Here is a 109,191-nt window from a genome sequence, read left to right on the forward strand (position 1 = left end):
TCCTCCCTACCCCATAAGCATAGTTCCTGCCTTAGTTCCCACCCAACACAAGCGTTCTCTCTCTCTCTCTCTCTCTCTCTCTCTCTTTCTCTCTCTCTCTCCATCTCTTCCTTGACCCTGGAACGCTTCTTCCTGCTTGCTCCCATCTGTATTATGCTGGCTAGTTTTTGTTTGGTTTAGCTTTGTTTTTTTTTTTTCTTTTTTTTTTTTTTTTTTTTTTTTAAGATTTATTTATTTTATTTATTATATGTAAGTACACTGTAGCTGTCTTCAGACACACCAGAAGAGGGCATCAGATCTCATTACGGGTGGTTGTGAGCCACCATGTGGTTGCTGGGATTTGAACTTCGGACCTTTGGAAGAACAGTCGGGTGCTCTTACCCACTGAGCCATCTCACCAGCCCCGTTTTTTTTTTTTTTTTTTTTTTTTTTTTTTTTTCAAGACAGGGTTTCTCTGTGTACCCCTGGCTGTCTTGGAGCTTGCTTTATAGACCAGGCTGGCCTCAAACTCAGAGATCTGCCTGCCTCTGCCTCCCGAATACTGAGATTAAAGGCACGTGCCACACTACCTAGCATGCTGGCTAGTTTTTATGTCAACTTGACACAAGCTAGAGTCGTTGGAGAGGAGGAAGCCTCAGTTGAGAAAATGTCTCCATAAGATCCAACTGGAGAGCATTTTCTTAATTTGTGATTGATGGCACAGCCCATTGTGGGTGGTGCCACATGTGGACTGGTGGCCCTGGGTTCTATAACAAAGCAGGCTGAGCAAGCATGGGGAGCAAGCCAGTAAGCAGCACCCCTCTATCAACTCCTGCCTCCATGTTCCTGCCTTGCCAGAGTCCCTGTCCCGACTTCATCTGATGACCAACTGTGATGTGAAAGCGGAGACCAAGTAATACCCTTTCCTCCCCAAGTTTCTTTGGTCATGGTGTTTTGTCACGGCGATGCCCTAAGATGCATGCCCTTCCCTGACCATGCCCATTTCTCTCTGTACCAGCCTTCACCTGGACCCCTCAAGCAGCACTGCTTCTCTCACGCCAGCAGGGGTCCCAGGTGATGGTCTCCTCTCACCTGCCAAGGACTGTCACCCTGCTTCGTCAGCGTTCCGTTGACTATCCTTGGATCGGGTTCCAGTTCGTCTTCTAGGTCTGTGTCCCGTTTGAGGATCTTGCGTTTCTTCTCTATCCACCTCCCCAGTTTCCCACATGGAAAATTCACTAAAAGTCAAAGAGAGGTGGTAAAGGCCCTCTATGCACGACTCCCACAGCACCCCGGCCTCCTGTTTGTAGGCTAGGCTGCCACCCTGGACGCTTCAAGAAGTGCAGTGTGGGACTCAAAATCAAATAGTGCCACCTACTGGCAAGAGTTGGCCAAGCACCGTTACTACCTGTTATCTTGGATTCATCCCAGGGCTATAGGTGATCATCCTCAAGATATATAAGGAAAGGCTCCTTGTTTGGATGCCACCAAGCTCCTAGGGATAAACTGTTCAGGAGGATGTAACTCAGTTGGTAGAATGCTTGTGTAGCACACATAAGGCCCTGGGTTAGATCCCAGTATTGCATAAACCAGGCATAGTAACACACATCTGTAATCATAGCACTGGAAAATAGGGCAGAAGGTCGTCCTAGGCTACATAGCGAGTTTTAGGTCAGCCTGAGAAAAATGAGATTCTATCTCAAAGTAGGGGACAGATTAGAGAGGAGCTTCTCTTCCTCCTCCTCCTCCTCCTCTTCTTCTTCTTCTTCTTCTAACTTGATGTAGATATACAATCAGTTTGAAATGCAAAGTTTAGGGTATAGAGGAATGGCGTAGCATTTGCAAGCACAGGTTGTTTCTCTAGAGGACCCAGGTTCAATTCCCAGCAACCACATGGCAGCTCACAACTGTCTATAACTCCAGTTCCAGGGGATCCATGTCAATGGGCATGCATGTGGGTAAAATACCTATACACATAAAATAAAATAAAAATCTTTTTAAAACCCTGAGAAGTTTAAAAGTGTATTTCTGTATAGGGATTAGAAGATAATGTAACATAGCTCCCTGCAAGAGTTCAAAGTCAGTGCTGGCGACACAGCTCAGGTAGAGGCTTGCCTGGCATTCTTAAAGCACAAAATATCCAGAAAATCTGGGATACAATGAACAGACCAAATTTAAGAATACTAGGAATAAGAGGAAGGAGAAGAAACAGGTCAAAGATACAGAAACTATTTTTAACAAAATCATAGAAGAAATCATCCTAACACAAAGAAGGGGGTGTCTCTCGAGTTACAAGAAGCGTAAAGAACACCAAGTAGACTGAACCACAGAGTGATTTCCCCTCAGCACATAATAAACCAAGCTGATAAACACACAGAGCAACAACAACAACAAATCCTAGACGTTGGCAAGGAAAGGACCAAGTCACATAGAAAGGGAAACCTATTAAATAACATCTGGCTTTTCCATGGATTCTCTAAAAGCAAGAAGGGCCTGAATGAATGATTCACAAACTCTAAGAGACCACAGATGCCAGCCCAGACTTTTATACCTAGCAAAACTTTCAATCACACTAGGTGGGAAAAGAGAGACAACAATGGTTGCTAGTTAGATTGGATGGCTGATTATAGAAGAATACAAAAAGATCCATATTCAATGCTTTCTAGGCAACTGAACTACGAGTGGATCAAAGACCTTAACATAAAATAAGATACTCTGAACCTGATAGAAGAGAAGGTGGGGAATAACCTTGAATTCGTTTGTACAGGCAAAGACTTTCTGAATAGAGCATCAGTAGCACAGACACTAAGATCAACATTAATAAATGGGACTCCATGAAACTGAAAAGTTTCTGCATGGCAAAGGTCACCATTATTCAGTCAAAGACTAGGAAAAGATTTTCTTTCTTTCTTTTTTTTTTGTTTTTTGTTTTTTTGAGACAGGGTTTCCAGGCTGTCCTGGAACTCACTTTGTAGACCAGGCTGGCCTTGAACTCAGAAATCTGCCTGCCTCTGCCTCCCAAGTGCTGGGATTAAAGGCATGCACCACCATACCCGGCTTGGAAAAGATTTTCTAACTACACATTTGCTAGAGGGTTGCTAGTTAAAACATGTAAAGAACTAAAAAAAAAAAAATATAGATAAAACTGAATGCCAAGAAAAAATAACCCACCAAAAAAAAAAAAAAAAAAAAAAAAAAAAAAAAAGATGGCCGGGCGTGGTGGTGCACGCCTTTAATCCCAGCACTTGGGAGGCAGAGACAGGCGGATTTCTGAGTTCGAGGCCAGCCTGGTCTACAGAGTGAGTTCCAGGACAGCCAGGACTACACAGAGAAACCCTGTCTCGAAAAACCAAAAAAAAAAAAAACCCAAATTTACAAGTGGGATATGGATTGAAACAGAGACTTCTCAAAAAGGGAACCACAAATGGCTGAGAAGCTCTTAAAGAAATTTTCAACATCCTTAGTCATCAAGGAAATGCAAATCTAAACTATTGTGAAATTTCATCTTAGGGTAATCAGAATGGCCAAGATCAATAAAACAAATGGCAGCTCATACTGTTGAGGATGTGGAGTAAGGGGAGCACTCATCCATTGCTGGTGGGAGCACTCATTCATGCTGGTGGGAGCATTCATCCACTGCTGGTGGGAGCACTCATCCATTGCTGGTGAGAGCACTCATCCATTGCTAGTGGGAGCACTCATCTGTTGCTGGTGGGAGTGCAGACTTGTACAGTCACTATGGAAATCACTGTGGCAGTTTCTTTTTTTTTTTTTTTTTTTTTTTTTTTTTTTTTTTTGGTTTTTTTGAGACAGGGTTTCTCTGTGTAGCTCTGGCTGTCCTGGCACTCACTTTGTAGACCAGGATGGCCTCGAACTCAGAAATCCGCCTGCCTCTGCCTCCCAAGTGCTGGGATTAAAGGCGTGCGCCACCACGCCCGGCAGCAGTTTCTTAGGAAGATGGAAATTGATCTACCTCGAGATCCAGCTATTCCACTCTTGGGCCTATACCCAAGGACACTGCAGCCTACCACAGAGACACTTGCTCAGCAGCATTCATTGCTGCTCTGTTCCTCATAGCCAGAACTGGAAACAATGGAGCTGTTTGTCAGTGGACGAATAGATAAAGAAAATGTGGTACTTTACATGATGAAATATTACTTAGTTCTAAAGTAAATAAATAATAAATAAATAAAATAATGGAATTGGCAGAGTAATAGATGGAAAAATTCATCCTGAGTGAGGTAACCCAGACCCAGAAAAACAAATATGGTATGAAATCTCTTAAATGAGGTTAGGTAGAGGGTAAGGGACTACAGGGCGGGAGAGATCTCCCTAGGAAAGGGGAATAGAACAGATAGTTAGGGGCAGACTTGGGGAAGGCCTGGAATGGAACAGAGGGAGGAGGGAATGGGGGGGGTAGCTAAACTCAGAGCCATTTGAGGGACTGTACAGAAACCTAACACAGTTGAAGTTTCCTATAGTATATATGTATATGAAGGCAATCTAAATGAAGTCACCAAATAATGAGGGAAACAGGAGCCCAACTCTCTTGTCACCAAAGTAAGTTTCCAGTACCAGGAATGGGTTACATCCAGTTGAGTTCTTTGCCAGGTGCCCATTCCACGAAACAGAACCCTTGCCCAATGCTGCCCTTTCATGGCCAAAAACCTGAGCCTGGATAGGCTAGGAATGTAGGGGAAACTAACTACTACTCCTCTGCTAAAGGAACACAGCAGCAAAATGACTCCCAATGACGTTCTGCTATACCCATAGATCAGTGCCTTCCTAGCCGTCATCAGAGAAGCTTCCTCCTGCAGCAGAGGAGACAAATAGAGAAACCAACAGTCAGACAACATACAGAGAATGAGAGACCTTGGCATGCTCAGTCCTTAAACGGATGTCTCCGTCAAATCCCTTCCCTCGGAGTTCAGGGAACTCTGCAGAAGAGGAGACAGAAAGAGTTTAAGAGCCACAGGGGATGGAGGACACCAAGGAATAAAGCCCTAGACATGACATATGAGCTCACAGAGACTGTGCTGAGGGCATGGGTAAAGAAAACACACACCCCATTCCTAGCCCAGAAGCTATCTCCTATTGATAGCCACTTATACATGAAAAATAAGTTCTCCCCAAGGGAGTTGTATTGGGAAGACAATCCACTCTTGAGGCTTGGCCCCATGCCCAGCAGTAGATGGCCAACATAAATTGAAGTCAAGGTCATCTTTGGAAGGTCTTTCTTTCTTTCTTTCTTTCTTTCTTTCTTTCTTTCTTTCTTTCTTTCTTTCTTTTTTTCTTTCTTTTGAGACAGGGTTTCTCTGTGTAGCCCTGGCTGTCCTGGAACTCACTCTGTAGACTAGGCTGGCCTCGAACTCAGAAATCCGCCTGCCTCTGCCTCCCAAGTGCTGGAATTAAAGGGGTGCGCCATCACACCCGGCTTTTGGAAGGTCTTTCATTATGTTGTCAGGGCTTTTGTTGTTGGTCCTTTGCATATGCACATTGGCTTCCAGTTTGGGGATTTTATGGAGTTCCTGTGTGTGCAGATGTCTCTGCATCTATATGCATTTCCCATGACTTTTTTTCTCTTTATTGTTTTCTGTTTTGTCATATTTTGGTTTTTAAAATTTATCTTATTTTATTTTAGTATTCCTTAGATACCTGTTTTCTAAGGAGAGACATAAACTGTGTCGATCCAGATGGGAGTGTAGGTGGGGATGAACTGGGGGGGGGGTGCGGGGAGACTGTAATCAGAATATGTTGTGTGAAAACAGGCCATTTTCTTTTTTAAAAAACAGGTTACATGTTCACATATTTATTTTACACAGATTATATGTACAATATTTTAAATTTAAAACTCTTAATATTTAAGTTCTAATCAATATAGCACTTTACTAAAGTTTTCCCTATATTTTTATAGGGAAAAAAATCTACTTTTGGTAAAAGAAAATAAATCTTAAAATGTTCCAAGAACCAAGCCTGGTGACACAGGCCTGTTGTAATCCTTGGTAGTGGGGAGGTTGAGGCAGGAGGATGACAAATTCAAAGCCTGCATGAACTACAGAGTTGGTTAAGACCAGTCTGGGTGACTTATTGAAATCTTGTCTCAAAACAGAAAAGAAGGAGGACAAAGGAGAGTAGAAAGATGGCCACAGCTGGAAAGAACATCTGCTTAGTATGTGGCCACGCCCTAGGTTCAACCTCTAGTATTGAAACAAAAGAAGTACAAAGGATGAGAAGAGCCATGGCCTGGAAAACACACTGAGCACCATCCAAAGACCTGGAAACCCCCGACTTAAACTGTACACATTAGTAAATTCATTCCAAATAAAAACTCAAGGAAAATCTAAAAGGATGACAGAATCAGGGTTCTGTGAGGAAGCAAAACATTCAGGATAGACGGAGGAAGACACTGATGACTTAGTTTCTAGGTTAGCTCAGTGTGTGTGTGTGTGTGTGTGTGTGTGTGTGTGTGCGCGCGCGCGCGCTCGGTAGAGGCACAGAGACAGGCAGACACAGAGACAGATAAACAATTGTGTTCCCGGGTATGTCTATGGGTACATGAAGACTGACAGTATCTACAGGGTCCGGGAAAGGGTGGTCTGTCCACCTGTCTTAGGCCCCCAAGATGTGCTTGCTCTCCCGCCTTGACTCACCAGTAGACTTGCAGCGCATGTGGTCGTCTGCCAGCTCATAGCCCGGGGCACAAGCGCAGCGCCGCCCGTTGCTCTCCTCCAGGCAGTAGTGCAAGCAGCCGCCATTGTTCCTCCGACAGTTCTGGAAGCGCAACTCTGCAAGACAAGGAGAGTGCAGACAGCTCTTGGTGGCCCTACCGTTCCAGATCCCACCTCAGCCCACCTTGCTGCCTCGCTGAGGTCCTCTCACCCTGCTGACAGAACTTGCCCTCCCAGCCCTCATCGCAGCTGCAGCTGAAGCTGCCTATGCCGTCGATGCAAGTGCCATGCCCGCAGCATGGGCTGTCGCACTGGTGGTCCAAGGGTGGAGCTGAGCACTGGTCACCGTCTGCAAAAGACAGCGGGATGGGGCAGGAGGAGATGTGGATACCTTCATTTTCCTCTCCAACCTCCACTGACCCTGGAGTAAGCCTCAACTTTCCATCCAGGTGCTTAGAGCTCACTCACCAAAGTACTTGATCCAGAAGGCCAGCTGTCGGGGGAAGAAAAGGTAGAGTGTCAGGGCCCCAGCCTGGCTACCTAGGGGAAGCCCACAAGGTATTCCCTCCTCCTGAATACGAGGTGTCTAGTAGGGGAAGAGCTTCCAGACAAACATTTGCCGTAGTGCTCCTTGCTGCCCACCCCGCAACACCCCTTTCCACGCAGCTGGATCTCTGCCCACGGGGTCATCTACTCCCAAATCAGCATCCTCTGCAGAAAGTACCTTAATCCCTTACAGGGCTATTCTGCCTCCTTCAGCCGGATCATCCCCCTCCTAGAAACTGACTGAGGCCCAGAGTGCCCCATGGGGACAAACATTAAAGAGCTTTGATCAGGGATGGAGAGATGGTTCAGCGGTTAAGAACAGTTAATGGCGGCTCTTGAGGTCCTGAATTCAGTTCCCAGCACCAACCACATGGTGGCTCACAACCACCTGTAATGGGATCTGATGCCTACTTTTGAAATGCAGGTGTACATGCAGGTAGAAGACTCATACATAAAATAAATTTCAAAAAAATGTCTACCTATCTTTATAACATTTTGTTTCTTTTATTTATTTACTTATTTTTATTTATTTAATGCTTATTAATACACTGTCGATATCTTCAGACACACCAGAAGAGGGCAACGGATCCCATTACAGATGGTTGTGAGCCACCATGTGGTTGCTGGGAATTGAACTCAGGACCTTTGGAAGAGCAGTCAGTGCTCTTAACCGCTGAGCCATCTCTGCAGCCCCATAAAATAAATTTTAAAAAAAAGTATTTTTTAAAAAGGGGTTTGATCACCTCCTCCCACCCCACCCCCCAAACATAAGGTGTAGGTCAGTGTGAAGGAAAGAAAGATCACCTGATCATAGGGAGGGAGGGACAGAGACAGGCAGTAGTGGCCACTGGAGGGCTGCCCAGACTCTCTATTCCTGATTTAGTTCCTATAGTCCCCTGTGCAAGCCCTTAAATAAGATCAGCACCCACATGACAAACCAACTCTTATGACTCCAAAAAGGACCTCAATGGCAGTAGCCATGCCTTTTGCTCCTCTAGGTCCCATCCAGCCACCAGCCCACCCTCTGCCCCTAGCCTTGTGACCTTACTGTGTCTTCCACATTTTGGAAAATCTCCTGGGCCTCCTCAAAGTCACAGATCTCCTCCATACACTCCCGTTCCAGGCTGCCTGGCCGCATCTCTTCCAGGAAGCTGTTGGCACGTCTGACCCGAAGCACCTGGTGGGCATGCTTGCTGCTGGAGAACACTGGGTCTGGTTTGGGATGGGAGTCATTGTGGTGGAGGGACCCAAGAGGGGCCGAGAGGGATCAGCAGATCCCCTGCTAGAGAGAACCTGGGAAGACCTCAGCCTGATCCCTTTGGTCTTATTCTAATTCCCAGGAGGGATGCTGGGGCCTGCTTTTATGCTCTGGTCCCAGGTCCCCATGGGAGAACAGCAGTTTAGATCTTGCAGAGTATGAGCTCTGAAACAGACAGACAGACTTCCTTTCAGGACATGCCTAGGATACTCAACATGGTGTCTTTGTGTAGAACGTAGTGGTTAGGGGCAACGCCAGAGCCTGCTGCTGCCATTCAAACTGCAAAGTCGTATGTGCGTGAAAATAGCCTTGCATAATGTTGTCTAATAATAAATAAATAGCAGTGAAAGAATAAGACTGCCAAATGGAATCTGTCTTCCATGTCTCCCAGCGTAGCTGAGTGAGCCTGTCCTGCCTCTCACCTTCATTTCCCACAGCCTCTATCATTCAGTCCCCATCTCTTCCCCTTGATCAGGGGGAGAACAGGTGGAGATCAGAAAGCTATCACTCAGTGTCTCTGAGGCTCTCAGAGACACCTGACAGGTAGGAGAACAGCTAAGAGGGAAGGGCCAAATCAGAAGCCTGCATGAAGGGCTTTAGCGGTGCGCATAGAGGAAGGGCCAAGGCAGCAGACAGCTGGTGGGCAGGGCAGACTAGAAAGGGGCTTGGTAGGTAGATAGGGCAATAAGGAAGAACACAGTTCAAGAGGTAGGGGGGGGGAGGAGTGGGAGGAACGCTAGAGAGGTCCTCAGAAAGCCCAGTGGAGGCTCTGAGGGTCTTGCAATGAGGTGGAGACAGTCTTACCAGGATAGGCGAGTGTGCTAGATATTCCCCAGGTGGACATGAGCAGCAGGAAGACTCTGAATTGCCACATCCTGGAGCTGCTGACACCTGTCTGAGGAGAACTTCTAAGCTCCAAGGATCCACACAGCTGAGCTGCTCCCCGCCCCACCCCCAGCTCCCCCCAAAGTAGAATGAAACGGCCATTCCTGAGCAGGGGAGATATCTTAGTCAATAAAGCCCTTTCCGTGCATACTTGAAGACTTAAGAATGATCCCCAGAACCCATAGAAAATTTAAACAGAAATCTAGGTGTCTGAGGCATGTTCTTGTAATCCCAGGACTGGGGAGGCAGAGATAAGCAGATCCTGTGGATTGCTTAGGCCAGCCACCCTAGCCTGCTTGACCAGCTCCAGGTGACTAGCTCCAGGCCATCCGGAGGCCCTGTCTCAAAAAGCAAGGTAAATAGCTCCTAAAGAAAATGTCTGAGGTTGATTTCTTCACACACACACACACACACACAGAGCAAGGAAGGAAGGAAGGGAGTAAATCTGGGAGTGGGGTACACGGTCCACAGACAGACAGTCTCGTGGCCTTTAGAGCTGGGCTTACTCTAGGTACATGAAAGCAAAAAAAAAAGTCATTGCCTGGGGCAAATTCCATTTCCTACTGGGGAGAGAGAGAGAGAGAGAGAGAGAGAGAGAGAGAGAGAGAGAGAGAGAGAGAGAGAGAGAGAGGTATTTAACAAGATGTTTACCTGCTCCATGCCTCAGTTCTGTCATTTATAAAATGGATAGAATAGGTTTCTTCCATAAAGAGTTGTTGGAAGGGCTGGAGAGATGGTTCAGTGGTTAAGAGCACTGACTACTCTTCCAGAGGACCTGAGTTCAATTCCCAACAGCCACATGGTAGCTCACAACCATCTGTAATGGGATCTTATGTCCTTTTCTGGTGTGTCTGAAGAGAGCAATAGTGTACTCATATACATAAAATAAATACATCTTTTTAAAAAACAGAGAGAGAGTGGGGGGCTTAAAAAAAGAGTTGTTGGAAAACAAATAGTAGCCTATGTGAAGCTCTTTCTTGTGTGCACAGATTTGTGCACACGTGTTGACCAGGGATAATCCGACTGACTGTCCTTCATCCTTCCCCAGGCAATGTCTGTTTTTTTTTTTTTCCCCCTTCCAGGTTTTGTTTTGTTTTGTTTTTGTTTTTTTTGTTTTTGTTTTTTGGATGGCCTTGGCTACTTTTTGGCTATCCTGGAACTTCTATGTAGACCAGGCTGGCCTTAAACTCCACCTGCTTCTGCCTCTCGAGTACTAGCTCTAAAGGGGTATGCCTGCCATCATGGCTTACTTCTACCTTATTGTTTGGGACAAGGTCTCTCACTGCCTGGAACTCATCAAGTAGGTTGGCCAGCCAGCAAGCCCAAGGGATCCACTTGTTTCTGCTCTCTAGCACTAGGATTGTAAGTGTGTGCCACCACAGGTGCTTCCGAACAAACAAACAAACAAACAAACAAGTACAGGATACTGGAGGGTTGCAGTTCAGGAGGAGAGAATGTACTTGGCATGTTTAAGATTCTGGGTTCAATCCCGAACACTAGAAACCACACTACACCACACGCACACACACACACACACACACACACACACACACACACACACACACACACACACACACACACTGGTCACTGTTACAAGAGGAAGGCATTAATATTCTCACCTCCATTTCATGGGAAGGGACCCAAAGGCTTGGAGGAGATACGCAGCTTTGTCACAAGCCTACACCTAAGAGGAGGGCAGAGTTTGGCTTCAAGGCCAAGCCTATGTGGCCCCAACTCTGGAACCTTAACCCCTGCCCCCAATCAGTAATCAAACCACAAGGCCTCTAGTGTCCCCCAGACCAGGTTGGGCAGGCCCGCCTATCCCAGCTGCACAGCCCCTCCTGGCCTCCTCACTCTCCGGCTTTGCTGGCTTCCGGAATTGTAGAGTCCACCTTAGAGAACAGGGCAGAGGGGAGTAGTGGGGTTCTGAGTTTCAAGATTGCTCTGAGGATGGTTCCTGATCATAGGGAGCCCTTTGACTGCTGTCCACTTGATCCACAAAATCTCATGTGTCGAAATGGTCACCTGGATTGTAGGGAACCCATGCCTTGGTCCAGACAGAGTTTGGGCGCTCGTTTTCCTTGGTCCCACATTTCAGTCTGCCTGGAGAACCTTAGCTCAAGAACGTCACCTTCCTCCCAGCTGGACTTTCCTCCCCTCCCCTCCCTCCACAGTCCTTCACAGTCTTGCCTTGAGGGGGACTTACAGGCGTGGGCCAAGGAGAAACTGCAATTTCGTCCAGGTAGCGCCATGTCAGTCTGGGAGTCAGGTTAATCCATAACCACAAATATTTGCTGAGCCCTTGGTGCCGAGCCTCCCTCTCCCCAGACAAACAAACAAGAGGCTTTCTGATCCCAGCTCTGGAAGGCTCCATGTGCCCAATGCTCACCTCTGCCTACCGAAGGAATTGTCTATCAGAAAGGGAGGGAGAGAGAGAGGGTTGAGCGTGTTCAAACTTATTGGCAAATGTGGTCTCATTTTAGCCCGCAGTGACTGAGGGATGAGAACCTTAAAAGAAAACAAAAACCAAAACAACAGCAACCATAAACAGATATAGCTTGTTCGTGGGTAGCACACTCAAAAATAATTACATATATCACCAATCTAGGATGCCATCAGTGATAAGATGTCCCCTCTATTTGACGGGGCAGGGGACGGGGACGGGGACGGGGGTGGGACTCAGAAGTCTTCCTTACTTGCCCTGATTGATGGCGTTGGAGGGAGGCAGGCCTGTACTAGAACAAGGCTTCTGACTCAGCTGGCCACTTTGTGAGCTAGTGAGAGAAAGGAGTGACTCCGGGAAACTGCCAGAAGCTCCCAGCTGAGAAGTCTGGAAAAGAGCTATGCAGACGTAGCCCTTTACGTTTTGTAAGCTGCCAGGGTTCCCTAAGCGCCTTCCTTCGTTGTGACTAGCTGTACAGGGAAACTACCATTTTTTTCCCTTCCCTAATGCTCTTGGTGACCTTGCTGCTCCACAAAGTCCTCGCTCAGAATGGGGAGCTCGGCTCCAAGGGGGTTCATCTGTCTTGGGTACAGGGGGGGTGGGAGTTTTTGACCCAGGGAGCCAATCAGATTTTTCCATCTTGGTATGGAGGAATAAGATCTTAGTAAACTGATTAGGTGTGAGACTATTCAGAAAACTGAAGTGGGAGGAGCGGTGACACAGACACCAGAGTGTCCCCCCCCCCCGTCCCCCCAACACACACACACTGGAGGTGAGGTGGGAGGCTTCCAAGACAGGAAGTAGGAAAGTACTGGGATGGGAGGTGAGATGGAGTGTGAGGTACTCAGAAATAAACTTGTGGGAAGCCGAGAGCCAATAGCTGTCTGCAAGCGGCTATGGTGGCTGCCTAGAAAGGGGGCACCGAGTTCCTGGTCACTCAGGCATTAAAGGCCAAATGCCGCACAAGCATCTGCTTGTGCACCCTAGAGAACTTTTTTGTTTCTATGCAACGGCTCTACCCAACTTTCCAGGAACTTGTGAAATAAACGCTTGCTTGTTGCAGGTGTTCTTGCACCAGATGTGACCCCCTACAAGTCGGCGGCCGCCCTTTTCCTACCCTACCAAACACCAAAGGATGTCGAGTGGACACGCGGCTCCCCTCCGCTTCCACTACTTCCGACTTCGTTCAAAAGGTCAGTTGTTCTCTGGCAAGCCTGGCAGGATGTACATGCTAACCCCAACCTGCAGGATGGACTCTGTCCGAGGTGACAACGTCCAAATCCCGAATGAAGCTTGGGAATTGCCGTGCCGATGTGTTCATTGCCAGGGAGTCATGCAGGCCTGGCAGGCTGCCTGGTGGAGATCCTTACACTTCTTCAGCAGAGCCTGTGACTTTAGACCTCCTGGAGACTCTGTTTGGTGTTCCGTGCTAGCCTCCAGCAGCGTGTCAAGGGCGGTGAGCCTTTTTGCCAGTTGCTGGCAGGGAACAGTCAGTGCACCACTCTACCGCAGCTATATTGTACCAGGTTGAGGTCCTGGGTGGAGTCAGCCTCTGATTCCCCCTTGCCGAGAATGTCTCTCTCAAGCGCACCCCAATTCAACCAGATCTACTGCAAATATAGCAGCAGGACTTGGCGGGGGAGGGGGTGGGGTGGGGTGGGGACAAGGAAGGGCAAGACACTTGAGATTCCAGAATAGAGCCTTGAACTCACCTTATGAGAAGAAAGACATACTAAGAGTAAAAGGGGAAGGAAAAATTTGGAAGGCAGTGAGAAATGCTGTTGTCTGAAACTTCTCAGCTCAGGACCAGAATCCCAGTGTTAAATGCCCTGCCCTTGACTACCATGATCTGATTTCTACCCCTATGATATGTGGCATAAGTAGACTTCTTAAGAAACACCATTTTCACTTGCCTCTGTCACTTCTGCTGGTCTCTTCTTACTGCTGAGTTGCTCCATGGCATGAACACGGCTCGGTTCAGCTACGCACTTACTAGTTCTTGGCCCCTATTAAACGCAGATGCTTTAAATACAGGTGCCAGAACACTAGTGTGTAGAGTTTTGGGTAGGCATACATTTTCATTTCCTTTAGGTAAATATCTAGGAGAGGGTTTGATGAATCATGCAGTGATTTCATGTTTACGTTCACACCACATTTTAAAGGTCAAAATGTTTTCCAGATGGTTACACAAAAATATGCATGCCCACTGTGATGCACAGCTGGTCTACTTAGCTTTTAATTTCATTAGATGTTGTCATTTGTTTTCATTTTTTATTTCATTATTTTTATTGAGTGCATGTGAGCACACATGCATGTCTGTAGAAGCCAGAGGACAGCCTTGGCCAACAGAAGACAATATGGGTACAGGGTTTAATCGGCCTCCAACGTGTCCCACCAAATGTTTTGGTTGTGAGCTGGGAGCACAGACCCAGTTTGATGTTAAGAATGACTGTTACATTGTCAATGGATCTCATGAGGCGAATAAGCTGCCTCATGAGATGTTGGATGGATTCATTAAAAATTTGTTCTCTGTCCTGAGTGTGAGAATCCCAAAACAGATCTGCATGTCAACCCAAAGAAGCAAACAACAGGTGATTCTTGTAAAGCCTGTGGGTACCGAGGCATGCTTGACACACATCATAAACTCTGTACATTCATTCTCAAAAACCCACCTGACAATAGGCACACTGGTGCAGGAAAGAAAGCAAAGGAAAAGAAAAATAGAAATGGCAAGGACAAGGAAAATGGCTCCGGATCCACCAGTGAGACACCACCACCTCCACCACCAAGTGAAATTAATCCTCCGCATGCTGTGGAAGAAGAGGAAGATGATGACTGGGGGCAGGGGGGGTACAGCTGAGGAAGCCCAAAGGCACAGAGTGGATGAAATCAGTGACCATGGGAAAGGCCTGACACTTAGCGAGGATTTGGAAAGAACTGAAGAAGAGCGTGTTAGCATCCTGTTTGATTTTGTTAAGAAAAAGAAAGAAGAGGGCATTATTGATTCATCTGATAAAGAAACTGTGGCTGAGGGCAGAAAGGCTGGATGTAAAAAACACTGGGCCTCTTGTTTTGACAGAAGTTCTCTTTGATGAGAAGATAAGAGAGCAAGTCACGAAATACAGGCGCCATTTTCTAAGATTTTTGTCACAACAACAAAAAGGCTCAGCGGTACCTTCTTCATGGTTTGGGATGTGTGGCAGCAACGCATCAAACTCAGCTGACTGCCAAGATTCCATGTATCTTGAAGGAGATGTACGATGCAGACCTGTTAGACGAGGAGGTCATTATCAGCTGGCCTCTAAGAAAAAAGAACTTGCCCAAGAGATTCGTGTCGAAGCAGAGCCGTTTATTAAATGGTTGAAGGAAGCAGAGGAGGAATGTTCTGGCGGTGAGGAAGACGACGAAGACGAAAATATTGAGGTGGTATATTCGAAGACTGCCAGTGTACGAAAAGTTGAAACTGAAGTCTGACCACAAGGGTGATATTGACACCGTTTAAAAGAATGGCCACAACTTAGCTTAACAGTGTAATGCTGCAAATTGTTTCCCATTGTCAGCCAGAAGTGCAACAATGTATGCGCAAGAGCTAAAGTGGCTTAACCTCATGCTACACTTGGTACTAAAAAGCTATTACTGTGAGTGATCTATATATTTTTTTAAATATTTATTTATTTATTATATGTAAAAGTACACTGTAGCTGTCTTCAGACACACCAGAAGAGGGCATCAGATTTCATTATGGATGGTTGTGAGCCACCATGTGGTTGCTGGGAATTGAACTCAGGACCTCTGGAAGAGCAGTCAGTGCTCTTCTTAACCGCTGAGCCATCTCTCCAGTCCCAAGTGGTCTACAATTAAGCCCAATGAGACATCTAGGGAGTCCATACATATCAGTGAGCAGTTGTAGTTTGCTTATTTATAGCATGTTTCTTTCGAAAAAACTAGTACTGGACACATTTGGATCACATTTATACAGCTATAAAAAAATAAAGATTTGATTTTGGTCATTCTTCAGACTTTGGGTTATGAGTGGCTTATAGTGAGGTAATTGGCCACTTTTAGGAAGTTATGCCCATTTAACTTAGGCTTTTTGAGTTTGATAGGTTGTTAGGTACTGAGAACTTGAACAAATATAATGACCTTACTCAGCCATTATGAAATGAAGTATTTTGAATGAAGTTGTATCTCCAGATTCAGTCCATTCAGCAACTGACAATTCTTGTCACTCTAAGGAACTCTGATGATTAAATGACAGTGTGACATCCTGAGAAGTAAAAATGGCCTGTGTGTCCTATGGCTTAAGAGCAATCTTTAAAGCTTAGGAGTTGTGATTTTTCAGTTTGTGTACCCTCACCCCAAATTGTTGTCTTTCAAGGTGTGTGCATTGCATGTTGGATATGCCAGGGAAATTATTACCAAATAAGTATTTGTGTGTATTTAGTGGTTGCTTTGTATTGAGAGAAAAGCTTTGAGGTGTGATTAAATCGTAAGCTCTGATTCTATTCGGAAGAAACAGGGAAAAAAGTGCACTTAATCTCTAGCTAAAACAGCGTCATTTTTCAACCTTTACCCTTAAATTATAATTTCAAGACGTTTAGACATACTGTATCTTGTGTTTGTGTTCCCCCTCCCCAATATCATGGTTTATTCTTTAATGTCTTTTAATTTGAATATAATAGCTTGTACTTTAGATTTTAGTTGCTCTCTTGCCAAATAAGTGTTACTGTTTTTCAAGCTTGATCCCTTTCCCCAATTGTCTTATTTAAAGAGAAAGTTAAACTCAAAAAACGTCTCCTTCTCCATCTTTCCCTCTCTCCTTCTCTCCTTCCCTTCAAGTCCCCTTTCTCTCTCTCATAATCTCTCTTTCCTTTATGTAAACCGTGTTAGAGATAGGATCTCTGAGGCATCATCAGGGCTCTGCTTCCAAGGACTAATAGGTGAAGGGGTTCCTGAGAGACCAGCTTTGTCACAAAGGCATGCCTTTCCCAGCACATTTGCTCTGTCTGGCCATGTTACACTGGAGGGTGAGCCTCCCACCAAATGTCGGCACTGTACTCTGGGACTTTCCAATTGCCAGAACCATGGTTAATACTGGTTTTCAGTGCAACAGGACCCGGAATCAGGTATAAGATATAACTCTAGGCATGTCTAGGAAGGAGGTTCTAGACTAGGTTAACCGGGGTGGGAGACGGATCCTAAGTGTGTGCCACTATTCTGTGGCCTGGGACTTGGACTGAACAGGAAGAGGAAGTAAGCTGAGCACCAGGAAGAGGAAGTAAGCAAGTCAAGCACCAGGATTCACCTTTCTTTGCTTTCTAACAATGGATGCGATGTGACCACTGCCTCCAGCTCTTGCCGCCATGCCTTCCCGACTGTGATGGACCTACCTTCAAAACTGAGCTAAGGAGGACTGGAGAGAGATAGCTCAGTGGTGAGGAGCACTGGCTGTTACTCCAGAGGACCGGGGTTTGATTCCCAGCCCCCACATGGTGGCTCACAGCCATCTGTAATTCCAGCTCTGAGGAATCTGATGATGTCTTCAGGCACCAGGGAATCAAGAGGTACACAGTCATACATGCAAGCAAAACACACACACACACACATAAAGTAAAACAAAACTTGAAAAAAAAATGTTGAGCCAAAATGAGTCTTTTCTTCTTTAAGTTGTGTCTTAGGGCTTTATTGTTGTGAAAAGACACCATGACTAGGGCAACTCTTGTAAAGGGAAATATTTACTTGGGGCTGGCTGACAGTTTCAGAGATTCAATCCATAATCATTATGGTGTGTAGTGAAAATTTTGGTTTCTTTAAAACCCCAGTTATGTTGTATGATTGTGTTTTTGTGTTACTCTCAGGTGGGGGAAAAGGGGATACTTCAGGTTGTCCACAGCCATTAACTATGATTTGTCTCATGCTCTAAGATGGGTGTGATTTTTGCCAGCAGTAGATAGTTTAAGTTTGGAATTCTGGGGCCTCTTGAGACAGTATAAATGAAAGAACCCCCAGAGGGCCTGAGGCAGCTACTGCTGCCCCTAGTGCTGCTGGTTTCTGTTGTTGAGTTTGCTGCCTTTGCTATTGATTGCTGGATTTCTGGATTTCTGGATTTCTGGATTGCTGGATTTCTGGATTGCTGGTTGGAGATAGCCTGATGATGAAGATTGGACTTCCTCCTAGGAACTCAATACCCCTAATTAGTAGAAAGTAGTCTAAGTAGATCTATGCCCCCCTTTCCTTCTAACCTTCTTTCTATCTTATGTAGTATTGGGGGGATGGACAGGATTAAGGTAGAGTGAAAGTAGAGAAGGGTGCTAAATAATAGAACCCAATAAAGTATCCCAAAGGTATGGTTACAATGGCAGGATGCATGACAGTGTTCAGGCAGATATGATGCTGGAGGAGCTGAGAGTTCTACATCTTGATTCCCAGGCAGCAGAAGGAGAACTGTGTGCCACACTGGGCATAGTTTGAGCGTAGGACACCTCAAAACCCACCCACACAGTGACACACTTCCTCCAACAAGGCCACACCTCTTTTTGGTTTTTTGTTTGTTTGTTTTTTGTTTTGTTTTTGAGACAGGGTTTCTCTGTATAGCTCTGGCTGTCCTGGAACTCACTCTGTAGACCAGGCTGGCCTCGAACTCAGAAATTCACCTGCCTCTGCCTCCCAAGTGCTGGGATTAAAGGTGTGCGCCACCATCACCCAGCAAGGTCACACCTCTTAATAGTGCCACTCCCTATGTGCCAAGCATCCAAACACATGGATCTATGGAGCCACCCGTATTCAAACCAGGAGTTGCTTTCGTCAGATCTTTTGTCACAGCAGTAAAACAAGTAACTGATACACATTCAGCCTCTCTGTTTGTATTAACCAGCTTTGGATATTTTGTTATAGCAACCAAAAGTGGACTCAGGTACAGTCAAGTTCAAATATGTTAAGTTAGTCTTCCAAACCACCAGAGGATCTTGGAAGAGCCTCAAAGGACAGGGTGACACTGTGAAGGGCAGCAGAGGGTGTTTACCTGCCTGCGATGAATATGATTCAGAAGGCCTGGAGACTAATGCCACAGACCTAAGACCATTGCTACTCCGTAGCATTCTAAGTGGGGCCACACCCAAACCCTCTTCTCCAGGGGAAACCCTCCTTAGGGGAAAGTGCCAACACACTGGTGCCTGGGATCATCAGCTCATCAGCTTACTAAGAGCAGGTAACTTCATCCCCAGAATGTTTGCAGTCATGACACTCAGTTTAATGGCTTCTGTATTAGTTTTGTTTCCTGTGACTACTAAGGTTGTAGTCTGTCAGACAGTTTTCCTGAGCTGGGCACAAAATGGAGAATTCCCTTTTCTTAGTGGGCTTCTTCTTCTCTGCCTGATCTGGGGATCCCAGCCCTCACTCTACCTGAGGGATGTCACATAATACCTGGGGAAATTGCAGGTTCAGCTTCTTAGCCTGCCTCTCCATGCAAATGAGGTATCCCAAGTACAGTAAGCCTCAGCCAATGGAACTTTACCCTAAGAAGAAGCCCTTCCCACTCTCTACAGTATATATATGTATCCCTGGTTCACCCTGAATAAAGTGTATGCATATAAGCATCTCAGAGACCTGTTTCATTGAAGATCATTGTAGAAGGCCTTTATCTAAAAGGCTGCATCACTAAGACACCCCCCCCCCCCACACACACACATACTCACTCCCAGCTGAACCTGGATCTGCAGACCCCACCCATCTGGACTCCTCTTCATCCTTCCAGCCTGGTGTGCATCAGTGTTTGGACCCCCTGAGAGGGAAGGAATGGAGGACGGGGAACCCCAGCTGAACCTCAGCATGCATACCACATGTGGCTGTGATACAAATACCCTGGCAAAAGCAACTTGAGGAAGAGAGGGTCACAGCCCCAGATTATAAGCCAGTGCTGTGGGGAAGTCAAGGCAGCAGGCACTTGAAACAACTCGGCATATCACATCCAGCATTAAGAGCAACGAGAGATGAATGAACAAGAGAGAGTTTATGATCAGCTTGCAATCTCCTCTGTTACACAGTCTGGGACCCAAACCCCAATGAGATGATAGGATGATGCTATCCACTTGTAGACTGGGCCTTGCACATCAGTTGATGTAATCAAGGCGATCCCCTACAAGTGCGGCTGGAAGCCAGCCTAATCTGGACAGTCCCTCACTGAGACTCCCTTCCCAACAAACTCTAGATTATGCCAGGTTAATTAAAACTACCAATCATGGCGATACTGAAAAGTTTCCTGAAGGCCACAGGCAAAGAAACAGATGAAAGCATCCCACTGTGTCTTGGGACAGAATGACTCTTGTTAGTGAGTGTGGCCATATCAGTGTGTTACTCTTCTTTCCGTGACAAAATACCCAACCAAAGTGGTTCATGGAGGGGTACATGATACAGCTCACGTGCATCTTGGCTCACATGTCCAGTACATAGGTCATCATGGTGGCGGGAGCATGAGGCAGCTGGTCCCATGTGTGTGCGGTGTGTGTGTGTGTGTGTGTGTGCGCGCGCGCGTGCGTCTCACTATTATAGTTTTGGGCTTTGCTTGGTGAAGAGGCCAAAGATAAAACAGGCCGGGTCCAAGGTACCCTATGGTCCTCCAAGAGGTCCTGAAGATGCACCATAGCCTGAGCGGTGGGCGTGGCTGCTCTCTAGGGATCAGGCTAGTGGAGGAGAGAGGAATGGGCGCTTTAACCTTCAATGGCTAGAGACTGTCCTACCTCAGTGTTCTTAGGCTGTGCTTCGGTCCCAGGTGCGATCTGAGCTCCCCTTCATGGGCCTTAGAACCACAACCTTCCTTGCCTAGTGTGCTGCTAGGCCCCTCCTAGCAGCAGGCGAAGCGGGCTCCGCCAGGCGCCCCCTGGCTGCGCGCCGGGCGCTGAGTCAGCTGTGAGTCAGTGTCCCCAGACCGCGTCACGTCCTGCTCCAGGGGGACACAGAGGACTGGAAAGAAGCCACCGAGGAGCAGGGTTACCCATTAACCAACTAGTCACCTCAGCCACTTTCTCGGAAGCCAGGCCTGCACATTTATTGCTGGAATGAACCGTGTCCCTTCATCTGCAGCGCGGGGCAGACAAGACAGCCTTGGTGACCCGGGTTTCCGCTGTGTTGAGAATCCTTCAGAATTTCCTTTTAAACCTCAACTGGCAGTAAGAAGTGTTTTAAGTTGTAAAAAAAGTTACACACACACGCACGTCCTTAGTTCTGTTTCTATTTTTAATTAATATGAACTATAAATTATGTCTTTATAACCTATGAATAGGTTGTAACCTGTGGATTCCGGCTTCCTCCTCCTGCTCTCAGCCCAGGCTGGCCTAACTTCTTAGGTTGCCAAGAGATGACCTTGAACTTCAGAACCTCTTGGCTCCACTGTCGGAGTCTTACCACTGCAGGCATTCACAACCATGCACTGCTTTATGCTGCTCTCGGTGGAACCCAGGGCTTTATGCATTGTGTCAAGTCAGCTACATCCCTAACTCTGCCCTTATGTGCAGCAGTGGAAAAGATCTCAGTGCTGGCTAGCCTGCTGAGGCTGTCTGGATTCAATTGCTAGGGTTTATATTGACTTATTTGACCACGAGATGGACCCCAGACCTGCAGAAGCAATAAGTACTTGTTTGTGTTGCTTTGATGCACAGGGGATCATGGTGAATGAGGCTAGAAGGAGGACTTATTAATTTGTTTTTAATTTATTTTTGTGTATAAGTATGATGCTGTCTTCAGACACATCAGAATAGGACATCAGACCCCATTACAGATGGTTGTGAGCCACCATGTGGTGTCTGGGAGCTGAACTCAGGACCTCTGAAAGAGCAGCCATCTCTCCAGCCTGAGGACTTTTTTGTTTGGTTGTTTTTGTTTGGTTGTTTGTTTGTTTTGTTTTGTTTTGAAACAAGATTTCTTTGAGTAGCCCTGGCTGTCCTGTATCCACTTACCTTTGCCTCCCGATTGTTGGGATTAAAGGCATAAAGGTGGGCTCCACTACCACCTGGCAAGGACCTATTTTCTTATACACTTTGTTGCTGTTTGAATGTTAGTTATGTGTGCATTGCCCAACTGTTTAAGTTAAAAAGCATTTCAAACCTACAAAGGGAGGCAGAAACAATGCGCCCTACAGACCTTATCCATTAATTCTTCACTCGTGTTTCCGCTCTCTACTCAGGCAGGGGTTACCTCCTTGGATGGGTGCTTCCCACTATGCAATTAAAATCCGGCACCCTGATTTCAGAATAGAATTCCCCCTTGGGTCATGCTCCATGGTTCTAAAGAACTCAGTGCCTCTGAATGGACCAACAATCTGAAGTGCTGGTCAGCTTGGCCTGGAGGCACCCGCCTGGTCTAGATGAAGATAACTTCCTAGGATGCCCTCATCGCCTATGCCCTGTTTTATTATCTCCTAAATGAAAGTCTCAACCCCATCTTTGACTGTTAGCCACAGCTCTGGGCCATGTGATCATCTATGAGACCTTTGGGGATGATGAACAACTGTGTCTTGGACAGCCTTCTATATCTGGACTCTGTCTGTGAACCCTCCATATGTGCTACTGAATTGGATTCCCTCAACTCAAGAGAGTGGGGGACACTTTAAGTTAAATTTAAGACTGTTTGTACCAACCGTATCTTCTCTAACTGTGTAAACTCTTCCTCTGCTCGTTGAGGCCCTCTCCTGCTTGGCAGCCTTCCTTTGTTGTGGTTGCTGGGCAGCTTTGTAATACATGATATGGTAATTTGAACTGTATCAGACTCTTACTAGACAGCAGAGGAGGTTTTTGTTTGTTTGTTTTATTGTTGTCATTTTTAGGTCTGATTTTTACTACCATTTAACACTGTACTTGCTGAGCTTCCTGCTGGCTTCATCCCATTTTATGACAGCTTCATGCTGACTCTGTCCTGTTCTCTCACTGTAAACTATGTATAAGATGCTGTGCTTCTTAATAAATTTGCCCAGCATACGCTGTCAACATATGCAAGATCTCCTGACCCCAGCTTTTTCTTTTCTCATCCCTAGTCCTCTCCCTCCGGACCCTGTCTGTCACTGAAGAATGGTCTGCTGGTCTGTTTCTAAAGACCTTGAAAATAGTGCTATATTTTTAGGGCTCCTGGGGGTGAATTAGGCTGAAGTGATTATGTATGTGTTGCTGAAGCTAGAACCCAGGCACATTAGGCAAGCATCTGCCACTATGCTATGTTCATAGCCTGTTGTCTTGCTATGTAGACCTGAGCTAGCCTCAAACTTGCCATCCTCTTGTCTTAGCCTCCCCAAGAATTACGATTATAGGAGTGCACCACCCATCTTGAGCTGAGTTAATTTTTCTAAGTTTTATAACATTTATTATCATTATATTTGTGTGCCTCTGTATGTGTGCACATAAGTGCTGTGGTATGCAAATGGGAGTCAGAGGACAATCTGGGGGAGTTGTTTCTCTCCTTCCACCCTGTGGGTTCTGCAGATTGAATTCAGGTCATCTAGGTCAGTGGCGAGTGCCTTCTCTGACTGAACCATCTTGCTAGATCAATTTTTGTTGTTGTTTTGAGTTTGGTCTTTTTTTTTTTTTTTTTTTTTTTTTGAGACAGGATCTCATGTATCCCAGGCTGGCCTTGAACTTACTACGTAGATGAGCACGGTCTTGAACTTTGGATCCTCCTGCTTGTACTTCTATAACGTTGAAATTACAGGTATGTGCACCACACCCAGCTAACATGCTGCTGTGAGGAAAATCCTGGACTTTATTCATGCTAGGCAAGCATTATACCAGCTGAGTCACATCCTCAGTCCCCAGGTTTATTTACTTATTTATTTACTTTTTTTAAGAGCTAAGGGCCAAGTGAGATCTGAGTAAGAGAGCTTAAACCAGAATATTCTTGCCTTTCCTTATTCAGTAGCCCCAAATGTCCCATACCAACGGTCCATACTCCTTAAAATACAACTAGTTTGCTCCCCTCATTCCTTCGTGCTGTATTCAGCAAACATCCTCAGTCTATGGCAGAGGCAGGTAAGCAGAATGAAGATGCCTTCAAGGCAGAGTCAGTCCAGAGGCGCGGTATTCAAGCACCAACACCCCAGTGCTGGAGCTGTGCATAGTATGGATGCGTAAGGTTCGCGGTGAAGCCGGATGGCTGGGGTATGATTGGAGTATCCCTTAAGGGTTCGCAGGCCAGAAGTTAATTACTGTGTGAAATATTGTGTGCATATGTGCTGGGGGAACGGAGTCTCAGAGGTGAACTTTTGGGAGCTGATAAGGGTTGGGTGGGGTCACCGGGAGAGAAATTTGTGATTGAATCTTAAAGGCTTTGTAAGAAGAGGCTACACACATACAGTGCTCTCCTTACTTCTCCCCATGTGATATCCTATGTCAGTATCAAAGGCAATTTGAGATGTAACTCTTAGACTTTGACTCAGAATCATATGTCAAAATAATCACGTTTTTAATAAGGTTACTCTGACAGGCTAAGACACTGTGAGACAGCTCAGTTGGTAAAGGGCTTGCTTGCCTTCTGAGCATGAGGACCTAAGTTTGATCCTCAGAACGTATGCTGGAGAGGCAGAGATGGGCAAATCCCTGCAGCTGGGTGTTCAGCCATCTTAACAGTTTAACTTAGTTAGCTCCAGGCCAGAGAGAGACCCTGTCTCAAAAAACAACCAACCAACCAAACAAACAAACAAAAAAACACACAAAAAGCAGTAATAACAAAACACACAAACAAACAAACAAACAAAACAAAACAAAAGACCCAAAGACATCAGGTGTGGGAGCTTACATCTCTAATCCCATCTCTTAGGAAGCAGAGTCATGTAAATTCAAAGCCAGCCTGGTCTACATAGTCAGTACCAGGCTGGCCAGGGATACAGTAAGACCCTGTCTCAAAACAAAACAAAACAAAACAAAACAAAACAAAACAAAACAAAACAAAACAAAACAAAACCAACAACAATAACAACAACAGCAACAAAAAAATCCAATAAATCCAAACTGGACTATACCTGAGGAATGATAGCCAAGGAGTTCCTCTGAGCTCCACATGTACCTACACAAAGTATGTGATATTGCGTGCACACACACACACTACAAACTCAGTTATTCACTCACACATACACATGTATACATGCACATACTCACTCACACACACATACACATATGCATGCACACACACACACTCACTCACACATATTGTTATAGTAGTGCAAACCAGATTGACCTGGTGGCCTTAGTAAAGACACATTCCTGAGCCTGTCTCCTCCCTAGGGAACAGAGACAGAGATGCGCTTCCTTGGGTTGTAGTTTATGCCTCGGGAAACCTCCAAGGAGGAGCTCAGCCACTACCAGTAAAGCCCCCAGGTCTTTGGAAAGCTTGTCTCAGAAGCTTGCAGGACGAGATGCATTTTTAACAGTCCGCACTGGGCCAGCAGGCCTGAGAGTACCTTGGCTCAGAAGGACTTGAATCCAGAAAGCAGGAGCCAGTTGGTAAGAATGACAAGGAGTTGGGCTGGAGAGATGGCTCAGTGGTTAGGAACACTTGTTACTTTTCCGGAGAACCTGGGTTCCACCCCCAGTCAGCTCACCCCCTTCTGCGAAATCTGGTACCCTCTTCTGGCCTCCAAAGGACATATGTGGTACACAGACATACATTCAGGCAAAATATTATTACACAGTACATAAAAATAAAGGTTAAAAAAATAAAAAAGAATTTAAAAAAATGAACAAGTAGGCTGGTCGTTGCCTTCTGCCTCAAACTGAGTTTCAATTCAGCTTATAGGGTGGGTGGCTTGGTGGCTCTTGGTTCTGTCTCCCCTGAACACTAGGTACCACTGGAAATGTTTCCAGGATGGACAAGGGATGACAGCCAGTGGTGGAACCTCCACTGACCTAAACACAGTTTGTATAGCCAGTAGCAGTCAGAATCGGACACCATGAAGTTCTTCTAAGACACCTGTTGGGTGACTCAGGCACCCAGCAGCGGGGCTGGCATTTCTAGCCCATGGCCCACAGTGGCCAGGCAGGTTGATGTAGGAGGGCAGCTACACCCACTTGTGTGTTGGGATCTTTCTAGCCTGTCTCAGGGAAAATTCTATGGATTTCTATCCCCGCACCCTCCAAGAGAGTGCCCTGGAGAACATCAGCCACAGAGCTCAAGGCAGGCTGGGCAGTACCAGTAAAACGGATGATCTGCCATGGAAAATGTACACATAGGGGGCTCTGCGTCCTGCTTCGTGGATAACCTTGCAGTGTGATGATCTGCCATGGAAAATGTATACACAGGGGGCTCTGCGTCATGGCGATAGAGCTCAGAGTCCTGCTTCATGGATAACCTTGCATCACTGAGGAAGTTAACCTGGCTTGCGACTATAATTTCCCGATTGTCAAAGGGAGAAAATGGCACCTGTATGAATCAACCAGGGCACATAAAGTACACTGAAAGACTTTGAAATGCTATCTCACGTTTTCTTTTCAGGAACTTAGAGGTGTTAAATGGCCTGCCCAAGTTCAACCAAAGGCAGAGCCAGGCGCGCTTCCTTTGGCTCTCAGCAATCAGGTGAGAAGCTCGGAACTGGCTCCGTTCCATCTGGGAATTCCACAGTCAGGTGGGTCTGGTCTCCAAGCCTGACTTGAATGTCTGCACCAGGCCAGAGGAACTAACAACACAGGGTGAGTCACCCTGGCTCACTGCAGCAGGAGACCCCTCCTCCCTGCCACTTGGGCCAAAGCCTGGTTGCCCAGCAACGAGACATAATATATATAAATAAAATACAGCTTCTTGCTTCAGGAGGGAGGCCCGATGTCTTCTTGCTTCTCTTGTCCATTTCACCCCCTTCTAGCTTGCCCAGGATCATTGATTGGATGCTCAAAGCCCTCCCTGCAACAACCGGTAGTGGATTCCTAGTAGCGGGTGCTGGGTTCTGCAGGCACCCGGTTAGATAAAGTTGCCTCCGGGTGGTGCAGAAGGGACAGGCTTGGCAGGTACACTGGACTTTACCGCCTCCGTGACTGGGCGAGGGCGGTTTGGGTGGACGTGTGTGCCTGATCCTGAATCAAAAGGGCAGGAGGTGCCCCAGGCTTCTGCAGGGAAATGGTGTCCATTTCCCAGCATGGGTGGGACTTAGGCTATCATAGAAGTACCTGTCAGCAGGATCAGCCTCAGCGGGAACTGGCAAGTTTCACCATCCACCTTGTTACTGGTGAGCCATTTTATTTAGATGCAGAACACCTGGGAGTGTGGATCCCTGGGTGGGCTCTAGTTAGTGCTGCAGTCAGGTATGCACATGGTCACAGCCATTCGTGTGTAAGCTTCTTTGGGACAGCACTGAATTTGGGGCTCTCTCTCTCTCTCTCTCTCTCACACACACACACACACACACACACATCCATATTTCACACTCACATGTATATGTGTATGTATATCTCACTTCATTAATCTTTACAATGACTCTGTAACATTGGTTTTTGGGGGGAATCAGCTTTCCCATGGCTTCATTCACACCTTTGAGACGTTGAATTTTGACATTACAGCCTTCCAGACACTGAGCATTGGTACTTTTACAGAGTTCCCCCCCTTGCCTTTTCTAGACAGCCCACCACCCAACTCTAGCCACAGGGTATGTTCTTAGGGGAATTTAACATAAATGAAATCATACACAAGGTAATGTTTTATCTGGTTTTTTTCACTTAACACAATGCTTTTCATGTGTGTGTGTGTCCACACACACACCAAAGGTCAAAGGATGACCTTCAGAAGTCAGTTTCTGTCTCTGTGGTGTGAGGACTGGGCTTGAACTCAGGTCCTCAGGCTTGGAGGCGAGCACCTTTATCCAGTAAGCTATCTCAGCAGTGACACTGTGTTTCAGCTCTGTTAAGGTTCTCCTTGGTTTGTTCCTACCTTTGTTAATCTGCTTATTGTTATCCAGCAATTCAAACTGTTGGTGCTGTCTGAGTAGGGTGGGACACACGAGCACAAATCTTTGAGTACACAGCTTCATTTCTCCTGTGGGAATGCTTAAGAGAGAAAATGCTGGGTCATTAAATGGGTATTATTGTCATCCCTGTTCTAGAGATCAATGATGCAACCTCAGAGAGGCTGAGCAGTGGCCAGAAGTTCAAAGCCATTACTGACTTCCTCACTAGGAGTTCATTTACCCCATTGATATAATAAGGTGGGGAATTATTTTAAGTGAAAGGCTCTTTATTTTTTGGTAAATAATTGCTACACATGGGCTGAATTCAAGTTTGTTGCTTGTATAACTAACTGTCCTTGAATACAAGTAGCAACCACAGCAAGGACACTTTGTGAGGCCATTTCTGAAGGTAACTAATGACAGCTTGAGCTGGAGGTCTATAGGGAATAGATATTTTGGGTTAGCTTTGTGAAGATGGCATTTGAGAGTTACATTTTTCTCTTGAGAAGAGCATCTTAGACTGGTTTTACATTGCTATAACAAAGTATCTGAGGCTGGGTAATTTATAAATAGAAATTTCTTTGACTCACAGATGGGAAGCTAGGAAGTCCCAGAGCATGCCTGCTGCCAATGTTTGGCTGGTGTCTGGTATTATATTAGGATATACATGTATTATAATAGGATGTACATGTTCATGCGTTTGAGCCTGTGGAGACCAGAGGTCACCTTTGGATGTGTTCCTTAGTTTTTTCTCCACTTTAAAAAAAAGTTATTTATCTAGTGTGTGTGTGTGTGCTTGTATGACTGCATGAGTACCAAGTAAGTACAGAAGATGGTGTTGCATACTCTGGAACTGTAGTTACCCCAGTTAGAACTGGAGTGGTTATGAGCCATCATATGGGTGCAGGGGACCAAACCCAGGACCTCTGGAAGAGCAAGTCTGAGCCCTACATTTTTGTTTTGTTTTGATTTTTGGTCAAGGTCTCATGTAGTCCGGGTTGGCCTCAAAGTCAATGTTTAGCCAAGGCTGACCTTGAACATCTCATTTTCCTGCCTTCACCTCTGAAGTGCTGGGATTAAAGGCACAGGCTACCACAGCTATTTTGTGTGGTGCTGGGATCTGGATCCTGGACTTTGCATATGCTAGGAAGCAAGCAAGCTACCAGTTGAGCTGCACTCTCCAGCTGTTCTCATTGTTCAATGTTGAACATGTTCTAGACTTGACCAAAAGCAGGTCCAATGGGCTGATTTCCTATCGTTTTCTCAAGCCCTTGATTTTCCAGCATTTTCTGTCTCTTGAGTATAAAAGGTTTCAAGGTGGTGAACTTTTCTACCAGTGTTAGTCCTTTTTAGAGACAGCATTCAGAAGACAAGGTAAGGCGTTAGATGAACTTAAGGCTGAGCTATCATAGCCAGATGCTACTAGAGAAAACCACACAGGCTCTTGACAGGAAGTGATGTGACTGGCTACTCGAAGTTTCTACCCTGACTTCTTTACAGTGATGGATTATAAACTGGCACTGTGAGCTGAAATAAACCCTTGTATCATATAAGTTGGTCTTTGTCAAAGAATTTAATCACAGCCACAGAAATGAACCTAGGCCATTAGGTGACTCATTTTTTCCTCATCTCTGCCTGTGTGGCTTCCCAAGGTGGGCTGAGGGTCCTGCAGGTCAGAAGAGGCTGGAGGGCTTGGAATAGGTGGGGGCAAATTTTGGAAATGAAGCCCCAATTAGAGAGTGAAACAAAACAACCAGCCAGTGGGGAAAAGACAGATTTAGAGTAAAGTCTAAATGAACTTCCTACCCTGGTGTCCTTGCTAACTTGCTTTGGGTTCTGGCATACCCTTTGCCTTCCCCAGTTACTTTCCTTTTATTCATGTGTATCTTTGTGTGATACCTACAATATTTGTTTCCAGCACTACATCCACAGCTCCTAAGAGAACATTCTATCAAGAGTTTCATGTGGTGGCTCTCTCCCCTGTGCTCCCGATCCATTCAGTACAACCTTTGAAATCTAGATGGAGGCCACCATGTCCTCTGAGCTCTTGTATTTGCGCCCTGCAGAATTTTAGCATCAAGTGGATGTAGACACCTGGGCTGCCTGAGCCATGATTTGGAACAGCTGGGATTCCGTACCGGGATTTGATCAACTGAGTCTCAAGGTAGCTTGGCGACAGTGAGCACTTCTGCTCTTATGGCTCCACCATTCTGAACTTGGTATGGGACGAGAAACCTTGATGTCTGAAGAGCTTTGAGGGTCTCTTCTCCTGATGCAGAAGAAAAGCTGACCTTTTAATTGATATTTATCTCTTAAATAAAGGGGTAGCATAGCCACTCTCTTAGCATTCTCCATTGAACATGCCTTCTCACTCCTTGCATGCCACTGTGCAGAGTTTCCTTTTACTTATAAGTAACATCTTTAGGTCATTCCTGTATTCTTATATCTCAGCATAAGTGGTTAAAAGCAACTGCAAACATAACAGCCTGATCCCCAGAACCCACATAAACATGCAATTAAAAAGGGAAGGTAGGAAGGAAGAGAGAGAGGAGAAGAATGGAAGGAGGGATAGAAAGAAGGAAGAAAGGAAGGAAGGAAGGAAGGAAGGAAGGAAGGAAGGAAAAAGAAAGGGAAGAAGGAAAGATTGGGTTTTGTAATTCTGGCTCTAGGAAGGAGGACTTGGACACATTCCTGGGACTCACTCACCAGCCACTCTAGCCTGCTTGGCGAGCTCCAATGAGAGATCTTCCCCCACCTCATAAAAACAAACAAACAAACAAACAAACAAACAAAACACCAAACCAAAACTAAGTGGATGATGTCTGAGAAATGAAGCTTGAGATTGTCCTCTGGTCTTCATGGGCACCACCACACATGTGTCAGCTCACACATATGAATATGCATGCACACAACCCACACATATGAATATGCATGTGCCAACCCACACATATGAATATGCATGTACACAACCCACACATATGATTTTGCATGTACACAACCCACACATATGAATATGCATGTGCACAACCTACACATATGAATATGCAATTACACAAATATTACTCTGAATAACTATGTAGCCCTCCCCCATTTTGCCCACAAGTTTATTCCACCAGAAATCCTATTCCAGCTTCAATAAAGACACAGGGCATGTGGTGCAACAACATTCTTGTTCCTATTTAACAAGGAAGACTGTAATGCCTACTCCTGACTAGTTGCTCCGTATTTCTACCTGTTACATCATCAGAATGTTTACCACTTTCCATACTTCTCTTGGCATTCTGATTATAACCATTGAAATAATTGCTAAGGAGCATCAAAATTTCCTGCCACACCTTGTTAATTTCTTTGTTTCTTGACATTTCAGGTACTTTCATAACTATGACAACTATTCCATTCTTTGTGTTAGAAACAAAGAATAGTCTTGTTGTACAAAGGGAAACAGACCAAACAAAAGTTGTCTGGCAAGGCAATTTGTGTGTGTGTGTAAAAGTACATTAGAACCTGTACGGCCTACTTTTATATACCCGTGATAAAACACCATGACCACAGCAACTTACAAATGAAAGCTTTTAATTGGGTTTTTTGGTTTCAGAAACCTATACTCCATGATGGCAGGACAAAGGCACGCTGGCAGAAACAGGTGAGGGCTCACATCTCACACAGCAAGCAGGAGGCAGAGAGAACATGGAAATGGCATGAGTCTTTTGAAGCTTAAAGTCTGCTCCAAACGAAATACCTCTTCCAACAAGGCCACGCCTCCTGATCTTTCCCAAACAGTTCCACCAATAGGGAGCCAAGCAGTCAAACAGGGGGTCATTCCCATTCAAACCATCACATTTTACTCTCTAGTACCCTCAAGCTCTCTCCATATCATATTGCAAAATGCATTAGTCCAATTCCAAACGTCACCATAGTCTTTTACAGTCTCAACATAGTTTAAAAGTCCAAAGTTTCTTCTGGACTCAAGACTATCTCTTAACTGTAAAATCAAAAAGCAAATTACATACTTCTAATTCACGAGGGCATAGAATATACATTACCACTTTGAAAGGGAGGAATACAGGCATATTGAGAAATACTGGATCAAAAACAACCCAGGAGTGCAAATCCAAAGCCTGTAGCTTCATGACCAATGTCAAAGCACCATAAATGGCCCTGCCTTTCCAACTTTGCCGCCGGTAGCATTCTTCTCTCTCAGGCTAGACCCACTTCTTATATGCAGCTCTCATTGGCAGATAGCCTGTAGCTATGGCACCTTTAACATCTTGGGGGCTCCAATGCAATCCAGGAGTAAGTTTTACAGCTTTACAAAACGGCTTCTCAAGGCTTCCGTGCAGAGGCTAGCCTGCTGCTAGGGGCCTCACACCTTAACCTTAGTGGTAACCTTAGGGTCCTTCATGACTCTAAATCCAGGACCATGTGAACAACATTGCCATGCTTGGCTGCCTGCCTGAATCCCTTGAAACACAAAGGAAATGAAAAGTCCTTAGGCTTTTTCCTTTCACATGGTGGAAGCCTATCTGGGTAGCTGTGCTCTGAGGGCAATCCCCCAGCCCCCAATTTCATTTCAGACCTGGTCTCAAATGAAATTGAGCTCATTAAGGTCTCTCCTTAATCTCCTTGTCTCTTGCAGCACAAGCCTTGGCTCCAACATTACATTTTCTGATGATCTTTTTTTCTCTTCAAATTGTACATATGTGGTTTTATTTTTGCTCTGTTTGTTCTTTTTTCTTTGTAGAAATGCATTATGACTGATTGTGAATAACTGTGGTTAGGGTATCTTGAAATCTCCTTTGCCAAATTAGTCTATTATTTTCCAATTCAGTCCCAGGGAAAGTCTTAGGACAAATGCACAAACTAGCTACAGTCTTTGCCAAAATATCCCAAGAATGGTCTCCAGCCCAGCTGTTAATATTGTTTTCTTCTAAAACCCCTTGAACTGGGCTTCCAGAATCCACACTGCTCAGTCCTACAATCTTCCAAGTTTTTACTAGGAAGGCTCATCAGGCCCCACTTACAGAATTCAATCACCTTTCTAGTCCAAAGCCCCCAAAAGTCTTCCACACACCTCCGAACATGGTCAGACCTGTCACAGCAATACCCCAGTCATAGTACCAACTCCCATGTTAGTTTCTTTTCTATTGCTGTGATCAAACACTATGACTAAAGCAGCTTATAGATGACGTGTTTATTGGACTTACATTTTCAGAGTGTTGGAGTCCACGGCGGCAGAGTGAAGACACAGCAGCAGAGGTTGAGAGTTCACATCTCAAACAGTAGGCAGGAGGCGGGGAGCACAGTGGGAACAGGCAAATGTCTTCTGAAACCTCAAAGCCACCCGCAGTGACAGGCCTGCTTCAACAAGGCCACATGTTCTGATCTTTCCCAAAGGATCCCACCAACTGAGGACCAAGAATTCAAACACAGGAACTTATTGGAGCCATTCTCATTCAAGCCACAACAGAACCCCAGCACAGCTACCAAGCACACTTGGCAATAGATGGTTTCCGTCTTTCCTCCCTGACACAGGTGACGATTCAGCTCATTGGTGGGAGCCTGACTTCACAAAGAAGAATGGAAGATCCAGGACACCTGAGCCATTTCCAGGTTACCTTTGATGAAACAACAACAACAACAACAACAACAACAACCACTATAACTCTGATAGAAAAAGACTTTCTCTAAAATTTCCCTCTTCTTTATAGTTTTTTCAAACTTAGCCAGCATATGTTGATCATTTTAAGTCTCTGGAAAGGGTAAATTGTTTTCCAGCGTGTACGTTTGTACATCAGTGTGTGCTTAGTGATGGTGGAAGCCAGAAGAAGGTGTCAGGTTCCCTGCACTCAGAGTTGCACACGGGGTGTGAGCTGCCATGTGGATACTGGGAATTGAACCCTGGGGCCTCTGGAAAAGTGGTCAGTGCTCTTAACCTCTGAGTCACCTTTCCAGCCCAAATAAATTGTTATGGTAAGCGATGGCCTTCGCATGAGTTAGACTCTCAACCTTAGAGTCATTTAGGAACCAGTTCAGAGATCAGGGTCTGGAGAACACTTTTGGCATACCTGGTCTCTGGCCGGAATGAGACTGCCAAGAGTCTCAAGGACATTTTTTGGCCTTAGCTAACAGAAACCAACTGCTTTTCTTAAACTGCCTAAGTTGTCTACCCAGTGTCTACCTCTTGTTCTTATTAGGCCTTGCAAGAGCCATTATAGAATCAGAGCAATGCCTGATGTTGTTTCTCCCAGATTAATTTGGGGTGTTTAGTGTGACAGTTTTGGGGTGCATCTAAACTGTCAGATGTCAAGAGAAAAGGAAGTCCTTGCTTGGTGTCTAGAAAAAGATGTGAGAAGGAAGTAAAGGTAAGAGTTACTAGCCTCTGTGGAGAATAGACTCATAGTAGGGGCTTAGTATCATGTGTCGAGCTCTGACATTAGACATTTTAATGTATTAACTCTAAGTCTTATATTATATACATATTACCCTCATAACTTGCATAAGCTTTCTAATTTTCTTTTTCATTGTACTGGCTAGTTTTATGCCAACCTGACTCAAGCTAGAGTTATTAGAGAGAAAGGAGCCTCAATTGAGAAAATGCTTCCACAAGATCTAGCTGTGGGCAAATCTGAAAGGCATTTTCTTTTTTCTTTTCTTTTCTTTTTTTTTTTTTTTTTTGGTTTTTCGAGACAGGGTTTCTCTGTGTAGCCCTGGCTGTCCTGGAACTCACTTTGTAGACCAGGCTGGCCTCGAACTCAGAAATCCGCCTGCCTCTGCCTCCCGAGTGCTGGGATTAAAGGCGTGAGCCACCACGCCCGGCTGAAAGGCATTTTCTTAATTCATGATTGCTGTGGGAGGGCCCAGCCTATTGTGGGCAGAGCTATCCCTGAGCTGCTTGTTCTGGGTTCTATAAGAAAGCGGGCAGAGCAAGCCATGTGGAGTAAGCCAGTAAGCAGCACCCCTCCACGGCCTCGGCATCAGCTCCTGCCTCCAGGTTCCTGCTCTGAGTGAATTCTTGCCCTGACTTCTTTTAACGATGAACTGTGAGGTGGAAGTGTAAGCCACATAAATCCTTTCCTCCCCACCTTGCTTTTTGGTCATGTTGTTTCATCACATAACCCCAATTAAGACATTCATTCTAGAAACAGCTATCATCTTCATCTTCCATTTTTGCTTTTACATCCTTCTAACATTTTCTTTTACTTACTTGTTTTCTTTCTTAATACCATGAGATATAACATTAACAAGTGAACTTACCATCTCTTTTGATAATTTTCTCCCAGGGAATAGGCTGTGTGTGGAAGAGAGGACTAAGCAATGTTGATTTTCTCCTCATAAGATCCCAGTGACAAATTAACATTTGATTTCACCCAACTTTACTTGGAGACCAATTTGTCCGGGAGGTGTGGCTGTATATGGCCCTCTTATCTTCTCCTGAGGATTGCCAATAACCAAGGATCTCAGTCATGACCTTCCATAAGCAGACATGGCTCATCTTAGGATGATGACAGCTGACTGACTTACAGATAGTGCTGTATCACAGCATCTCAACAAAAGAAGCCTGATTTCAAACCCCATGCATAATAGAATAAGTGAATATTACCCACATACATACTGTTAAATTGTATGCCTTTTAAAATTCTCACCTTAGTCTTATAGAAAGCTTAAGATCATTCTTTGTGCAAAAAGGTTGCCCCAGAACCCAAAACAGGCTAGCAAACACATGTGGCTGGGGCGTTTCTGTCTTTTATCTCTGAAGTTGGTGGTGACATCAGTAGGTGACACCTCATCCTGATGTCGGGGGTTGAGCTTCACAATCTGAGGCTATTGAGGAATTGGCACAAAGAGGATGGTTCTGGAAACAGGGAGCCCTTGCTGCGCTAGCTACATGTTAGAACAAAACTTTTTTTGATAGGAAAAAATAAACCCTCTGTTTCTCCATTGATACCAGCTTCTTCTTCTTCTTCTTCTTCTTGTTCTTCTTCTTCTTCTTGTTCTTCTTCTTGTTCTTGTTCTTGTTCTTCTTCTTCTTCTTTTAAAAATAAAGTTCCTTAAAGCAAGATTTATTTATTTAATGTATGAGTACACCCTAGCTGTCTTCAGACAAACCAGAAGAAGGCATCAGATCCCATTACAGATGGTTGTGAGCCACCATGTGGTTGCTGGGATTTGAACTCAGGACCTCTGGAAGAGCAGTCAGTGCTCTTAACTGCTGAGCCATCTCTCCAGCCCCCTGATACCAGTTTCCAGTCTTCAGTCTTAGCCTATTTTCTGTCATAACAGAATATAGAATAAAGAGGTTTATGTTGGCTCATGGTCTTAAGGTCTATGAAATCCAACGGTGTAGCACCTGCATTTGCATTAGTGAGGAGACGACAAGGGGCCAGATTCAAAATCTAAGAGGAAAAGTCGCCAATATATAAAAAAAATCCTTCGCGGATTTCAGGATCGAATTATAGTTATCAGGATGGTGTGGTCTTTACTGGTCAAGTCATCTCTGTGATCCACAAAAAAAAAAAAAAAGAAAAAAAAGAAAAAAAAAAAGAAAAAAAAGACTTCCTCGGTTTTATGCATATATAAGTTGAAAAGTCTTACTTTTTTAAACACATAGAAGTAAATGGATTTTCCACTTAGCTTTACATATTTGGCGTAAACATCCTTGTTCTTCTGCGCTTGGTATCTGTCAGTGGGTCTATAATGAAAATTCCTGAAAAGAGATGCAGATGTTTTGATAGTATTAAACATTCACCCCTTGAGCCTGTTGTCGGGCCAGCTACCTTGATAGTTTGGGTCTCTTCTGACCCCTGGGCTTTCTGTGTCAGCTATCATCAGTCTCGTGTCAAATGTTGGTGTGGGAATGTGGTCTGCCACAAGCAGGAAAAGGATCGGGCTGTTCTGATAACCAAGGAAGAATGGTACAGGGATTGTAAAGGGTATTGGAGATGAGATGGGGCAGGAAGGGTGTTTTGTGGGTTTGAGTCATGTAAAAACCTCAGGATGCGGTCGCATCACAGAGAGCCTCCAGGGCTAGCTAGATTAATCTGTATTTGGCTCCTGGGCCAAAGGGAGCAAGATAAGGCATTGGTAAAAGAGACTTCACATCTTTTGTTCCGGGAGTGTGATGACAAGCGATCTACGGTAAATTGGATAAGTAATAACGTACTGGATCAACCAGAAAACACTTAAAACTTAGCTTGCGACCAAGGCGGTGATTAAAAATCAGTACAGTGATTTCTAAAGTCACCGCCTCTCAGCGATGTCGCTTCTTGCCTTCCGTAAGAGCGGGGGTTGGTGCAGGGGAACCCTTTCCGCGTCTCTCTGACAGTCCACATTGTGCGCATGCGCAAAACTCAGTTGGGGGGGGGGCCCGCTGCGCGCGCACACTCCCCCTCCCCGGTCTGAAGCCCTGGAAACGTAGTAGTCCGAGGTGAGGAGGTCCGAGTGGGCGGAGCCGGGTACATTGCGCCGAGCAGAGACTGCGCAGGCGCGTGCTCGCTCCCTTAGCCGGGCGCGCGGATGCAGCGGGTTCCGCTCTCGGCGGGCGGAGGGGTTGCGCGCACACGAGCGAGCCGCCGTGACGTGCGCCGCCGTGCTACGCCAGACATCACGGGTCTGTGTATAGTGGCGGCCCGGCTGTCCTCAGCTGCATCGCCTGGCGAGGGTGGCGCGGCGTTCCCCGGTCGCGCGACCGGCGACAAAGACGACCCACAGTGGACGATCCAGCGGCAGAGTCGCCGCTTCCGCTTCGCTGCTTCTCCGGTCACCGGCGACGCGGGCCCGGGGCTTCCTCTTCATCGGCCCAGCTTATTCCGCGGGCCCCGGGGCTGCAGCTACCCAGAAGCGGCGAAGAGGCCCTGGGCTGCGCGCCCGCTGTCCCATGTGAAGCAGGTTGGGCCTGGTCCCCGGCCTGTGCCCGGTTTCTGCTGCGGCCCTTCAGGCCTCGGGGACCCCCGCGAGGCGCTGCTCCTGGGGGGCGCGGTGACAGGCTGTGCGGGGGCGGAGGGGCCGGCTCGGTGGCCTCCTCTCGGCCCTCGGCTCCGCGATCCCCGCCCAGCGGCCGGTAAGTGCTTCTGGTTCTGCGTGCGACTGGGCCCAGGGACGGGAATTCCGCTGCAGGGGGTGGGGGTATGGGGAGTGGGGGTAGCCCTGCTAGGCTAGGGTTGACCCCAGAACCCCCAGGTCAGCGCGACGTGGGCTGGGAAACTGTTTTAGACTCGAACTCCGCGGGAATTTTATTCTAACCAGAAGGTTGCAAGAAGCTGGTCGAAGGGAAGCTGAGACCGATGTGCGCTAAACCAAAAAAAAGTGCTTGTCTTTGGGTTGTCGGAATGGCAGGCTATTGATGGAGGTTGATTCCCCTTACCTTGGAGCGGCCGGCCAGCCCTCTGTGTGCAGAGTAGAGCCCTACTTTACTCTCTCTACTTGTATAGCGACTCATCTCACTTTCCCAGCCCTGCGATTATACATCCTACCAGCTTTAAAAATGAAAAATCAAGGCTCAGTGAGATAAAGGTATAACTTCCCAAGGTCATGCAAGTGGTTATCGAGGAAGCAGATGTTTCTGTAGGGTCTTCGTTTCTCCGTCCTGCAAAAGTTAAGTACGCTTGGGAAAGGAGATTGGTTGAAGAGTTTGTCCCTGCTTGTACCTGGCGAGATAGCGTTTACACTTTTTTGACTTAAGTTGCTGGATATATATTTTGTTGCAGCTTGCCTCCAGTCATTTTAGTTTTTAAAGACATCACTTGTGGAAAAAGTGGTTCTGTACATCCTTTTATGTACGGAAAACAATTTACCATCTTACCGAAAAGAAGAAATATACTTGATAAAACTGCACATTTCTTGAGGTTATGTCTTACTTTTGCGCGTTGTTGATGTATATAGAAACTCACAGTTAGGTTATTTCCTTTGCTTGAGAATTCCTTATTGCAAACTTGGTTGCTGGATTGTGCGGCAATCTCAGTGTTCGCAGTGACTTGGCATTGTCTTAAGTAGTATCTCAGGGTTTAATTTAAAGTCAATGTGTAAAATATCCCAGAAAGTTAGCATTTGTTGGCATGATTTATGTATCTATGCAAAATGCTACTAATTATACTTTGCTCTCTATACTCTCTAACTACTAATTAGTTAACAAGCTGACAGAAAATTTGCATTTTAGTACCACACTGTTCTGTTTGGTTAGTGAGTAAGCAGAGCTGGACCTCTTTACAGAAGAAAATGCTGATAAATGCCTTTGAAGTACCTGCAGCTTCATGTAACTGCAAATGCTCAATTATAATACTCAAATTTCATTATTATATTACACCTTGAAGAAAACTTGTAGTTGAGTTTGTAATAATGTGTAGGGAAGAGGTCACCTTTACAGAGTTAACAGGTGAGTGGCCTACAGACTGGTTTGTTTGGTTAGAATACAGTCATTTGTTGAAGTAGGTTCAATTTGGTATTATTGTAGAATGGTTGTCTAGTCATGTTCTCAGTGTGTCTGGTTAGAAAGACTAGCTGTCAAGAGCTTATCTTCAATAATGATGTATTAAGATGGAATCTTTTCCGTGGTGTTTTAGGTGGAGCCGTGCTCCTCAGCTGACTGCTGCCAAGGGGACAGTCTTACATTAGTAGATGCTGCATTGCTTAGTGTGCGTCTGCGTTTGCTTGTTTCTCCCCTTTGGAAAGCTGGAGCTCTCTAGGTCTATACAACTTTTTATCATGAAAGCAATTTAAGCATAAAGAAAATCTATCAGTAGTAAGCAGCCATATGGTGCCCTTCTCCACTCAACATTTGTTGATAGCTTGCTGTACGTAATGTATATTAGTTTTGGTTGAACCGTTTGAAACTAAGCTGTTGACATCATGACACATTACCCCTGTTGTGTCAGCTTGCTTTGCCTAAAGACAAGGGTACTGTTATTGTTTATTTTCTTCAACATGATAAATCCTTAGTTTAATTAAAACAAAACAACACAAAATCCTTATGTGCATGTGTGCATGACTAGTGCCTGCGGAGGTCAAAAGAGGGCATCCGATCTAGAAATGACATTGCAGGTAGTTGTAAACCACCAGACGGGTGCCGAACCAATCCTGTGCAAGGCAGCCCGCGCTGGTGCTCCTTCTTAACTGAGGAGCCACACCTCCAGTCCTTCCTCAGTGCAGTCTAATAGCACACGCATTTACATCTCTCAAATTGTCCTGAGAAGTTTTTGAGAGCATTGTATACAGCCTTTCTTACCCAAACCCGATCTCATCAGAGTTTATTCCTTTTGAGTTTCTTCTAATTTAGACTACCCAAACCCTCCTTGTAAAATAACAGAGACCAAGAATTCAGTTATCTTAGAAAATGACTCACATTTTGCATTTGTCACACATTTTCCTTCCAGTGAAGGCAGCTAGTAGGTCTTTTCTCTCCCTTACTTAAACTAACTGTTGATTGTAAACAAGAATATCTGATAAATTAGACTTAGTATTGCTTCCCATCTTGAAGTTCACACTGTCTAGTCCCTTTACTTCTTGATGCTGTTGATCATGTGGTTGAGGGAATTATAGTAAGACCTGTTGCTTCCTACAGTTAGCAAGATATCTGTTGGGGGATGGTGGTGCATTCCTTTAATCCCAGCACTTGGGAGAGGGGCAGGTGGATCTCTTTTGAGTTTGAGGCTAGCTTGGTCTCCATAGAAGTTCCAGGACAGTTAAATAGAGAAGCCCATTCTCCTTAAAAAGAAAAAAGAAAAGAAGATGCAAAAATAAAAGACATCTGGGATTATGATAAGTGGTGGTTCTAACTTGTTCTCCAATCATCTTTAAATAGTTTTTTATTCTATGTGTTTGGGTATTTTACCTGCCTGTATGTTTCTACACCACATGCTTGGTGCCTGCAGAAGCCAGAAGAGAGCATTGGAATCTTTGAAATTGAAGTTCCAGGTTGTTGTAAGCTACTATGTAGGTTCTGGAAATTGAACCCCGGTTCTCTGGTAGAGCGGCCAGTGAGCTTAACTGCTGAGGCATCTCATCAGCTCCTCTGCAGTCATCTTTTCACTTACAGATTGTTATAGTGTGATAATCCTTGTCAATCTGACTTGTGAATTCATTGTTGGTCAACAGGTGTAAACAAGAGCATGGAAATTGTAAAATATCATCGGTAGCTGCTCTATTGAATAAAATCTGATTTTGTAAGTTTTTAAGATTTTTGGTGATAGATTCAAATTACTAGCTGTTAGGAACTGTTAAAGAAACGTGGCTTCAGAAGAACTGGGGGAATTCAATGACAGCCTTTTCTTGTAATAAGTACTCAGTAAAGACGTTTAGTTTAAATCTCATGTAGTCAGTGTTGGTTGCACAGGAGGATCCAGAACTATGGCGCACTGGGTTGAAGGATTTTAAGTTGTATGTTGGGAGGAGTGATATATGTAGCTCACTGGTTAAAAAACATGCTTTGAGTGCACAGGGCCCTGGGTTTGAGCCTTACCACCCAAAACAAAACAAGACAAAACAAATTGTGGTTTTGAACTTTACTCCATATTCTCATTTCATAATAATTGTATAAATAAGCATTTGTGAATAAAGAATGAACTGATATTGAGGCATATTAATTACATTTCGAACTGGATCTCACTTTTGTTAAGCCAGATATAAATACATATGTAATATAGAATCAAATTTATTTTTCAACAAAATTAGTAGATGAATTTTTAAAGGTTTCATAATAAGATTAACCAAGTAGCACATATTTTCATTAAAAATATTTAACTCATGAAACAGTTTTGAAGACTTTTTACCTATACCTTTGTAAGTCAAGATGATCTCTATATACAGAAATAAAAAGCTTTTCTATTTTTCTTAAAATGCTTTTGTAGTATATCTATATATATATGCACCTATACGTAAATGCTTCAAAGAAACACTAATATGATTTTGGCCTGAAGCCTTTGGATTTATTTTGAATGTTGATTGACAGTGTTCCTCATTGTGGCTAATTGCATTTGCATTGTAATATCTATTGAATTGTTGCTTTTGTTGTTATTTAACTTAGACTGTTGTTTTATTATTATTCTAAACTTATATATATGTGCACAGTGCAGGGCAGAGCCCTCGGAAGCTGGAGTAACAGGCAATTCTGTACCACCTGATGTGGGTGCTAGAATCAGCTCAAGTTCTCTGCAAGAGTGGGCTTACTCTTAATAGCTGAGCTGTGTGCAGATGGTTCAAAGCCATGCACACACAGGCACCGCTATGAACGGAGTAGTTAAAAACCAAAAGCAAACACATGAAGTTGGGAAGGAAGTGTGATGATGGGGATGGAGAAAGAACTGCAGGGGAGTGAGTGGAGTAACTTGGATCAAAATAGGTATATGTGTTTTGGGACTTTCTCAGACCTGCCTGAAGGAGCAGTAATGACAGGAGACTTTTATCATAGTTTAAAGTTTACGCCTTTTGCTCAGGCAGTCTTCCAGCTACCATTTTAACTTAACCTGACCATCTAGCCTATGACCTGCCACATGGCCAGCTCTATACTTTTCTCTGCTGGGGTCCATGTCTGTTCCTTTCCTTGTCTTCTTTTGTCTCCCTGTGTCACTCTCTTTGTCCCCTACTTCATGCCGTAGTTATTGGCTGCTAGATCTTTATTACAACCCAGTCAGCAGTGAGGCCACTTCTGATATATCACTAGGTTGCCTTTAGGCTGGTGAGGAAGGACATTTACAAAACAGAGAAACTGGTGATGGACATAGAAATGAAAATACCAGAGTCCTGCCAGCACTCAGTTCTCTGCCAGTACAGAATTAACAATTGAAAATACAGAGACACCTTTACACGACGTGAAGAAAAGTTACACCAACGTATATGCATGTATGAATTTCTCAAAAACTGGTGTGTTCCGTAAGAGTCTGGTGGTTTGGCTGAGAAATGCTTCTATAGCTGTGGGCATTTTAACATCTGGTCACCCCACAGGGTAACACTGTAAAGCTGTGTCCTGCTTCTAGAGTTCTCTCTGCTTCATGTTTTCAAGTTGAGGATGTGCGTGTTTGTGTCCTGATCTGACTTCCTTGCCTGCTGCTTGCTACCATGCTTTCTTGTTGTGATGGACTCTTACTGTCTGGAACCTTAAGCCAAATAAACTCTTCCTTCTGCCTTGGTCACAGTGTTTTATCACAGCAACAGAAAAGTGACTAATACAGAAGTTGATACTACAGTGAGGAACCTGGCCATGGGTTTTTGCTTTTGTTTTTGTTTTTTTTTTAAATCATTTGGATTCTTTCTTTTTTTTTTTAATTTTTTTTTTATTTTTTTACTTATTTATTATATGTAAGTACACTGTAGCTGTCTTCAGACACTCCAGAAGAGGGCGCCAGATCTCGTTACAGATGGTTGTGAGCCACCATGTGATTGCTGGGATTTGAACTCTGGACCTTCAGAAGAGCAGTCGGGTGCTCTTACCCACTGAGCCATCTCACCAGCCTGGGTTTTTGTTTTTGTCTTTGTTTTTATGGAATATGGAAGACTTTGGAATTTTGGATTGGAAAAGCAGTTGAATGTTAATATCAGATCTTAAAGGGCTATCCTACTAAAAACTTGGAGCATTTGAACATGGAGGTCTACTAGCTCAAGTGGTTTCAGAGACAAAAATATTAGCACCCAGGTTAGAGGCTGTTCCTACAATATTTTGGCAAAGAATCTGGCAGCCTTCTACCCGTACCCTAAGAACTTGCCCAAGGCTAAAACTAAAAAGTAGTGGGCTGATTTCTTTGGCAGAGGGAATTTGAAGGCAGTGTGATATTGAATGACTTTATGCAGATCTTCAGTGAAAAAGAGCAACTGGGGCAGAAAGTAGCACAAACCGTTCAGTTTAAAGAGGAGTACTACTGATCTTTGTTGTTGCCAAGACTTGTGCTGAGGGAGATGAGATTAAGATCAGGTTGAGAAGATTCCTGTGCATTGGAATAAAGGGAGGGGTCCCCTCAGGGCGATACTCTGTATGCTAGCCCATTCCCCCCTCCTCAAGCTTTAAACTTGTGAAAGAGATGAGGCTGCTGCTAGTGTGGCTCAAGGGGCTAGTCTCCATCCCACACTGGCAGCAGAACCTGGCAGTGTTGGCCCTGGACTGCTGGCTCTGGAGACATGAGGATGCAAGAATGGAAGCGTTGTGGGGTCTCCTCCATAGTTCCAGAGAGCAGCTGAGGTTAGGTAGTGTCTGGTGAGAGGCCCTGCATGAAGGCCGTGAGAAGGGTGAGAGGCCCCGAGAGGCCATTGGTTTTAAGCTGCGAAAGCAAGGTCTGGCTTAGAAGAACCCACGGTCTTGAAGAGATCAGAGTCATAAGAGTTCTGCCAAGAGCTGTATACAGAAAGTGGAAGCAGCCAAAGGGAAGATGGAACCATATTTGTTTTTTGACCGAGAGCACAGAGCTACAGGATTTGGTATTTATCCTGCTGGGTTCTGGTTGCTTTGGTCCAGTAGTTCCTCATTATTTTCCACTTTTTCCTTTTGGAATGGTCATGTATATTCTGCACCATAGTATGTTGGAAGTATGTAAGTTGCTTTTATATTTTATTGAAGGTTACAATTAAGAGCCTGCCTTGAGCAGTGGTTCTCAACCTTCAACAGCGCAACTCTTTAATACAGTCCCTCATGTTGTGGTGACCCCTACCATAAAATTATTTTTGTTGCTAGTTCATAACTTAGTTTTGCTACTGTTAGGAATCATACTGTAAATATTTGATGTGTGGCAACCCCTGTGAAAGGGTTCTTTGGCCCCACCCCAGCTCCAAAGGGGTTGCAACCCACAGATTGAAAACCTCTGCCCTTGAATCTCAGAAGAGACTTTAGACTTTGGGCTTTTAAACAGTGTTAAGACTGTGTTAGTCAGGGCTCTCTTAAGGAACAGAACTGATAGAATGAAAAAAATGAATATATGTATATATACATATAAAGGAGACTTGTTAGAGTGGCTTACAGGCTGTGGTCTGGCTAGTTCATGAATGGCGGTATCCGGGTAGAAAGACCAAGAATTCAGTCCAGGAGACTGTATGTCTTAGCACATGTGCTAGGGCCTTAGGGAATTCCTAGGACGTTGCTGGTTTTTATTCTGTGGTGGAATCTCCAAGAAGTGGGTTCTAAACCAACAAAGGAATGCCTCAGACCATGAAAGATGAATTTGTCAGGTAGAGTAAGCACAAGCAGGCATATGCTTTTCTGTGGTCCCGACTTAGAGTGGATCCAGGAAAGAAAACCCCCTCCCTCATAGGCGTGCCCCAACTGCCTGGGTTTTAGCTGATTCCAGACGTAGTCAAGTTGAAAACCAACATAAGGATCACAGACTATAAAAGATTATAAAGGTCTTTTGAAGTTGGGCTAAATGCATTTTGGGTTATGATTTGGCCATGCGACTGTTGGAGCCAGGGAAGGGAATGTGGTGATTAAAGTGAGATATGTCCCTCCTAGTCTTGAATTGGAGCAGTCAGTGTCCAGTGTGGTGCTGTGGGGGCACTCATTGCAGTCAGTGTCCATCTAGTGTGGTGCTGTGTGGGTGCTCATTGCAGTCAGTGTCCATCCAGTGTGGTGCTGTGTGGGCGCTCATTGCGGTCAGTGTCCTTCCAGTGTGGTACTGTGTGGGCGCTCATTGCAGTCAGTGTCCAGTGTGGTGCTGTGTGGGCACTCATTGCAGTCAGTGTCCATCTAGTGTGGTGCTGTGTGGGTGCTCATTGCAGTCAGTGTCCATCCAGTGTGGTGCTGTGTGGGCGCTCATTGCGGTCAGTGTCCTTCCAGTGTGGTACTGTGTGGGCGCTCATTGCAGTCAGTGTCCAGTGTGGTGCTGTGTGGGCGCTCATTGCTAGAAGAAATGTGTACTTGGATTTGGGCTGTGAGAGCTCAAGGCCTCGGCCTACTTTTGGTTTGTCCTCTCTCTTGTGCTTGTGGTTGAGGAGTGAGCTGAAGTTTTTTCCTCTGGCTGCTTGCATGTAGCCTTCTGCCGTGCCTTCCTACCTCAGGGACCATAAGCCCAAATAAATGCTTCCTTCTCTAAGTTGCGTTGGTCATGGTGTTTATCCTGGCAATAGAAAAATAATAATACACAGTTTTTCAGGGATATGCCTAGAAGTGATGTAGCTGGGTTATTTGGTGGTGCTGGTTTTAGCTTCTTGAGAAACCTCCTATTAATTTCCATAGTGGCTACACAAGTTACATTCCCATTAGCAGTGTGTAAGGGTTCCTCTCAACCCACACATCCTTGCTGTAATTGGTTGTCAGTTCCCACCTTCTGTCTTTTAGGATGATAGTTTTCTGACTAGGGGAAATGGAATCTCAAAGTAGTTTTAATTTGGCTGAGAATGTTGAACCCTTTCAAATATTTATTGGTTGTTTGTGTTTTTTCTCTAGAGAGCTATCTGCTCATTTGATATAGCTCATTTATTGATTGGAAAATCTGGAATTTTTAGTATTTAATTGTTATAGTTCTTTATATATTCTAGATATTAGATCCCTGCCCAATAGGTAGCTGGCAAAGACTTTCTTCATACTGCAGAGCGATTGCTTTGCTTTGCAGAATTTTTTTTTTTTTTTTTTGACTTGTAACTGCATTTGACAACTCTTTGGCTTCCTTTCTGTGCTATTGGAGATCTTTTCAGAAAGCCCTCACATGTAGCAGTGTCTTGAAGTTTTTAGCTATGTCATTAAGGTTTTTGATCTATTGGAATTATTTTTTTGGGCAGGGTGACAGATATACGGACCTAACTTCATCCTTGCTTTAATTCTGCACTTAACTCATTTAACTCTGTTCTCCTTGCTTGACTTCATCTTGCCTACCCACCCACCCCTCCTTTAAAAAACAAAAAACATCTCATTCTTGGTTTGCATCTCAGCCGTGTCTTTTCTTTGGCTTTCTGTTTTTGCTTCATGAGGCTTGTCTTCTGGAGTTGAGGACATCGTATGGCTTTCTGTAAGTTTTAGAGTGTAGAAGAAGGAGAAGTAACATTTGAAGGTTTCCTGTGTTCCAGAAACTTCGTTCAACTGTCGACATTATACATTTTTATTATTATTAATTTTTGCAATGCCTGGGGTTGTTGAAGCCTCCTCAATAGGAGGCATTCTATTACTTAGTTCCCCTAGCCACCTCTGCCCAGTCTTTACAGTTTATTTATTTGCTTATGTATTCTGAGATAGCATTTCACAATGTTGCCCTGGCTAGTGCTAGTCTACAGTTTGCCATGTAGACAGAGATGGCCTACAGCTCAGAGATCTGCCTGCCTCTACCTCCTGAATGCCAGGATTAAAGATGTGTGCCACCATGCCCAGCATTAGCCCACGGTTTTTAACCCGTGAATAACCATAGTAGAAACTGGGCCTTAGAGGAGCTTGTCCTGAGTTGTCAGCATTGTAGAGTTGAGTTTTTCATGGTTCTTCCAGTTGGAGCAAAGGCCTCTAACTGTCTTGCTACTTCCACATTGCTTATAGACTCTTGCCACATTCTTTGTTCTCTATGGGAATGTGTGTACTAGAACCTTCTGAAATAAGGCAGTGTTTCCTATTTGTGTAAAAATCCCTAAATGAGTTGGTCCTCATCACCCATCATCATTTATACTTGCTAAGTCATGGAATTCTGATCAGTGCTTGAGAAAGCATGAATGAGGCATCCACTAGTGTACACATGCACACCATGCACACACACACTAAAAATGTCTGGCAAGTGTACTCACTTTAATACCGGGATACTGGGAGTACCTGACACATGATTAGAAAACTGATGGTATAGTTTTTCTCTAGAATGAATGGGTAGAGTTTTCAACATGATTGCATTAAAATTACAAATCTCTGTGGTTGAAAACAGCAAAAACATTTATATTTTAATCATGCTACATTTTGTTTGTGGAAGCTACTCCCTTCAGAAATTGTCTTGGCCAGAAATTGCTTAGGCAAGGCATGTCCCTGAGTAAACCTTCCAACCAGAGGAAATACTCAGCAGCCAATTTCTAAGGCATAAAATTTTGTGGTGCTGATACATATTACATGATCCTAGAACAGCCGGTGCATTTTTTTTTCTCGTATCACGGGCTCTAATGTCTTAGGAGTGAAGTCCTTAGCTGTGGCTATATGCTAATCTCAGTTGAGCCTATGCTTCATCATCTTTAAAGGGAGATTGTTAGTTGGGTTCTAGTGTTTGTCTTCAAGCTCAGCGCTCAGGAGGGAGAGGCAGGTGGAGTTCTATGACTTCAGGGCCAGTCTGGTCTACTTAGAGTGTTCCAGTCTACCAGGCTAGCCAGGACTACATAGTGAGGTCATCCCCCCCCCCCCAATAAGAAACAAACAAAAACAAAAACAAAAGCAGAAACAGAAACAGGAAGAAAAAGAAAAAGAAAAAACCATCTATCTGCATTATCTCTACTTTAAAAAGAAAGTTCCTAAGTCCTACTTAATAGTAATTATTACACGTTGTGTGCTATATAATACAACAAGATATTACTATGCCAGCAAAATGGCAAGATGGTACATTACAGTCATCATGCAATCACAGCTTCTTTAACTGTGAGTCACAGCCTCATATAGGCTTGCAATCGAGGGTAGTTTGCGTAATGTTTTGGCAACAGGAAAAGGTATCTGAATTCAGTGACAAAATAAACTGAAAATCTGGCATGTAGCACATCCAGAGTGTTTCTGGCAGTGCTGACCTTGTCGCATTCAGAGACCTCATTGCATCCTTGTTTCTGAACATACAACATGTGCTGTCACACCATCCTGTAACAGTGAACACTGCCAGGGTTTAGATTCTATAGAGATCATCGTGAATTAAGAATGGTGGTGTTTTTAACTGTGCGTGCAAAATTTTCTCTTAGAGAAGCATAATTTAATTATGGAAAACAAAGACATACTTTTTTGCTGCTATGTCTCAGGATCTAAATAATAAATTAATATAGTTTTAGATTGTGTTAGGATGATTTTTTTTTTTTAATGCTGTTTGAGGAGTGTGGAGCTAGCTCTGGCAGTAAAGTAAGCACGGGCGGTGCAGGCGTGAAGGCCTGAGTCAGTCCGGACCTGAGGTGAAAGCTGGGTGTAGTAGCACTGGGGAGTGCAGGGAGATGCTGACAAGTGACCTCTGAGACCCTTGACCAGCTAGCCTAGACTGCTTGATAAGTTCTAAGCCATGAGCGGCCCTGCCTTAGAGACTAAGATGGAGGACTCCTGAGGAAGTCAAGCCACGAGCGGCCCTGCCTTAGAGACTAAGGTGGACGGCTTCTGAGGAAGGGTCTTACACATGCTGCTTGACTTGCTGACTTGAGCTTCATGAGGAAAATAATTCTTGAATGAATTTTGGTGAGATTAAGCACTTTTTGAAAGGGCCCAACATTTACTACTGCCATTTTGTACTATGTGCAGTGTACTCTGAACACTGATGATCACAAAATCAAATAATGGTCAACTCTGAGTAATTTGGAAGACATTCTTTATGCTGTAGCACAACCAGTCAAGGTTTCATTGTTAAGAGCATTTTATAACTATAACTAACTATAAGTATAAATGAAAAAACGAGCAAGTGCATCCATTTTACCAAATGCAAAGTTGCTTTCATCTCTATTAAATGTTAAAATGACATCTCTTCTAAAAAATTATTTTAATAAAAATCTAGGAGGCAAGATGGTTCATCAAGTAAGGGTGCTTTTGCTCTGTGTAAGCCTGATGATCTGTGTGTGATTCCTGGACCCCTTGCACAGGTGGAAGGAGAGAACAGACCTCTATAAACATGCCACGATATGTGTATGTGTATGTGCCTTCACATACAATGATAATAATGAGAATAATTGAAAATCCATTGAAAATCAAATTCTTTACAGTTACCAGTAGATGTCTGATTTCTTTATCTATTTTGTATACCTTGCTGTTTAAAATTCTCAGGTGAAAAGGGCTGAGTAGAAAAGATTTAACAAGTTCTGATATAAATTATGTTTTTGTTTAGATTGAAACAGGAGACACTGGTCACATTTTCTTATATAAGAATAAAATGTACTCTTTTAATGGTGGCAGGCTAGGCAGTGTTGTGTGGCATGACTTTTCATGGGGAGATACAACACACATCTACTCTCCAAAGATAGGGAGCCCATGACAGGCCAAAGTATAGATACCCCCAAAGTCCAACTTGGTGTATCAGTAAGTTTTATTGGGTTACTTACGGGAACATGGGTGAGGGTTACTTAAAGGAGCAGAAGTGACTCAAAGACAGCAGCATTAGCTAAAGCCCACCCCAGCACGGGTGACAGCTTACAAGGGCTGGTAACCTGGAGCACACTGCACACACAGCCTGCAGAGCATAACAGGTTGGAGACTGTTCTAAGTGGCTCAGTTTGGTCTAAACTTGTGGGCCGGTCTCCAAGTCTTTTCTGCAGTGTGGCTTTGGCTAAGAGTATCTCTTCATCGGTCTGGTGCTTACTTGGGAAGAAAGGGGCCTAGTGAACCTAGTAGCTCCAGGGACGTCCTGAAGCTCTTTTGAATTGTTTACATTCTTTCTGTCTTAAGGAGCTTCCCTGGAGGTGAAATGTTTCAGTCCATTAGAAAACTGCAACACAACTGCAGGTGGTAAACCTGCTTGCAGTCCTCAATTTGCTGTTTATTAGAAACAGGCTGAGGCAGAAGGCTTTCAGCACACGGGAACCAGACCCAGGCCCTGCTCTGCTTCATGCTTTCCCACAGAGCGGTGACCCCCACCCTGACCTTAGGATTTATAAAAGTACGTTTGCCCGGGTGTTCTTGTGTGAAGACCTGTCTAGCATATGATTGTGAGACCCACAGTTTAAAACAGGAGAGGTAGTTTGTTTTCTTTCTTGTGAGGCTGTTGAACATGACAGTAGTGTGAGGGTAGATTTGGTTTAGGACAGTTCTTGGAAACAGGATAAATAGCTTTATTTAATGTGATTAATTGATCTGAATTAAATTTCTTAAAAGCATTTTACAGCCTGGTCTACAAAGTGAGTTCCAGGACAGCCAGGACTACACAGGGAAACCCTGTCTCAAAAAATCGGGAAAAAAACCCAAAAAACATTTTATACCCAGATGGTTTGGTAGTGCAAGTTTTCAGTGGATACTTGAAAGAATAAGCTGGAAGTCCCAGCAGTAGTGATGCAACCAGGAAGTACCAGGTCCTAGAACATCACTAGGAGACACGAGTCTCAATTTCTTATAGAAAAATAAAATGTTCTCTTTTATCTTAATTATTCACAGAAGAATTGAATTATTCTCATTTTATGACTAGAGAAACCAAGTTAGTGAAGTACATTCCTGGGAATACTTTAGCTAGAGTGAGGGGTCTTTTAGGAAAAGAAAAAGTATTGGAAAATTATATGCAATCTTTTATGCTCAGTAGAAACTTAAAATTTTAGGAAGATATTCTGCTTTACAGAATGTAGGGAGGTACTTTACATTGCTACACAGCATTACTATGTAAAAAGTGCTTTCTGAGCCGTTCTCTCTCAGCTTTTCTTAGAATTTTTGTATCCCTTTCTGTCTTTCCATCTTTAACCAAGATGTAAAAGTTCCCTTAAGAGATTTTTGCGTTTATTGCTAATCTTGCCTCATTGACAGTTGTTAATCTGGTAGCTACACTAACTGGTATTCTCACTACTAAATCCTGGCCCCTGCCCCTTTTTAATAAGAGGAGAAAGTAGGGAGAAGTGGCTTTTTTGGAAGCAAAAATGGGTATTGCAGAAGTGATTTAATTGGAGGCCAGAGGAAGACCAAGCACCCTAAATTTGGTTATGAAAAAGTCTCAGAAGGGAAAGTTGCAGACATTTCTTGGTCAGTGGATTGGGAGAAGAATCGGTGCTTGTACCATGTGAAAGTGTTATCAAGAAGTACAGCTATACGTGGAATAAGAGATTCCAGGAAGGAGTAAAAGCAGATGTGGTTGTGGGAGAGACTCAGAAATCCCACTGTGTAAGGCAGATTTGAGAAAAGCCACTTAGCAGCTTGTTTGAAACAGTGGTTCAGCACAGATGATAGGTGAACCTGTGGGGCCACATGGTGGAGCTGGTGGGACATCCTTTGAGATGATGTTTCTGCACAGCCACCTCTTCATTTGCTCTGTGACGCTCACTTTTAGTGGTGGATCTGGATTTGGAAGAACAGCCATATGTGAGGGAGGGAGACCAGAGATATGGTGGAATCTGTTTACAACTCTCAATCTCTGTCTAGTCATGGTTTTGAGAGAAATTTGCTCTATTGGCCAACAGTAATCTGGAATAGGATGTTGGGAAATGTAGTTTGAATTCATTAAGCTGGCGTAGTACCACTACTGTAACAGTCAAGGGAGGGTGAACAACTCCACAAAGGAAGATATGGAAGTTGTGGGAGTTTGCTGTCACTGCCCATACTAATCTAGCAATGCCAATTGCTTAACCTATCCACACCTGGTTTTTTATCTACTTTATATTGCTGTGAAAAGTTTTTATCAGTGTCAGCATTGTGTTACAGCTCTGAGGAAAAGTTTCCCCAGAGGAAGTGTTCCAGGTCTGAAGAGAAGGTTATCTTGCCAGTCTGGAGCCAAGGATTACCACAAAGTCACAGTACACAACAAACCTCATATAGGAGATTTATTGGGAAAGAGGGTGGCTACCTGTGCTCAGGTGAGAAGCAGAGAACCGAGGGGAGGCAGGCTTTACTTGGGTTTCTTGTGGGATGGAGATTGCCAGGGTAGGTATTGGTGGGATTTCAAGTCCTGAGCTTGGAGTGAGCTCAGGGGCTGTTGGGTGGAGGAGTTTGGACTTTTTACCCTGCAGGCAATGGTAGAGTAAGTGCTTAACTACCAGTAGTTATCACAGAAGTAATGGCAAGAAAGAGAAATAGGGCACATTGTGAAGGGAGAGGTGGAGAGAAGAGACACGAGTGGAGATAAGAATATAATATGAAGTCCATATATTGGAGGATTTTCAGTCTAGCCTGTGAGAACACATGGAAAGATGACTTGCAGAGAGATAGCAAGTCCTTGAGAGTGGCTAGTGTTGAGTGATGGTGTGGGAGCTGTTAACAATGTGCCTGATGCTCCCAGGTAATGAGTCTCCCCACTGTCATTTACAGAGATGATCAAAGATAGACATAGCCTTTATAAGATATTGTATGCATGCTGTGGCATACTGATAGATAAATGTTAAAAGAATTATCCGTATTTAACAAAAATAAACTGGAACAGCCATTAGCAAACTGGAATGTATGATTTCCCTGCATGTGTAAAAATGAATGTCATGCAATGAAATATTTACAAAGTGCCATGGGAATCTTTAATATAAAACATTATATTCTAAGTGCTCACATGGAAAAAGTAAGCATTTAAATATAATTATGTTAGTAGTAGTATTGGTATTTTAGGAATGAAGTATATTTAAATGTCACCATCACCTAATGGAAATGATGTAAATAGATAAGAACCTCAGCTTGGCCAATACAAATAAATTCCATATTGGAAGAGCATGCTCCAGCATGAGATGCAGAAAGTGGCAATACGGTTAATTGAATTTTTTTTTCCTTTTTTGGGGGTGGTGATAGTGTTTCATTCGGAGTTTTATTCCTCCATAAAGAAAATTACATCATTTGCAGTAAATGGACTGAACTGGAGACCATTGTGAAAGTGAAATAAGCTTGACTTAGACAAATAAATGCTGTGTGTTTTCTCATATGCAGAGAAACTGTTTCTTGTATGTATTGGTATGTGTATAGAAGTAAGGATTACTAAAGAGGAGCTGGAGATGGGCACTTGCGGTGGTATAAAGGTAGGCCCAGGAAGTAGGATCTAGCACGTCTTTTGAAAAAGCAGGTAATACAGGTTCTTGTTGGCGATTGGAGTTTTGGTAACGGTCTTTTGAGTTTTGAGCCTTTACTATTATTTGGGACTTATATAAGGAGCAGAATAGGGCTTGGAGTGGTTAAGAGCCCATTGTTTTTGCAGAGGACCTGGGTTGGTTTCTCAGCACCTACATGGTAGGTCACATCCATAACCCCAGTGCTGGAAGATCTGGTGATGTCAGATCTCTCAGGGCACCAGGCATACATGCAGGCAAAGCACTTAAGATAAATATATTTAAAAATGAATGGCAGAAAGTATTAAACTTCTACCAGCAAAATAAGTGGGACCAGGTATTGTTTTATTAGGCCATTGTTAAGGTGTAAATGTTATTGTTGTTGCTATTATATATATTTTTTGAGACAGGGTGTAGCTTTAGATGTTCTGGAATTCACTCCATAGACCAGGCTGTCCTTGAACTCACAGAGACCTTCCTGCCTCTGCTTCCTGAGTTCTAGGATTAAAGGTGAACTCTCTACTGCCTGGTGTAAATATTACTTTAGGAAGGATTTGTTAGATTGTTATTGTGTGTATTCTGATGTGTCTGGGAGTGCACATGCCATGGTGCATGTGGAGGCCTGACAGTTGTGTGGAATTAGTTCTCTCCTTCCACCTTATGTGGGTTATAGGGATTGAACTGAGGTCTTGAGGTACCTCTAATAAGCCATCCTATTGGCCTTGTAAATATTACATTTACACTTTGGAAATATTTTAGATTTTTTTTTCTAGTTAAAAAATGTGCTTTATCAGTATGTGTGTACATGTTTGTGTGTAGTAGATCAGATTTTCCCTTAGGAGACCAATGGTCCATTTGGTCCTTGCTCCATTTGGAGTTGATTTTTGTGCAGGGTGGTAAGTTTGGATCTATTTGCATACTATTGTATGCAGCTATCCAGTTAGACCAGTACCATTTGTTGAAAATGCTGTGTGCTGGTCTAACTGAACATCTTTTTCCAGTGTGTATTTCTGGCTTCTTAGAAAAAACCCAGGAGTATGTGTATGTCTTTATGCCTAGGTCTTCAGTTCGATTCCATTGATAAGCTTGTCTGTTTTTAAGCCAATACCAGGCTGTTTTTGTTACCTTTGTAGCACAATTTGACATCAGAATAGTGATACCTCTACCAGTTCTTTTATTATTCAGGATTGTTTAACCTGTCTTTAGTATTTTGTGTTTCCATATGAAGTTGAAAATTGTTATTTGGAGATCTGTGAAGAGTTGTGTTGGATCTTTCATGGGGATTACATTGAATCTATAGTTTCCTTCTGGTAAGATGGCCATTTTCACTATATTAACTTCACCAAACCACAAGCCTGGGAGATCTTTTTTCTGGTATCTTCTTCAATTTCTTTGTTCAGTGTCTTAAAGTTTCTGTCATATAAGCCTTTGATTTGTTTGGTCAGAGTTACACCAAGATATTTTATGTTTTTTTGAGCCATTGTGAAAAGCGTTATTTCTCTGATTTTCTTTCTCAGTCCGTTTGACATTTGTATATAGCAGTGGCTCTCAATCTGTGGTTCACGACTCCCAGGGGTAGTCAAACAACCCTTTTACAGGTGTAGCCTAAGACCATCTTGCATATCAGATGTTTGTATTACAGTTCATAACAGTAGCAAAATTACAGTTATGAAGTAGAAATGAAAATAATTTTATGGTTGGGGTCGCTACCGCACGAGGCTGTATTAAGGGGTTGAAGTATCAGGAAGGTTGAGAACTACTGATGTATAGGAAGGCTGCTGATTTTTGTGTATTAATTTTGTATTCTGCTACTTTGCTGGAATGTTTATCAGCTGTAGGGGTTTACTGATGGAGTTTTTAGGGTCGCTTCTGTTTTCTATCATATCATCTGCTTTGGTTTCTCCTTTTTCTATTTGTATTTCCTTGACCTCCTCCAGTTCTCTTAATGCTCTAGCTAAGACTTCAAGTACTATTTTGAATAGGTATGGAGAGAGTAAACAACTTTGTCTTGTTCCTGATTTTAATGGAATTGTTTTGAGTTTCTCTCCATCTATGCTGTTGTTGATTATAAGTTTGTTGTCAGTCAGTTATTTTGTTGAGATATGTTCTTTGTATTCCTAATCACTGCAGGACTTTTATTATGAAGGGGTGTTAGATTTTGTCAGAGGCATTTTCTGCATCTAAGAGATGATCATGTGGTTTTTATCTTTCAGTCTGTTTCTATGATAGTTTACATTTATTGATTTATGTATCTTGAACCGTCTCTGGGATGAAGCTTGCTTGAAGCTTACAGGAGGTGGTCCCTTCAATGTGTTCTTGCAAGTATTTTATTGAGATTTTTTGCATCTATGGTCAAAAGGGAAATTGGTTTGTAATTCTCTGTCTGTGTTGGGTCTTTATATGGTTTAGGTGGAAGAGTAAATGTGGCCTTGTAAAAAGAATTGCAGTGTTCCTTCAGTTTTCTATTTTGTGGGATAATTTGAGGAGTATTGGGGGTAAACTCTTTGAAAATCTGGTAGAATTCTTCTCTAAAACTATCTGGCTCTGGGATTTTTGGTTGGGAGACTTTTAATTGCTGCTTCTATTTCATTAAGGATTATAGATCTGCTTAAATTGCTTATCTGATCTTGGTTTAACTTTGGTAGGTGTTATATATTAAAAAATTATCCATGTTAGACTTTCCAGGTTGGTGGAGTGCAGGTTTTTAAGTCTGACCTTCTGGTTCTCTGGACCTCCTCAGCCAGGGTCTGTTATGTTCCTCTTCCCGTTATTTTCGTTTGGATCTTCTGTCCATGCCTTGAGCTATTTTGGCTAAGGCTTTTGTCTTCTTACTGATTTTTTTCATAGAACTCTCTCTTTGTTTCATTACTTCTTTGTATTGTTTGTTTCTGTTTTATTGAGTTCAGCCTTGAGTTTGATTATTTATTGCCTTCTACTCCTTTTTGGGTATTATCCCCCCCTCCCCTGCACTCCCAGATTTTCAGGTGTGCTGTTACGTTACTAATATGAGACCTCTGTTTCTTTTCCCCTTTGTAGACATGCAGTGCTGTGAACTTGCCTCTTAGAACCACCTTAATTTTATCTCATAAATTTAAATTATGTTGTGTTTTTATTTTCATTCAATTCTAGAAAGCTTTTAAATTTCTTCCCTAATTTCTTTCTTGAGTCATTTTTTTATTCAGTTGTGAGTTATTTAGTTTCCATGAGTTTGTAAACTTTCTTTTATTTCTGTTGTTATTGATATCCAGCTTTAATCCATGGTGGTCAGATAGAATGCATAGTGCCAATTCAAATTCTTGTTACTGTTGCAGCTTGCTTTGTGTCCAAGTATGTGTTCAGTTTTGGAGAAAGTTCCATGTGGTGCTGAAAAGAAGGTATATTCTTTTGTGTTTATGTGTAATGTTCTGTAAACAATGGCTATGTCCATTTGGTTTACACTGTTAGACAGCTCCAGCACTTCTCTGTTTAGTTTTTGTCTGCATGACCCATCTATTGGGGATGGTGGGTTATGGAAGTTACCCACTTTCACTGTGTGAGGGTCTATGGGATTTAAGCTGTAGTAGTGTTTCTTTTATGAAGTTGGGCATTCTTGTGTGTTTGGTGCACAGATTTTACAAATTGCAATATGTTCTTGGATTTTTCCTCTGAGTATGTAGTGACCTCTATTTCTTCTGATTAATTAGTTTTGGGTTGATTTGTGAGGCAGTAAAATGGCTACACTGGTTTGTTTGGTTCTAAGGCTTGTTTACTTGGAATATCTTACCCTTTTACTCTCAGGTGATGTCTGTCCTTAATGTTAAGGTGTGTTTCTTGGATGCAGCAGAAGGATGGATTCTGTTGATGTTAAGATGTATTTTTCAGATGTAGCAGAAGGGTGGATCCTGTTTTCACATTCAGTCTATAAGTCTGTGTCTTTTTACTGGGGAATTAAGACCACCATTGTTGTTGAGAATTATCAGTGAGCAGTGTTTGTTGATTTGCCTTATTTTGTTGTTTGTTGTGGTGTTTTTTTCTCCCCTTCTTTTGATTAGCTAATTTGAGATTAAAATTTTATTACTTGTGTTTTCTTGGGTGTGGTTAGCCTCTGCAGGTTGAAGTTTTCCTAGAGTCTTCTGTATCACTGGATTTGTAGATGGATGGAACTACTTAAAGTTGGCTTTATTGTGGAATACCTCTCTTTCTCCATCTATTATGATAGAAAGTTTTTCTTTGTATAGTAACCTGGACTGGCATCTGTGGTCTCTTAGAGTTTGTTGGACACCTGCCTAGACTCTTCTGACTGTAGAGTCTGTGTTGAGGACTCAGGTGTTACTTTAATAGGTTTTCCATTAGATCTTATTTGGTCTTTTCCCTTTCCAATTTTTAATGTTCTTTCTTTGTTCTATACATTAAGTGTTTGATAATTATGAATCATGAGGATTTTTTTTCTGGTCCAGTCTGGTGTTCTATATATATGCTTCTTGTACCTTGTTTGATACCTTCTTAAATCAGAGAAAATTTCCTCTATAATTTTGTTGAAAATAATTTCTATGCCTTTAACCAGTGTTTCTCTTCTTCCTTTATTGCTGTTATTCTTATATTTTTGTTTTTCATAGTGTCCCAGATTTTCTGGATGTTTTGTGCCTGGATTTTTTTATATTTAAAAATACCTTTGACCAAGCTTTCCATTTCTGGTATTTTGTTTAAGATTGTTTTTTATCTTCATTCTGTTGGTTACACTGAATTCCATCTAGACATTAGAGGTAAATTTGGGATTGTCAGTTAGCTTGTAGGTGGTAGTGGTTGATGTTATAGGAAAGGAAGAAGAAGTCTGACAGGATGAAAAGAGGAGTTGTGTAAATTAAACTTCAGTGGCATGCACACGTCACAGCCATGCAGAAGAGATTCTGAAGCTGACTAGGATGAGCTGTGGAGAGTGGGGCATTGCTGTTCAAGTGCTAATGCATATTCTGTTTTCTGTTATAATAAACAACATTTTATTGTTATTTTTATGTCTGAGCACTTGAACTTAGTTTTTACAAGCTGGTGGATACTGATATGTTATTTCTATCACAGAACTATGATCATACTCCCAGGAAGTATAAATATAGTGTTGAAAAACACACATCACTGTTTTATTCTTTATCTAGTATCTAGTATCACGAACAGTTACTAAGTTACATGGCTATTAGATGTCTGCTTATTTTATTTGTAGAACCCTCCCCTCCGTCCCTCCCTCCCCCCTCCCTCCCTCCCTCCCCTTTTTAAGAGAGGTTGGGGAAAGAAGGGGAAAATCGTAATTCCAACAAATAAGTTGGAGAACAACTTCTGATAGTATGGAAACATTTATAAGAAGTTCAAAATTTTGATTAAGAATTGTTTAGCTACAGATGTCTATGAATCATAAAAATGACCAGCATGGTATGATATCCCTAAGGATACAGTAGTGGTGCACATACCTTGGTGGTTACCAACAACTCTTTAATTGGTCTTAAGACCAACTCAACAAGAGGCAGCTTATGTCTCGTACAGGAAACCTAGCTAACTTCTCAGGGCTAGTGACATTCTAGATCTTGGAGGAGAACCTAAACTGCCTGTCTGTTAAACCAGCACAATCCTGCATTCTAAACATTTGTCCTTATAGCCACAGATAAGTGTAGTCCTCAGTCCTCATCAAGGGAACTTCTCTTTTCAACAGTGGGGGCTATTCTTACAGAATACCACAACCAATCAGCACGTGGAGCCCCAGTGCCAGTGAGAACATCCACAGAAGAGCTCCTGGACCTAAGGCTTGCAACACTGCACAGTACTGTAAGAGCCAGAGGAACAGGGAGTTTGTGTCTTCTAGAAATGCCAGAAGCTACATGCAGAAAGTCTCAGCAGCGTAACTGCTCATACACAGCACTCATAGCTATGCTTAAGATTCTTCGTCACATGTTTAAGAAGGGAGTTAGAAGGCCTTAATTTTACACAAAGAACAGGCAACTAAGGAATGCTGAGAGTAAAAGACATAGTCTTTCTCAGGGAGGAATACAGCAATTGGTTATCTGGTATGGACCATTAGTGGTTCTTTAGTGACAAGGTCCTATGTGGGATGCCCAAGAGATGAGAAGATAAAGAAGATAGGAAAGCTGGGATGGAAGGACTTGCACAAGCCATGTCTTATACCAGGCAAGTTCATTAAGAACTATAGCACCTTATATACTGTTTTTCAGGGGAAAATGGTCTTAGGACTGATAACCACAGCCCACTGGGAAGAGGCAGGACCCCAGAAACTACAACCATGACTCCTTTGAGGCACTGCCTCCAGCCCCAGATTGGCCTTGCCAAGTCCATCCTGGACAGGGATTCAGAGCTAACCTTCCCTTTGCCCTTTCATGAGGGCCTCTGAGAAAATCTTGGGTACCAGTCATTCAGGTTGTTTTTAGAAACACACACACACACACACACACACACACACACACACACACACACACACACAATTTTAGAAGGCCATGATTTGCAAAGGTGTGTGGTGTGGGTATGCAGGAAAGTTTGGAGAAAGGAAAGGGAAGAGATAATGTAATTATAATCTTAAAAAATAAAATAAACTATTTATTTGTTCCTTTAAAGTACTTGCTAAGTTGAATATATTATATATGATGTGTACTTCTGTAACAAAGTAGATTTTTGGAGTAGAAGTTTCACATAACAGCACAGAATAAGGCATAGAAAGTCATTAAATAATCAGCATTGGACTTAGTAAAAAATGATCAATGGCTGAACAAACCTGATATGTATGTGTATGAGTGTGGGAGATGCAAACACAGAGTGATAACAAGGAAAAGCCCTGCAGGGTTAGAAATGACTGAAGGAAAATACCACAGAAGCCCTAGGGTGTTCTCAGTTCCTAGAACTTGGTACTGTATTATGCTAAGAATATACAAGCATTGTGCTGAGTATTTTGGTACCTAATCTTTCTAAATTTTGTGTGTATTGTTGAGTTCTGGCATAGTAGTACACTTAAAGGCATAACTCACTACAGTATGACTTCCGGAAAGGTCAGTTGATAAAGTTAGTTATAAGTGCATTTTAAATGTTGAGCAACAGATATCTTTTTGCTAAGTGTCCACATAGGTGGATCATAACCTAAACATAGAGGTTGCAATTCTGTCAAGCTTGTTGCTGGTAAAACTAGATTTCAGCATTCTTGTGAAAGTTTCAGTAGACTTATTCATGGGGCTTACATATTGGTTAATTATGTGTAGCAAATTAGGTACTATTTGAAGTTCTACTTTAGGGCAGGGGCACTTGACACCACAGATTTATTGAAATAATAGTTGTTTCTATGACCACTGGAATCTTTGAAGCAGAGCCACATCCTAGGACAGATATAAAATGTTGCTTGCTATTAAAAGCGTCACACAGTTTTCATTATGAATTGTACTTATGAGGTATATTTGTATCTACATATTTATTCCACCTTCAGTAAATGCTAGGCCAAGAAGCAGCGGAGCTCTCCCAAGGAATGCAGTAAACTGGGCAGCACCTTAGCTTCTAGCTTTTTTCACAAGCCAGCCATCAACAAGCTGGTTGGATGGGAGTGTACTGTCATCCAAAGCCCAACCGAGAACACGATTGCTCTTTCTCTACAAGAGTAGTATCCATAAACTGCTCTACATACTCTTAATATTGTGGTGATGCGTGTGTATGTCTGTGTTTGGTTGTGTGTGTGTGTATAATTATATATGTAAAATTGTTGTTGTTTTTTGAAACAGGGTCTTACTATGTAGCCCTGGCAGTCCTGGTACTTGCTGTGTAGACCAGGCTAGCTCATAAAGATCTGCCTTCCTCTGGGATTAAAGGCTTGTGGCACCAGGCCAGGCCAATACCATACTTAAATTCTCCTCTAAGTTTGTTTAAGGCCATACTGATTGGATTGTGTGTTAGGACTCTCATGTTCTTATATATGACTTCCCCAGGAGTAGGGTTGTCCATGAAGTAATGTTAATTTAGTTAACAAAACTAAAAGCAAACAAAAAAAAAAACCCCCACCAAATAGGATTATGAAGAAAGAATTTTAAATCGAGTGCAGAAATGATGCAGGAAAACCTAAACCCACTCCTGAGATCAACTTGATTATCCAGTGCATTCTACTTGAAATTCTCAGTGCTCGGAGTATGGAATTGGAAGAAATGGGGAGTGGAACAAACCTCCTCACAGTGACTCTTCAGTCCAGCAGCACTGAGGTATTGCTAAGGAGGCGCATCGAGGTTTACTCTGTCCAGGCCCGAGCTCTTGTGAAATGCCCAGTGTCCAGGTTATCCACTCTCCTGTGGGCTTCAGGGTAGCAATGGATTTCTGAGGCTCACTTGTCTGCATTGAGGTTCTGTTGTGCCCAGCAGGACTCTCCACTGCCTTTTAGAAGCTGTGTGTGGCCAAGACCACCACAGAAAGGAGTGTGTTTACTTTCTGAAGGTTGTAGCCTAATCATACAGCCTGCCCTGAGGTGGGAAGAAGGTGGCAATGCAGCTGACAGGGAATCAGACGCTAAACAGCCTTCTGTTTTTAAGTGAGTGATTATATTATACCCTGCTAATCTTGGTGCTGGTGGTAATACTAGTGCTTTAGTAGTAAAAGTGCTTTTTAAAAAACCTTTTAATTAATTTATTTTTATAACAACCTTTGTTATAAGAGAGCATAGTCAAGACTTAGATAAAGAAAGAGATGATAATATAGTTACAGGAGGTCCTGTCTAGGACTTTTCAGTTTATTCAAATTGTGATGAGAAACCACTAATAGCTTCTAAGCAGAGAAAGAACATAAACATTTTGACTTAATTTTGTATTACTTATTTTAATTTTTAAAGGCAGGCTTTCATTGGCCTGGAACTTGCCATGTAGACCTTGAACTTGAACTCAGAGATCTTCCTGCTTCTTCCCTCCACTCTGGGATTAATGGTGTGGGTTGCCATTCCTGGCTTTTTTAATTTTGAAAAAGATGCTTTCATTGCTTTTTAGAATATGAATTTTATGTTGGTATATAATTGAATAGGTTAGCTAGTCAAAAAGTATTTAGGTAATTCACATGTGACTTGGAATCAAGTGATGGTGTTAAAATATATATTTTTAAGGAAAAGCTGACAGGATTGTCTGATGAAATGGAATGGAAGATGAATCAGAGGAATGAAGGATATTATAAAATTTTAACTTTGTGTGATTGGGAAAATGGAATTTTTGATGAAATGGAGACTCTTGTTTTAAAATCTTTCACTTTTAAAAAAATTAAAATTTTATTGATTATTGTTCCAGGTGGCCCAGGCTGGGCTTGAACTCTTGGTTTTATTGTTACCCCCTCCTAAATGTTAGGATTGCATGTGTTCATCCTGGTCTTGACCCTTTTATTCGGAGGAAGGGTCACTGAATGACATTGATAGTGAATTATTACTATAGATAATTTCCAACTGGTGTCATTTTGATTGTATTACATTTATTATAGTTTTTTTTTAAACTTGATATTACGCTGTAAGAAAAAGCTTCATTTTCTTTCAATTGTTGGTTCATTGTTTACGTTTTCCTTTTTTAGTGGGCTATAATCAACCTATCATTCCATATTTGACTAGTGGAAGCCCTTTCTAGCAGTTCTTGTCCTTAAAAAAGGACTTTATTGATTAGTACATGCGTGTGCATGCATGTGAATGTTTGTTCATGTACATGCATGTCTGTTTGTCCCCATGTGGGTATGTACCTTCTTTTAAACCCAGGTTAAATCCAGGTTCAGGCTTGTGTGGCAAATGCTTTTTTTACTTGCCGAGCCATCTCAACTGGTCTTTTATGTCCTTTTCACATGGTCCATTAGTATTTGTGTACTTACTCTTTGTGTGCTTTACTAAGCTGTGAAATACAACTGTCTTATGTATTTGCCTCTGTTTCTTTCTTGGTACATATTAAGAACCACAATTTCATAGTAGCTCCATTCTCAGTCCTGTATAACAAGGCCATTTTTGATTCACCCCTTCCCTTGTCTTCAAGAGCCCGGGGGTTCTAGTTGGGGCATCTGTTGTGGGGAAGCAGAGCAGCATGGTATGTGTGGTGGTTTGAATATGCTTGGCCCACAGAGTGGCACTTTTGGGAGGTGTGGCCTTGTTGGAATAGGTGTGGCCTCGTTGGAATAGGTGTGGCCTCGTTGAAGGAAGTGTATCACTGTGGGCACAGGCTTTAAGAGAGCCTCCTCTTAGCCACCTGGGAGCCAGTCTTCTCCTATTGGTCTCCAGGTGAACATGTAGAACTGTCAGCTTCTCCTGTACCATGCCTGCCTGGATGCTGCCATGCTGCCTCCCTTAATGATAATGGACTGAACCTCTGAACCTGTAAGTCAGTAAGTCAGCTCCAACTCAGTTCCTTTAGAAGAGTTGCCTTGGTCACAGTGATGGAAACCTTAACTAAGACAATATGATGCTTTTCTCAGTGCTATGTATGCTGTATGTCCATTCATGTCTTCATATTTTAATTTTTGACAGTTTTAGGTGTACATTACTTAGAAATCTAAACTGTCACATTTAACGTGTATTTTTTATTGTTTGCTTTTCTGGTTGTTTGTATAGGTTGGTTTTGTTTTTGTTTTTTGTTTTTTTTTTGGTTTTTCGAGACAGGGTTTCTCTGTGTAGCCCTGGCTGGCCTGGAACTTACTCTGTAGACCAGGCTAGCCTCGAACTCAGAAATCCACCTGCCTCTGCCTCCTGAGTGTTGGTATTAAAATGATGCACCACCACTGCCTGGTGTTACACTTATTCTTTATGTTGTGTTTTTTTAAATAATGTATTATTTTTCTGTTGTTGTTTTCATAGAAAAAATTAATATGGCAGGAAAGACTGCATATTGTTAGAAAGGCCTGATTACAAAATGGTACCCAGGGGCTGAGTTTTAAGGAGGGTTGTGATAAGGGCTCATTGTGTCTAAGCTGTTTATAGAAACAGTATGTTTGTTGCTAATCACCTGCTTTTCTTCTTGAATATTGAGAGTTTAGTGTGTTAGGGAAGGGTAACTACATGCTCAGCTCTTAATAGTAAATATTCTGAAAAAGTTATAAATTATTTCTAGTATACACACACATACACATATCCATCATAGTGTTATTTATACCATTGTGTGTGTGTGTTTGTGTGTGGTTGCCTCTTCTCTTCTAGTTATTACTAATTAATGTGTTTGTCTTCTTACCTTTTAGGGCAATAAAGAATGTTGATGGGAGAACCATTTTCCTAATTTTCAAATTATTGAGCTGGTCGCCATAATGGGTAAGTTTAAGCTAAAAGCATTTTAAAAAAAATTATACTTAAAGAATAGGATGAAGAATAAAATATTTATCTTACAACAAACTTCATATAGAAATTCATGGAACAGTAGATTTATGTCATGTGTAATATAGATTTAGCTACCATTTTACTTAATGGACTTTAGGCGTTAGGGGGTAGTAGAATGCTTGAGTAGTTACGCATCTGTGAGGCCCTGGGTTCGGTACCAGGCACCATCAAAGCTAAGGAAAGTAGTTTGAGTTGGAGCACTGTTTATACTCTTACAGCCTTGGAATGGGCATTTAGCTGCAGGACCCAGTGGACGTTCAAAGCCAGTGCTCAGCTGCTTGTGGTTTGTTTAGAAAGTAACGTGGTAAGGAAAAAAGCAGTCATCAGATTTTATAATTGAGTAACTAGGCAAGCCATCAACGTGCAGAGGCAGTTTCTTTCACAATACTCTGTGGCATTGTAAGTGTAATTTAGAAGCAGTCTGCCCTATAGGGCATTCGGTTTATACATCCATCACTTTTTCTTCTTTGCCTCCTTTTCTCCTTAATATTGAGGGTTTTCTGTCTTGAGGCAGCAGTTAGACAGACACTAGAAAGGAGCAGGGTAAATGGTCAGTCTGACCCTAAATTGGGAAAAATGGACAGAGTAATTAATTGTATGCTGTTTTAAACTGAGATTGAACCTGGTAACTCTGACAGTTACTTTTCAAAATTTGTCTCACTTTTTTTTTTTTTTTTAAGATTTATTTATTATATGTAAGTACACTGTAGCTGTCTTCAGACACTCCAGAAGAGGGCGCCAGATCTCGTTGCGGATGGTTGTGAGCCACCATGTGGTTGCTGGGATTTGAACTCTGGACCTTTGGAAGAGCAGTCGGGTGCTCTTACCCACTGAGCCATCTCACCAGTCCTTGTCTCACTTTTTAAGCAGTTGTATAGGTAAACACATACTCTCTCTCTCTCTCTCTCTCTCTCTCTCTCTCTCTCTCTCTCTCTCTCACACACACACACACACACACACACACACACAGTGTAGGTGGTAGAGTTAAATGTCATTTAGATGAGCCTTGTTTTGGAAGGCTTAGCGTACCCTCACTGTACGTAGTCGGAGCCAAAGCTCCACATTCCTACTTTGAAACTTCTCTTCCATTTCTTGGTAGCTTCGTACATGGCGCCTCATGACACCCTCTGGAACCCAGCCTCTCCACTCTAAGCAGGCTTCTAATAGCTCCAGACTGCACACACACTTGCTGACTCCTGTTGGCTTCTCACCTTTCTTTTTCATTTGTACTTCAGCTTATATAGTGAGTTGATTTTTAACCATTGTAGGTGGTTGTGCTTGCTGGGATTTGAACTTGGGACTTCTGGAAGAGCAGTCAGTACTCTTAACTCCTGAGCCATCTCTCCAGCATCAAGTGATTTTACTCCATTTGAGATTAGTCTCAGTTTACTCAGGTTTAGACAATTTTTATCAACAACGCACAGTCTGGTGTGGACATTTTTAGGGCATACTATTTGTGATTTCATTGTAACTGAGTTAGTTACTATTTGCCTAAGCAAACACTATGAAAAAATATTATTTTATACAGGATGCTTTTAAGAAGGTTATAAATATTTTCTCTAAGGGTTGCAAAGATGGTTCAGGCGTTAAGAGTGCTTATATATTGCTCTTGAAGAGGACCCAGGTTCAGTGTTCAGCATCACATCAGGCAGTTCATAGCCATCTGTGTCTTCAGTTTAAGGTGATCCAAACCTTCTGGCTTCCATGGTCACCTGCACACATGTGGCACACACGTGACACACACAAACTCAGGCAGGTATGCACATATACACATGTTGCAGGAAATATTTAAAAAGTGAACTGGTATGTTCCTGTGCTAGTGACAAGGCAACCAGCAAGCCGCAGAGCTCATGCTGAGCCACACACACTGGGCCACAGGGCTCCTACCTGGTGCGTCTCACTCCACGATCCCTTTCCCGCCAACTCTCTGGCCCTGCAGGGAGGGCCATGGGGCCTCCACTGAACCATCTCACTGTGCGGCTGCCTACTAGCCACCCCCCACCCCCTACACAGTTTATCTTGCTATCACGCAATGCCCCACACACCCAGGATTAGCCACCTCACCACCTAATTACAAGACTCTTAATGCTAAATCAGATTTATGTATCAATAAAATCACAATTTACAAGATGCCAATACAATAATTTCAGAGTCAATTGATAATGATAAAAGCTTTACCCCAATTATTCTAACCTTGTGAAAATCTTAGCTATTTGTGGCTGTTTAAAACCACGGGGGATCTTTGCCTCCACGTTGGCTCCTCTCCTCGTCCTCCTCGTCCTCCTCGTCCTCCTCGTCCTCCTCGTCCTCCTCGTCCTCCTCGTCCTCCTCATCCTCCTCGTCCTCCTCTTCCTCCTCGTCCTCCTCCTGTGTTGGCTCCTCCTCTTCCTCCTCCGTTGGTTCCTCCTCCTCCTCTTCCTCCTCTTCCTCCTCCTCCTGTGTTGGCTCCTCCTCTTCCTCCTCCATTGGTTCCTCCTCCTCCTCTTCCTCCTCTTCCTCCTCCTCCTGTGTTGGCTCCTCCTCTTCCTCCTCGTCCTCCTCCTCCTGTGTTGGCTCCTCCTCTTCCTCCTCCGTTGGTTCCTCCTTCTCCTCAGTTGGCTCCTCCTCCTCCTCTTCTTCCTTCTCCTGAGACCTATCTGTCTCACCAACTCCTAGCTCCGCCTCCCTTTTCCTGTCCAACGGCAGGTCTCCTCCTGTCCTAATGTGATTGGACAGGGAAAATTCTGCAACATACACATAAATTTAAAAAAATGATTATATTGTTTATCTCTTGGGGCCCGTGAGATAGCTTTGCAGGTAAAGGTACTTGAAACCATGTCTGACAAACCTGAATTTGATTCTCTGGACTCTAGTGGGAAAAGGAAAGAACCAACTCCTGTAAGCTCATAAACACTGTGGTGCACACCCAGCCACACAGAGAAGTAATAAATGTAATAACCTAACCTGGCATTTATTGATAAAAGCATTACAACTTTTACCTTAATTACTAGTACACAAATATTTTAACTTATAGACTGTGTTGAATATTAAAAACCAACAAAGTATATATTTTAGCTATTTATATAGTCAAATGACTTTTGGGACAATTGAATTACCAGATTCTTTTTAATGATTTCTTTTATAGAACATATTTTTTTGTTATTATTACTCCAGGAGATAAATTATTGCCCAAAATAATGGCTACATTTAAAAATTATAAAGACCTTTGATTCTTTTATTTATCTGATGTTAATAATCATTAGTAGATTGATTTACTAGCAAAACTCTGTTGTCTCATAGTCCTGCAGAGAGTTTGTGGTTGGCATTGCAGAGGGGACATGTTTATGATTTTAAAGGAAATCTATTTGGAAGACACTAACTTTATGCTTCATAGTCCTCCCTGTAGTTTTCTGGGTACTATTTCCTAAGGAATGAATTTTTCTTATATTTTTACTTTTAATTAAATTTTTTTTGCGTGTGTAAGTGGGTGTTTTGCCTGCCTGTATGTCTGGTGTCTGTAGTGTATAATAGGGGGCATGGGAGTGTCTGGAACTGGAGACACTGTGGGTGCTAGGAACTGAGCCCTTGTCCTCTGCAAGAAGAGCCAGTGGTTGTAACTGCTGAGCTATCTCTCCAGCTCCACATTGTTACTTTTAAATTGCTATTGGCCTTCTTGATAAATACTTTTATTTGTTTTTTTAATGATTTATTTATTTTATGTGCATTGATGTTTTGCCTGCATGTATATGCATCTATGAGAGTATCTGACCTCCCGGAATTGGAGTCACAGACAGTTGTAAGCTGCTATGTGGTTGCTGGCAATTGAACCCAGCATCCTTTGGAAGATCAGCCTGTGTTCTTTGGAAGAACAGCAAGTGCTCTCAACTGCTGAGCCCTCCCTTCAGCCTGATAAACACTCTTTTATGTTAGTAGTCTTGGGAAGAAGTTTGAGGGAAACCTTCAAAGTATTAGTAAGCCATTGTCCACAGATGGAGCCTTTCTGGTTTTCTCCTGTAAGCCTCAGTAAGAGGAACACATCTCTAAAATGAAGTCTGCGATTTGGATATAATTGGTAAAGGAAGGTCATGTTTACACAAGGTTTATTTTTTTCCTCATTTTTTAAATTTTTATTATTAAGGCCATTGATACTTGGTTTGTGTTTTGTTTAGGAGCCATAGAAAAGAATTTGTTCTAGCAGGGCTTTTTTGACTCAGGGTGTTAAGTCACTGAATGAATCGTAATGACTTTACCTCCCTTATAAATGGGGTTGGAGGGAGAGCTCAGCTGTGAGGAACACATACTGCTCTTTCAGAGGACCTCAGTTCTATTCCCAGCACCTACATTAGATGACTATCAGTCACCTTCCAGCTGTAGGGCATCTGACACCTCTGGCCTCCATGGGCACCTGTACTCTCATACACACACACACACACACACGCACACACACACACACACACACACATACATATATACACACAGAGTTAAAAATAATATAGAAAGTAAGTAAAATAAAAACTATCTAAAACAAAAATGCCCCATGTGTAGATGCAGAGCTTGAGTCTTAAGTAGTTTTGATGTTATTCTCAGAGGTGGTGTGTGTGTGTGTGTGTGTGTGTGTGTGTGTGTGTGTGTGTATGTGTGTGTGTGTGTATGTGTGTGTGTGTGTATGTGTGTGTGTGTGTGTGTGTGTTTCTTGTAACACAATTAACATTTTGTTTGATAAAAAGAGGCAGGTGGATCTCTAAGAGTTCAAAGCCAGCCTGATGAACATAGTTCCAGGACCACACAGTAAAAGATGTATTTCATCTATGAATGTGTGTCACATGTGTGTGGGTACCCGGGGAAGCTAAGGAGGGTACAGGAGTCCCTGGGATTGGAGTCACAGATGGTTGTAAGTTGCGGCATGAGAGTGCTAGGAACCAAACTTGAATCTTCTGAGAGAGCAGCAGGTGCCATTAGCTGCTGAGCCATCTCTCCAGTCTAACTAAGTCATTTATTTACTAAATTCCATTATAGATTCTGCTTGATGACTATGATGAATATATATTGACATTAGAGTTCTTTTTAAAATGTATATGTATTTATGTCTTTTTAAAAAAATACCCAGATGATCAGCAAGCTTTGAATTCAATCATGCAAGATTTGGCTGTCCTTCATAAGGCCAGTCGGCCAGCATTATCTTTACAAGAAACCAGGAAAGCAAAACCTTCATCACCAAAAAACCAGGTATTTATTTCAGTAATACTTAAAAGATTCCATTTTTATTATTTTTAAACTATGTGACTGTTTCTATGTGAGTCTGTGCATGAGATTGTAGGTGCCCATGGAAAGCTGCAGTACTGGAGCCCACTGGAGCTAGAGTTACAGACGCTTGTGAGCCACCTGACATGGGCCTTGGGAACTGTACTTTGGTCCCCTGTAAAAGTGGTGTGTGTTCTTAACCACTGAGCACTCTTTCTAGTCCCAGCTTCAGTAGTATTTTAATAAGTGTATTTTGTTCTATGAATTATTTTCATTTCATAGACTTCTTTTATACTTTGAGTCAGATGTTTTGTTTATTAGTATATTATCTGATAAGTACATTTTAAGTTTTGTATTTATATTTAATATGTAATACAATTTAAATGCTATGTGTAAGTACAGTATTGAAGATATAGTGACAAGAAAAAAATGAATATACATTTTTTTAAAAGCTATATGGTAACTGCTTGCTAAAGTTACTATTTCATCCATTCTCTAGCACAGAAGATAAAGTGTCTTTTGTTATCCCTTGAAGTCTCTTCTGGATACTTATAACTGGATTAATTTGATTCCTATTAACTAGACTAGCATGAGCTAGGAAGCATAGAATGTCAAAATACTAGAGTTCCCTCTTCCTATAGTGTCCGTTCATGGTCTGTTTAGGTTAGAAAATAACATGAAATGCTGTAGACACAAGCAGCTCTAAGTTTTAAATTTCATGCCATTTGAAGTAGCATAATGAAACCTCCCATTGTTATGAATATACCTCTGTGTTTCGTATCCATGCTGTATATTGAGAAGCTATTTAAGTTATGGGATTGACTATTGAAATATGATAATAAAGTAATGACAATTTGATTATGCAGAAAAGAAGCTTTAAAGTACTTCATTTAAGAGAAGAGGTGAAAGTTTTAAACTTAACAAGGAAGACAAGCAAACCAACAAGCATATATTCAGAGGTCTTGAAACTCACAGAAGAGGAAGGACTTTAGTAGGAAAGCTGCATTCTCCATTTCCTTAGCTCAGGCTATTCGTGCATGAGTGGATATTGGTGCTCGTCTCTGTTATCAGAGCTCATGATGTAATTCTCAACCCAGATTTTTGGCAGACGTTTGGTGATTGGAATTGCACCTTGAAAGTGAAACCCCTTCTTTTCTGCTCTATGTTAAATGAGTAGGCTAAGGAAAAGATGACTTAGAAATGTATCTGGTCTCTGTATGATTATGACTGATATCTTTATTATAGAATGATGTTCGAGTCAAATTTGAACATAGAGGAGAAAAAAGGTAAGCAAGGAAATATTACACATCAATTTAACCATGTAATAAAATGTGTATTCCAGTTAAGCTATTAGGATTCTTTCAGGTTTGAAAGAAATTTTGTAGTTTGGAAATTGAAAATGAAATAGTCTTTGGTAATGGATAGCATGCACCTAGACCGGCGAGAAATAGACTATGTTAAAATGCATGCTAGCCATTGGAAAGACTCGATGTGTTTGCTTTGCAAAATTGGGAAGTAAGTAAGATCACTTCATAATACACACTTTAAAATCTTACTATTTACTTTTAATTTACTGTCCTGTAAAGACTTCAATGCTGTGGTGTATATTTTGTTAACAGTGTTGTAGAAGTGAGTTGGAATGGTGGCTGCAGGTACTTATACAGCAGGAATGTAAGCTTAGCCTTCTGTGCCTGGTGTCCCCTGCTATGTCTGCCTCAGGGTGGCAGTGCAGCTGGTGAGGGCTGACGAGAAGACCTCTTAGGAGCACAGAAGATTGTGGTTTTGTTATTGGTGTTTCATTGTATTAATAAAAGGCCTGTTAATCTTAAGGAATTAGAAGTTTCTCACAAGTCCTATAACTTGAATATGTGAACATATTTCACTAGGTGCACTGAAAAAGGAAAAAGAGTACACCTTACATATCAATATTCCTTATTTGGGATTCTTTTCTGGGTGTTTGCTAGCTTTTCCATTCCTTCAGCTCTGTCCCTAGTATGTGATCTATAAAGCTAGCGTGGAAGTGACTTCATAATCCGATGTGGTATTCTCTAGACTTAGTGCATGCTCCCTGGGCTGCCCAGGCCTTAGGAATAGAAGCAAATACCATGCTTTTCTTTCACTTCAATCCTGTGTGATGTCTTAGAGATGCTTACCTAACATATGTGCTAAGATTTTGAATTGATAAGGGTCCAGAAATCAAAACCTGATTTCAACAGGATGAGGGACTTACTGTTCTTAACCGTTTCATTGCATTCTATTACACACATGCACAGTTAATCAGATTTAAACACTCTCCTAAGTAGCACTTTATATTGAGCTTTAATATTTATGTGATTGTGAATTTAACACTTGGAGAATCTTCCTTTAAAAATTATAATTGAAATAAAACAAATTTTAATCTTAAAATTTGTATTGAAAATTTTTGTATTTGATCAAGTGTGTTATAACTTTTACTTAATTTATCTGACAAAATAGAACTGTTGTAAGTATAATGTTTCTGACAAACAAAATAACATATTTAAAAATTATTTTTATGTAGGATCCTGCAGGTCACTAGACCAGTTAAACTAGAAGACCTGAGGTCTAAGTCTAAGATCGCCTTTGGGCAGTCTCTGGATCTACACTATACCAACAATGAGGTAAATATACGCACTCCATTTTGTTTTTTAGTAGTCCTTATTTTGGAAAGTTAGTGTGTTCATGTAAGAGTTTGAGTTTTTATTTGGTGATTTGTAAAAAGTGGTACATTATAGGAGTGAGATGCACATTTAGATTTTACTGTTAAGTGGGGTGCTACTGTGCACATAGCTAAGACGACATACAGTGGGAGGAAGTAGACCTCACCTTGCAGTTTCCAGCTTCCAATTTTCCTTTTACTCTGTATTCAGTGAGCCTGCTTTCCTTGGGATACGTAGACTTACTGTGATATTAGTTAGGATGCTTTGGATGCTTGTATTGATGTTGGGGTCAGGTTATGTGGGTCCTCACTCTGTTCTCAGGGAACCCATTTTAATCTTGAAAGTAGAATTGGATTAGATGGTAACTCAAGTTTCTTTTTTTTTTTTTTTTTTTTTGGTTTTTCGAGACAGGGTTTCTCTTTATAGCCCTGGCTGTCCTGGAGCTCACTTTGTAGACCAGGCTGGCCTCGAACTCAGAAATCCGCCTGCCTCTGCCTCCCAAGTGCTGGGATTAAAGGCGTGCGCCACCACGCCCGGCTCGCCACCACGCCCGGCTTCAAGTTTCTTACTGTTAGTGGGATTTTAAAATTTTTAGTTAATTTTTTAATTTAATCTTCAGAAAATACTTTTTACTGGCCGGATGTGAGGGTTTATGAGTTGCAGCCTTTCATGGCGTCAGTGTCACAGGTTTGTGGACGAAGCAGATAGCAGAGGATTGAAGATCTTTGAAGGAAATACATAAAGTCTTGGGACAGGCATGGTGGTACATGCTGTAATCCCAGCACTGGGGAGGCAGTGGCAAAGGCAGGCATAATGAGCCTCAAGACACCCAGGGCTACAATGAGAGACCCTGTCTTTAAAAAAAAAAGTCAGTGAGTGTCCTCTTTATGTTACTAAGGAGAAGCTAGCAACTGAAGCAATATTCAAACTGAGACTTTGGTGTGAAAAGCCAGCCCTACAAAGAGTTTCAAGGGAAGGATGGAAGATGGAACAGCTTAAGAACAGTATTAATAGAAAGAGTAACCGCAGGGGTGGAGTGATAAGGGAAGTCAGAAAAACTTGATCTAAGAAAATACATGAAACCCCCTTGCAACTAAAACACTTGAGAATAACACAGAGATGCAAATATTCTTTTGAACACTGAAGACATTTTAATCCATCCCCATAAGCAGTACAGCCTGATTGCTTACACACAAAATGCTTTCTTCTGCCGAATGCAAAGACACTTGATTGCTCTGGGAGGGAGCTCCAGGGGCTGTATGCAGCCACACCAGCACCGGTGTCAGCCCCTTCTGCCTGCACCAGCTTACAGACACAGCCCAGCAGGACCTGGCTAGGAATCCCAAAAAGGCAGGGCACATGTTTTCATAAGTACAAGTCTATATCTTAAACAGTATCCTGAGTAGTGTGCACTGTACTACAGCAGTAGCTTGACATTTTACATTTCAAGAAATTTGGGGTTTTAATTATGCGTAAGCATATCTCTTACTCAGTCTTTTCTTGGTATTTTATCATATGTACATACTAGCTGGGTGTTCAACTGCCAGCCTGCGTTTTCAGGGTTATCTAGTAGTATGGACACAGGTGAAGTACATGGATGGTAGATGACTAACTGTCCATAACGGACTTGTCATGGCCATCTTCCCTTCTTTCTTCATTTCCCACTCCCTTACCTAGAATCTTTTCCCATATAAATAACTTGACCTTGAATCATTATCTCCTAATTTTCAAGGAAACAAAGCTACCCTACCCTCCCACTCCTTCATCTACCTCTTCTCCCCTTCCTCCTCCCTCCCAGGGTGTTTTATCAGCAATAGGAAATGGGACAAAGATGATGTGTACCAGCATAAAATGAGCTGCAAATAGAAACTGGAAATAAACTTCAAAGTACAGACTAGACAAATGTTAGCAGAGTATAAGACAGAATTCAAATAATCCTGGTTTGTACATAAGGTTAGCAGCTTTTCAGTTTTCTGTTTTTATTAAGTTATTATAGTTTTGGAGACAGAATCTTGCCAGGTGAACTGGCCTGGCCCAGCGCTCACTGCATGGCCTAGGATGGCCTTGAACTTTTGTCAGTCTTTAGAAAAAGAGACATTGCTTTCATACACCAACTACAGAGTGAGGTTACACCATGGTAGGTCCTGGGCCAGGGCACCTCTAGTGCTCACCCTGTGCTGTGCTCTGCTGGAGCAGGCCCTCGTCCCCAGGACTCCCAGCCAAAGCGGCTTTACATTTAGTAAGTGTGGCGTATGTCCATTTGTTTTCACTCTGTTTCTGTCCCAGTGAAATGATGCTTACTTCTTCTCCTTAAGCTGCAAGAATTTTTTTATTTAAAAAATAAAAGGTTTTGATTTTTATAAATTCATGTGAATCATATTTTGTTCATAGACCTCTTGGGTTGCTACTGTTGTTTATAACATCTTAGCCATGAGAGAGAGGACTAATGAGAGTAGATTTCACACTGAGGATTTCCTGAGATGATTACTCACTTAGCAGCGCACTTGTTCTTGAGCGTAGTGATCTAGACTTCCAGGACCAGAGATGAATTCAGGGGAACTGTGGAGTGCAGATATGTGGCTGATGACACCTTCCCTTGGCAGCTGTCACTGATACTCAAGGTTTGTTACATTGTAAACACAACAGGCAACGAGTAAACCTGTGGTTACTACTCAAAAAAAGAATTAAGAATTTTATTTGTGCAGATGAAAAGTAGTGGCTTATTTTATATAATTTGTGTGTGTGCCTTTAAATGTTCTTAGGTCTGAATATACTTACTTTACCTTAATTTAACAATATTTACTATACCTTAATTTGCCAATGTTACAAAAATATCATAGAAAATTAATTTTTAGACATATTTACTAGGAGAATGTAATGATTAATAAGGCAAAAATGTTAATTATTTATTAATGATGAGATTTTAGTGGTGCTGAAAGAGAGCAGAATGCTGGAATAGACTAGACATGTATAATCTCCTTAGACTTTCACTGTAGTAATAAAATACAAGGTGAGATTTCTAGTTCCCTAGTAATGGAGCTGCTCACAGAAGCATCTGTCTGCTGTGATGTCTGCATGATTCTTGTCTCTTTTTGTTCAGTTGGTAATTCCGTTAACTACCCAAGATGACCTGGACAAAGCTGTGGCACTGCTGGATCGCAGCGCTCACATGAAGAGTCTCAAGATACTACTTGTAGGAAATGGGAGGACACAGGTATGACTTGGAGTGTATGTCTCACTGAAGACTTATAGGACTGTAATCAGGGTTATAGTTATATTTTAATTTATAAAGTGTAAATTTACATATTTTTATTGCTGTAGCTTAATATGTTTGTTCCTCAAAACTATATAGTTAGAATTACAAATAATACATGTAAAACTAATAGAAACTAACAATTTGAGAAGAATTATATTAGAATTGATGTCCATTTTGTATTTTTATATTTTACCCTGCTTTTGTGTAGACGAGGTGGCATGTGCACATGCCATAGGCACATGTGTGAAAATCAATTTTTCTCATTTTCACATGTTGGATTCAGGGTTTGAACTTGGGTCATAAGGGTTGACAGCAAGCACACTCACCTGATGTACTGCTGTCTTACTGCTTTTGAAATGTCTATCTTCTCCCCATTTCAACCAACTTCCTGCCTCCCTCCCTTTCTTATTCTTGGGCTCAAGTCATCTTCCTGCTCTCATCTTCTAAGTAGCTGGGGTAGTAGGTTTGTGCCACTCTGCTGGGAGATTAAAATTTGTAAGAGTAGATTTTAAAAGGCCCAATAAGAATAGAGGGTAGCTAGCTGTATTTTAGTAAGAGGGTGATTCTGCTGAAAGCCTCAAGTGGGAAGAATAGCATCAATTGCCCTTTTCTCTTCTAGGCTACTAATTTAGAACCATCACCGTCACCAGAAGATTTGAATAATACACCACTTGGTGCAGAGAGGAAAAAACGGCTATCTGTAGTAGGTGAGAAAGACGGGGTGTGAATAAGGAAACCAGTGATCCTTCTTATCTTTTACTGTGTGGTAACACGAAATAGATCTCTGAAAACAGCACCCTGTCTCTGTAGTCTCTGCAGTTATATGCTTTAGCCACTTGGTCTTATGTTCCTGAGAAGTTAATCTCACATATTGTAGGACTAGCAATAACCAATTTAAAGTTTTTCTTTCTACACAGAATATTTCAATATTCAAAAATTGAAGTACAATCTTGAAGAGGTTTTAGTCATCTTAATAGAGGGAGGGCGTAACTGTAGGACATAGAAATGAGTGGGCTAGACGCTTCTGTGTGATATGAGTAGAGAGGAGAGTAACTGTAGGACATGAATGTAGTAGACTGACTCTTGTTCTACATGCCTGGGGTCTTAGGTGTTTCCAGGACGTACTGTCAATATGAAAATGGCTAAGAATATATAGACTGTGTTTTATTATTGTTCTCTCAGTTCCTGTTGTATTTATCATCAATAATGCATTCCGTATTCCTAAGCTTCTGATAAAAGGAAATAAAAGATTCCGTGGACTATATATTGTGAGGTGGCCTTCTTGAGCCTGTGCTAGGCAGAGGTGTTCTGAATTCGCCATAGGAGCTGGAGAGATGTGGTTAAGAGTGTTTTCTTTTTGCAGAGGACCAAAGTTTGCTTCTTAGAACCAGTGTCAGGTGACTCCTAGTTACCTGTGGCTCTTGGTCTAGGGGATCCAACAGTATTTTCTGGCCTCTTCTGGCACTCACATGCACATGGTCATGCATATGTGTAGACTCATACATGCACAGAAATAAAAGTTATAAGGTAAATTCTTCAAGTATCATTAAAAATACCAAAAAAGACAAAATAAAATAGTTTCATTGCTTAAAGAACAGGAGCTAAAGGGAACTGCAACCCTATAGGTGGAACAACATTATGAATTAACCAGTACCCCAGAGCTCTTGACTCTAGCTGCATATGTATCAAAAGATGGCCTAGTCGGCCATCACTGGAAAGAGAGGCCCATAGGACACACAAACTTTATATGCCCCAGTACAGGGGAATGCCAGGGCCAAGGGGTGGGGGTGGGTGGGTAGGGGAGTGGGGGGGGGAGTGTATTGGGGACTTTTTGGATAGCATTGGAAATGTAAATGAGGAAAATACCTAATAAAAAAGATTAATTAAAAAAAAAAAAGAACAGACAGCTGATACAATTATTTTTAACAGATAGGGCAGAGGATATAGTCATTCCAGATAGCATGAGTTCTTGTACGGAGGCATAAGTTTGAAAGGGAAAGTTGGAGAGGAGAGACACATAATTGGGAAGAGAAAACAAGAGGACAGAGTCAGATACTTGGAGAGTTAGCAATGACAATAAATGAAAAGATTAAGTTAGCATGTGAGTAACTAGAGCAGTTGGTTTTTTCTTTTGTTTTCTAGAAGAAGCTGCTTTTTAAAAATTAATTTATTTATTCACTTTACACCCCAGTTGTAGCCACCCCTCCTCCCTGTCCTATCCTCCCAACGAAGCCCCCATGGGTACCAGCCTGCCCTGGCACATAAAGTCGCAGCAGCAGAACTAAGCACATCCCCTCCCACTGAGGCCAGACAAGGCAGCCCAGCCAGGGGAAGGGGACCCAAAGGCAGGCAGTAGAGTCAGAGGCTGCTCCCACTCCAGCTGTTAGAGGTCCACAAGAAGACCTAGCTGCATGTCTGCCTCAAGTGTGTAGGGGCCTAGAAGAAGCTGTTTTATGACCATTTTTTTTTTTAGGTGTTTTGTCTCACATGAGTCTATTTCAGAAAAGTAGAGATGTGACCCACAAAGATGATACACAGGTAGAGCCTACTCTTTGTCCTTACTCAGATATACTTGGGATTACTAAAAAGCAAAAGCAAAAACAAAACAATACCACCACCACCACCACCAAACTGAGAGAATGTTTGAGTTATGGGAATTCAAACATTGCACTGTCACTTTGGTTTGAGAGCAGTAACTTTCCCCTTGCCTTTAGACGGTGGGCTGAAAGCCATAACCAGTGTACTTGCAGACAGAGCTCTTCTCCAACTGGAGGCACAGCTGCTAGCCTTCTTTGTGGAAGTAAAACAGCCACTACATTTCAGTTGTTAGACAGGGAAAGCTTACATGCACTAGTTAAATTGCCCTTTGATTTCCTCAATATTAACCCACTAGTAAGTATTCTTGTTGTTTGACTTTGGTGCCAGGATAAGGAAAAAACTGAAAATGGTGCAGAATTACTGAGTGTGTTAACATGCCTATTAAATGAATATTAAGAAATATGAGTTATATAATTGGATGGAGAAACTTTTATAGTTTCCCTCTTTCTCAGTCTCCTTTTAGTTGCGTGTATAATTTAAAAAATGCTCTATAATTTAAAAAAAGTATGCAGAAAGATGAAAATATCAGGAATTCAGTAATGACAGTGGCTGTAGGTGTTACAAAGCCTACATGAGCTCCACTCAAAGCTTAGCACACACCTCTTTGCAGACAGCAGATGAGATCTCTACACCTTCTTAATAGGTCCCTGGCTCCTTCTTCCTACTTAACAGGTGACCCCTTTACATGTGCTTATTTCTTTTTTTTTAGTTTAAACTTAAATAGAAGAACATTTATATGTTTGTGTACTTTAAAAATTACTGCAAGGAAAGCCAACAACTTGGTTAATAAACTTTAACCAAGTAATTAAATAACTGCCGGGCTCCCCTCTATTTTTTCTTAAACTATAAAGATTCTAGGGATTTATAGTATATAGTATATCTTTATATATAGGCCTAGCTAATCTGGGACTATCCATATAGACCAGGCTGGATTTGAACTTAGAGATCTGCCAACCTTTGCCTCCTGAGTGCTGGAATTAAAGATGTATGCTAATACACCTGGAAAATTATGAAGAGATTTAAGTAAAAAGAATATAGCTTACTACAAAAGCCTAATTTTAAGTAATAAAAAGTAAAATCCAGATACTAAATAAAAAATATTAAATACAAAATGTGCTGAATGAGTAAGGAGCAGTCTTACTTCAGGTGTCTAAAGATTAAAGACAATTAATGGAAAGAATACCATGGAGCTCAGTGTGCATAGCAAGTTTACAGTGAGTGATTTTACCAAGATGTAATGCAGTACTGCACTCGTTGATGTGAGGACAGACCCGTTGCCAAAGACTCTAAGATGGTAACCTGCCCTGGGATTTAAACCATGCCCTGATTGTGAGCCCTTATTTATTCCTTTCCTATATGGAGATACCAGTCACAGATTATATTAAATATAGGCAGATATAAATTGTCTTTGGAAATTCAAAAGCTGTGGCATAAGATTGTATAGTGTGTCATCAACCCATGATATGGTTGTCAACAGTCAGAAAAACTTGAGTATGAGTTAGCGTATTCTATTGAGGTTATGTAGAGTGTAAATTTAGAAAGGTTTTAAAAAGATCTGAATCTGAGCATTCTGATTAACTTTTGTAAATACTGGATTTTATTTGCTGAAGTTATTTTTTTTTTAATGTAGTTAGAAATGAGACCTATTTAATTGGAACAAAGATTAATTTCCTTGCTGACAAGGATAAAATCTTATAATTTTTTCTTTTTGAGGTCCCCCTAATAGGGATAGAAGTTCCCCTCCTCCAGGATACATTCCAGACGAACTACACCAGATTGCCCGGAATGGGTCATTCACTAGCATCAACAGTGAAGGAGAGTTCATTCCAGAGAGCATGGACCAAGTAAGCCAGACTGGATGCTGGTTTTCACTATATGTTAACATACACTGGTCAGGTGACCAACGTGATTTGGAAGACACCAAGGATGGTGTGTGTGTGTGTGTGTGTGTGTGTGTGTGTGTGTACATTTTCTCTAATCAATCTATCCTAAGTCAAAAAGTTATTATAAACTGCCCATTAATTTATATATAGCTTTTTGTATTGGTGCATCAAAATTACTAGAACAAGCTGTTTTTTTTGTTTTTTGTTTTGAACTGTTTGTCTTTGGTGCATTTGGCTTGTAATCTTAAATTAACTAACATTCAGATTTCTTAATAAATTATTTATTTATTTATTTATTATTTATTTAGGTTTTTTTGAGTTAGGGTTTCTCTGTGTAGTACTGACTGTCCAGAAACTCACTCAGTAGATCAGGTTGGCCTTGAAGTCTAGAGTGCTGATATTGAAGGCATTGCTAGCTTAATAAATACTTTAAAGATAGGGTAAAATTATAACTACTTTATGAAGTGCGGTTTGTGAACTGTCTTAAAGGTGCTTCTGCTTTGTAGTACTCAGGTGTTTTTGTGGGGTGGCTGTTAGGTCCTTCCACTGTCTCAGTGCCCACGTGGGCACTGTGGCACTTTACATATCCTAGTGTAGCATGGTCACTCGATGGTTTGTCTCTATTGACATTGCTCAGCTTTCAGTAAGCAAAATTACTTTAGCTTCAATTACTTGACTATAGAAAAGTATATTTTTCTCGCATAAGATTTCTGTAATCCCAGCTTATTTATATAGGATGTTTAGAAATGAGTAATTCTGGACAGTAGCTGCTATTGGTTACTGTTCCTTTTGAAGACTCTAAAATAATTATAAAATTGTGGGGAAAGAAAGTCGTATTCATTTCTTGATATGCTAGAGACCATTGCATTATATACTTTAAATGTATGAAGTTTATGTCACATCATGTCTCAAACAGTTTTGTTTTTGTTTTATACAAAGGACAGAATTTAATTGGGGCTGGCTCACAGGCTCAGAGGTTCAGTCTAGTATTATCCAGGCGGAGGAGCACAGCAGGCAGCATCCAGGCAGGCAGGCACGGTTCGGTGCAGGAGCTGAGACTTTGGTTATTGTCAGGCCGAGTCATGGTGGGCTCTTTGTTTTCCCAGATGCTGGATCCATTGTCTTTAAGCAGCCCTGAAAACTCCGGCTCAGGAAGCTGCCCGTCACTTGATAGTCCTTTGGATGGGTATGACGATTTTAGTTCTGCTTTTCAGTACATACTGATAAAAATGCATACACACAGAATATGGAGTTATCAATGATTCTTTTATTCTACATTCTGAAGAGTGTCATTCAATGATATTGTCTACACTGACAGCAAGTAGTTTCTGTACTGTGAATAAATCTTTTGACTTCATGGGCTCAATGTCTTTGTTAGTTGTTACATTATGGTTTTCCTACTGTTTCTGCTTGTCTGAAATGTGTTTGAAGCAAGGGCAAACAGATATGATTACATATGATTACATATGATTGTTTTATGACAGCTCTTGAAACTTTTATAAAACTCATGATTGGTTTTGGCAGTTTCATTTTTTAAAAAATTGTTCATTTTGTGTGCCTAATATGCGTTTGTCAGGGCGCCTTCTGCTGTTCTCAGAAGGCCATTGCGGTTTTGCTGTCTTCCTGTAGCACAGAGTTAGTATTTGACTCTTTGCTTGTCTGTCTGCTCTGGGATGCTTTATGAAAAGAGAAACGCTTTTGGAGATTCACGTCCATTTTCCTCTCATCCACACCTCTGTCAGTGTCTTGGAAAATCTACTCTGCCCACCTCTTTAAAAAAAAAAAAAAGTGAAAATTTTTAGTGAACTCTCCTGAATATTTGACATTAATGTTTGGTAAGTTAAAATTATGTCTTTAGTGTTGATCCAGAAACAGTTTCAGGAAAAAAATGATTTTCCAACATTGAGCCGATGTACAGGTGCTTCACGCTTCCATGCTTCTAGATATATCATTCTTACCCTGTACTTAATTTAAAAGCTAGGCTTTTGTCTGTATGTACCAAGTGAGTGTTTCAAAACAGGTTTTTCTTTTTAAAAAATTATGTTAGTATTTAAGTGAACTCTTTTATACACACACACATACACACAAACACGAATACATGTAGAAATACAGATATTACTTAAAAATTTTTTTTTGTTTTATTGCATACCCTCCTTCAATTTAATTTTACATTTTCTATTTATAGAGAAAGCTACCCAAAATCACGGATGCCTAGGGCACAGAGCTACCCAGATAATCATCAGGAGTTTTCAGGTTAGACTATAAATTCTACATGCTTGAATGTTTATGTCATGGTTTGGTTAGGAGGGGAAATTTTTTGAAAAAATTAAAAATGATAATATGCTTTTTATTATTAAAAAGATTTGACTTTTGATGATAGTATTTTTTATGACTTAACAGACTATGATAACCCCATTTTTGAGAAATTTGGAAAAGGAGGAACATATCCAAGAAGGTACCACGTTTCCTACCATCACCAGGAGTATAATGACGGTAAGTGTTGAACTTACCACCAGACTGTAGGAACAGATTAACACTAAGCAAACATTACAAGAAGAGCGTACATCTGAAAAGCCTCATACTTATGATATCCAAATAATTTGTTTTTGAGTCACTTAATTTTCTGGTTAAAAAAAAAGCAGATAAACTTTTGCCAGGAATGGTAAGGAGTACATAGTCTTAGTACTCAGGAGGCAGAGGCAGGTGGATCTCTATGAGTTCAGGGCCAGCCTGGTCTACATTGTACCAGGACAGCTTGCTATAAGGTTTCAAACAAAACAAAAAAATAGGACAAGAGACTTTTTTACTGGTAACTGTTAGAGTGTGTGCTGCTTAAGCACAGGAACCTGAATTCAGGTCCTCAGAGCCCATATAAAGGCTGGGCACAGCAGTGTGCACCCCTTACCTGAGTGTGGAGGAGAGGGTGTGGAATAAGTAGGCCCGGAAGCTTGGCCAGTGTAGCTGAATCAGTGAACCTCATGTTCAGTGAAAGGCCCAAAATTTGTATGCCAAAAAATAAAGATGGCAGCTGGGCACATGGCTCATGCCTTTAATCCTAGCACTTGAGAGGCCACCCTGGTCTACATTGTGGGTTCCAGGCCAGTCAGAATTACAGAATTACATAGTTAGATACCCTGTCTTAAATAAATGAAATTAATAAATAAATTACATGATTATGCCATAGATAGATAGATAGATAATAAAGGTGACAGTGATTGAAGAAGATACCCAATGTTGACCTGGATCTCTATATGCATGTACATGTACCAGACATATTTTAGTGTTCTATTGCTGTGAAGAGACACCACGATCATAGTAACTCTCTTAAAGGAGACACTTAATTGGGGCTGACTTAAAGTTTCAGAGATTCAGTTCATTATGGTCGTGGTGGAAGCATGGCAGACATGGTGCTGGAGAGATAGCTGAGAGTTCTACATTTGGATCAGAGGGCAGCAGGAAAGGGAGACACTGGGCCTAGCTTGGACATTTGAAATCTCAAAGCCCACCCCCAGTGACACACTGCCTCCCATAAAGCCACACCTCCTCATACTTCCCAAATAGTGCATCAACTGGAGTCCAAGCTTTCAAATCTATAATAAGCCTAGTGGGGCCATTTTTGTTCAACCCGCTACAGTATGTGGATCACATTTTCATGATCCATATCTTGTTGGATATCTAGACTGTTTCCATTTCTTCGCTGTTGTGGATGAATGTAGATGTGCCAGTGTCTTAGTTTGCTATCTGCTACTATGATAAACATCATGACCAAAACCAACTTGGGGATAAAAGGGTTTATTTTGCCTAGCAGGTTATAGTCCATCATGAAAAGAGGTCAAGGTAGGAACTGAAGCAGAAGCCATGGAAAAATGCTGCTTACTGGTTTGCTCTCATGGCCTGCTCAGACAGCTTTCATACATAGCTCAGGATCATCTGTCCAGGGGTGGCCCACCTACAGTGAGCTGGACCCTCCCACATCTGTCATTAATCCAGAAAGTGTTCCACAGACTTGCCTACAAGCCAGTCTGATGAAGGTAGTTCCTCAGTTGAGATTTCCTCTTCCCAGATGACTTTAGCTTGTGTCAAGTTGACAAAACAAGACCAACCGGAACGGAGAGTATCTCTCTGCTACCGCTAACTTTCTAATTTGTTTTTATGTTTATTTTAAAGCCATTATTGGAAATGAATTTTTTTGTGTGTGTGTGAAAGTGAAGGGTTTTTTTCTGTGTTTTTCATGTGCACATGAGTATATGTGCACTTTCCATAACAGAGTGCTTGAATTTATATCCACTACCACCTTCACCCACATAATCACTGTTATTTCAGCCTATATTTTCAGGGCAGAGTTTTATTTCCCATACTATAGATGTTTAAGTATCTTTAAAGTGTAGTACATGGGGAATAAGTTAATTATGTTTTCACTTTGTAGGTCGGAAGACTTTTCCAAGAGCTAGAAGGACTCAGGGCACCAGTTTCCGGTCTCCTGTGAGCTTCAGTCCTACTGATCACTCCTTAAGCACTAGTAGTGGAAGCAGTGTCTTTACCCCAGAGTATGACGACAGTCGAATAAGAAGACGGGGGAGTGACATAGACAATCCTACTTTGACTGTCACAGACATCAGCCCACCCAGCCGTTGTAAGTAATAGAATTGTGTAGCAGAAACATTGCATAGTTTTGTGTCACCAGGAGTAAATGGCAAGTCAGAACTCAGGGAAAAATGACTCTCTTCATAAGAGATAGTAATATGTTTTTTAAAGGTGGCTATCCTATCAGATATGTGTGTTACTGCTAACTAGCTTAGCTAATTGCTCTTCATTATTTTTTTTTAAGGAAAACTGTTACTAATTGTTCTTACCCATTCTAGTCTACATGTCTATTAAGCACTGAGACTTTGTATGAGACTTGTAAGAGATAGCCTAATGAGGATATTGGTTTGTGGAGAAAAAACAAATTACAGTATAGCATTTAATCTAGATCATAAATATGCTTAGAGATTTACTAGATGTGTGTGTTCATTACTGATTCAATATCTTACCAAAACAACTTAAGGGAAAGGTTTATTTTGGTGCAAGGTTTTAGTCTATGGTCCTTGGCTCCATTGATTCTTGGTCTGTGCTGAGGCAGAGTACCATGGTGGTGGAAGCACTGGTAGAGGAGACACAGTAGGACAGAGAGAGGACATACGTACCTCATAGGAAATGACAAGCAGGACTAGACATGTGGAACTTGGTTCTTGGATGGCTTAGTCTTAGGCTCAAGCTTAGGTTTAGACTTAGGCTTAGGGAGGTGAGATATACCTTCAGAGGCACCCTCCTGACCAGTGATAAACTTTCTCTACCAAGGCTCCACTTACTTAAGTTTCCAGAACTTTCCAAAATTATTACATCAACACCGAGTTGCCATCTTTCTAGTCCCATTCTTATTTTTGAGTGTATCAGTTTGTATGTGCATGTGTCTGTCTGTACGTGCATGTGTGTGTATATGTGTGTGTATGTATTTTTACGTGTGTGAATTTGTGGTGTGGAGGAGTTAGTGTTACACTTGTTAAGAATATACACCTGTAACACTTGTTAAGAATATACATTAGCTTGTTTCTTGTTGCTGTGACAAAATACTTGACCAGACTGACTTAAGAGTTTGTTTTGACTGATGAGCTTTGGGGATAGCGTCCATCGTAGAAGGAAAGGCATGGTAGTGGAGCACAGAGAGGCTGGTCATGTTTAGTCTGCGGTCAGGAAGCTTGATGGTCCTGGTTCGTTTTGTTCTTTTATCCTTTTTGGGATTCCCAGCCCAAGGGAGAATGACCCAACATTCAGGTTTTGAACTTTATCCCCAGCATCTTCATCACTGGCCTGAAGATAGATGTTGTAACAAATTTTGTGTGGTATAAAGCCTTGTTTTGGTTACTACCTTGCATTTACTTGGTTCTTGACCACTGTCTTTAATGAGATTGAAAAGAAGGAGAGAAGGGTTTGGAGCAGTGGCTCAGCAGGTGAGAACTCTGGCTACTTTTCCAGAGGACCTGGGCTCAGTTTCCAGCTCACAACTGTCCGTCACTCCAGTTCCAGAGGATCCAATGCCTTCTTCTGGGTTCCGAGGGCAGTAGGCAAACATAAGGTGCATAGATATACAGACAGGCAAAACACCCATACACATAAACAAATAAAAAAAGAAGGAAAGAAAATATTTCATATGTGTTTTGTGCATACCTTCAGTTTATTTAGAGTCAAGATTCAGTCAGGTATAATAGTCTTGCTTGAAGAAGTGAACTTACCCTTTTTTTTTTTTTGGTAATACAAGTCTATTGGCAATGCATTAATTTAACATTTATTTGTTTGAAAGTTATTTTTCCCTTCATTTTCTGAAAGATATTTTTCTGCATATAAATTTTCTAAAGAAATAGAATATAAGGGGCTGGAGAGATGGCTCAGTGGTTAAGAGCACTGACTGCTCTTCCAAAGGTCCTGAGTTCAAATTCCAGCAACCACATGGTGGCTCACGGCCATCTGTAATGAGATCTGACTCCCTCTTCTGGAGTGTCTGAGGACAGCTACAGTGTACATATAATAAATAAATTATTTATTTAAATTACATATAATAAATAAATAAATCTTTAAAAAATAGAATATAAAAACCAGTGCTTTTAAATTATCCCTTGTCTTCTGGTCTATATATTTTTCTTTTTTTTTTTTTTTTTTTTTTTTGGTTTTTCGAGACAGGGTTTTTCTGTGTAGCCCTGGCTGTCCTGGCACTCACTTTGTAGACCAGGCTGGCCTCGAACTCAGAAATTCGCCTGCCTCTGCCTCCCGAGTGCTGGGATTAAAGGCGTGCGCCACCACGCCCGGCTATATATTTTTCAAGGAGGAATTCACTTTCAGTCTTTGTCTTCTTCAGCATATAGTATGCTCTTTCCCCTCTGGCTGCCTCTCAGACCTCCTCTTGGGCCTGTGCTTGTGCTGCTGCTCCACCCCTGTGCCCTCATTTTGTTCTCTTTCTTGCTCTCCTTTGAGAAATCCCTCTTTTGTGAGGCAGAATCTTGACATGTATACTAGACTGGCCTCAAATCCCATGGGTATTAGAAGGTGACCAAGATGGCCTTGAACTGTGATCTTCATGTCTTCACCTCCCAAGTGCTGGGACTTAAGGGTTTACCTGTTTATGATCTTATTGAGAGGACATATTCATTCCAGCAGTTTTATTTGACTGTACATCCGGTGTCCCCCCCCCCCCCCCCCCGTTCTTTCTATGTGGCCTTGGCTGTCCTGTAACTCCCTCTATAGGTGAGGCTGGCCTTGAACTCATAGAGATCCTTCTACCTCTGTTTCCTGAGTGCTGGGATAAATGGTGTGCTCCACTATGCCTGGGGTATGTGTGTGTTGTTTGTGTGCATTTGTGTATTTGTTTGTTGGTTTGTTCATGTTTTAAGTTTGCTTTTTATGTGTCTTACAGTTTTACATGGAGTCGCAGACATCACTTGTAGGATCATGAAGACAGATAAATAAAGTTCATGCCCAGGCATGCACAACTCTTCTGCCTTGTTGATTTCCAGGAGGGTCTGAGTCAGTGTAGTCCCATTTTACGGGGTTGGTAATTTGTTTGCTCCCGTACCTGTGCACCTTGGGCTTCGAATTCCCCTAGAGCTTTGCAGAGATGATTTTCTAGATGATAGTGCTCTAGCCCCAGCATTTGGTCCTTTCGTTGTGCTTGCTTCTCAGAGAAGGAAGCTGTATCCTCATCCTGCTCTCTGAGCAGGAGGTTGTTGCTTCTTTTCAAAGCCTAGCATACGGGAGACAGTTTGCCTGCCTTCACTCCTGAGCAGACCCCATTTCTTCGTTTTCAGAGATCGGCTTTATCACAGATCCTTCCCACTTTTCTGGAGTGGAGAAACTCTTGATGGCCAGGGCCATCATCTCTTGTTCTGAGAAGTTGTTTGTTTTGTGTCTTTTCCTTTTCCACTGCTCTAACATGGTGGTAACATGCTTTTTACTCTTCTTCAAGAAGTTTAAGACAGTTTTTGTTTTGGGGTACAGCTCTCACTTTATAGCCCTGGTGCACTGGAACTGTTACGGGAGATCCACCTGCCTCTGCCTTCTTAGTTATAGGATTAAAATTATGTGTTACCACCAGGCATGCTGGCGCACATCTATAATCCCAGCACTTGGGAGGCAGAGGCAGGCGAATTTCTGAGTTCAAGACCAGCCTGGTCTACAACGTGAGTTCTAGGACAGCCAGGGCTACACAGAGAAACTCTGTCTTGAAAAACAAAAAAAAAAAAAAAAAATGTGTCACCATGGTCCCAGGACCATTCCATTCTCTAACCTTGACCACCAAGTGTGGTTCTCTGTGATCTCTCTCTTCTATGAGTCCAAGGAAGAGATAAACAGCAGATATTGTGAAAGTAGGACCCCATGTATATTTGCTTTTCCTAGGGTTCAGTGCTGTCATGGCAGCCACACGTGTTGTAGTGAGGCTTGGCGTTCCTTAGTTGCTGGAATGGGCTTTTCTCTGTGATTCACCATTCCTTTTTCATCTTGGTTTAGAGTGCCTCCTTTTCCTTAGATTTTAGGTTAATTGGGTACCCTGTACTCTGTGATCAAAAATGTTCAGTAAAAGTTATGATTTTTTTCCAGGCAGAGTGGTACACAACTATAATTTCAATACTTGAGAGCAGGCATACCAAAAGTTCAAGGCCAGCCTGAACAATGTAGCAAGTTATAAGGAAGCCAGGGCTACATAATTTTTTTTTTTTTTTATTTAAGTTATAGGGTCTGGAGAGAGATGGTTCAGTAGTTAAAAGTACTGGCTGCTCTTTCAGAGCATCTAGGTTTGACTCAGCGCTCAAGAGGCAGCTTATAACCATCTGTAATTCCACTCTGGATAGGACTGTGCCCTTTTCTGGCTTCTTTGGGCACTGTATGCATGTGGTGCACAATATGCACACATGCAGGGAAAACACTCATATACATAAAATAAAGTTGTAATTTTATATATTGCCTGGATTCTCTTATAGAGAGTGGAAATGATACCTTTTCCACACTTCTTTGTTATAGATGGGCTTTGTTATAGATGGGTCTGACAAGACTATTTATAAATATTTGTAATTTGCTGTAATAAAATATGGAAAAATAGGGCATCATATAGACGATGTATTTTATTTTAGATTGAGTGAAAGATAGCTGTCACATTTGCATTGCAAAAAGGAATCATGAGATCAAACTTTGAGTTAGAATTCTTAGAATAAGGAGACCATTTTTGAAAGATTTGGGTGGTCATCATTTCCCCTTGTATCTAGAATGTTCAGGGATCTGAGTGAATCACATTTTATTTTAGGAATGTGTTCTTTTTCAGCACCTCGAGCTCCGACCAACTGGAGACTGGGCAAGCTGCTTGGCCAAGGAGCTTTTGGTAGGGTCTACCTCTGCTATGATGTTGATACCGGACGAGAGCTGGCTGTTAAGCAAGTTCAGTTTAACCCTGACAGCCCAGAGACCAGCAAGGTAAAAAGGCATTGTGCAGACCACCTGGCCACTGTAAAAGCTTTTTTTTCTTTGGAGGGGAAACAAAGCAAGAACAAAAGCAGGACTAGTCAGATTGCTTCAACCAGAGAGACGTCATTCATTACCCAGAGCCCACATGGCAGAAGAGGAGAGCCAACTCCTGCATGTTCTCTGACAGCCACAGTTGTGCTGTGGATGTGTGTGCACCCCTCCCTAAGACTGCCTGAATGTAGATACGAAGTTTTAAAATGTAACATAACAACATAAGGTGGAATTTGGGGATTGTGGGAAAATGGCCAGTTGTGTTAGTGCTTCAATTGTGTTTCTAGGCTGACTTGCTGTTACCTTAGCATGCAACCATGGCTCTTAAATAAAAGGCATTGAGGTCTGGAGACATGGCTTGCAGTTGAGAACATTGACTGCTTTTAGAAAAGACCCAGGCTCAGTTTGCAATACCCACATAGAGGCTTACAACTCTCTCTTAACTTCATATCCAGGGCTGGTGGAACACCCTCTTCTGGCCTCTGAGGGCACTGCACACATGTGGTCCAGACAGATTCACATATGTTAAAAAATTAAAAAAAAAAAAAACATTGGTTAGAGACTAAAATGTTGTATCTAACAGTAACCATTTCATAATGAAATCACCATGATAGTCCATGAGCTAAGAGTGTTTTGCTTTTATTATGCTTTAAAGACTTAACACAGGGTCAGTGAAATTGTTTAGCAGGTAAAGATGCTTGCCACCCAGTATCCAGAATCCACCTTCCAGGAACCCACATGGTTGAAAGAGAGAACTGATTCTTGCAAGTTGTCTCTGCCCTCTGCATGGTTTTCATGGTACCTGTACAGACAACACACACACGGAGTAGACATTCAGAGACATACACACACATAGACATTCAGAGACACACACACACACATGGAGTAGACATTCAGAGGCATACACACACATAGACATTCAGAGACATACACACACATGGAGTAGACATTCAGAGATACACACACACACACACATGGAGTAGACATTCAGAGACACACACACACATGGAGTAGACATTCAGAGACACACACACACAGAGTAGACATTCAGAGGCATACACACACATAGACATTCAGAGACATACACACACATGGAGTATACATAATAATATGTATATACACATATACACATTCAGAGACACACACACACATGGAGTAGACATTCAGAGGCATACACACACATAGACATTCAGAGACATACACACACATGGAGTAGACATTCAGAGACACACACACACATGGAGTAGACATTCAGAGACACACACACACATGGAGTAGACATTCAGAGACACACACACACAGAGTAGACATTCAGAGGCATACACACACATAGACATTCAGAGACATACACACACATGGAGTATACATAATAATATGTATATACACATATACACATTCAGAGACACACACACACATGGAGTAGACATTCAGAGGCATACACACACATAGACATTCAGAGACATACACACACATGGAGTAGACATTCAGAGACACACACACACATGGAGTAGACATTCAGAGACACACACACACACATAGACATTCAGAGAAATGTAGTAAATGTTTTTTTAAAAAAGACTTAGCAGGAGTTCTGTCTTTCAGGAAGTAAATGCACTTGAGTGTGAAATTCAGTTGTTGAAAAACTTGTTGCATGAGCGAATTGTTCAGTATTATGGCTGTTTGAGGGATCCTCAGGAGAAAACACTTTCCATCTTTATGGAGTATATGCCAGGGGTAAGTTCACATTCCTTTTAAAAATAAGGTGAAGAGATTTCAGTTCAGTCTTTTGATCTGCTGTGTCACAGATGAACTTTTGTACCTGACATTGCCTGCTTACTGTAGAACTGCTGATCATCATCTAGTGTAAAGTTTCAGATAAGAAAGTATCTGAGATGTAATACCGGTACATAGGAATATTCAATTTTAAACATTACCCAATTTAAAGTATATATTATATATTATTATACATATATAGTATGTATATTAAACATAATAATATGTATATACACATATATGTATGCATATCACACACATATATGTATATATATATTATATATACATACATATGTGTGTATATATGTGTGTGTATAAACATGGCTACTCTGACCACATCCTAAGGCCTTCTAGGTCTGTATGATCTGGCTGGAATGCAGACACACACATGGCACCTTTAATCCCTCTGGCTGGAATACAGATACACCCTTAGTACTCATCTTTCATATCAAGCAATGAATGTAAAGTTAATATATAGAAGGAAGCAGCCATGTTTGAAAGTGATATCTAATTGAGGGGCAAAGTGACGAATCAGAGAAAGAACTGACAGAATGAGTCAGAGATAGGATGTGCCCAACTCACATGGGAACAGATGAACAGACAGGAAGGAGAGGCAAGTTGAGGGAGGGAGGGAGAGAGAACGAGTGAGAGAGCGAGTGCGTGTGAGCGAGCACAGTTTTACTGGGACAGTTATAGAGAGACAGGTTGCAAAGTGAGAACAAGTTAGACATAGGTAAAGATAGAACAGACCAGAGAATGAGAAGGAGCCAAAAGATTAGAACAGATTGCTAAAGTTAGTTTGAGGCCAAGTAGAGCAATTCAGTCAGAAGCTCAGAGAAGCCAATTTGAATCAGTCAGCTTGGAGAGGAGTTGAGTTGAACCAGCTGAGTTGAACCAGCCGGCCAAAGTTCAGAAAGAACTAGAAAGGGTGAGCTTATTCAGCAGTAAGTCTCAGAGGCTGAAAACATTTTAGGCCTAGGTTAGATTGTCCGGAGATTAGAAGCTTACAGGAATAGGCCTAGGTTAGCAGACAGAGTCCTTGGAGACAACAATTATTGCTGGAGAATGTGGCAGTGATTTCATTCGTAATTGTAAAATGAAATTGTGACCACTGTATATTCCTTTTTTTGTATATATAAATTTTAATTCTAATAAAATTTCAAGATGGCAGTTAGCATCTTTACTCATTAAGAGATGGGTGCCTTACTCCAGGCATGGTGGCACACTTCTGTGATCTCAGCACTCAGGAGGTAGAGGTAGGAGGATTTCAAGTTCAAAGCCAACCTAGACTTGACAAAATGATTTTTAAAAAACTAAAAAGGAAAAAAAAACCAATATTCTCATAATTAGGTAGAGTGAGTTAGGAAGGAGAAATTTGATTTATGGGTCTTTATGGTAGTAGATGGCTAGAGTTCCATGTTGAAGGTGGAAGGTTGCCTTTTGAGCCTGCCGATCAGTACCTGGCAGTGCTGTTGTAGACAGTGTTGATGTCACACAGGCATCAGTAACTCTTAGCGTTATGCATCGTTGTTATAGTGACCCCACTGCTACTCACTAGGTTTATATGCTACTATGATGTTTTCAGATATTCTGCTTCCAGTGTAAGTTAGCTTCAACGTTATTTTTTGAAAATAAATTGTGGTTGTATTAAAGGTTCTACAAATATGGAAACCTTATAATTTGTTAATCTCAAAGAAATTAGTTCAACGTAAGAAATCTGAAAGAACAGAAACTATGCAGTTATTTTCCTGAGAACTCCTGTCTTCTCCACTAAGAATCTCTCAGCCATGAAGTAGGATTCTCTTAAAAATAAGGATTTAGCAGCAGTTTTTATTTTAAACTGAAGGTTTAGTTATTTTCTTTTATTCTAGGGTTCAATTAAGGACCAACTAAAAGCCTACGGAGCTCTTACTGAGAATGTGACGAGGAAGTACACCCGTCAGATTCTGGAGGGGGTCCATTATTTGCATAGTAATATGATTGTCCATAGAGATATCAAAGGTAAGTCATGATTTACTTTTACTTTAAATACAGTTTGGTTCGAATGAAGACATGTCATTATGGCATTGGGCATTTAACGTAATGTATCTACCTGTAAACTGCCATAGGAAAACGCTTCTATAACTTCCTCATGAATTCTGTTGGTGTCTAGTCAGACTAATTCTGCAGTTCAGATTTTTCTTGGATGATAGCTTTGCTGTAAGGACCCATAGAATGAATTTCATTCAGAAACCCTAGAATGATGTGGGCATGTTTGTGTGTGTATTAACTAGGCCTAGAATGGTGAGTAGAGGCTCTGCCACCCCAGAGTTGAATTCAAACTTGGACTTTATCTGATACTATAACCTTGGACATACTAATCTTTCTATAGCCTCATTAATCTTTCCATCCCCTTTTCTTCTTTATCCTTCATCTTTTTCTTCCCTCCCCATGTTGAAACCCCTAGTGTCTAGATGTGGAACCCAGGAAATTGCATATACTGGCCCAAGTTCTCTATCCCTGTGATGTACCTATGTCTCCTCATTATTTATTCTTAAGTGAGAGTCAATAGTATTCAATTTATGGGATTTTTTTTTTCTCTCTCTCAAGACAGGCTTTCTCTGTGTAGCCCTGGCTGTCCTGAAACTCACTCTGTAGACCAGGCTGGCCTCTGCCTCCTAAGTGCTGGAATTAAAGGCGTGTGCTACCATTGCCCAGCAATTTATAGGGTTCTTGAAAGGATCAAATATGTTAACATGTTGCAATATTTAAAACAATTCTGGTGCTCACTACTTAAAATTTAGCTACTGTGATGACATACTTTATGTTGCAGTTTATGCAGAGTCTTGGGAATAGATGTCATGAAAGAATAAAGAGGAGGGAGGGGAGATCCCCAGACTGAGCGCTAATGAGCTCCAGCCAGGGGGAATTCACATTTCCCCTAAGGGTCAGATACAGAAATGAGTATGTGAAGTGAGCTAATGGTAGGGATGTGTTAAACTTGAGAGTGCTCTAATCTCTGTACTGTTAAGCCTTTTTGAGTATGTAAAAACTGGGTATGACCCAACATTTAGAATTAATTACTGAATTAAAATCACTGAATTAAAAAGTAGATGTGCCCATATAATATTTAGTCATTAATCTTTGTTGGCACTTCTACAAGTTCCCAGACTTCTGCTTTCCTATATGTGTGGTGCGTCCTGACTATCCAGATGGGGCCAAGAGGAACATTGCCCATCATTTCTGGTGATTGAACACTAACTTCAAGTGTGAGTCTAGTTAGTACGCAGAGTTCCTGAGGCAGATGGCATGCACCAGATTGGGGCTTCTTATCTATAGAACCTGATCACTTAAAGAACCCTTTAAAGAAAGTATTCAGTTAGGAAAACCTATTCTTTGTCAAGATAGCCTCTCTTTGGCTTTCATAATGAGGTAAGAAAAGAAACAGAGGGAGCCATCTTCTTTATACATAGATCTTCTAATCTTCCCAGAATGTATAATGACATGCCTTGCTCAGGTGAGGGGGAAGGAAGCAAGCTGATAAAGAAATAAATATTACGAGACAAATAGATGGATAAAGGAGAAAATAGCCCCTCAAGCTTGTAAATTTAAGCATGACAGAAGGAAAGTGGTGGCCACTTTTTAATTGTTCTGTGTCTTCTAATTTTTATGCACAACTTATAAGTGGCAAAAGGAAAGGTAAAGATAATTGATTTTACATAATTTCACACCTGTGGGATCATTAATGTTAGGAAACATACTCATTTCTAAAGTCTATTCCTGCCTCCCCTATCATCCTCCCTCTTCTCTCCCTCTCCCACTCCTTCCTTCTCCTTCTCTCTCTAAATTCATCACATTTTATTTATATGTGTGTGGAACACATGCATGCTAGTGCCACAGTGCATGCACAGAGGGCAGAGAACAACTTGAAGGAGTTGATTCTCTTCCACCATATATGTCACAGGCACAGTACCTTTACTCATTGAGCCATCTCTCTGGCCCTGTTCTATATCCTTTTTTCCCTTCAGGAAACTATACTGTTGACAGGCATGGTATGGTGGTGGTACATGCCTTTAGGCAACAGAGGCGTGTGGATCTCTATGAGTTTAAAGCCAGCCTGGTCTATATATTGAAAAAGCAAAGGAACTATACTATTGAAGGCCAAATAGTTAATAAAAGGGGACTTTCTTCTTTTAAAATGGTTTTATTTGTGTGTAGGAGTGGGGTGGTGGGTGAGTGCACAGTTATGTGCACGCACATATGCACAGAGGCTAGAAGAGGACAGGAAATGTCCTGCTCTGTTTCTGTCTTGTTTTCTTGGGTCAGGATCTTTCACTGAATCTAGATCTCACCATTTTCCAGCTAAGCTGGCTGGCGAAGAGTACCATTCAACCTCCTGTCTGTGTCCCGGATGCATGCAGATACATACGGCTTTTACGTGTGTGTTTGGGATCTGAATAGAGGTTGTCAACCTTGAATAGCAAGCCCCTTACCCATCCTTAATGTCTTTTGTTTTGCTTTGGCTTGGGTCTTCTATTGTTTTGAGGCAGTATCTCTTTGTAGTCTAGGTTGGTGGTCTGGAAGTTTGCCTTTGGCTCTTGAGTACTAAGATTATAGATGTTTGCCTGCGAAACCAGGTAGGGCACACACATGCACACACACATACACACACACACACACATCACAGTTTGTCTGTATATCGCTGACAGACAGCAGATTATAATGACTCCTTGGGATGCAATTAGCAAAATCTAAACTGTGAGAAAGGTTTAAATTTTTCTTTCTAATTGCAAATGAAAAGAATATTTGAGAGATTTAAATTACACAGTCTCACTATGTGGATCTTACTTGGATGGATTTTTTAAAATAATTTATTGAATTTTATTATATGTGCATTGGTGTGAGGGTGTCAGATTCCCTGGAACTGGGGTTACAGATAGTTGTGAACTGCCATGTGGTTGCTGGGATATGAACCCAGGTCCCTGGAGGAGCAGCCAGTGCACTTAACAACTGAGCCCCTGGATGGTTCTTTTTTGCTGTAAAAAATTGCAAATATTTTTGATAATATTAAATACTGTTCATGCTTTTAGATGTGATAAGAGGCTTTATCTTTTAAAGATGTGCACTTAGTTTAGTTCTTTATTGATCTCATTGCCTTGAGTTTGCCTCAGATACTATGTGAAAAGAGGGGAAGTATGTGATAATAATTTGGGACCGTTGTCCACTTGGATGTTGGATCTGGGTAATGGGAATACAAGCAATTCTTTCTATTCTTGTATATGCTTGAAAAGTCTGATTTTTACTTTACTAAAATATAAGTAGTTTTAAAAAATACAAACTATATTGGCAGCCTGGCTACCTGTTTCCCCCCAGCTCCTGGTGTGGGTGAGCATTGTTTCAGTATTGATGCCACCTTCCTAGAGATGACTCTTCTTGTCTGTGGGGTATGTGTGAGTGAGTGTGTGTGTGTGTGTGAAGGGAAGGTGTCTTTTTCTGCTTGTAGGCACTAAAACCTGGCTTATTAAGCATGTGTCGTCTCAGCTACTGAGGAAAAGTGGGATAAGTTTGGGAAGTCACTTGAGCCCAAGCGTTCTAGTTGCCAGCCTGAACAACATGGCAAGACCACATCTCAAGCAAACAAATCTGTTTTGCTTCTTTGTCGTTAAATACTCTAGAGATGGTTGGGTATTTTTTTTCCTTGAGTCCCTTTTTATATACTGGATGGTAGGAGACCATAAGCAAGCGGAGCTACAGCTGCATTAGAGGATTACGGGTAGGTCAGACATTTAAACTTAATGGTTTTGATGAGAGGCATTGTAAACTCCTGTGGAGAAGCACTGCTGGTGAGGCTGGGGGATTTTCTGAGAAAATAGAAGCTCATTGTGAAGATGGAGAATACACATTCTCCATGGCTTGTAATGTAGATTATCTGCACTGTCCTGCCTGCCTTCTCCATAGAAATCCTTAAAACAAAAGTGTAGCACAAGGCTGAGTGGTTGAGTCAGAAAGTTTGAGGCAAGTCTGAGCTGTAGAGTAAAAGGACTCCTTTAAGAGACAGTGAGCCACTGCTTAGATAACACTGGAGTGGGCATGTGATCCCAGTTCGGATGATGAAGGCACTTTTAGGAGTTCCCGAGGAGAAGCTGGCTTATGAAGAGAATAGTTTTCAGCCATGGGCGTCTTGCTTTATAGCAAACAAATGGGGCCGAGCCTGCCGTGGTGCTTTACCAAGCTTTGGTCTTAGCCCGTTCTCCTTTCTTTTCACTTCACCTGCCCCTGTCCCGTCCTTTATAGGGGAAACTCATTAGCTTCTGAAACATACCTGGCTAAGTAGTTAATGTACAAACAGCTGGTGCTTAATGTAAGGTAAATAGAGTTTTCAAGGCACTGCTCAGGGTGGACAAGCAGCCTAATTTGGAGACATATTAGCATCTATGAGGTAATTCTCTTGTCACCTACATACATTCTAGGATATCAATAACATCATTGAAATAAGACTATTTCTTATTTTTTAGGAGCAAATATCTTAAGGGATTCCACAGGCAATATCAAGTTAGGAGACTTTGGGGCTAGCAAACGGCTTCAGACCATCTGTCTCTCAGGCACAGGAATGAAGTCTGTCACAGGCACGCCATACTGGATGAGTCCTGAGGTCATCAGTGGAGAAGGTTATGGAAGAAAAGCAGACATCTGGTAAGTTTGGACATCAGATTCACCTGGAAAGTTACCTGATTTTTCTCCACATTTAAAATTGCCAGTTAAATTATCCTTTGTACCTTGGAAGCAGAATATATGAATTGTAAGTATTAATGTCATTTCAGTTATACCTTGTCAAGGCAAACTTGACTAAATATTTGAGCCTTTGAACCTATTTTTCCTTCTTTGGAAGGGTTTTGTCTTAAGCAAATCTCAACATTAAAAAGCTCTTATTTCCCCGAATAACTTTTAAAGTACTCTTGGTTATCAGTGTCTTTAAAAAAAAATACAAATCATAAAATGATGCATGATTTTTTTTCTAAACTTCAAAGGGTATGTATAAACTTTTGAAACAGATAATAGCTACCTGTATGATGGTTGAACTTAGAAATAATGTCTGGGGTGAGAATGGGTTCTGAGATCACCTGAGGAGATTACCTCACCACTCCTGACCATTCCTGCCCAGCCTAACACAGAGCTTGGCTTCTCACACTGATATGGGACTTTCCATTATGCAGGGTATTTACTTACGAATTTTAAAATACACAGTGAAGCGATGCAGTTCTGAGAGGTCTTCATGTAATTTCTGTTTATTTGTTTGAAGAGCAAGGACGTTTCCATTAATAGCTGAGTTATGTTTTGATTGCACCATCAGATTTTCCAAGGATTTTGAATGTCAGCTCATATAATTATTTATAATAAATTGATGATTGCTTTACAGAAATAAAAACTGTTGCTCTGGTGGTGATTTGATATGGTATTTTCATAATATGCTTAGCTCTGTTGTTTTTGGAAAATACATTTTCTTGGATTCTGCATGAGTTAGGGTATCTGCGAGGGTCCCAGGTAAGGAAGAAGAGAAACTATGCTGGTGCCCATACCCCTGGCAGGGCTGTGTCATAGCAGGGCTGTGCGTTTAGTTATTAGTGCCTTAAAATTGAGTTGATAAATTACAGGATAGTTTTTAGTTAGATCATAAAATGGCCATTTCCTACTTCCCAATCAGAAAAGAAAATACGCATTTTAGGAACTCAAAGGCAAATAATTTATAATGCTTGTATTCTTTGTAGGATGGAGACAAAATTATTAATAATATGTTAGAAAATGATCGAAAACAATAATAATAAAAGTTTTTTGCCTAACCATATACTTATGATCATAAATAATTATGATATATTTTCATTGAAATGTTTATAGCTTCAGACTTTCATTGATATTCATGTTTGAATTACAGTTTTGTTTGATTAACCTTTGAGTGAAACTTTATATTTGTAATAAATAATATTGAAATATATGTGGTCTTCATGCCAGCTTCTCATTTTTCTGGCTAAGCAGCTTTCTTTCCTGAAGATACTGTTTGGGTAATGCTCCTTTTTATTTTGTTTTAGGAGTGTAGCATGTACTGTGGTAGAAATGCTAACTGAAAAGCCACCTTGGGCTGAATTTGAAGCAATGGCTGCCATCTTTAAGATCGCCACTCAGCCAACAAACCCAAAGCTGCCACCTCATGTCTCAGACTATACTCGGGACTTCCTCAAACGGATTTTTGTAGAGGCCAAACTGAGACCTTCAGCGGAGGAGCTCTTGCGGCACATGTTTGTGCATTATCACTAGCAGCGGCGGCTTCGGTCCTCCACCAGCTCCATCCTCGCGGTCACCTTCTCTCTTACTGCACTTTCCTTTTTTATAAAAAAGAGAGATGGGGAGAAAAAGACAAGAGGGAAAATATTTCTCTTGATTCTTGGTTAAATTTGTTTAATAATAATAGTAAACTAAATTTTTTATATTTAATCTTTTTTCTTTACAAGAACTTGAAACTTCTTTTCTTTTTTTTAAAAGATTTTTATAATGTACTGATGTGGTTCAGAGCTATAAAGCACTTTAGTACATAGTTGCTCCTTTTAGTACAAACAAATCATTTGGAATATATAAAGATTGTAGTCTTGCCCTGTATCACTGACATGGAAGACAAAGAGAAGAAAGTGATGTACAATTTGTAGTTTTTAGTGATAGTATTTAAGTAGATCCTTATCTGTGGGGTTGAGCCCTAAACTTGAGTTTAGGGTAGGTACTGATCGTAAAGAATATAGGCTTCTTCTTAGATCTGTATTCTTTAGATCCTAACCTCTACCTATCAAGCTTTTTTGCTCAGTAGGAATCTTGAATAGAAGATATGAATCTCTAAGAGGTATGTTTGTTAATCCTAATCAGTATACTAGGTAAATACACTATATTAGAGCTATGTTACTGGGCTCTATAAACCTTGAGAAGACAGCTTTCTGCTTTAAAACATTGTTGTATTTGGAAGCAGACATGTGAAGCCAATGAATGAATTCAGCTAAAACACAGACGACTGCTCATTAAATGTATGAGCAGTAGAAGAGACAACATTTGCCAGTCAGTAGAAAAATATGGAAAAACAGAACTAGTGTTATTTAGTATATTTTAAACATTATTTACTTGAGGTGAAAGTCCCAAAATGGAGGGAACTGAGAAATAATAAAAATTGTGTTTATATATTAGCTTCCTATTTCTAACCCCTGATTTCCCATTAGATAACAGTCTTTAGCTCAAATACCCACCTGTCATGAAGTGAAAACCTTGTTCTTGGGGTCTTGGAGTACTAAGCTAGAGGCTCCTCAGAAGAGTAAACATCAGGGAAAACAATGAGGTTTGTGGTGGGGAGTCATTTTCCTTCACTTGGCATTTGGCAATGCCTGGAGACACTTTGTTGCGGTAACTGGCAAGGTACTCCTAGCGTCTGGTGGGCAGGGGTTGCAGGTGCTGCTAAGTAGACTGTAGTGCACAAGGGCTCCCCACCCAGGAGTTCTCCTGCCACATGACAGAAGTGCCTAGGATGGAAAGCAAGCAGCCATTCACAGCAGTCAGAACAGCGGTCAGAGGAACGGTGCAGGGCAGACGAGGGCTTCATAAGAGCAGATGATGAGTCAGGTGAGCGGTCTCAGCTCACCACACATGATGGTCTTCTGACAGCGGTTGGTTGCACTTGAATCATTAACTCACTTTAGAAATAATGAATTTAAGTATTCAACTGTTTGGATTTAGCATCTCTGAATATTCTTCCCTTAAAAGTAGCTCCTCCTCCTAGGTCAGGAAAAGTACACCAAAGCATAGTGTTTACTAGCAGTGGGGAGGGTAAAACACTGCCAGGTATTTCCATTGTAAGCATCTCTTTGGAGCCGTGTCATTAAGTGGAAAGACTGTGCTGGGCAGGATCCTGCTGGCTCTAGTACAGTTATGAAACTTAAAACATGAAGGTGTCAGTAATTTGGCCACTTGCAAATTTTTCAACATTAAACCAAGTGCTAAGTATTTTATTTTTCAAAAGCCTAGAAGATAACAAGTTTTCCAGGAGACCCTGAATGTGATGCTTCATCAGAAGGGACTAAATAAGATATTCAGATTTTGTTGTTGTTATTACAGGGTATGTTTATTTAGATAATTTTTAAGTACTTTGCTTTTGAATTTATGTAGATATGGCTTTAATGTATCAAGATCCTACCTGGCAGACCCTGTACTAATTTTTGAAATTCCAGTTGTCTGAGAGTCAAAGCACAAACAATTAGTTAACTCTTCCCTGTACACTGTAAATCAAACGAAGCCCCTTGCAATGACCACAAATCAGGGGGCCTCCACCCTTAGCAAATCACTTGCCTAATCTTAGTCTGGAGACCTAGTGCATAGGCCTATTGTAATTCCTTTATCTTTTGTGAGTGAGGGCATCTCTTCTACTTGAGCAAGATCATGGTACCTGGATTGCTGGGTTCTTTTGTTCCTTTATTGTGATGTTTCTTTGTCTCCTAGTGTGGTGGTGATTTCCCTTTGGCTCACTTTTGGTCCATCAGGGTAATGTGCAGTACAGAAGAGATACAAACACTCTTCAGAAAGATACCTGCACACTGGAACGCAAAGCAAATTGTTAGCTTTCTAACAGTCTCCTTTTTCTTTTCTAAACTCACTAGCAAATAACTGCATCAGAATACTTTTGCTTTATAAAAAAAATATAAAGACTTAGAAATAGACTAATAGTTTACAGAGCTATTATATTAAATATGATGTGAATTTATTTCACACCAGTTGTGAAGGTACCAAAAAAAAGCAATGAAAGTTAATATATATAAACCCTGCTAGAGCAAAAAAGCTTGAAGTAGGTAGGGGTATGGAAGGCCAATAGTAAATGTAAAAAAGTAAGTTTTTGAAAGGAAACAATGGTGTCAAAGGAAGTAAAATACTACACTCCATGTTTTTTTCTGCCTAATGGTATGGATTAACAGATGAAGTTTAAATTGTAAAAAATTGTTCTAAATTTTTTTTTTTAATATACAACTGATTCTTTGGTACTGCAATGTTTCTTTGTGGCTAGAAAACGGCCAGACTGCTGACTTTGTGCCTTTAAATGCGTTCTGCGTTGCCAGTAGCAGACTTCCTTCCGGTGCTGGAGCAGATCCACTAGCAGTGTGAGACGTGCTCTCAGGCCGCACCTTCTGCATAGGTCCTGAGAGCGTCCGCGGCAGGGTGGGGCTGAGTCAAGGGGAAGACCTCTCATAGGGCAAACAAAAGTAGTTGAATAAAAGAGTCAAGACGTAACTGATAACATTTTAATGGATTGGTATTTAAACCTTTTGAGGTTTCAGAATGAATACCTTGAAATTTTTCAGCACTTTTCATTGTTTACAAAAATATATTTTTAACTTTAAAAACATCTATGACTATTGCCTTAGAAAGTATTAAGAGGCACAATCTACAGCATATGAGAAGTTGAGTATTGCACATGCTGGACTGTAAAAGGTAAAGCTTTTATTTCAGAATAAATGTAATTGGCTTTCATTTGAGTCTTACCTTACTCCATTAGAAGTTACATAAAAAGAATAAAAATATATCTTTAGAGTAGCTCTCTGCTACTAAGTTCTGACGTTGGTCAGGCCGGATCTGCACTATTCTGAAATAGTGTTATTAGAAGATTGGGAAATCACTAAAATAAAATCTAACCTGAATAGACTGGCAAATGACCCAATATGCTGCAGACTCCTTGATTAATGGCAGAGTTCACACCAGTGGTTTCATTTGGGGTCTGAAAACCTTTATATAAATTCAGCTGGAAACAACCAGGTATACAAATCTGTCAGTCTTATTTTAGTTTGTTTTTGGAGTCAGGGTTCTCACAATGTGTTTCAGGCTGGCCTGGAACTTAAATGCCCCTGCCTCTGCCTCCTGGGTGCTGGGAAAACAGGCATGTGCCACCACACCCAGCTTTGCCCATTTTTTTTTTTTAAAAAAATAGGGTCAATCTTTTTCATTTTCTTACTCAACAGTTGTGATGTACTGTGTTACATTAAATTAATATTCTTCAGGAAATTACAGTTGAGGAGCATGGGCGGACAGTTACTTTATGGCATACCCTAACTCTGAAAGTTTAGCAGTGATGTTTAAAATGCTAGGATTTTTATATGAAAAAATAAGGAAGAAATTTTAGATAATTGTTGGCCATAGTTATGGACTCCAAAGATATTAACAAGAGGATTAGAGTAAAAGTATCTCTATCTCCCACGTCAGAACCTGCTCTTCCTATACAACACAGTCCCAGCTTGTTCTGGGACAATGGAACATTTATTCCTTAGCACACTGTATTGGGATTCTCCCTCACCCCAGCTGTTGTTATTTTTGTTTTAAGGAAAAAAAAATACCCAAAACCTTATTTTGGTTTTTAGGTGTTGAAATACCAAGAACTCTTTGATAGAGGTTGAACTCGTCTAGTGTCACTTATGCTAAGGTCAGATTCTTTTGATAGCCTATTAAATTTAGCATTTACTTTTAGATGTGATATTCATATTTATTTGATTTTAACACTGGTTAAAGTTCAATGAAAAACAATTTTTTAATTTTTAGTAGTGCCTTTTTCTCTGTATGCCTTAATTTTATTTTATATTTGAAATTCAGATTACTTAACAAAATGAAGAGTTTTCCAAAATGCTAGGCCTCAAGAGCGTCTCTGGCGTTGGACTGTGTGTTGGCCCCTATGTCTTTCTTAATGCTTATTTCTTCCTCTTACCCTTTCTACCTCCTTTAAAAAAAAATGTTAGGAGAGAACAGTAGCATTGAACTGACTGCAATCTCCACTAGATGTGAATTCCTAAAATAAATATAGAAAGATATTCTCATTCGAAAAGACACAGCAAATTGATTTTTTTGGGTTGAGTACTTGATTTTCAGTCATACTGGCACTGTCCAAGTTCTTTGTGTATTATTGTTTGGTTATGGTTTTCATAGAACTAGAGCAGTTGTTTTGTCCTTAAGAGCTCCTTTAAGTATTTTATGAAGGTTGAGGCAATGAGCAAGAAATCCAGGGACAATGAGTTCTAATCCTTAGTATGTAACATTTGACCAATACTCTAGCTTACTGTTCTGTGAAGTATGTGTGCGTGCATGTGTGTGTGTGTGTGTGTGCATGCGTGCGTGTGTACGTGTGTGTGTGTGTGTGTGTGGCAATGGGGCAGGGGTAGGAACGTGTAGTTGTTCAGTTAGATCTGTTTTTGTTCTTGGAAGAACAACTGAAAAATGTCTGTGTACTACTATAGGATGAGAAGGATCATTCCCAAGTAGGCATGCCAGGACATTTTCCATAAGTAGCTAGTACAAATGGTCGTTTAATAAAGATATTTATTGTAAGTTGCCAAGCTCTTAATTGCTAAAAATAGATTAAAATTCAATTTTTGTTTGTATCTGTAATAATTAGCTTATATATAATTCTTCAATAGAAAGTATGTGATCTTAGTTATTTCTTCATGAACTTTTTGGAGTGGAAATTCTGCCAGATATTATCTAGACAAGCTTCCTTAGTTTACCAGGTCATCAAAAGGAAAAGTTCTTATACCTCTTGTTGGTTGCTGGGGAAGGTGTGCTGTGAGCCACTCTTCACTTCCGTCATCGTTAGTGCTGCTTCCACTCCTCCCACTGTCTGACCAACGCCGTGAGTGCTGTGGGGTCCAGGGCTGTCCTCTCTGTGCTCGCTCTCAGAGCTGGAGATGAGTAGCTCTTGGGAACCAAGACATTTCTCAGAGGTACTAAAAGTGGTCAAGGTTGAGCTTCCAGAAGACAAGGGAGGAGTCATAGCTATAGTGAAAAAGCATACGCTGTATCCATTGCTGTATACAGTCTCATATAATTCTTCCTGGTCTTTGTGTTTGTGTATTTTAATAGACAGTGATAAGGTATTACGTTCCCAACAGCAAAGACATTAAACAAGAGAATGCTCCTGCCCTTCTGCCTGGTGGTGTTTGTTTGTACCTCAGTCTGTATTACCAGGATCACTTTAAACCAAAGCTTTTTTATTCCCTGCACACATAGCCAAAATGATTTGCCCTGATAAATTTGCCCATGTGTGAGCTAATAGTATCTAAATGGTAGAGCAGATGCTAGTAGAACTTGTTTGCCAATCTATCTTATCCTTCAAGGAAAAGGACAGGTGCTCAGTGCTCGAATTTAGACATGCAGAATACTTACTATTATGGAGCTGTATAGACACTGCAGACATACGTACTTATGTGTGCCAATCTTATTAACGTCATTTGGCCACTGATGTGTGCAGATTTGTGTTGACATCTGATGCTCAGTTTGGTGGCTTATTTTTTTTCTAGTGTCTTAACATTTATGAGTTTCTGTTTGACTTAAGGGACATTTCAACAATGCTATGAAGAAAAGTAGGTTATAAACTAGTCTGCTTTGTGCCATAGACATTTTGGAATGTCCAGAAGGAAGCGTTTGCTCTCTATTCTTTAAAGCTTACAGAATCTGACCCCCACTAAGGATTTATGAATCTTATAATGCCAGTTGAGAAACGTTTATGACTATTCTGAAAAGCACTTTGTATTCATTTATTTGTATGTTTTAGAACTTTTTAAAAATCCTGTATAATCAATGATTTTAGCATTAGCATTACTTAGAACAGAAGATAAATAATTATATGTTAAACTCTAGTAGTTGCATTGACTCCAGAATATATTTGACATGTTCTCAGTTATCCAAAGACTTTTTTCCTCCTTGCAGTAAGGAGAGTAGACTAGTGTGGGACTCTACAAGCCTAAAAGGATTATGGGCAAAAGGAATTGGGCCAAACCCTTGTCAATCAAAACCATATTGTCTAGGGATGAGAATACTTCTTTATAGACAGTTTTTTTTATAATTAGTAAAAGGTTTACATTTCTTCCATTGCTGTTGGTTTTAAAATTTAGCCTGCATTTTGAAATATCCTAACAAAGTTAATACCAAAAAACACCTTTAATGTCTGACATCTCTTATATTTCATGTGGTTGTTTTTACTCATTGTAAATAAACTTGGATAAATTTGAAAATAAACTTTTATCTTGCAGACTATGATTATCAATTTGTAAATTTACCCTTTGACTTATGTACATTTAAAATGTATCCATTAAATTCTCTATATTTAATGTATTATTTTTGGCAAATGTTTTTAATCTCAGTTGAATACTGGGCAGTTTCTAATTATGTACAAATATTTTTCGTTTTCTATCAATGCTGACTTTTGCACATTTTCAAACATTTAATTGTACCCTGATTTATATGACCAATACTCGTTGAGTGTCTGAGAGTCATGTGTGTGCATTGAACTACTGTCTCTGTGTTTGCACTTCTCCCTAGATGTAGCCCTCCCTCAGTTTCTGTGCTGCTGTGACCTTCGTAGGATGACCTTCTTGCTTTTGCAAAGTCACCTGTGTGTGGTTCTGTGTTTGTTGGAGAACTCAGGAGTTCAGTGTTGCAGTCTAATTTTGTCCTGTATTCTGAATCCATTCCTAGGTTGAAAGTATTCTGTGTGTATCAAGAGATATGTGTTCATGTGGAGTTGTCCTTTTCTTTGTGTAGACACGTGTATATATCTTAGTAAATTCTTATTTTCATTTAATTTCTACAATTTTAAGAACTTTATGATAATTAAATATGTGTAAAGGCTTTCTGAAAGATTATTTACTATATATATATACACTATATTTTCAGCTGGCTGGTCAAATTATTTTTTAAATTTTGGTTTTAACCATTTGAGCAGAATTGGATACAAATTTTGCTTAGAGCTCAGTTAAAATACTCTTGCAGCTAACAGCTTTTGGGGTGGGGTGGGGGGAGATTGTTAAGCAGTAGCAACACATTGTCCACTAACGGACTCTGGCCTCTCAGAGCTGTTAAAACATGTGAGCAACTAAATCGTCCTGAAGACATGTGGAGACTTTTATATTTCCAGTTGTCTGACTGTGTTTTTGAATATTCCCTTTATTTCCAAAGTTTTCATTTTTCTCTTACTGAGCAAAGTTAGACCGAGTTGTTGAAACAATGCCTGGCATATTGTGATTCTTCACAGTTGCTGACCGTTGTGTTAGGACTCTCCAAATGCACAGTGTCTTTATTCTGTACTGTGTGTTCTAAGCAGCTGGCAGGAAGTGTTGGAAACTAGGTTTCTGTCTGACAATGTTACTGTATTCAATGGAAACCTTCTAAAAGGATGTGGTGGCGTAAAGTTATTTGTGTTAGGAATAAAGTCTACAGTTGACGGTGACTATCACTAAGTTTATTATGTTGAGAGGAACCCATGTGATTAGAACCTACCCAGAAGCCAGACACAGTGGAATATGTACCACATCTCACACACATTTGGGTCTGTTGTTCATTCAAAATTGTGCTTGTAAAAATGTGTAAAATTTCTTGAGTTTTATAATTTCTATGTATTTTTTCTTGCTGGTAAATAGCTTTTAAATTTTTTAATATAAAAGAAACCATGTTTATATTTTGTTAGCAATGATGACTTTGTTATATGGCAATTTGTGAATTATTGACACATCTTTATTTAGATTTGTCATGCATGAAGGCCTGCGATATTCAGTACAGTGAGACATACTTCATTCCTATTCATCTTCCGACAGACTGTGGTGCAGAGGTTTACTCCCAGTAATCTTCTGAACTGTGGAATGGACATAAATGAATGGTAATTCGAGTGTTAATAAAGCTGGTATTTATTCCCACTGTGATTTGTGTGTATAGATATGGTCTTTGACATAGTGTGTTTACAGAAGTCCCCTCTTGCTTGCTCTTTGGAACACCTAGCACAGTTCCCTAGAAATCTTTGTTGTCTAAGCCTGTAATGCCCACAAAGCCTGTTTTATGGATCTTTGTGTAGACAGGATGATGGCTCAGATTGAATGTTGTAGTGATTAAAAACCAGCACCAGGTTGGGTAAACTGCTTGCCCAACACCAAAGAGCCAAAGCAGGCACAACCTGATAGAAACAACCTGGAGACAGTCTTAGATATACAGTAGCCTGATGGGGGAAGGGGATTCAGATACCACTTCAAAAGACAAGCTAGCCGAAAACCGGGCAGTCCTATTCTTAGGACAGCCCTAGCCCTCATGAGCCTCAAATCTAATTGTGGGGTTTGGTAAGACAGTGGTTCCTCTGGCAGATGGGCCAGCAGAGGAGAGAATTCCCATTTGTCACGTGTGTGTGACTGGATACTATTTTGAGAGGGAATCCATTGTTAAAGCTCCAGGCTCCATAGGGGCCATATGCTTAGCACAGTCCCTCCATAAGGGACAGTTCAGAGAGGCAGTTGTGAGCACTGTGGCTGGATACTGATAAACTGAAGAGTGCATGTAGCAGGAGGCTGACCAGGATGGGGAAGTGTAGGGAGAGACAGCCTTGTCCTTGGTGATCTGAGAACAGATCTCAACTGACAGTAATCCTGTTTTGATAACTGACCCTGAAGCCAGTTTGTAGAATCAAATTCTGAAAGCTACCTATGGT

At 41.6% G+C, this 109,191-nt stretch overlaps 2 protein-coding genes, 2 long non-coding RNA genes and 1 pseudogene across 5 annotated transcripts in view; 3 read left to right on the forward strand and 2 right to left on the reverse strand.

Annotated features, from left to right (window-relative positions):
- Window positions 1-11,684, reverse strand: part of Proc (protein C, inactivator of coagulation factors Va and VIIIa) — a 14,291-nt gene extending 2,607 nt beyond the window's left edge. The window contains exons 1-7 of one of the 2 annotated variants that reach the window (XM_021150694.3): window positions 11,543-11,684; window positions 9,256-9,346; window positions 8,242-8,405; window positions 7,116-7,140; window positions 6,859-6,996; window positions 6,630-6,764; window positions 1,072-1,217 (exon numbers count right to left, since the gene is read on the reverse strand). In XM_021150694.3, coding sequence (XP_021006353.2) covers window positions 1,072-1,217; window positions 6,630-6,764; window positions 6,859-6,996; window positions 7,116-7,140; window positions 8,242-8,405; window positions 9,256-9,325 — 678 coding nt within the window. In that variant the 5' untranslated portion in view covers window positions 9,326-9,346; window positions 11,543-11,684. The remainder of the gene's footprint in view (window positions 1-1,071; window positions 1,218-6,629; window positions 6,765-6,858; window positions 6,997-7,115; window positions 7,141-8,241; window positions 8,406-9,255; window positions 9,347-11,542) is intronic. The other variant, XM_021150695.3, reaches the window with a different exon arrangement.
- A 2,402-nt stretch (window positions 11,685-14,086) lies between these two features.
- Window positions 14,087-15,323, forward strand: LOC110285142 (eukaryotic translation initiation factor 5 pseudogene; annotated as a pseudogene).
- Window positions 15,324-26,582: 11,259 nt separating this feature from the next.
- On the forward strand, window positions 26,583-33,136 carry LOC110284488 (uncharacterized). Its single transcript, XR_015046034.1, has 4 exons — window positions 26,583-26,969; window positions 29,750-29,847; window positions 31,279-31,326; window positions 32,896-33,136. It is a non-coding gene; the product is annotated as an uncharacterized LOC110284488 (long non-coding RNA).
- On the reverse strand, window positions 27,652-36,227 carry LOC147000237 (uncharacterized). The gene is made up of 3 exons (XR_015046035.1): window positions 34,938-36,227; window positions 32,888-33,088; window positions 27,652-27,783 (listed from the first exon to the last, which is right to left on the reverse strand). It is a non-coding gene; the product is annotated as an uncharacterized LOC147000237 (long non-coding RNA).
- Window positions 36,228-37,222: 995 nt separating this feature from the next.
- Map3k2 (mitogen-activated protein kinase kinase kinase 2) lies at window positions 37,223-106,835 on the forward strand. The gene is made up of 17 exons (XM_021150621.3): window positions 37,223-37,740; window positions 64,611-64,680; window positions 69,833-69,951; window positions 71,212-71,252; window positions 72,506-72,605; window positions 75,745-75,858; window positions 76,520-76,607; window positions 80,212-80,342; window positions 81,488-81,567; window positions 82,567-82,634; window positions 82,782-82,874; window positions 84,808-85,014; window positions 89,728-89,876; window positions 91,521-91,652; window positions 93,563-93,692; window positions 98,186-98,363; window positions 99,755-106,835. Exons 2-17 carry the CDS (start codon window positions 64,677-64,679, stop codon window positions 99,978-99,980), a joined length of 1,860 nt encoding a protein of 619 aa, XP_021006280.1. The 5' UTR covers window positions 37,223-37,740; window positions 64,611-64,676; the 3' UTR covers window positions 99,981-106,835.
- Window positions 106,836-109,191: the final 2,356 nt, after the last annotated feature.

The sequence above is a fragment of the Mus caroli genome, unplaced genomic scaffold (genome assembly GCF_978045245.1).
Source record: "Mus caroli unplaced genomic scaffold, Mus_caroli_1 scaffold_19, whole genome shotgun sequence".
In the NCBI taxonomy this organism is placed as follows: domain Eukaryota; kingdom Metazoa; phylum Chordata; class Mammalia; order Rodentia; family Muridae; genus Mus; species Mus caroli.

Excerpts from the sequence above, each read along its gene's own strand:
- Map3k2 (XM_021150621.3), top strand. Across the intron at positions 82,635-82,781 it reads TAATCATCAGGAGTTTTCAG|ACTATGATAACCCCATTTTT; the intron begins GTTAGACTATAA and ends ATGACTTAACAG. Across the intron at positions 91,653-93,562 it reads TTATGGAGTATATGCCAGGG|GGTTCAATTAAGGACCAACT; the intron begins GTAAGTTCACAT and ends CTTTTATTCTAG.